Here is a 143,791-nt window from a genome sequence, read left to right on the forward strand (position 1 = left end):
TTCCAAGCCAATGAAAGTGATGTGTTTGGAGGAGAACTGAGTTCCCCCTGGAGAAGTAGACAGTAGTGCCTCTGTGGAGAGGTGGACTGGGCATATGCAAATGTACAGAGAAGCCCCAGTCAGACTCTGGGCTCACAAGGTGATAGCCTAGTGGTACTGAGCTTAGCTCAGGGTGTGTTTGTAGTCCTGATATTTTCCCCTGCAGACCACTGTGCAACCAACCTGCCAAGTTTATGTTCTGGGCCAACTGTCTGGGTGTGAGGAGAGCAGAGGGAGGCTCGTCTCTAGGTCAGCATTGGAACTGTAGAGAAGCTGTCATCGGAGATGAGTAGGAGTTAGCAGGAGCATGGGAGGCTGACTGGACCATTTCTACTTCACCACACAATGCTGAGAGCTCAGGAGGGTTTGTTGTTATTCATTTGCAAAGAGTGAGAACCTCTTAGAATTATGAAAGTAATTAAGAGGCAACATGGCATGCAGATGCAGGGATTCTGATGGTTAGATTACAACACCTGCCCTTTCTCTGGGGGAGCTGCACACATGCATGAGCAGAACCCAGGCAGGGATATAAGACCCCATACACTCATGCCATGCTAATGCTGTGGACTGGCTCATGAGTGGGCACCTGGCTAGAGCTGAACCATCCAGAGTTGTTCCCGATCGAAGTTTCAGGTTGGAGCAATCTGGAGGTAAGAGGAGCAAAGGGATGAGGTAAGAGCTTTGGGCTGGAAACTGGGCTAGAGTGGAATCTCCAGGCAGAGGCAGTAGGATCCTTAGTCCTATTCCTTCATGGCCCAGCTGCTACTCAAATTCCCGTGTTTGGGTGAGATGCCTTTCGTCTGAGCTTGTTTAAATTGCATTTGTATTACTTCAGATTAAAGTATGCTTTGTTCACCAGCTTTCCACTGTTGTGAAAAAAACTCCCAGAAAGTTAACCTGAAGGAGAAAACCCTTACCTTGGCTCAGGGTTGCACAGGCTTCAGTCTCTGGTTCCTTAACCCCATTGTTTTGGGCTTGGGTGAGGCAGAATCACAGTGAAGAGGACATGGTGGAGTAAAGCTATTCATCTCGTGATGACTGAAAGGATGGGGAGGGGTGGAGAACTGGGTTGTGAACCCTCCCAGGGGCATACCCCAGTGACTCATCTTATTCCAACTCCAGTAGCACCCTCAGCTTTCTACATATGAACTTTTGATATGGGGACTTAAGATCCAACCACAGAGGCTGGAGATATGACTCAGTGTTTAAGAGCCATTGTTCCCTTCCAGAGGACCCAGGTTAGACTCCTGGCATCCACATGAACTCACAACCATCTGTGACTGCAGTTCCAGGGGGTCCAATGTCCTCTTCTCCCCTTTTCCACAGGCACTAGGCATGAAGGTAGAAGAAACTCCTATACACATTAAACAGCAACAACCAAACCACACTGTGTTGACTGTGCATACTGTGCAGAGAAACAAACCTTTCCTAAGTACCCAACAGACCAGGCACTAATGCCCTTCAAACCTGCCTGCCTCCACCTGTGCCTTAAGAAAGACCTTTGCAGGGGCTGGGGATTTAGCTCAGTGGTAGAGCGCTTACCTAGGAAGCGCAAGGCCCTGGGTTCGGTCCCCAGCTCCGAAAAAAAGAACCAAAAAAAAAAAAAAAAAAGAAAAAGAAAGACCTTTGCAGTCTGGAGAGATGGCTCAGAGGTTAAGAGCACTGACTTCTCTTCCAGAGGTCCTGAGTTCAATTTCCAGCAACCACATGGTGGCTCACAACCATCAGAAATGGGATCTGATGCCCTTTCCTGGTGTGTCTGGAGACAGCTACAATATACTCAAAAATAAATAAATCTTGAAAGAAAGAAAGAAAGGAGGAAAGAAAGGAAGGAAGGAAGGAAGGAAGGAAGGAAGAAAGAAAGAAAGAAAGAAAGAAAGAGAGATCTTTGCCTGGGAAGGCAACATTGTTGCAGAGGATTCAGCTACTTTTAAGTATGTATATAGATCACACAGAAGCAAATGAACTAAGTATAACTTTGGGATATTTCATAGCCACTTTTTCCTGAAGACTTCCAAGTTGCAGCCTTTGCTCTGCTGCCCTTCATCTGACTTTGACATGCCTGTGCTGGCTTGGGGAGCACTAGGCTGGGATGGGGGACACTGAGTTGGGATAGAGGAGTGCTGGGGTCCCTTTCTAGTCACATGATGTCAGGTAAACCACTGAGCCTGTCTGAGGGTTTATCTTGTCATCTATGAAATAGGGAGAATGCTAATACTGGATACATGGACTTATTGGAAACAAAGTTTTAAATTCAAGTTCTATGACTGTTGCAGAGTGAAAGCAGACCACATGGACTGACAGCTCTTCAATCATCAGATTCCGTTCAATGCCATTTAATAAGTATTTGCTGAGTGGTCACCACATGCCAGTTCTGTTTGAGGATCTTGTCATGATCAAGACAGACAAGATTTGTTCTAAGCGATCAATGTATCTATGGGACGGCAGAACACCAACAATTTAGAAAACTTTGAATGGAGAGATTCCCAACAAAGGAGAAAAAAACAAACAAACAAACAAAAAAAACCAAAAAAACAGGACAGAGCGAGTGGTCTGTGTACTTGAAACAGGGACAAAATGTGGGGCTCTAGGTGTCCATAAATATAATCCTGTGGAAACCAGATTTGTTATGTGTCATCTTGCCAAGCCCCAAGAGTCACAGTATTTCTAAGTATCTCTTTCCAAATTCCATTTTGTCCAGCCCTACCAACCAGCACCCTCATTCCAGCACCCTCATCCCTGCACCCTAACCCAACACAGCACCCTCACCCCAGCACCTTCACCCCAGCACACTTATCCCAGCACAGCACCCTCATCCCAGCACCCTCATCCCAGCACTTCACCCTCATCCCAGCACCCTCATCCCAGCACCCTCATCCCAGCACCCTCATCCCAGCACCCTCATCCCAGCACCCTCATCCCAGCACCCTCATCCCAGCACCCTCATCCCAGCACCCTCATCCCTGCACCTTCACCCCAGCACACTTATCCCAGCACAGCACCCTCATCCCAGCACTTCACCCCAGCACAGCACCCTCATCCCAGCACAGCACCCTCATCCCAGCACCCTCATCCCTGCACCCTCATCCCTGCACCCTCATCCCTGCACCCTCATCCCAGCACCTTCACCCCAGCATACTTATCCCAGCACCCTCATCCCTGCACCCTCACCCCAGCACCCTCATCCCTGCACCCTCATCCCAGTGCCTGCAGCCCCACTGTTCAGCATTTCAGCCTTTATGATGTACTTTTTGTGCATTTCATTTGGCATTCCCTGAGGCTGATGGTGCAGGTGCATCAGTTCTGTCCCAGACAATGAAGAGTTAAGTGATTTGATTGGTGTAGCTCTGGCCCCAGATCCTGAATCAGGGTTTCTAAGACCACATTGAGTGTGTCTTTTAGGAGGGCCACATAGCTGATGTGTTTATCATTTGTGATCTCACTCCCTTGTCAGCAGTAGTCCCATGTATTCCTGTGAATCTAAGGTCAGCATCCATTTAACTGTAGATACCTTGCAAACTGACAGGGTATAAGTTTAGGCTCACTGGCCTTAGGCCACAGGCATGCAAGTTCTCCAAAGGGAACAGCATTAGTAGCCCTCACTCACCACTCCCTCCTTGTGTGAGCACCAGCACATTCTGCAAGAGAGATGCAAAGCTTCAGGCAGATAACTCTCTGTGACCACTGGATGTCAGCACTGACCAGTGCTTGATAACTGAAGCACTTGGTGAGATGGGCAGGGCCCACTGCACCAGAGTTTCAAGTGGATCCGAGATGAACATTGACCAGAGGCAAAGAGCACACTAGCTACATTTTCTCAATAAACCGTCTGGTTCCATCTCTGCAAGCTACTGTCCTTCCTTCTAGCTCTTCTGGACCTGATCTTTAAAAGAATATGTTATGGTTTGAATATAAGCCATCACACAGAGGCTTGTGTGTTGAAAGCTTGGTCCGCAGGTTGTGGTGGTATTTTAGGAATTTGTGAAACAGTCAGGAGGTTGACCTGTTAGAAGTAGGTCACTGGGATTTTGAAGGTCATTCCAGACTTAACTATTTCTTTATCTGTTGTCTTCTAGGAGACGAAGAATCTCCTTTGCCCCATGTTTCCACTGATATGATGTTCTGCCCAAACACATGAAACGAAGCAACCAGGATGGAATGCTCTGGAACTGTTAACCAAGATAATTTTACCCCTCCCACAGCCTTTCCTCATATATTCTGAAATTGCACATTTATTCAGATGCTCCTGGCATGTGAGCCTTGCCCCTTGCCTCTCCAGGCCTCCTCCTCTTCTGAGAGCTTTTTGTTTTTGTTTTGTACTTAGGGTAGCCTTCCAGACCAGCAATCTGGTACACACGTCACAAGGGGTCTCAGTCTTCATCGACTGAGACTAAGCAATATGGTGTACACATCAACTGTCGGCTGTGGGAACTATTTACTTGGTGAATTCCAATTTAGCCATCCTAGGACCTGGAAATGTCTCCAGCACGGACCTGGATGGCTCCTTCAAACTGCCAGTGGATCACACCGTGCAATTCCCCAGCAGGAGAAGGCCTTCTCTTCTCACAGCTAGTAACGGGGCGAAAGCCCCCATTTCCTCTTCTGTCGAATGTTGAGATGGATCCTAGGGGCTTTCAGAGATACCCTTCTTCAGTGCACTTTGTTTCTCTGGTAAGTTGGTCTTAGGGCATGACCTGAGTAGCCATATTACCTGGCTCCCCTCATGATGAGGGAGGTGGCAGAGCCTCAGCTTTCCTAGACAGTTGGTTAAAAAGTTTAGACCTTAGGTTGTCTATAAATATGGGCAGATTTATAGAGAGGTCAGGCAATCTTCAAAATTCACAGCCATCTTCAGATAAACCCCTGGGTCCTGGCAAAAGGATTTCATAGGAACATACATATGATAACAGTTATGTGGGTTAGTTTGTGAGCCAGGTAGATCAGAGGGAGACAGGAATGAGGTCAATGGGTTGTGAAAGAGTTGTAACACAACACTTCCTGGGTGTGCACATGTGTTTGAGAGATGGGGAGGGGGAAGGGAGAAGAGGAGGGAGAGAGGAAAGGAGGAGAAGGAGGAGAAGGAAGAGGGGAGAAGAGGGGAGAGGAGGGGAGAGGGGAGAGAAGGGAAAGGGGAGGAGATCGGGGCAGGGGGAGAGGAGAGAAGGGAGGAGAGAGGGGAGAGGGAGAGAGACAGCTTTTTTCTGGCCCCTAACTTTCTCTGCCAACCTTTTCACTCAGACCTATCCCTTAAAGCTCTATTCTCATGTCTTTCCCACTTCTAGGTCAACTTCCTACCTGCTGAGACTTCCAGCCTCCCTTACCTGGCTGCAGCTTCTGCACCCCCCCCCCCCAGCCCTGCTGTTGCTTTGTTTCTCACACAGACTCACACTTGCCTAGGTCTCAAACTGACACATTTTTACCCACTTCTGCTCATATCCAACTAGAACACCTTTGACAAAATGGCTTTGTTGATATAGAGGACATACATGATACAATGTATCTATTCACAGTGTGGTATTTGACTTTCGTTAAGTCACTAAGTCAATTTGATTTCTTTCTTTTTTGTTTTTTTTTGCTTCTTTGTTTTGTTTTTATGTTTTTCAAGATAGAGTTTGTGTAGCCCTGGGTGTCCTGTGGCTCACTCTGTAAACCAAAATGATTTCAAACTCAGAGATTCACCTACTTCTGTCCCCTGAGTGCTGGGATCAAAGGAGTGTGCTACTACTGCCAGGCAAATTATTTATTTTCAAGGCAAGGTATTTTTATGTAGTCTGTGCTGGTCTCTAATCTGGGATCTTCCTGTCATAGCTTCCTGACAAGTGTGTACCACCACATCTTGATAAGAATGGAAGCAACGTTAACTAAGAGACAAATTACTTAGATGTCAACATTGAGTTGCTAATATTAAAAAAATACTTTCTAAGTTAGTATTTCCAGCCATACAGAAAGGACAAAAGAGATCTGCTAGATATTCATGCTCCTGCCATTCAGCTGGAATTATTAGAGATCCTGGAAGCCTTTTGTAAGCCTCTCTGTATTTTGTTTCTCTTATCACTGTAACTATGAGAGGAGGGGTTTCTTACTAGTTCAGAGTTAGAGGAGGTCCAGTCCACAGAGGTTGGGAAGGCAGAGTTCATGGTGACAGACATGTGACTAGGATGACCCACATCCCCAGAGACAGGAAATAGAGCCCAGCTGTAAACCCTAAGGCCCGCTTACCCCCTCCGGCAAGGCTTCACCTCCTTAGGTTCCATACTCATTTTAAATAGAGCACCAGCTAAGGCCCAAATGTACAAATGTATGAGCCCACAGGGGACAGTTCATACTCAAATCATAGTGCATTCTCCTACTCAAAGGTAAATCGTGAAGGTGATGTTTCTCATTCCCAGGAATGTCTTGGTGCTGGCTCTGTCTGTACAAGTAAGCTCCTCTAGATAACACTGTCCATCGTTGTGTGCTACAAATCTGTATGTAAGTTCCCATATGAGTTGACAGATGGCCGAGCCTGTCAGCCCTAGGGAGGTGGACAATGGGTATTGTTTCAAGTCTGACGCCAGTCTGAGCTACACAGTGATGAGTTCTAGGCTAGTTTAGGCTTCAGAGTGAGACAGTTTCAAAAAGTGGAAAGAAAGAATGGAAAGAAGAAACATCAGGTAGAGGCATTTCAATGTATCCTTCTTTCTCCACTCAACCCAATGATGTTGAAGTTGAATTTTACCAATACTCTCAGCAGCTCTGCTTCAGTATTCCTATGCAGCTGAAATCCTTTTGCAAGGTGTAAGAAGCACAGGGAGAGACCCCCTTTTTAGCCATTTCCATTTTTAGAGATGTAGGATAGCCTGATGGTCAAAGCCACCGGAGCCAGATTCTGTGGCTTTGGGTCTCCGGTCTGCTATCTATTACCTGGGAAGATTTAGATCACTTACTTAACTTCATGCCTCTGTTTCCTTGTATGCAACACAAAGCAATATGGCCTCATGCTTTCCTTGTAGAGTTCTTGCAAAAGCCTGAGTATGGGGGCTGAAGAGATGGCTCAGCATTTAAGGGTGCTTGTGTCACAGTAGCAAGGATTGGGGTTCAGATCCCAGAATCCAGGTAACCACCTGGGTGTCCCACAAAAATTCATCCCTAGCTCCTAGGGAATCTCACACCCTTTTTTGGCCTCTGTGTACCCCTGCATACACATGCCTGTACTCACACTGACACAAACAGAAAAAATGACTCATACACACACACACACGCACACACACACACACACACACACACACACACACACACACGCACGCACACACAAATAGATAAAAATCTCTTTAAAAAACCCTGAGGGTGGGTGGGTTACAGTGTAGCCGAGTGAAGTTTGCTAAGCAGATGGCATGAAACCCAATTGGCCCTGCCTCAAAGAGAAGGCAGCTGTATAGACACTCATGTTGGAGCAAACTGGAAGGCTGGCATCTAGAGAGCTAATTGTCCACTTGTTCTACACCATCTTCTGTGCTGTCTCCTGGCACAGCAGTGAAGAGAGGTCCCCCAGTTCCTATCACTGCATTTGACCTGGCCATTTCCCCATGTCACCCTTGTTCTTGCTCCCACCACACACACAGACGCAGTGACCTGTGACACCAAGGAGCACCCCTAAGGTGTTGTAACCCCACCTCCCCACCCCCCACCCCCACACATTACAAATCTGGAGGTTGTCAGCTATTTTTGGTTTCTTCAACTCCTTCTAATCTTTTCCAGTCTAAGTTTGTCTTGCTTAAAGGCAGGAATGGAGTCCCAGTGTCTAGAAAGGGCTAGAGTTAGCTCCTGGGCTCAGGAAACAAAGCCACCGAATGTGTAAGGGTGTGTCTATCTCGTCCCTTTGTGTTTTTTGTTTTCGTTTGTTTGTTTGTTTTAAGATTTATTTATTCTATATAAGTACAAGTATATAAGTCTTCAGACACACCAGAAGAGGGCATCAGATCTCATTACATATGGTTGTGAGCCACCATGTGGTTGCTGGGATTTGAACTCAGGGCCTCTGGAAGAGCAGTCAATGTTCTTAACCATTTAGCCATCTCTCCAGTTCCCCCTCCCCCTTTTAAAAGATATGTGTTTGTGGTTTTGGTTTTTTAGGACTTTTGTTGAGCAGTTAGTCTGTATTTACCAGGGCGGGGAGATGGCATGGTGAGTAAAGTCCCTTCCATTTGAGCATCAAGGTCTGACTTTGGATCCCTAGCACTGGTGTAAAAGCTAACTAGGTACAAAGCTGCATGGTGGTGGCACATGCCTTTAGTCCCAGTACTCAAGATATAGAGACAGGTTGATCTGAGTTCAAGGCCAGCCTAGTCTATAAAGCCAGTTGGAGAATAGCCAGGGCCACAGAGAAAAATCCTGTCTCAAAACAAAACAAAACACACAAAACAAAACAAGAAATGACCACCACCATCACCACCAACAAAAATCTAGGTGTAATTCTTAACTCTGGTGCTGAAGGATCAGAGAAAGAAGCCTCACCAAAGCTCAGTGGCTTATGTATGTAGTGTGGCCAGTCAATGAGTTCTGGGTTCAGTGAGAGACTCTTCCCCCAAAAGGATAACCTGAAGAACAGTAGCAAAGACATTTGGTATCAACTTCAATACGCATTTGCACACATGATATATATATATATATATATATATATATATATATATATATATATATTGAAGAAGTATAAGATATATGCATTATCACACACACACATACACACACACACACACACACACACACACACACACACACACTCGAGAACATGGGCACAGGCACACATCCATTTCCTAAATTCCCTTAACAGTTGGATGTCAAGCGCAGACTGGGTGGTAGGGAGGCATAGGGGTGAGCGGTGAGCATAGAGGTGGAGGGGGGTGAGAAGGGAGGAGGTGAGTGGTGAGCATGGAGGGGTGTGTGTGTGGTGAACATGGAGGCAGAGGACAACCCACTTGCCACTTGACAAGTTTTATCTCGTCTTACCATGAAGTTGGAGTTTTCCTGAGGAAGCCATGTCAAGGTAGACAGAGTCTCTCCTTTAGGAGATGACCCATGACTACTCTCTCATGTGGCTATTTTCTTCTCAAGTAATCCGCAAATAGTAGAACAGCCTGTCATAATTGATTCCAGAATCAGAGTTTGGAGAAAGACAGTGTCTGACATTTCATCTTTCTTAGGGCTTCAACGTTATTTTCCCTAAGGAAAGAAGGAAGGAAGGAAGGAAGGAAGGAAGGAAGGAAGGAAGAAGCTGCCTGTGTATATGTATGTACATGTTTTAAGAAACCAAAAACCTGGGCTTTGCAAAGATGGTTTAATAGTAGACGTTTAGGCAAAAATAGTACATTAAGCACTTTTCGCATTGCTGTGATGGAATATCTGGTGGAACAACTTAAAGAGGAAAGGTTTGGCATCACCTACAGCTAAAGAAGCCTTTGCTCAGAGCTTCAGAAGTTTTGGGCAGGGACGGCATGATCAAGGTTATGAAATCAGGAGCATGTGCATGGGGTCCCTTGCATCTTGGTGGAAAGCAAGGAACAGAGAATGTAGACCAGGACCAGAAAGAGGTATAGCCCTCAATGCTCTGTCAACTAGCTACTTCTGCCAGCATGGGTCCAAAGATTCTACAACCTCTCCAAAGAGTGCAATCATCTGAGGTTAGATGTTCAAACACACGAGCCTATGCAGTACACTCCAAACAATCGGTGGGTCTCACAAGCCTCTTGTCAACTTTGATCAATTAGTAGTAGAAGGCTAGAGTGTTTCGGTGAGGAGGATTCTTCGAGTGAGTACAACACCAGAGGGGAAGAGCTGTAATTGATTAGTGATGTCTATCACAGCCCTCTGTGTGGAAGAGAGAGAGCAGCAAAGGCAACCACTCCTGTGTAAATTAGACTAAGTTTTCTCTTATAGCATTTGATAGTTGTGAAAGATATTTTAATGAGAATATTTTTATTTAACTGTTCTGCCAACTGGGTAGACGCAGTAGGCCTAATATGTTTTCCCACTAGTAAATTGGTCTGTTACATGTTTATAGGTATTGTAGCAGGCTGTGTGGGACCCCCTCCCCAAGAATATGACCATTAGTTTCTTTTCTGCTCTTGTATGCTGCTCCTCGAGTGAGAAGTGTTCTAGTTTCTCTTCCCTTCAATATGGTTATTCTTAGTGACTTGCTTAGCCCATGAGATGCACCTGATGCACCATGATACCCACAAACTTTCAGAAGGTCTTCACCAGCTTTCATTTTCTGCCTACATCTTCCTGAAACCTTTGGACTTGGAGCTCTGATCTGCCACCTAGGAAACCACCTTCCCAGAGAAGACTTGAGGCTAGAGGAAGAATGCAGCTGATTCCAGTCAAGAATCTCTCCCACCAAGGTCTAGCTATGTGCGGAACTTCCAGGACCCTCCTTCCCGGGTCCTTTGCCAGTTGCAAACCCCACCACATCACTGACAAAAGATGGTGTGGAACATTTTGACTCACACAATAATCAAGGGCAAAGCCTGCTGTTGGGAATGACTAAGTTTAGGGCTGTTTGCCACGTAGTAATGTTAAGTAACAAGAAGACTGACCTGGGTTTTGGTAGGGGTAAGTAAGACCTGCTTTTGATCCACATAGGTCAAAGTCTTTTGGGAGAGATGCACACGTGAACCTACAAGCCAAAATGTGGTGAAACCAAGCATGCCAGATTTAATGGGGACCCAAAAGGCAGGCGATGTCCCCACCTAATAGGGTAGGGAGGCAAACCAGCAGGGGCTAATCTGTCTTTTGACTTCAATGATTTGGGATCTGTTGAATGGGACAAAGAAGTCATTTTTTAAAAAAAGAAACATTTAAAATAGGAGAGACGATATTCTCGCCTCAAGCCTACATTAGATGACTTGCCCCTTCTGGCCATATCTGATAGGTCTGGTTGTGGGTAAGTACTCAAGTTGAGCCAATCAAATTTTCCTCCAATTGAACTGAGATTTAGAGGTGTCATTGGAACCGAGTCATGATGGCAGGAGCCTTCTAGTGCTGGGTGTCTCAGCTTTGGGCTTTGGCACTGTGGACATCTGGGCTTGTCCATTCTTTACAGGGATAGAAAGAGTAGCCTTGTATGCTTCACAGAATGTTTACAGCATCTCTAGGGCTCCACCCAGTGAACACTTGCAGCATCCTACCACAAGGTGTCAGTGTTCCCTGCCTGAGGGTGGGAAATCGCCTCTAATTGAGAACTACTCCAGAAGGACAGAATCCCAGGGCAACTTTCTCTTGTTCTCATTGAAATGCAGTAAGCTCTTCTACCTGACAGTTGTCTCAGAACCTCCAGGAGTCCGAGCCAGTATCTATATCTTGCAACCTAAAGAATCCGGGCTGGGGATTTAGCTCAGTGGTAGAGCGCTTACCTAGGAAGCACAAGGCCCTGGGTTCGGTCCCCAGCTCCGAAAAAAAGAACCAAAAAAAAAAAAAGAATCCTAGAGTGCATGGTACAGCGGGTTACACAGCTAAGTATAGGAAGTTTGAGGAGCAAAAGCTATGGGTGCAGGAAACAGTACCTCAGAAGCAACCATGTGTCTGGAGCTTCATTCAGAAGGTGATGGCAGGCGTCGTACTGCAAGGACCAGCCACACTTTGCAGGCCACACTAAAATATGCAGACCCGGGGAATGTGCCTCTGGAAAGGAGGATGATGCTTTCCATGGGTCTCTGACCCTCTGTTGTGGTCTCAGGACCGAATAAATGTCTTCCTGGCTACTCCTTGTGACTCCAAAGATTGGAATTCCAGAGAAGGTTGATCCCTCTTGAGAGGTTGGTTGTTTCTAGAGTTAAGGCCTATTTCATAGACAAAAGCAAAGAATTTAAGGTGCTTTTAGAGTTATGCTGGATCTCAGGTGAGGACTCAGGTGGCTTGAGTCAGATGAAAACTCATTATTGCCCACTGCGCTGATGTGAAGGTGTGTGTGTGTGGTTCTTCCAGTCAGACGGTTTCAGGGAACAGGTATGTGCTGAGGAAGCTCTACGTGCTTGTGAGAGACCCCTTTTCTCTGCCTTTCAAACTTGGCTTCTCTTAGCTTCTATTCCCACTACTCTTGCTACTGCCCAGGAACAGAATTTTCCTTTCATCTCAAGCTGAACTTCTGCAGGAGATGGTCAGATTGGCTCAGATTCTGATATAGGGCAGAGTTTTGGGTCTTGAGCAGATAGGAAGCCTGTCTTGAGTTTTGAATCCATCCCCAGGTGAGCGAGGGTGGTGGATCCCCATGGTGGATCTTTGTGGAGAGAGGGTCTCAGAAGAAACTTCCAAGCTGCCTCAGAAAGGGATGTCTGGTCCCACTAGAAATGTTGGCGTTAGAGCTGAATGGTGCTGCTGGTGACAATTACCAGCTGGTCATAGACCTTGAAGTCTCAGCGTCCAACCAACTGGCCAAATCCAGTAGCTCAGGACTGGGCGCACCCAGGGGAGGCCACTTCTGAGGAACTGGCTTCCAGAAGCAAGTTCCCTTGGGAAACTCTGCAGGCAGCTTAAACCTCAAGAAAGCTACTCATTAAGATCGTGGGGAGCTGTTAATTGCCCTGTCCAGCCAAGACACAGTGTGGCCGCGCCAGCCTGCTGAACAATAATGAAGTCTGTGGAAGCTGCAGACCCAGCCCTGGCTGCCTGGGCTCCCTCCTGCCTTCTCTTCATTCTCTCACCACAGACACTGTGCCCCCTGCTGTCCTGCTGCCCAGAGACCCTCACTTCAGCCTTCAAACAGAACTGCTCCCCTAGGGACCTGTCCCCCGCGGCAATCATAGTCTCCAAAAGAACACGCAGGGATGCTGAAGGCCGGCAAAAGCTTGTTTAGCCGCGTTGTCAGTGTCTTCATCTCGAAGTTATGTTTACAAAGGGATAAAGATTAACGGAGAGTGATTACTCGCCCCTCCTTAGAGAAGTACGAAAGTCCAAGAAATTCATCCTGTCTTGGATAAAGCTGTGCTTTTTGGTTGTTAGGCAACAGTCCCCTCTGCCCCCCTCCCTCCCCGCGCGCCTTGTGGTCCTACACTGAAGCAAGGCAGTTGCAATTTCTAGGACGGTGCAGGGAGGTAGAATGACCGTGAGATGGGGGAACTGGAAGGTCTATAGTCTAGTCTCAGCTCCGGAGCTTACTGACCAGTTCTTTGGGTGTGGAAGTGACAAACTATTAGGTCCCAGAGACCTTCTAACAAGAACATCCCAGGGAAAAATAAAAAGAACCTTCAACCTTTTTGAGAGCATTTGGCATGTGAAACCCCTTGGCACTTGTCACATCCTGTGGGTGAAGGGGGAGTGGTGGTGGGTTGGTGGGGTGAGGGGGTGGAGGGAACGAGGGGGACACTTCCTCCCTCTCCTGTCATTCAGGAAGCTGGATCAGAGGAAGCTGTCTGTCTACACTCAACCACCAGGGGGCAGCATGCAACCTATACTCAGGTAAGGGTCTGGGATTTCCAATCAGGTGACCCAGTTGGTAGAGGTTATTCAGGGTGGCAGCTGCTGAATTACCAGTGCCAGGTTGAGGAGTGCCTGTATGTCCAACTGCCATGTCTCAACCGAGACTGTGCAGGGAGGTAGAATGACCCGTGGGATAACAAACGACTGTGTTACTACTGTTAGCGTCAGTGGCCTTGCCTAGTCTCTCTGCTGTCTGTTGAATTTCATGAACCCAGGACCCTCTACTAGATTGTTGGCGAACTAATTAACCCACAGTCTGTCCCCTGTGAACCCAAAGTTGCCGTAGAGATGTTACTTCACCTGTGAATCCTGCTCCATAGGACAAGGTTGAGGAGTACTCTGAAATCAAACTCGATGAGAGTGCCTCTGCCAGTACTGCCCCCTGCCGCCAATCTTAAGGACATGCGTTCAGTCCTCGGATCCACATACTAGGAGAGAAGTGACTACTGGAGGTGTCCTCTGACCTGTGATGTAGTGTAGGTAAGCACGTTCATGCGCGTGTGTGTGTGTGTGTGCGCGCGCACACACACACACACACACACACACACACCCGCGTGAACACACAACTAAATAATTTATTTTTTTTCATTTGATTACTATGAGTGTGGGTGTTTGCTTGCATGTCCGTCTATGTCTGTGCACAGTGTGCTTGTAACACTCATGGAAGCTAGAAGATTTGGGACTGGAGTTACAGATGGTTGTGAGCCATGTGGGTTCTGAGAAAAAGCTGTCAGTGTTTTAACCACTAAAACATCACTCCAGCCCCCTAGGAAATGTGAATTTTTTTTTTAAAGAGGAGATGGCTGTATGAGAGTGCACACATACCGGTGCTCTGTATGTTTGTGGGTATGTGTACACATCTGTGTGGGTACATGTGTACATGCATGCACATGTGAGAGGAGGGCAGAAGTTGTCTTCTTCAATTACTTCCCTTCCTCTTCCTTTCTTCCTCCTTCTCTTTTCCTCTCCTCCTCCTCCTTTTCTTTGGCTAGACTAGAAGAAGCTTTGTTCAGAAGCTCTGTGAATCTTCCTGTCTCTGCCTTCAATCACTGGGATTACAGCATTCACCTCCCCACCTGGTTTTTGGGTGTTTTGTTGTTTTGTTTTGTTTGGGGATACTGACTCAGTACCTCATGCTTATGCAGCAAGCACTTACTTCACTGGCTTCAAAGTGAGGCTACTTCAAATAACCGCGTTGTGGTAACAAGAATGGTTCATCTCTCTCATTTCCGGGCAAGCTTCTACCTCTGCAGGAGGCGGTTGACTTTCCACTCCATCATCTTCTCGAAGCATGGCCTCTCTAAAGAACTAAATAAAACCTGGTGCCTGTAGAACTTGCCTGTAGCTGTCCACTAGCCAAAGTTCAAAAGCCAGAGAGATGGGCCTGTGACACCTTCTCTCCATGCACAGTGAAACTACAACTGGAGTGGAGTTGAGGGGCTTCCTGTGGCCTTGCAGTGACTTAGCAGCTTAGGATTGACCCCTCATTCCTCGGGTGAGGAAGGAGTGCTGATGTAGTTAAGCTTGAAGATCACGAACAATCTAGACCCAAGTAAGCACAGGCTTTCCTTGTCTTCCCTCTCCCTCCTCCCCTTCCTCCTCCCCTCCCTCCTTTCCTCCTTTCTCACTCTTTCCTTACTTTTTTCTTTGTTTCTTTTTGAGGTGTCATGTAACCCAGGCTAGCCTCAAACTGACTGTAGCCAAGGATTACCTTAAACTCATGATCCTCCTGCATCTGTCTCTTATGTGCTGGGATTGCAGGCACATGCCTCTACATGTGGTCATAGTTTATAGTTTTGAATGTCGTTGATAGTGATGGCATTAGGAAAGCATGCATCATTTCTGTAGACATTCGAGGCCATATTCCCTGTGTCAGAGTTTCTTTCAGGCAACAGAAAGATAAAGTAGGTCCCAGGGCTTCCCCCCTTCCTCATACTCCCCCGCTCAAGTTTTTCATTATTGCTAAAAGGAGAGCTCTGAAGAGTGGCCTGAAAGTACTTTGTGCTAGGCCTTCTCCTTTTCCTTGCTTGGCTCCGTTTCGTTGTCTGCCCCAATCAGCTTCTTTCTGCCATAGGGCATGTTTCTGGCAGCATCTTCACGCCTTAGGAAGGACTTCATCCAAACATAAAGCCAGAGGCAGTGAGTTTGAGACCAACCTGGGTCGACAGAGTAAGTTCCAGCACAGCCAGGGCTATGTGGAGAGACTCTGTCCCATTATCAAATAACTAAACAAAGCAACAAACAAGAACACAGAAAACAAAACCAAGGCAAAGCCCCTCCCCTCCACCTCCAAATGAAAAGTACTGAGGAAGGATTCCGAGTGTCCCTCGTCTTGGCTGACCCAGTGCTCCCACCTGGATGTGTTGTATGGGGCAGAGTCAATGTCAGGGGTCCTTTCAGATTCACCCTAGGAGCAGAGGAGTGGCTATCTGAGGAGGAAGTGTGCTTCGTTCCCCGGGAGCTTGTGCACGTTCCTCACTTCTGCAGCTGTAACTGTGACGACTCCCATGGTAGCTGCGACTGTGATGACTCCTACAGCTGCAATAAATTCAAGGCTCATCAGAGGACAGAAGGTGGTAGTCACAGGATTTGACCTTGGGTCTCTCAAGTCCAAGCCTAGCATGTGCTCTGATTTCCTCTACTACCTGGGAACAGCTGCTGCATGGACTACAGAAGGTTCTGTCATGATGACTCTTGGTTCCATAGCCTTTTCTGAAGTGGCCACACACAAATAAGAGTCCTTCAACAGCTCTGCTCTTGTGTGTTGCTTACAGACCAAGAGAGCGACTGACCTCCTGGCTTCTCTTAGGGCACATGGGTCCTTGATTCAGCGGGGGAAGACAGAAGAAAGCCTCTTTCCAACAAGCATTAAGTAGAAGAGTCCACAGAAAGCACTTGGCCCATGTCTGGAACCTGTTTTTTTTTTTTTTTTTTTTTAAGATTTATTTATTTTTATTTATGAGTACACTGCAGCTATCTTCAGATACACCAGAAGAGGGCATCGGATCCCATTACAGATGGTTGTGAGCCACCATGTGGTTGCTGGGAATTGAACTCAGTACCTCTGGAAGAGCAGTCAGTGCTCTTAACCGCTGAGACATCTCTCCAGCCCTGGAACCTGTTTAAGTTAGTGCTTTAATCAGATCACGGAGAAGTTCCCCAGAAGTTGGAGGCTAGGTGTACAGCCTCCTCTCAGGCTGCCCTTCCCTGCTGGTGGCAGCCCTGCCACAGGTTCAGGTGTGTGTACTTGCCCTTCCTACCCCCACCTCCAAGTGGAGAGGCCTTGCCTAGACAGTTGAAGACAGGCTCAGTTGGAATTGCTGGATAGATGGACTGGGATAGAAGATAGATAGATAGATAGAAGATAGATGGATGGATGGAAGGGTGGATGGGTGGAATGGATTGAATGGATAAAACTGATAAATTGATATGATAGATGGGGGAAGAGATGGATGGGTTGCATGCAATCAATGGAAGGATAGTTATTTGTCGGCTCCAGCACCGACACAGTACCGAGAATCGGGCGAAAGCCTACACACACACACACACACACACACACACACACACACACACACACACAGGTTATCATGTCAAGCCAGGAGAGGAAGAGAGGAAGAGAGAGAGAGAGAGAGAGAGAGAGAGAGAGAGAGAGAGAGAGAGAGAGAGGAAGAGCGGAAGGAAGAGTGAGAGTGAGGAAAAAGAGTGAGAGTGAGGAAGAAGAGTGAGAGACTCCTGTAGCTTTATTCACCACTTATATACCCAAGTCTCCAGGTAGAAAATAACTGGGAAGCACAGTGGGAAACCCTGGCTCTGACTACCTGGCCCGTGACTTCGACTTCTGTAACAAAAGACCGACTAGGAGACCTGAATTAATTAGGGAGAAATCCCAGAAGACCAGCCTAAATCTCAAGGATAAAGGCTGAGGAAGTAAAGGGCAGAAGTAAATTGACCACCACCCAGGTGTGGTCCAGGTGTGTTGGTTCCACATGCATCAGCCGGGCTCAGCAGAGGTCATGCAGTGGAGACACTGGGTGTTACTACTTGGTCTTTTCTTCCTGTGCCGTAAATACATGGGAGAGGCCTCTGTCCAACAATCCCATGACTTCTTAACTGTGGCCATGCAGTTACAAAGCAGCCAGGCCCAAATCCAATATGGCACTACAGTTATTATTTATACAGTATCTGCCTGCATGTATGCCTGCACACCAGAAGAGGGTGCCAGATCCCAATATAGATGATTATGAATCATTGTGGTTGCTGGGAATTGAACTCAGGACCTTTGGAAGAACAGACAGTGTTCTTAACCTCAGTACCATCTCTCCAGCTCCCCCTTACCCCCCACTGCTTTTAAAAAGATTTTATTTTTTTAACGTATAAGAATGCACTGTAGCTGTAATCAGACACACCAGAATTGGGCGTCAGATCCTGTTACAGATGGTTGGGAAGCACCATGTTGTTGCTGGGAATTGAACTCAGGACCTCTGGAAAAGCAGCCAATGATCTTAATCGCTGAGCCCCCAGGATAATCTCTCCAGCCCCCAGGATAAATAGATGGTAAAATGGATGGAGAAAAGCCAGGCATGGTAGTGCCCACCTTTAATCCCAGCACTTAGGAGGCAGAGGCAGGTCTCTGTGAGTTTGATGCTAGCCTCGTTTGCATAGTGAACTACCTGGACACACTGGTTCTAAAAGCCCAGCCCCCAAAGAACAACAATGACAAAAGCAGATGGAGAACTGGACGGACAGAGAGACTGGACAGTGTGGAAAGATAAAGAGAATTTCTAGCTGTGGTCCTGATGACTGGTAATTCAACTCAAACAGCCATTTTCTATGCATTTGACCAACCAATCATACCTTAGCAGGGTAGATCCACAGGATAGGGCCTCTTAATAGCTACTGAGGACTATATGATAAAAGCCCCCAGCATTTCCCCTCCCATTCACAAAATACCTCATTGCTCTCTAATTGACCTTGAATGAGGTGGTGTTTACAGCTGTGACTTGGCCGCCATTGATCTTGCATTGATGAAGCGACCAGCTGAGCCGGCTGAATGCAGAATGCAGGACAAGAAATGGGACAAAGAACCCCATGTCTCTAGGCACTCGCCTCCCCCCACCCCCTTCACTCCCCAGCAAGGGAGAGCTAGCTGAGCGGCACACACAGTGTGTGCTTTTAAATAAACAAACAAGCAATTAATGAATTGCTGTGGAGCCAGAAGAGGAAGTGGGCCCAGCTCCGTCCCAGCAGTAGGGCAGGCTGGCACAGAAGGCCCTGAAGGAGCATGCCTAGCCTCATTAATCTCACTTGGAGGGGCCTGCCCTCCTGCAGCCAACGTCTCTCCCAGAGCTGCTGGCTTGGGCACTTGGGCAGCAAGAGGAAGCTCTTTGCGTCTGCCGGGTCTGTTTTTTGTGGTTGTTCCGGTGCTTGACAGTGGCCAGGGGATGGTCAGCAGCCCTGGCTCCTGTTGTCTGGGCCTGGCTGAGAGCAGGAGGCAAGCCACTTCTGGGGCGTCAGATCACTCATCTGGAAAAAGAGGGGGGTTGCACAGGAATGGCTCTTTTCCTAAATATTCATTCATTCATCCATCCATCCATCCATTTGCTTAGAATCTGTTCGTGAAACAAAAACTAACTAGGTCACCTCTCCACTAGAATACATTACGTTAGACTGCCCAAGTGAGTGGAAGGGGGTTGGGAGAGACAACAAGCTCTTCACTCCTGTCCTGACCATCCTAGACCCCCACCCCCACCCCTGCTGCTCATGCAGAACTCTGTTTGCCAAGTGCCTCCCCATCTTACTTAGTTCTATCTGGGGTTGATAGTCCCCCAGAAAGACTGCTAGCAATAAGAACCTGACAAGTGAAGCCTTACATGGATTGCAGCAGGGTGGTGGTGGTGGTGGTGGTGGTGGTGGTGGTGGTGATGGTGGTGGTGATGGTGGTGATGGTGGTGATGGTGGTGATGGTGGTGGTATTTATTCATTTATTTGCCAACAAGGATTCCAAAGGCAGGTAGTCCAGGGTTGGCGGGGCAACCTGGAGCAGAGGCTTCCTCCCTTTCTCTTCTGTCCAGTCACCCTGAGGCCATGACTACAGACCTCAGATTGGACATGGTTTGGAATGGCTCCCGAAGCTCCAGACGTCACGTGCTCACTCTAGATGAGCAAAGGGAGGGAAGAAAGAGACGTGGGTTGGCCACAGCAGTTGGATCCGCTCCCTTTGAAAAGCTTTCTAGTCTCCAACTGACACCCCCTCAGCAGGAACCATGTTGCATGATGACTTCTGGCTTGATGAGAAGGCGGAAAAACTTTTCATTGTTTTTTTTTTTTTAAACTGGGGTGTCTTGGCATCCGTAATCAAACAAACAAACAAACACAATGTGGCCTTGCTAATAAAGATGATGAAAAGAGTGGCTAAGCCACGGGGAGAGCCACTAGAATAAGCTAAGCACTGCCGAACATTTGCAAAGCACGGGGCACTGTGCTGAGCATTGCATTAATACGAATATTATCTCATTTAACTCTTGGAACTGCTTGACAATGCAAACGTCCACTCCCGTCTTTTAGCTCAGGATGTCGAGGCTCAGAGGATTTAAGGAACTTGGCCAGTATCCTCAGCAAACAAAGCTGATCTTCACTTAGATGCTGGAACCAGAGCCACCAGGTGACACTTGACCAAAGGGCTATGGAGTCAACAACCTCCAGGATCTGTGAGTTCAGTAACCTCCAGAATCTTCTCCTGCTATTTCAAGCGCTCTCAAAGCAGGGGGCTGGGGTGCTGCAGCCTGTGCCAACACTGTTCCTGGCAGTCTCCTTGTCAGCTGTCCCGATGAGAGGCAGCTCTGACGGGCTGGACCTTGATGCACCGGCCAGAAGGGAAGTGTTTTAGATATGCTTTGGCGGCACTGCAGGGACTTGACACGCAGCAATGATTTATGAGACGAGATTAAAAGAGCTAAATATATATGGGCTGGCACAGTAAGAAGAAGGTAGTGAGGAGAGGGAGGGAGATTGCATGAAAGTCAGAGAGCCCAGAGTATTCCACAGGTCTCAGAGAGGACTGCGCTGGAGGGTTGCCACCCAGGTCCAAGGGAAAATGAAGTCAGAGCCAGTGCTGGGCTCTGTGGGGCCAGTGTTTAGAGCTTGGTGGGCCACCAGCTCTGATCCAGTAGGGGCTGCTCCAGCCTGGAGGAGTAGAAGAGGGCTTGCTAGGCCTGCCACAGTGGCACACTCTTGGGATCTGGGATCCCTGCACTCTGGAGGTGGAGGCAGGAGCATTACAAGTTCAAGGCCAGCCTGGGTAGAATAGCAAGACCTCACTGAAAGCTCGTTGGTGCATACCTGTGACTCCAGTACTTTGGAAGCAGAGGCAGGAGGATGGTAAGTTGGAGGCTAGCCTGGGCTATACATGGGGATGGCTGGTTCCTAACAGTGTAGATGGTGAGAAAGTGGCTCCTTTGAGAATAGCTTTTCAACTGCTAGTTGCAAAGTTCCTTGGGGCCATTTTAACATTATTCCAGCTTCCAAATGAGAACCCTAAGGCAGAACAGCTGAAATTAAGGCCTGATTTTAAAAAGCCCAATGTCCACCGAGGTTTCCATTTGTTAACAGGAGGAAGCAGGCTCTCCTGGGAGGAGCATCCTCTATACCTTGTTCTTACCAGCAACTTCTTTAAAAAAAAAAAAAAAAGTGGTCCAAGGGCAGAATGCCAGGTCCTCGGTGGCCTCTGGGGTTAGTGACAGTGAACACCTCAGACTATTTGTTCTAATCTCTCTTCTTCATTTCCTCAGAGGGCACGTACGTCCCTCAGACTCTGTCCTCTTAACTCCAGGGCAATGGTGCTTCTTGCCTCTTCATGATTTCTTTCTTGAACTAAACAAAGTAAAAGAATTCCAGAACCAGTAAACTCCAACTCTGCTCCACATTGGCTGGTTCTAGAATTCTTTTCTGTGCCCAAGTGAAGATCCTAGCTACACCTGAGGGGCCATCTCTGAGAGGAATTTCCCAGGTTTTAAAATCCACAAGGTTGAGTTCTCTCCTGCTACCTAGAATATCTGCATACCCACTTCCTCCCGTCAGCTTGTAATTCTAACAGGTACTAACATGTCTGTGGAGCCCAAGAATCAGGAGCAGTGTCCAGAGCCAAATCAGGGTCTGTGGGTAAGTAAGGCTGAAAAATCTCATATTCCTTGAGGATTTGGAAGCCATGAAGGAGGGGAGAAAGGAAGTCAGGAAACTGAGTGGGAGGGACAGGGGCAGAACAGCCTGGCCAGGGCTTCCTCATGCAGCTGAAAGACAATTTCAGGGAGAGCTATCCCCACTATATGTTTTTGCCTACATGTATGTCTTATGAGGGTGTCAGATCCCCTGGAACTGGAGTCACAGACAGTTGTGAGCTGTCATGTTGTTGCTGGGAATTGAACCCTGGTCCTCTGCAAGAGTGGCCAGTGTTCTTCCCCATTGTGCCACCTCTCCAGCACCTGCAGTCTTATTTTTTTGAACTATGTTGGGAATACCTAGTCTCTACTTCTGAGTGCCAGTTGGAAGCTAATGCTGTCTTGCTGTGTCTGTGGACACAGGTCGCCCTGAGCAGGATAGGTGGCAGCTTCAGGACCACAGTCACCCAGGTGCCCAATTTTTCTGCCCCACCCTAACCTTGCTTGAAGCTCAGACCAGCCTCCAGCCTCCGCAGCTGGGTGGACCAGGGCAGGATATAAATTGGTGGTGATTGATTTATGTGCTTATTGTATGCAGATGATCTGGCAAGAGCCACAGGCCTCCCCTTGACCGAGTTCTGATATTGAGCTGGGCGGGGAAAGAGCTGCAAACATCTCTACCCTTCACCCACCTCAGCCTTTGAACACTTTGTTTCAGACCCACCCAACAGAAGGAGGGAGTGGGAGTTTATGGGTGAAGAACCATGAAATACAGTCACTTCTTCCAGTCTGGGATTGGTTTGTTTTCGTCAAGTGGTCTATGCTCCGGCTTTCTTCCTGGACCTATGTGGTAAGGGCAAGCAGGGCACATGGGGAGGGCCAAATGTATACCCCCAGATCCTGTCTCAGGCTTCCATGGCACTTCTCTTGCCTGGCCTGGAACTTGAATTTTTAGCAAACACTTTGGGCGCTCCTGGACAAGGCATTGATCTGGAGCCCAGGCCAGTTCCATCTTCCTGGACTCCCCCCTCTATCAGGTTTTCCTTCAGAGACTCCCCTTTCCTCATTCCAAGACTCCCAGAGGGTCTTATGTCTGGAGGCTGGAGCCTGCCTGGAACTCAGGGTGACTTCAACCTTGAAGAGGGAAGAGCCACATTAGCGGGATTACCAGGACAAAGACAGCGCTTGTGTACTGGGAAACTGTGTCTGGTTTTGCCGTCAGTAGCTGGACCTGTCCCCTCTCGGTCACCTTGGGTCACCACTCTTTCCTCCTGGGGGTGGGGAAGTCTGGCTTGACTCATCAGAGGCAGGTTTGGAGTTATCTCTGGATCCAAGTGTTTGAAGAGAACAGAGGGAGGGGAGAGAAAGAGGAAGAAGGAGGGGAGATTTAAGGCGGAGAGGGCAGATTGAAGGAGGGAGGGGACATGTAAAAGAGGGAAAGAGAGGAGGGGGAGGAAGAGGAAGAGGGAGGAGAAAAAGGGAGAACTGTTGAGGAGGAAGGAGATGAGGGGTGAAAGAAAAGGAGAAGGGTAGTAAACTGAGGAAAATCGCTCCCTTTCCCAGTACTTGCTTGTGCTACATTCATCTGATAGGACTCCGTCTGGGTCCACCCTCACCACCAGGAAATGCTCATGGTGTCCTTTTGTCCTTAAGAATCATAGTCCTGGCTTTTCAGACTCTAAGCTGAGGTGTAGTTCAGGTGCCCAAGGCCATGTGGACTAGTAACAGTGATGACTGTCTTGCAACTCTGTTTGTCTGGCTGGTGTCCCTACATTGATCCCTGCTGTCAGCTCTCTGTGACTAAAGGACAGAGTCAAAGAACAGACTGGCTCTTCTCCGACCTAGAACAGCTGCAGCTGCACAGGAGGACCTTGGGAGGCACCTGACTTCCAGTCCACTCCAGGCATAATTGCTTGGGTGCTGGGAAGAGTGGAACCCAGGGGTTCAACCCTGCTGAAGAAGACACCTAGGGTCAGCATCCTGGCATAGCCCACAGCCCCACTGACAGGTTTATCACTAAGCTTTACAGCTTCCAAGCTTAGTCACTGCTGAAGTCAGGCTGCTCAGAAACAAACACATAGCAAAGCTGTGACCCAGCTGCCTGATCTGGGAGAGGCGACCCACCCTGGGCAGAACTGGCACTGGGGAAGCATCAGGCTGAGGTCGGGTGAACCACACTTGTCCTTAATTTTCCTTGTCTTTCCTTTTTAAGCACTTACGGTGTGAGAAGCAGATGTCTGCAGACACCTGAGAGAGCCTAACACACCAAGAGTATGGGATGTCCTGTCCCCCTCGCCTCCCCAGGGAGCTTGGAGGAGAGAAAGAAAATAAAGAAAGGAAAAGAATTCAAGGCCCTCCTAGCTTTAGTTCATGAACAGAGAAGAGTCCAGGCCTGGATCCAAAATAGTTCAACCCAAATTCCTTTCCTCTGGCTGCTATTTCCCCATACAGGGCCTCCACAAAACCCCGACCTCCCCCAACTTCACTAGCTGTGACCCATTTCTAAGTGCCACCCAGTACTGCAGTCCTTCATCTATCTAGGTTTGCAGCAGGTTGAGATAGAATAGCAGTGAGTGGCTCTCCTGCCTAACTGGGCATAGTCAATAAGTAATTCTACTTGGGGCAATCCCTTCTGCTGTCTGGGGCATCAAGGACATGGGGTATCCCTTCCTGTTGGCTATCCCTGCTGCCAGCTCACCTCATGATCCTCCCAGGCTGAAGAAAAGATAGGAAGCATGTTTTGGGAAAGCTGGGGAGAAAAACCTCAGAGGAGCCTTGAACTTGCCCAATTCCTTTGGATTATGGCTTAGTGCACAGGGGTGCGAAGTGGTCAGGCCCCGAGCATTTATTGGTCTCCAGTTCCATACCTGACTCACCCAGATCAGATCACTGCTCATTGCCCAGGAAATCTAAGTGCCCACCTCCAACCTCTTGCTGGAATCAGGATCCCGTGTCAGCCCCTTGCAGCCAACAATAAGCACATCCTTTCCTCTTCAGGACTCTTGCTTCTAAAACACAGTCTGCTTCTTTCACTGTCTTTTCCCCTTTCCCAGCATGCACCAATGTTTTATGATAAGCGTCACTCTTGATTTTCATCTAGTTGTAACATAGTAGAAAGGTTCACTCTTGGTTTCCATCTAGTTGTAGAATAGTTAGTAAAAAGGTTCACTCTTGATTTTTATCTAGTTGTAACATAGTAAAAAGGTTCACTCTTGGTTTCCATCTAGTTGTAGCATAGTTAGTAAAAAGGTTCACTCTTAGTTTTCATCTAGTTGTAACATAGTAAAAGCTGCTGAGATGCTGTAAAATAAGGACTGAAAGCTCCCAGGCAGGAAGGCAAAGGGCGTCATTGGGAAGTTCCCGACAGGGCTGGTTGGGTCTGTACATCTGAGACGCTCTGAGAGCTGGGGGACAGTTGTGATGTCACATCCAAATTTACACAACACACATCTGTGCATCATTGTGTGGGTTTTCTGGAGCAGCAATAAAACCCACAGTTAGGATATTAGTTGCAGAGTGTACTAGACTTAAATCCCAACTACGCCACTTACTAATTTCATGATGCAGGCCGGGATGTAAACCTCAGAGTCTATAGCTGTCAGATGGGAGACAAGAATGCCTGCCTGTCTGAATGGTGACGCTTTAAATTATGTTGGTCAGGAATGGCTGTGTAACAAGCGCCCGTCCTGTCACAGTGGCGTACAGTAATGAATGGCATTTTGAGTGTTTCTGAAGCTACAGTCTGTAGCTTCAAGCTGCGGGTCGGGTGGGCTCAAGTCCACTTGTTGAGTTTCATACAGGCTCAGGACAGTGTGGCAGCAGCTGTCTCCAGGACATTTCCCACAGTAATGACGAGACACAGAAGAGCATCAAGGCCAGTGACTGCTGAAGCACATTTCAAGCCCTCAGGTTGCTTTATTACTTATATCCTATTGGCTATAACAGATCTCAAGGCTGAGCCTACTGGCAGAGAGAGAAAAGTGTGTTCAGTCCACAAGCAGGACATGTTAAGGGTAGGAATTGGGACAAATACTATCAATTACAGAAGGTGTGACTCATTCAAAACCACCATTCGGTTTCTGACTCACAGCTGATACTTAGAAAAGATGTTAGGGTTTAAATCTTGGCACATGCCTGGACAGAACATACCAAGCCAACATGGTACCATGTGGAAAGGTTTAATGAGAGAAGAAGAGGAGAAGAGAGGAAAGGCCTATCATGAGCACGTGGAGGGGAAGGCGGGGGATGGGGAGAGAAGGGACAGGGACAAAGAGGGAACGAGAAAAGGAAGAGTAAGAGAGAGCAAGAGAAGTAAGAGAGAGAGAGAGAGGAGGGGGCAAGCAGCCCCCTTTATAGTCAGGCACAGCTGGCTGTTGCCAGGCAACTCTGGGGTGGAGCATACCTGGCTGTTGCCAGGTAGCCGTGGAGGTGGAGCTTAGACAGAATACCAGCAAAAGGGTTCCATGATTGCTGCTCAGCCCTTGAAATTTATGCAGAATATCTGCTTCAGGCTCATTCCAGATAATAGTAGATTCCAGGTCTCACTCAGCACTCATGAAATGTCACCAACTTGTTCCTGATCTAAGTGCTCTCCTTCCTCTCCCACAGTACCCTTCTCTCTCACAGAAGTCTTTCTATGTCCTTGTCCTACATTTGGGTGTGCATATGCATATATACACGTGTGTGCATATGCAGAAATAGATTTAAATCTAGATTCTGCCTGTGAGAGATAATGTGATATCTTATGGGCTTTTATTTCTCTAGCGTAATGATCTCCAGCTCCATTAATTTTCCCACAAATGTTTCGATCTCGTTCTTTGTTGCAGTTGAGCAAAGTCTCATCGTCTTAATCAGGGTTTCTATTCCTCCAAAAAACGCCATGACCAAGAAGCAAGCTGGCGAGGAAAGGGTTTGTTCAGCTTATACTTCTACATTGTTGATCATCACCAAAGGAAGTCAAGACAGGAACTCACACAGGGCAGGAACTTGGAGCTGATGCAGAGGCCATGAAAGGATGTTTCTGGCTTGCTTCCCTTGGATTGCTCAACTTGCTTTCTTATAGAACCCAGCACCACCAGCCCAGGGATGGCATCACCCACAATAAGCTGGGCCCTTCCCCTTGATCACTAGTTGAGAAAATGCCTTACAGCTGGGTCTCATGGAGGCATTTCCTCAAGGAAGGCTCTGTGATAATTCCAGCTTGTGTTGAGTTGACACACAAAACCAGCCAGTACAGTCATCATGCAAACATTCTGCATTTTCTTTCTCCTTTCATCTGGTAATGAACCCCTGGGCTAGCCCCAGATCTCAACTATTATGAACAGTGCAGCAGTAAATATGAATGGTGTTCATTGCCTGAGATATGATTGATGCTGTGCAGCACTAGACCATGAAGGGGACATTGGGGAGCTCTGTACCACAGCTTAGTAATGAGATGCTGATCTCACGTTGCAGTCTCTTTTGTCCTTCCCTTGAGTTTTACGGTGACCTGTGAGCATTTCTTTCAAGGCAGCCTTGCTGGGTCCCATGAAGACAGGATCTTTGTCTTTTTGAGTCAGCCTCTACACCTTCATCTGTTGGGTGAATGAAGAGACAAACACATACCTGTTCAATGACACTGGTCTCCGTGAAATGTGAGGTATGACAATCCTTAAAGATGTTTTTGGAAAATTTGAAGAATGCGGAAAGAAATATGAATGTCTTCCACATGACTGAAGTGCATGCAGCATGTCTCCCTATCTTTCCCCCTCCCTCCCCTCCCCCTCCCTCCTTCCCCTCCCTTCCTACCCTCTCCCTTCCTTCCTTTCTTTCCTTTTCTTTCCTTTCCTTTTCCTTCCTTCCTTCCTTCCTTCTTTCCTTCCTTCCTTCCTTCCTTCCTTCCTTCCTTCCTTCCTTCCTTCCTTCCTTCTTTCTCCAGTGATCTGCCCTTAATTCCTGGCACCAGGTACTTAAGAATATAGAGTCTATATGTTTAAAGCATAGCTCTTCTCCCAGTTTCTCTTCTCTTCCCAGGTCTTTCTAGAGCTCCATAGTGGGCCCTTGAGGTTGTATAAAGAAAGCTACTTACTTTGAATTTCTCTTTCCAGACCCTTCCTGTGCCCCCTTGGTCTCTGTGACTCAGGCAGGCTTATCAGCAACTAAAAAATTATTGCCAGTGTCTCATTAAAACATTGAAATCTCTCACACCAGATGGCAGAAAGTGTGAGTTAACAAGACTGTAAATAGCCAAGAGCACCGTTCCCCTGTCCCCAGCCAAGAGCACCATCTTCCTATCCCCAGCAGCCCGGAAGAGGTGGTCAGGTCAGAGAAGTCCACAGAGGATGAGAGTTTGATAGACAGTGAAAGCAATGGCACCACTGCCAACCATGCCAACAGTGTAGATGACTCCACAGCTGCCAGCTACGCCAACAGTGTAGGTGACCGCACATGGTAGGGCAGGACAGCAGGCACGATGACAGGTGTTTCCTATACGAAGACCATGTTCCCAGGAATGGTGCCAGGCAGCTATAGCTGCAACAGAAAACCAAATTCCAAAGAATTAGAGCATTACTATGATAAGAATGGTTCTGGGAAGTCTGATATAGCTGTCTCCTGAGAGGCCCTGCCAGAGCCTGACAAATACAGAAGCAGATGCTTGCAGCCAACCATTGAACTGAGAACGGGGTTCCCAATGGAGATGTTAGAAAAAGGACTGAAGTAGCAGAAGGGGTTTGCAACCCCATAAGAACAACAATATCAACCAACCAGACTACCCAGAGCTCCCAGGGACTAGATCACCATCCCAAGAGTACACAGGGATGGACCTATGGCCCCAGCCGCATATATAGCAGAGGATAGCCTTGTCAGGAATCAATGGGAGGGGAGGCCCTTGGTCCTGTCAAGGCTGGATGCACCAGTGTAGGAGAGTGTCAGGGCAGGGATGTGGGAGGGAGTGGGTGGGTGAGTGGGTGGGTGGGTGAGGGAGCACTGTCATAGAAGCAGGGGAAGGGGTGATGGGATAGGGGGTTTCTAGAGGGGAAACCTGGGAACGGGATAACATTTAAAATGTAAATAAAAATATCCAATAAAAGAAAAAATAATAAAAATATGGAAAAAGAAGAATGGCTCTGGGAGCATTTGTGGCCATCCTTGCACAGGGGGTTCCCCCCAAAAATACTCCATGTATGAGTTGCTAAGAGGTCCAAGCACTCCATGAATGGGGCATCTATAATGTCTGTCTCAAAGAAGCATTGGGGTGATTAATATTCTTGTTGTTTTTAAAAACCGCTCTGACAAACCACCCCGATAAAGCAACGTAAGGGATGTTTTAGCCCATCACAGAGAGGAAAGTAGGGTAGCGTTCAGCAGAACCACATGGCTTCGGCTTCTCACACTACAGTGGAAGAGGGCCCGTGGGGGAGATAGTTCAGACGGAACCATAACAAGCATCTTCACTGGCATAGAGAACAAAAGATTACAGTCTCTAAAGTGCTGATGGGTGTACTAACCACTGACTCACAGCTGGGCTGTCTGTCCTTGGTGTGTGCCCTAACTCCCGCCTCTGCCCACAGGCCTTCCCAGGGTCTCCTCACTGCTGTACTAACTCAGCCGCCTGCTCCTGCACCCTCATGAGCTTCAGGCTTTTGTCTGGCCATCGTGTGGCCCTTCTGTGACATAGAACTGAAGTATTTTCATGCTGTGTCCCTCTTCCCAGCCCGAGTCCTGCAACGATGGTTGACTTTATGTTCCAACTGACTGGGCCAGTAAATGCCCACATAAGTGATTAAACTGCACTCTGGGTGTTTCTCTGCTTATGTTTCGCTAAGATTTGTAATGAGATCAGAGTAAAGCAGGTGGCTTTCTTCGTGTGGCTTGGCCTGTTCCAGCCGCTTGCAGGACGAGTTAGATCTGAAAGGTTAGCTCTCTGGAAGACAAGAGGCAAGCTTGTTGCTGGGCTTACTGTCTGTTTTGGAATCTTGGGATTTGGGGGGCGGCATTCTGGATTTTTGTTCTGTGGCTCTCCAGGTCTGTAGCTGGTGCTGTGGTTGAGTGTTTGGCTAAACTCGTCTGAGCAGAGGGAACCTCTGTTTCTGAGGAAATGCCTCTGTAAGATTGGCCTGTGGGAACATTTTCTGGATTAACAATTGATGTGGGAGAGCCCAGGTCACTGTGGATGGTGCCCACCTCCGAGGCAGGTGGTCGTGGGTAGTGTAAGAAGGCGAACTGAGCAAGCTAAGGGGAGTAAGCCAGTAAGTAGCATTCCTCCATGGCTTCTGCTTTAGTTCCTGCCTCCAGGCTCCTGTCTAGGTTCCTTGAGACCCTCCCTGCCTTAGCTTCCCTCATAGAACACTGTGATCAGGATGGGTAAGCCAAATATAACCTCTCCTTCCCAAGATGCTTTTGGTCATGGTCTTTATCACAGCAGTTAAAAACAAACTAAGATATGAGGTCACTGGTAACTGGATGGGGTAGCACTGATCGCCCTGGGCTCCAGCCAACTCTCCATGGATGTTTTTCAGCCTTTAATAGTGTGAGGTAATGCTAATTCTCTCTTGCTCTCTCTCCTTCCCTCCCTCCCTTTTTTCTTTTTTCCCTCCCTCCCTGCCTCCCCCATATTTCCTCTCCTACTTTTGTTGCCTCCCCATGATTCTCTAGGCTCACCAAAGTATCCCTGAAGGGGTAAAATGGCCGTTGCCTGAGAGCTTCACCTGAGTCATGGGAAGAAACCTACAGAGCCTATCTGGGTTTGGTGAGTGATAATTTAGGTTGCTTATTCCAAGGACTAGAAGCTCAGTGTCAGGGCTGCTAATCCATGTCCTCGTGGCTCCCAGATCAACCCATAGAATTAAATCCGGAATTGAAATGCCACAGTTGTTCTGGGCAGGAGAGCTCAGGGAGCTCAGCTCTTTCCTCAGGGGAAAGGGAGGCCTAAGGCCTGCTTGAGGAGGAGGTTAGGATGGGGGTCTGCTAGGACGTTGGAATTTGCTTCAAGTTGAGAGACAGAGTCCTGGAATCTGCTGCAAGGTGAGACACAGAGTCCAGATCATTAAAGGGGTTTTAACATATGGCAGCCTGTAGGGTGTAGAAGGATGAAGACTCCTCAGGCAGGGTCTCCTTTGGCCTCCATCCCCTGAAGTCAGGCCTTCTGATTCCTGCCCACACAGCTTCTACCTCTCCTAAGCCTTATCTTGGGTTGCTGCCCATTTCCTGTCCTTTTATCCCAGGAAATTCGACGTTCCTAACCGATAGAACATGGGGTTCCAGAGGGATCCAGGAGGGAAGGCTGTTGTGTAGTTTCTCAATCCAAAGCAAATCTATTTTACCTGGCTCAGGGGAGCTCCTGTGTCCCCGGTATATAACCCCAAATCTAGGGTACCCCACAGAAAGGATTCCCTCATGGGAGGAGCTAGTGGTTAATTCCAAAGAGGCTCTTACTCTTGTGGCTATGGTACTGAGGAAGACGCTGTACTTCTGAATGTCTTATCTGATTGTCTTATGAGATGAGAAGGATAATGGCTCCTGTCTTCGGAGGAGGTTCCAATTAAATTGTTAACACTTAGAGTGATTAAATCACAAGGCATAAAAACAGTTATCTGGACTGTGGTACCCACCATGTGTAATTGTGGTTAATGAAAGGCAGGCCCTGCTGCCTCTGTTAAGTGAGATAATATGTGTGTGTGTGTGGTTATCTGGAACGTGATAGAGAAGATTTCTACAAAATTTTATTCTTTCTTCTTGACTAATTGCTAGCCTTAATTAAGAAAGCTATGAGAGTGAATTCAGCTGTGGGGATGGTCAAAGAAAACACAGCCCTGTCTCAAGGGGCCTTTAGAGCTGGAGACAGTGTTGGAAGTGAGACTACTGTCCAATGACATGTCTATTTGTGGTTCTGGGCTCTGCTGGCTCCACAGAGCTGGCTACCCTTCACATCATCATTTCTTGGAGAACTCCATCTCCCGGCCCTGGACACAACACAAGCCCAAGGTAAACTCCTGCTGGGTGTGTCTCTGCCATTGTTTCTTGGCAGATAATTATTTAAATCGGTAGCCTGAGAAGAGCAGTTGATCTTCCCTGCTGGGGGTGGGCCCATCAATTGCAAGGCACTTCTTGGAGTACAAGGGGTGCCTCCTGGGTCAGTTGCTTTTCTATTGCTGTGGTAAAATGTCATGATCAAGAGCATTTATAGAAGGAAGACTTTATTTGGATTCAGGTTCCAGAGAGATAAGAGTCATTCATCCTGTTGGAGAAGGAGTCCCTGCATAAGAGGCTTCTCCAAGGTGTCAGGGCTTCAGAGGCTCCATTTTTAACACCTATGTGCCTGTAGTCTTGATACCCGAGTGTCCTGGAAGATCTGTTGGCATGTATGGGGCACAAGGCACACTCCTCCCCACTGGGTTTACTTACCAAGAGGGACCCACAAACCCAGTAAGGAAAACCCATCAACATGCTTTGACCTGCTATGTGGTGCAAATCCCTTGCAGAAGCAGCGATGGGGCATTAAGGGAATGGTGACCTCAATTCAGAAGCAGTGTTTGCTGAGTTCCGTCTTCAGCCAGTTCACGTTCCTCATTCGAGTGAGAATTATATCTGGGATTAAGTTTTCACCGCACTGAATGCGTTAGTGGGTTTCTGCCTTTTTTTTTTTTTTTTTCTTTTTGTCTTCAGACAGAGGACATAACCCTCAGTGAGGCAGTCTGTGGGGACCTGGACAGCTGGTGTAGTGGCAGAATGCTGGCTGACCGCAGGGATTAGGGCCGAACGCACACAACCCATTTCACACTGAAAAATAAGCTGATTTGTTTTTTGTTTTTAAATAAGCCTTATTAAAAACTGGCCGCTGCCGCCGCTCATGTAGGATCTGTGGAGAGCGTCACTGGGCGGGAGGGATATGACTTTCCAGGCTTCGCTGCCAACAAAGCTGCTTTCGAATGGCCACTCCTAGCTAGAAGCTCAGGAATCTTTCAGAAAGTTTCACCACCCAGGGCCAGAAGCCGTGCTCTCATTGGTGCCTGAGTGTGGGCAGCTGTGGGCCCAATCATCAGGCTTCAGGGAACACAGTGTGCCTCCTCGCCGGCCCTTTTCTCTGCAGACCTCAGTCTTTCTGTGGTTTCTTACAGGCCACGACTTTTCCCATCACGCACAACTTCCCAGTGCCGTGATCTCATCCCTTGGTCCACATCCTCTTCACCAGAGACTCCACCTTCGTTTTGAAACAGAGCAGTAGCAACCACGGGGTATTCAGTTGGTGTCTGAAGATCTACAAATCAGAGCTAGTTCTTCCGCCTCAGTCTTTCGGAAGCATGTACGATGTGAGGATCCATGTAATCATGGGTGAGGGTGTCGACCCTCTGGACTGGCGGCAAACACGTGGGGGCGTTCTTTTAATTCTTTGAGAAGTCCACACAACATTTTTTGACCATATTTGCCCCCTCAGTTCCCCCTTTTCCACCCTTTCAGCCCACCTGTCGCTTCCTACCCAACTTTAAGATTTTTTTTTCTTTCTCCTTTCCCCACTGAGTCCAGCTTGTGTCGCATACACTAACTCGTGGTTGTGTATTGCCCCGTTGTCGTATTGTCGAGTAAGACAATAGCCAGGATGCATCATCAGATTTTTGAAAAGCAAGCTTTAAGATGATATATACTATAGTTTTGTCTGGAGGGCTAGGGAGCTGATAGGTGAATGTCTATTCATTCCCCAGTTCCCCGAAGCTCTGCATCTCATGTCTCCATCCTCCTTACGTGCATGGTGCACACGAAGAGAGAGGTTTGCAGGACACTCAGCCGCTCATCAGTCCAGCCACTGATAACCAACGACAGCTCGTTCCCTGTTGGCTAAACACAGTCATTTCTCAGACCAGGGGAAACTGATCTTCAGGAATCTGCCCTGGCCCACAGATTCTCAGACACTCAGATTTCCCACCTACAACTGTCTTCTGCAGTCTACAGGACGTGGGGAACCTAAGGGACTCTGGTTAACTCTTTCTCTGAACCCTAACAGCTTCCAAAGCACAAAAGCCTGCCTCTCATTGCTTTAGAGTGGATTCTTCCTCAGGGATCATAGCACCCGGCTCATGGCTCATGGAGTCTTCCTGGAGAGCACTGCCCAGTGTGAGCAAAGCCGAGCCCTGTCTGGGTAAGAGCTTCACAGGGCTCCAGATACCATTATAAGAGTGGCTTCCTCAAATGTTTCCCTTAATTGGAAGGTGGGCCCACCCTAGGAGCTGGTGGCATAGGTAAGCGCTTAACCTGTGACTTCTGCTTGGAGTGATGGAGATGGAATAAGTCTATGCTTCTTAAATGTTTTAAGATACATAGTAGGTGAGGTGAGGGGTTGGGAGCCTGCCTGAGTATCATGGAGTAGAGGCAGCTCTTGAATATGATGGAAAATTACTGTGCTCACGGAAGAGCATGGAGCCCTTGGCTTCTTTGATAGAAACAGACAGGAAGCTCATGTGGGCCTGCCTAGTGGGGTGATCGCCTGAGGACTTGTGGGGTGGAAAGTATGCTTTCTCGGTCCCATGGCAGGGCTGAGGATCCCACCACCCTTGTTCCACAGTGGTTTCCACGGGTGTAGATCTGCAAAGGGCGCTGTCTTAAGGCCAAGGCCTCCCGTTCTAGAGGAGGGGCGTGAGACCCGTGACAGACAGGCATCTGAAGTCACTTATATAGGTGGACCAGAGCTGGGTTCAGACTTGGAATTCCACTCTTTACACTGCTTGTGGGGTGATGGGTAGTGAAGGTGATGAGCAAAGAGTGGAGACTGGAGACGGTTGAAGACCAAAGGCATCTATCTAACTCAAACACTGTCTCAATGTGTGCCTGCCACTTGCATTAGCTGCTCTCCCCAAACCAATCACAGAGGTGACTTCCTTGGGTAGCTTGGATTGGGATGTGTTCCCAAACTCTGCCCCTCCCCCATCTTGAAATAGGGTCTCCTAGTTCAGGCCAGCCTTGGACTGTAGCCTTTTTACCTACGCCTGTGTAGTACTAGGATGACAAGCGTGTGCCCACCTATTTATACAGTACTTGGGCTTGAACCCAGGTCTTCCTGCATACTAGACAAACCCTCTACCAAAGGAGCTGCAGACTAAACTTGTCACACCTTTACATTTTAGATAGATGCATTTTACAGAGAGGAAAAAAAAGTCAGATGTAAGGTCCTCTTTGTATGGTAGCATTGTGATCTCTTGTGGGTCTACTGATGGTCAGCATTGAGTAGGCATGGCCCCAGGTTGAGTAAGCAGGATATACACTGTGGCTTCTAGGATTTCAATAGTTAAGAGTTCATGAGCAGGCAGGATGCTGGGGAATGGAGACAGCTAAGGCATGGGGTGGGAGGTGTGAGTGAACGTAGCCACAACCAGACAAAACTCGGTTGGGAGACTTCAGTGTGGAGGGCATAGCTCTCTTGTACAAGTATGCAAGCTGGCAAGATCACCCCCCACAACTCCCCCCACCCACACATATTGAAGTGTTCTCTGGGTAGGGTTTCCAGCAGTAGTTACAAGACCATACCTCATGCAAAGGGCTACTTACAAGGTACTGCTTGGTTCATGCTGTAGCCCTGGCCAAGGGCTTTGCACCTTCTAAGATTTATGTTGTAGATGAAGAGTTTTATGACATTTCTGCTGATGTAGAAGAGGGACCCATGGCAGTCAAGAAACAAAAGTTTCCAAGAAGAACACATGGTTTAAACAATATGAGATAGAATTTAGTTTTCTCTTTTAGGTGAACCCAATCAAGATAAATGTAGAGTTCAAAGTAACTTCAAAGTCACCCCTCAGAGGCAGTAGCTCACCGGTCCAATATGGCTGCCTAAAGATCTCTGGTCACATATGCAGTTCCAGGCACATATGGGGAAGAACTGGGTGCCCCTTCTCTTTGTGATCCCCTTTTGAAGTTCTCTGTAACTTGCTTCTGCTTGCATTTCATTGCCTAGAATCCATTACAAAGCTGCACCTAGCTTCAGGGAAAGCTGGAGAGTGTGTAGTCATTTTTTTAATTTTTGTTTTATGAATTAGGAGTTGGACTTCGGGCTGTGCACATGCTGGTTAAGGGCTCTACCACTGAGCTTCTCTTTACTTCTTATTTTGAGACATGATCTCACCAAGTTTCCTAGGTGAGCAAAATAATCACAGGTGCTGAACTGAACCCCTACTTGTAGGATGTGACACAGGTCTAAAGTGGTGATTGAGGGAGAGCCCTTGGCAAAAGTCAGGTAGGAGGATGGGTTAAAGTAATAGAGCTGGGAGACAACATGCGTTAGGGGTGGGTAAGAAGCTTAGTGCGGGGACAAGGGTGGGATCCAGTGCAGCTGACCTGTATAAGGCCAGAATGCTGGGACAAAGAGTCACTTTTCTGCAGGGAAGAGGTGAACAGAAGACAAAGGCAGAAGGGAGCAAAAGGCTGGTGCCTCAAGTGGACTGAGAGACTCTCCCAACCACTGGCCTACAGCCCCTCCCCAGACCCTGTAAGCCAGGAGTTGGAAATGACAGCACTGTATTCCATCCCATTCTGACAGGTGTTGGCGAGGCCATGCTCCTGCTGAGGGCATGAGAAAGGCTTCTTCACCCCCTCCAACTTTTGATGGTGCTGAGCGAGCTCTAGCACCCATTGGCTTGCAGATAGATTGCTGTCGCTCCTGGTTCCCTAGGGCATATGCTTTTCCTTCTCCACGTGGTGTGTTCCTGTACAATCCACCCCCGTGTTATGAGGACCCTGATCATTGGGTTACAGGCCTCTGATCTGGAGTGCTTGGTCTGCTTGATTATGCCTGTCCAAACCCTCTTAGCAATGAGACCAAGTCCTGTGGCCGAGAGCCTCAACTCAGAGGGACACAATTCAACCTAGAATTGTACTTTCTCCTAATAGGGCCCTGGGCCATTGGAAAGACCCCAAGCTCACACTAGATTCCATAATTCTATACACTGTGAACCAACAAATCCAATTTCTCTCTAATTTATTAGCTTAGCATTGATCTACTGCCCTTTAGTGCAGGACCTGACAAACATACACTGTTTTCCTACTGACTCCCAGCCAGGTATGTGGTGGGGAGTCTGGCCAGCTGGCAAGGAGGAGACCTGGGCCAGGGAGGCTGATGGGGATGTGGCCAAGGTTTCCCCTTCGATTTCTTCTTTGCCTGGTCATGAGGGCTTGTAGGCAAAGAGATGGACGATGGCCTAGTTCTACAGCTTAGAAATCCATGACTACCCACCTCCCTGGCCATGGCTCTGTATCTGGTTTCTGCATCTCTTTCCACATTCTGTGTGTGTGTGTGTGTGTGTGTGTGTGTGTGTGTGTGTGTGTGTGTGCGCGCGCGCGCGCGCGCGTGCGTTTGCAAGTACACTTACGTGGGAACATTTGGAAGCCAAGTCTTGGATGCTATTCCTCAGAAGCCCAGTAAGCCATTAACCTTACTGTAGTTTGTTCCCTTTGGAGACAGTGTCTCTCACTGGGACTTGGGGCTTACCAATTAAGCTAGGCTGGGTGGCTAGTGAGCCCCAAGGATCTGCCTGTTTCTACCTCCCCAGCACTGGGATTACAAGTGCAGATCATTAAGCCTGGATCAGGGACTGAACTCAGGTCCTCATGTTTGCTGACTATGCTGGGAGTAGGGACTCAGTGTCTACCAATTTCACCAACCAGCAGAGCCAGAAGCAGGCTTTCCTCCTGGGTGTCACATCAGTCCCCTGCTGTGCTTTTGGGCTGTGTCATTTGCTAGGGTTTCTGGGACAGTGTTACAAACTAGGTATCTAGGTATTTAAGCTTGGGTTGGAGTTTTGAAGGATGAGGCTGAGGTCAGCAAGACTCCTTCCTTTTACAGAATCTGCTGGTGAAGGAGAATGGGTCCCTTGCCCACTCCCAGTCTCTGGCAGCATCCGGCATTTATTGGCATGCAGAAGCACTGCCTATCTCTGCCTCCTGATGCTTTCTCCCTGTGCGAGTGTGCACCTGTCACCCTTTAGAGGTCCAATCCTATTGCGTTTGCCTCCTTACTACTTTCATTCCAACTTTGTCTCACCTAAGCATGTCTGTTATGACCTTGCTTCTGAGTTAGTTTGCTCTGAGGTACTTTATCCCTCTGAGCCTTGAGCCAAACCATAATATGCCGACCCTTAACAAGGCCAGAAGTCTTACTTCCTCTGGAAAGCCCTCTGTATTCCCTACTCTGCAATTCCTTTCTCTGGGACTCCTTAGCACAGACTGTCCTAGGTGCATAATTCCTCAGCCTGTTTGGTGTGTAAGCTTTCTCCTACGTGGGCTTCATTCTGGAGCACAGAACAGTTAGCTCTTGGACCCACATACAGCCCAGCAGAAGCTCCCCCATCTGGTGTGGTTAACAGTGGAGGGGATATGGTGACTTGAACATGGAAAAAGAGTGATGGCCCCCACAAGGGCCCAGCATACACTGGGCAGCTGATGTGGGCAGGAATAGCAAGCCAAAGCCATGCCTGGTGTGAGTGAATAAGCTACACAGGTCACTTCCTGCACATCAGACAGGTAGCCCTGGCCTTTGCCCTGAGGGATGTAGAGTACCCAACCTCCTGGTAGAATAAATCTTTAACCGTCTACACTGAGACCATCTCAAACACTCCTGTGTGCTTCAGATGTCAAGGGGAGTGACCACACAGAGCCATTCTGGGCTTTATAAATTGACAGGGATTCTGAACCCCAGAGTGGGGGCTCCTTCGTAGTCCAGGTTTAGGGAAATAGAGTTGTCTTTAGAGTTATATAAGGTGAACGAACATAGTAGGTCCACAGGAGAGAATGCTAGATGGGCTCATTTGATTCACAATGTCAACATGCTCAAAGCCTGAAGCCATCAGAAAAGTGTGTGTTGTAGACAGGGAGTACCAGAAGTGGGAGATACTGCCTTTTCTCAACAAGATAAAGTCCAGTCAAGTTTACCCCCAGGGAGAGATTCAACCAGCCTGTGCTTCAGGGCTGTCTGGTCAGGTCAACTTAGGATGACTGATGCTTCTGTGGCCAACATCACCCCCTTCATCCAATGAACCTTCTGTTAATATTAATCCCCACTGTCAACTCGATGGAACTTAGGATTAGTATAGAAGCACACTTCTGCACGTGCCCAGGACAGCGTTTCCACGAGTGTTTAACGCAGCACAGAAGACCCACCTTGAATGTGGGCAGCTCCATCTCGAACTCTGGGATCCTGAATTTAATACAAGGGAGAAAGCTGGACACCAGCACTCACTCATTCCACTCCCTGACTGTGGATATAACATGGCCAGTGCCTCAAAGCTGCTGCTGTCCTAATGCCTGCTCCATGATGGACTGCATCTTCACCCTGAGGGCCAAACGAACCCTTCCTTCCTTCCTTAAGTTGCCTTATCAGATGCTTTGTCATGTAGCTCAAGATTAATGAAGATACCTCTCTCATCCCAAACTCAGCACTTGCCTCACTGGTCCTAGGAGCTCTCCTACAGGGAATGAAGGTGACCAGAGCAGGCACTGAGACCCATCATAAGCAAACAGCCTGCTGGTCACCTAGCCCAGCTCCCTTGCTCCCTGGTGTCCCTGGAGTCATTGTTTGCCCTCTGTTCAGTGGCTTCATCTCTGCAGTGGGGTTTGTCACAGCGCCTGTCCCTCCAACTGTTGTGAGAGCTGAGGAAGTTACCCCTGAAGGTTCTCAGCACAGTAGCTATACATGGTAGGCTTGGAGGGCCAGGCTCCTATCTCCATCAGCAACACCTGCACTGCTTTTCCTAATATAGACACTGTGTTCTTGTAGATCACGCTCTTACTGGAGTGAGGACTGACTGAGTGATTAGGTGAATTAATGGATGACATTTATTCCTGGGTCTTCAGGTCCAGGACCATGGTAGCTTGGGAGGGTAAGCCATCCTCTATACTTGTACTAGTGGGCAGCCTTCAATAGAGAGGAAGATGCACCCTGCTTTTTCTTGGGGGGAAGTGGGGGGTAGGCTGAAGTAGGAGATGGAGACAAAGCTCTCTAAGCAGCCATGTGAGTACAAGGCCAAAGCATGGGTCATTATCACCAAGCTGCGGAACTAAATGACTCATACCTGCTGTGGTTTTGTTAATTTGGAGGCATACAAAAGTGTCACCAAACAAGGCATCTTCTGATGCCTTACTACTTCAGTGTCCCACAGGTCTGCAACGCTGACCTGGGCTAGGGGCAGGGTCTCAGTCAGTCCGGCTTAGGAAACCATTGCTTACTGTTCCACAAGACCTGGGGAAGGCATGTATGTCATCAAGTACAGCAAGATGCTCAGGCTGGGTCATCCCTGAAGCAAAGTCCAGCTCTTAGGAGTTGGAAAACACATATCCAGTAGCTGACCAATGGGGCAAGCCTCAAAGGCAGTTCAGGTCTGTCTCTTCCTGCCTTCTTAAGTTCCTTCTCTGCCCCTCATCGCCGGCCGGGCTTTTTCTTACAGTGATGATGAGACACCTCTCCGCTATGTGGGGAACTGGTGGAAACGGAGTTCGTTTATTGTTTTGTGAAGGAGCATGTTCTGTTGTCATGAGTTGTTAAGGCTGGTTCTACTGCAGGGAGTTTATCAGCCCTCTGCTTCTGCCTTGGGAGTGCTAGCCCAGGCCCCAGCTTGTGTCCTCAGCCTTCTAAAGCATCCTGCTCCTCCTCCAGTGTGCTCTGGCACACCGGCACACCTGGCCTTCCTTCTGTCTATCTTTCCTACTCTGGAGAGAACTTAGGCATGTCACCGGTGACAGTAAAATCCGATGACAGGCTAAGAACTCCTAAATCTTCCAAATTACTACCTAAGCTTCCTCTAGCTCTGTTTCTTGACATGCCCAAACCCAACCTCCCTGGGATCCAGACACAATTGTATACAACCCATTGTCTGCACCTCCAGCTGCTTCTGGGGCTCCAGGGTCCTCCTGTGGCACCTTCCCAGAGTGGGTGGAGCTAAGGAATGGGCTCAGGGAGGGAGGGTGAGGACTGACCTGGAAATCTCCCAAGCCCAATTGAAGGTACCTTTACTTTCCAGTTGGAAAACCAGCCTATCGGTGCAGAACTGCAGTGAACATTCCACAGTCTCCAAGAGGGGACTGCCAGGAGCTGAAGGGAGCTAACTTCTTTTCTGAGTATCTATGAACTCTGAGGGGAAGTTTGGCATCTGTCCCCAAGTTCTAGTTGAACACAGCACTTGTAATCATGGTGTCAGCTCTGCCAGAGAAGGGGGCATCAGGGGAACTTCTCAGCTTAATGAAGGCCCAATATCCTGACTGGTTGCATCACCAGGGTTTGCCAAGAGCTGTGTCAGTCCATAATGATGGTCCCTCATTTGCCCTCAGTGGAAAAGCTAGCACCTGTCCCCTTTCTTTTTGTATTTTAATAAAAGCCTTTTAGTTCACGTGGGGAGAAGCTCAGCCTGTAAAGCACTCATTTCTCATTTAAGAGTCAACATGTCAAGTCTCTTTCCCGGTTCCTTTCTTTTTTTTTTTTTTTTTTTGGTTCTTTTTTTCGGAGCTGGGGAGGGAACCCAGGGCCTTGCGCTTCCTAGGTAAGCGCTCTACCACTGAGCTAAATCCCCAGCCCCTCCCGGTTCCTTTAAATACACAGCAAAGTAAGAAAAGCAAATCAGGCAGAATATGGATGGATGGTAGGAGCAGTTCAGATGCTATTGAGCTTTTCTTTGCCCCTCCTGACACAGTCTTTGAAAAAAATTATCACATTTAGTATGTATGCATGTATGCAATGCACATCTGTGGTGTGTGTGTGTGGTGTGTGTGGTGTGTGTGGTGTGTGTGTGTGTGTGTGTGTGTGTGCACTTGCATGTTCAAGTGTGTGCAGGGAAACAGACAGCCACTCAGATGAGAACCCTATGGGACACACTATATAAGGACCATTTACGAAGGCCTGGACAGGGCACAGGAATTCCCAAGATGTTGATGGGTGTGTAGAGCTGGTAACTCATTGTGGGGTTCTTTCGACTGACCCCTGGGCCTGAGGGTTACCTGAATCTGTAAGGAAACTGATAAAAGGAGAGGTGGCCTCGGGAGAAGCTTTGACTTTCAGTGGGCAGGTGGGTGGAGTAAGTCTGCGATGGCTGTGAAGAACAAGACAGAGGAAGAATAACCCAAACTCACCCCTCTGCCCTGTGTCCTCTGCCCTGGCCTCCACTGATCAGACTAGACAGGAACTTATAATGTGGTTCATGGGGAGAAGGAATCTTCAATATGTCATTCAGGGAGAGGAAGGAGCCTCTAATGTGGTCTACAAAGGGAGGGATGCAGCCTACAGTGTACAGAGGCCAGCCTCACTGGACAGAGAGACAATGAGAAGGGTCAAAACTGGATCGAAGCTGGTGCGATGGGCCAGATGGGTGCAGTCTAATCATTTCCTTTTGAAGGTTGGGACAGGAGGGCTTAAGAGGGGCTGGTTGACATCTGAGCTGCTATTCCAGCCAACCTGCACTCTGACTGGTTCCCTTGTTCTCTTGACACTGTAGCTGTTTCGGGGTGGGGCCAAGTAGCAGGACTGTAGGCTGTGCTCTGGAAGTAGAAAGTAGGACCCCAGTCCTCTCCTTTCCTCTCCCCTCCCCTCCCCTCCCCTCCCCTCCCCTCCCCTCCGCTCCCCTCTCCTCCCCTCCCCTCCCCTCCCCTCCGCTCCCCTCCCCTCCCCTCCCCTCCGCTTCCCTCCCCTCCCCTCCCCTCTCCTCCCCTCCCCTCCTCTCTCCTCCCCTCCCCTCTGCTCCCCTCCCCTCTCCTCCCCTCTCTCCTCTCCTCTCCTCTCCTCTCCTCTTCTCTTCTCTTCTCTTCTCTTCTCTTCTCTTCTCTTCTCTTCTCTTCTCTTCTCTCTCCTTTGGTCCTATCAGCAGAGCAGGTTTTATCTGCCACAAGCACTGACATAATAGATTGCCTCACCATAGGCTTCCCACATAGACTAGAAACTACAACTGTGTGAGCTGGAAGAAACCTTTTCTCATTATAAGCTAATTCTATTCATTTTTTTTTTTTTTGCTACACTCATGATAAGCTGACTGATCCAATTATCTTGTATTGTGATTATTACTGTACAGTTCTTAGGAATTTCATCTAGCTCAGGTGATAAGATTTTGGGGACAGAGATTGTTTTTGTGAGAGTTCTCCGTGCTCTATGCCCCTCCATTACATAACATGAATATATGTATGTATGTATGTATGTATGTATGTATGTACATGTACCAGTGAGGTAATGTTATAATTCCAGATCTGAACCACCAGATCCCAGTGACTTTACACAATGAATGCATTCACTTGTTCACACTACCCAGCTGTTTTGATCCATTTTCTGTTGCTATAATGAATACCTGAGACTGATAGTGATGGGAAGGGTTTGGTTTTGCTTAGTTCCAGAGGCCAGGCATCCAGCCTTAGTCTGGCTTCTGGGGAGGTTGAGGGACAGGATGGGCGAACAGAGGAGAACATAAGGCAAAAGAGGGGGAAAACAAAGGACTGGAATGTTAAGAATCAGCTAGTTAACCATCCCCACTCTGTACAGTCGACCTGCCCCTGACTTCGAGAATGGTCCAGGCCTTTCTGAAGGATTGATTGCCTCCCAGCAACTCCACAATGTCAAAGCCTAAAAAGATATCCTGGGTCTATCCTGTCAATGTCCTAACTCTCAGGCCTTGTACAGTGAGAACAGAAGGGTGAGATGGGCCTGGTAGATTGAGGTGCACTTGTGTTAAAGTTTGGCCAGTTGCCATGTATTGTAATGCTAAATTCTGTATCCAAAGGTCTAGGCCTATGAGTGAAGTCTCAGGCTTACAAGCTTTTGTTGTGCAAACCTTGTTCCTTGATTTAAAACTATTGGCTAAGTAAAATGGACTACAGACAATTACTGGGGGAGATTAGAGGTAGGTGGGATTAGAGGTAGGTGGGTTTTGAAATGATCTGGTTGGGGGTGAAGAGAGAGGAGTGAGAAGAGGCCAGGAGGAGAAGGAGGAAGAATGAGAGAAGAAAGCTGCTACGAGGGGAGAGAGACCATGAGTACATGGCTGGGAGAAAAAGCAAGTATCTGTGGTACACCACTGGGGAGAGGCCAGGCCAGCAGTTAGAAGAGTAGATTAGGGTTACCCCCAGTAGTTGTCAGAGACAAAATAAAATAACCATGGTATGAGCCTCATTTATTTGTAAGCTACTCAGGGATAAACTTAAAATGGCTCTACTAGAGACAGGACCTCTGAGTGTAAGAGTTTGTCAGGAGACCCCCACTCAATAAGGCCACAGAGGCAATAATCGCTGCAATCTGCAAGAGGTTTATTGTTCCAACATACATTGGGGTCCCACAGCATGCAGATAAGAGGAGACCCCGAGCTCACAAAACACACACTTTTTTATAAACTTTTGGCGGGGAATTCAGTGGTTGCCTGAGTTGGATGACTTGTGATTGGTTACCCTGAGCAACATTTAAAATTATTGGTCAACTCAAATGGGAAGGTTGTCTCCTACATTTGGCTCTGTCCTGCCCATCTTGTGGAATTTGTGGTATTTGCTGGCATTGTCTTTTTTTCCAAGTCACTTCCCTCTCTGTCCTCACCCTAGGCAGGGTGGTTCCTGGTTTAGGCCATTTCCTTATCTATCCTTCCCCTAGGCAGGGTGGTAGCCTGCTACTTCTGACAGGGTTCTCACTTGAGATAAGGCTGCCACAGCAACTACTGCACATGATGATAATTTGAGAGGTTAGTTAGGGTCTTTGAGCAAGAGGATGGGGTAGTTTAGCTCTAGGATCTCCTTGGGGGTCATTTTGTGGCCTCCTTGTTGGCTCTTTCAATAATTCAGATTCTGATACAATCTGCCAGGAAAGAGTGAAAGCATTCAGAGACCTGATTGTGAGTTCAGTGTCTCCTTACAGTAGAGAATTTGGGCACTAGCAAGATGAAAACAAGAGGCACCTGTATCTCCTTCCCTGGGGACAATGACTCCAACTTCCTGCCATCTTCCTCAGCCCCTTTAGCCTGCAGTCCCCCTTCATTGAGTTTGAAGTAAACACGCTAATCTATTCATTCGTTTTTATTTATTGAACGCATGTGTTGAGCTCTGCATTGTGATGTGACAGTTGAATACATGGATCACATGCTGTTCTCATGGGTATACAATGCCCAAGTTTGTAAAATTCAGCAGCCAGAAATAACAAAGAAACTTGCAGACACTTGGACATCATAGAGCACATCGCTGAATCATTCATGGGGCTGAAGAAGGAATTTCAAAAGAAGAGGAAACTGCACAGAACACAGGATTAGCTGTGCCAAAGGGGGTGATCGTAGCATGATATTAGAAAGGCTGATATTAGAAAAGAGGAACATTTCAAGCCACTAATTAGTGTTCTCACCATAGGAAACCAGAAAACAGCATACAGAGTCACTCCAAAGGAAAGCAGAATAAAAGAAACTACAACAGGAGTAGAAAACAATAAAACTGAAAAGGAAAAGTAACTTAACAGAAAGACAAAAAGAAAAAAGGAAGATAAAAAGATACATATCTACCAAAACTAAAAGATACATATCTAGCAAGACTGACACAAGCTAAGAGAGGAAAACACAGGGGGTTGGACAAATGCCTCAGGGAATAATAGTGCTTACTGCTCTTCCAGAGGACTAGTGTTCAAGTCCTAGCACATGCCAGATAGCTAACCACCCATAACTCCAATTCTGGGGGACCCATCGTCCTCTTCAGGACTCATTGCACACTCATGCACACATGGCATACCCTCACAGTGACTTAACCACAAAAAGCGTGAATAAAAATAAAAATAAATCTAAAGATAAAACCATGAAAATACACAGGAATAGTATCAGAAACAAAGCAAAAAGCTGTCAGTATGGACTGATCTTGTACATAAAAAGATAGTAAGCAGGGGTCTGGAGAGAAGGCTCAGAGATTAAGAACACTGGCTGTTCTTCCAGAGGTCCTGAGTTCAATTCCCAGCATCCACATGGGGTGGCTCACAACCATCTGTAATGAGATCTGGTTCCCGCTTCTGGCTAGCAGACATACATTCAGGCAGAATGCTGTATACATAATAAATAAATCATAAAACAAAAATAAGCAGTGACTTTATGTCCATAACTTTAACTTTGTAAAAGAAATGGGTAGATTCTTCTAGTACTGCTTTAGAAACCTCCACATCTGCCTTTGGCTTCCCTCTAGATACAGTGTAACTCTTTAGTCTCCAAGTTCCTGGCTCCTTCCAGGCATTGTAACAATTGTATTACATAATGACAACTCTCCAGTCAAGTCTCAGTTTGGAGAAAAGGGTCCCTCTTAACCATCAACACCAAGGTCGCTTCGAGTGATGGAGAACAAGGTGGGGTTCTCTGAACACAGATATAACCTTTCTCACCTTTCTGAGGATATGAAAAGCTGCCAGCAAAATTTCAAAGTTCATTCTGAAGCCCCAAGTCAGTCCTTAAATATTTAATATAACAGCAGAAAAATTACTTAAAATTATATGTGTAGTGTACACGTGCACAAACGTTTGTGAATGAGTCTCATTACAGATGGTCATGTGGTATTGTGGATAACAATATTTTTTGATTCCTTCCTACCTTATTTTTTATAGTGTTTATTAATTCTTTGAGAATTTCATACAATGTAATTTGATCATATTTGTCTCCTTTCTTCCACTTAGTTTTTGAGATAAGGTCTCCAATGGAACCAGGAGCTCACTAATTGGCTGAACTTGCCAGCCAGTCACCACCCTTTTATGCTGGAGTGACAGATGTGCACAACCATGCAAGCCTGTTTGCATGGATTCTGGGATCTGAACTCAGGTACTCACGCTTGCACAGCAAACACTTTTCGATTGAGCCATCTCCCAGGGACAAGAAAATCCACTTTTTTTTTTTTAAAGAGTGGTTGACTTCTTAGCAATGGTTTTATTCTCATGTGTCTTTGGCCCAAGGACCCCTAGGTCATTTTCTCAGTGCTTGCTCCCAGATTTAGAAACTTCCATGGTCTTCCCTATACTTCTTATACCAGTAGTAGCATGTTGGACTAGTGTCAGCAGCAGACACCTATTCTTAACAAGCACAGCAAAAGCAAAAGGTATGGTGGTTCCTGCCACTTGTAACCCAAGGCCTAGAGGGACTGCCAAGATTTCAGGACCAGCATAGGTTACATTATGGGACTCTGCCCCTCCCCCCAAATCAAACCATTGCACAGGACCTTAAAGAAAACCGGTCTGTCTGTGGCAGTTCCCTCGTTGTGCAATAGACTAGTGAACTGAAAGCTCCTTTGCATACATGAGTCCGGAGACAGGACCTTAGTTAGCTGCCTAACCTCCACACTCAGAATCACAGAGTGCCCTGGAGAGACACCCACATGTGGGTATGAATGCTCTGGCCAGAGGTTAACCGTGGGTGTTATTTTTCAGAAACTGTTTCTTTGAGTCAGTGTCTCCACTGATTCAGCTAGACTGCGTGGCTATCAAACCCCAGATAGCCTGTCTCTCCCTCCCCTGCCCTGGAATTGTAAGCATGCACCACCCTGCCTGGCTTTTTCTTTCTTTTTTTAAAAAATGTAAGTTCTCTGTTCTATGGAATCAAACCAAGGTCCCCATGCTTACACAGTGAGCTGGCTAATTTTGTCAACTTGACACCGGCTAGAGTCACTTAAGAGAAAAGCATCTCAAATGAGAGAATGCCCCCATAGATCAGGCTGTAGGCAAGTCTGTGGGGCAGTTTCTTAATTAATGATTGGTCGGAGAGGGCCCATACCATTGAAGGTAGCACTATCCCTGGGCTGGTGGTCCTGGGTTCTATAAAAAAGCAGGCTGAGCAAGCCATGGGGAGCAAGCCATCAAGCAGCACTCCTCCATGACCTCTGCATCAGCTCCTGCCTCCAGGTTCCTGTGCAGTTTGAGTTCCTGACTTGGCTTCCCTAAGTGAGCTGATTTAGGATTTCTAAGCCAAACAAGCCCTTTCCTCCCCAGCTTGCTTTTTGTCATGGTGTTTCATCACAGCAACCACAACCCTAACTAGAAGCACAGCAAGCATTTGGCCGACTGGCCATCTCCCTGTCACTTATATGCTTAGTTCCAAAGCAAAGCCTCTTGTTTTCTTCAAGTCTTTGGTTGAAAGCCACCTTCTTCACGAAGCTGACTCGGAAAAGCGCATTGCAACTTGCTTTGCTTTTTCACCCGCTCGCTATTTCCAGCTCCCCTGTCATGTATTACGTCTGATTTTTTTTTCACCCGCTGCTCATTTTGCATAACCACGACGCAAGAGAACAGGATTCTGTCTGTTTTGTTCAGCGATGAATCCCAAGAGTCCAGAACTATGACGCATGCGCAATTTCTTTTCAATAAATATTTCTTGAGTGAATACGGGCCTCTTCCCTTGTGAATTAGCCAGGAGATCACGTCATACTAGGGCTTCCCAGAAGAGGGCAGCCGAGGAACGCCAGAGACTGCGGAGCGGCGGCGCTTTGAACTCAAGAGTCTCTCAATGGCTAGATAACAACGCTGGGAGGAGTGAACTCCCGCTCCACTTTCTTCTAAGGCAGGCTTTTCCCCCTAACAAAAGGGTTTGGTGTAGGAGGTCTCTGGGGAGCCGATAAGGCCCCTATCCATGGCACAGGAGGTTGTTTACCAAAATTCAGGTGTAAAAATTTGAGAAAAGGTTGAATAGAAACAAGGTCAGGCAGTCTCCCACAGTGGGAGAAGAGGGTGGAGAAGGCCAGCGGAGAGGATCTGTGTCACTCCTCCAAAGGACAGAAAGTGTAGCCTGCTGGCTACTATCTGGGGAAAGAACTTAGTCCCTAGCGCATCTCGAAGTATAAAGTCTCTAGTCTTATTCTAGTCAGATTCCAGCAGATGACATTACAAGAACCAGGCCAACACCCACCCCACGTCAGTAAGCCTTCTTTCTGGGTGTTTCTGTTACCCCTTCAATCAGGGAATTGAGTTGCAGCAGTAACAAAACCTTCAAAAGCCAAGTTCAAGGTGAAGCCACCTTAAGTCAAATTCAGCATTCGAGTGTGTCTGTTTGGAGGTTGGGGTGGGGCTTCAAGGTATGCCTTGCTAGAGCATCTGAGTCTGTTGACCCAGAACTGGCCAATCAGTTGGCCAGACTATTACCACTTGGATGATGTGATGATCGACTCCCGCAAGGCTTATCAGTGGCATTTTCCTCTGAATTTTCAGATTGAATGACTCTGAAAGCAATAGTTCTCAACCTGTAGGTCAAGACCTCTTTGGTAAACCTCTATTTCCCAAAATATTTACACTGTGATTCATGAAGGTAGAAAGATAATTTTACAATGGGGGGGGGCACCATAACATGAGGATCTGTATTAAAGGTTGAAGCATTAGGTAGATTGAGAATCACTGTTTAAAGGTGACATGAGAGAGGTTACCCCTCACCAAAAGACCCGACCGTCCCTGCGGTTCACTCTCAGTCATGTGATAGGCGGTATCTACTGAGAGGAGTCACTATGTGCTCAGACAACACTGTTCACATAAGGATGAGCTAAGGTTACAGAGCAAGGCCCTGTCTCTAGATAAATACATGAATAGACAAGCAACTGAGAACAGGTGATCAAAGCACTGAGTGTGACCATTCTTGGTTTTTGTAAGTCACCTCATGTTGCATCTTCAGACTCTCCTGCTGGGTCTAGTGAATAGCCAGGCCACTTATGCCTTCATTTCTCACCGTGTCTTCCGAATCTGGTGCCATCGGCCCTTACAGGCCACTGTTGGCCTCTAGCTCAAACACTCCATGGCCTCTTGTGGCTAGTGTCAACTATCCAGGTGCTCAGTCTTGTTCTTGCTTTTCCTTACTCTCAGCAGGTCACCAACAAACGTTGAAAATCTTCCTGGGGCTTAACATTCTCTGGAGATATCCCCCCTGTCCTCTGTCCACTGAAGGTGTGATGGTTTTAACCAGCACGATGAGCTGAGATGGGACAGTTGCTGGAACCTGCTCTCCCTGAAGTGGGATTGGTCCTCTATGAAGTGGGATTGGTCCTAGAGGACCCCAGAGCCAGGATCCTGGCCACCTTGAGACACTAGATGTTGGTTTTGCCCTTTGACTTGGAAGCTTGCCTCAGTGAGCTCCAGACCACTCTGCATGACTGGAGCAGAGCTGCCCTCTGTGGCCATTGCTATCGCTTGATAGTTATGGAGACAGCCTGTAATCATGAATGGGCCATGTTTTATAAACATATAGAGGCTCAAACCTGGCTTCACCTACCTGGGTGGAACAAGATGGGGGGGGGGTGTTTGGGTTGTCTTGGAGCAGTCATCCCTGGGACTCTGGAGGGGGCCAAGGTCAGGCCCACAGAGCTGGAGCAAAATGTCATCAAGGAGGAAGGATCTTTTAAGTCTGAGATGAGACCATGGGAGATATGTCTCCTGTGTAGGTGTTCTGGCACAGCTTTGGGGCTTTTGAACACGGTAGTGTGCTTGGGAGCACCAGAGACTCATCCGCCATTTTTTCCTCATCTGTAGTTTCTTGAAGGCCCTTCCTTTGTTCAGAGTTCTGCTGTCAGACTGCCGAGGTTTGTGTTCTAGCTCTGTTGTGAGCCACGTGGGTCTGCCCAGATCTATCTTTGCCTCAGAATCCTCATCTATGAATGGGAACAAGATTCTCTGTTTTTTTTGTTTGTTTTGTTTTGTTAGTTTGTTTGTTTTTCTGAGCATTGACCAAAGGCTCAGTATCATGCTAGGATACCAGGGAATGCTTCACTGGATAGAACTGGTTCCCCAACACCCTCCCTGCCCAGAAAATGGGTACTTTGTTATTTCTCTTAATTAGTGTGTTAAAATGTTATGTGTTAAATAAGAGCAGAACACAGATGCAGACCTGTGCTTAGGAAGAACAACATTTGAGGGGCGTGACTATGTGAAAAGTCAAGTTCAGGGTAATCTATGATAGGCACCAGCAGGCAACACCCTCCTCAACAAGGTGGCAGGTAAGAGGCACCAGGAAGGAGATCCAGGGAAGGAGTCTGGTTTCCGGTGCTGAGGAAGGCAATTCCTGTATTGCCTCTGTAGTCACTTCTTACCAGGAGAGTGTTTCTGCCTTTCCCCCTTCGTTTTAAGCACACATTACCTTTTCAATTAAAAACAAACAATAATCCAATTATCCAACTCTCTTTCAACCGGTGGTAGTTTGTTATTTGGGGGAAATCCAAAATTTAAAGGGAGAACATAAAAATCAGGTGCTAGTCGATTGCTGGGTGGTGGAAGATCAGGGCTCCTACCTGCGAAATGGGTTGCTCCTTAGTTCAGTTCCCCTGTGTCAACATCTAAGCACCTGTCAGAATTTACTCAGGCATTGGGGGAAACAAAAGAGGGGCCATGAGTTAGGTGATACACAATGCTGAATGAAGGAAGTCTCTCTCTCTCTGTCTCTCTCTCTCTCTGTCTCTCTGTCTCTCTGTCTCTCTGTCTCTCTCTCTCTCTCTCACACACACACACACACACACACACACACACACACACACTCACTCACTGCCCAATAGTGCAAAGCCTTCATATACACAACTAATAGTCAGAACACTTCATTATATCCATAGCACTAACCAAAGAGCTACACACACACACACACACACACACACACACACACACACACAATGTGAAGAGCTTCTTTTTAGATACCCAATTATCAGCACTTCATACTCCCATACCAACAACCACTCCTAACACCCCAACGACCACAGCATTTCACAAACATTCATGCATACTTTCTCAAGCCAAACCCTTCAACATTCCCCCAAGCCCCCCTCCGCAAACCATCTCATTCATGAACCCCAACCATGACCACAACTCTCTGTGTGACACCCTTCAAAACCCCTGTCCCCAAGCTCCTGGATTTGCTTGCTGCTGCAGCAGATACTTGAACACAGACATTAGCGGGACTTTCTTTTCAGATTAATGAGCAGAAAAAGATTGGAAGAGGGAGGGGGGGGCGAGAATGGCGGGAGAGAGCAATTACACCCAAATCTTTTCTCTGTTGATTAGGGATTCCTTCTCCAGCCTGCTTTGGCTCTGGCTAAATCTTTTTCTAATGAGATGTGGCTTATCCAGATCAGGGCGCTGAGAAAAAAGTTGCAATTAACTTTAAGAAGAAAAGGAGTGAGTGAGAAAGAGAAAGGAGTGTGTTAGGGGAGTCTGGGTGAGGAAGCTGGTGGGGGTGGGGGCAGGAACTCATAGGTGGGCGTGGCTGGGCATGCCCATCACAGTGAGGAAGCAAGGAGCCACCCCCACCCCATCCCCCGCAGGGATGCCTGGCATGCCCATCACAGAGCAGGCTCTTAGGCAGAAGATGGAGGAGCCCTGGCTGGCCTCACTGAGAGCCTATAATTTGCACTTTGGATTCCAGTGCTTAGGGAGAAGCCTATGAAGTGTCCGACAGCCTGAATCAGGTATCTTGGCTACTTCCAGTTCAAGTCAAATGAAAAGACACAGGTCCTTATATCCGGTTCAATCAAGTTCTTGTCTTAGGAGCTAGTAGGAGACAGCTGTCCACTAGTAGCCAGGAGCCACCATAACAAAGTGGGCTTCAGACATAAGAACTGAACTTCAGGGTCTCCCTGGGCTGCCTCACTCTATGTACATGAGAATGGGGTCCAGAGCCACTTAGAAGGTCCTAGAAGAGGAACTGGAGAGATGCTTCTGCTTTGAGATCACATACTGCTCTTGCAAAGGACCTGACCTTGGTTCCCAGCACCCATGTTAGGAGTCTCACAGCCATCTGAAATCCCAGCTCCAGGGAAAGCTGAGTCCTTGGTCCTCAGCAGGCACCTGGTCTCAGGTGGACATTTCTACACACACCATATACTTAAGTTAAAAGACATATCTTAAAAAGGGAGTAGAGGAGAGCTATGGTGTAAAGAGGCACCATACTTACGAGAGAGGCATGCTGGGTGAATACCCTCTACCTGGCTCTGTCTTGTATGGCCAAGCTGAAGCTGTAGACTAGTAGTTGCTTCTCTCTGGGGCCCACTGTTGTCACCTGTTAAGGAAACTAAAAGAAGGGGTGCTGAACTCCAGGGCCTTTGCCCTCCCTGGATCCAATAAAATGCACAGACATCGAGTCACCATGTCTCTGAACCCCGAGACTCTCACTCTCGGACTTGGGCATCCACGGATCACTTGTAGCTTCATACAAGATTATCCATGGGAAGGTTAGGCTTTCGCCCTGCCATAGTGATTAATATCCAGCAAGGCCTGTGGACATCTAACCTGGCATTTGCGATGGGGGTCTCTGGCTAGCAACTTGACATCTATGTGCCAGCCGGGCAGAAGACTTTGGGTATGAGCCATCTGGAATTAGACCAGGAAGAGCTGGGTGGGTGGAAGGGCAGTAGAGGGTGTGGTTCCCATTTTCTTTGTCTTCCACATTCACATGTAGCTGTGTGAATATCATGAAAGGCCACATTCCTTTATTCTGACCATGTCATACGGTCTTACCTATCCTACGGACTTCCCTGAGTGAACCGGGGGGTTTCAGGCACGAAGCTGTTGGCTCCAAGGGAAAAGGGAAGCTGGATCTCTCTGCCTCTTGCCTTATTTGAGCAGCTTGCTTGCTGCCCAAAGAGAAGGAGCCTCTGCATGTGAGAGGCCACCCTGAACGTCTTCCTTGAAGGAATGGTCTGGTGATTCTCTCACCAAAGAAGCCAAGGAGATGAGCCTCTGCTGGAGGGCAGATCGACTAGGTCCATCTTTCCTGTACCTAATTTCCAGAGAGGTCACTTTGAGGGCTTAGGAACCTTTCCAGGGTAGCTACTATGGTCCTAGTCAATTCTTTACCCTGTCCCCTCCTTCTACCCTCTTAGCTGCTGGGGACAGTCTGGGTCTTCTCAACTCTCTGTCTGTCTCTGCCTGTTGCTAACAGAATAAGCATATGTGCTAGAAATCCTAGCAACAGTGCTAAGCTAGAAATTCCTCTTAAACATATAGTAAGGTCAGATGAAGGGAAAAAAATAGAAAACAAAACACAAAACCCTGAAAACCGAAATTGGACACAGAAGGGCAGATGTAGTCTGAACAGGAAGTGCTGGCCCTAGGCTAAATGAAACAGCTGTCACTATTGTTCTGGTCCCAGAACTGCCTTTGCAAACTCCATGCGTGCTGGGCTCAGAAAGCAGATGTTAATAATTACAGCACATGAAACCAAGGGCACAGGATTAGGAAAGTGACGAAAAAGAAATGGTACCAGTAGATTTATAGCTGGCGCAGGCAGATCTGCTCAGGTCAGTAGGGGAGGGGGGATCAGCCTGCATACGGAGACCCCATTCGTTTTCCTATACGATATTGCCTCCTGGCTTCTCCGATCACCCTAGAATGGAGAACTGGTTAGATTATTTAATGGTGGTAGGTTAGAGAGGCTGCTCCTAGCTGCCTTTCCAGGAATCCCATGCTTACGGGGTCATATCCAAATGCCTCTGACTGTAGGATCCTAGCTAATAAGATCCCCAATACTGGAGATATCACGGTAGGTGAAAGCTCTCTGGCTTTATAGACACAAGGACGTGAGTTCAAATCCCCGAACTCACATTAAAAAAAATTGAAGCACAGTGGTGGGTGTCTATAATCCTGGTGTTGGGGGATGAACAGATAGGCAGATTCTGGGGGGCTTATTTGGCCAGCCAGTTTAGTCCAAACAATGAATTCTAGTGTCAGTGAGAGACCCTGTCTCAAAAAATAGAGTGCCAGGGGAAGAGACTTGATTTTGAGCTCTGACCTGCACTCATATATACACAGGCCAAGTGCCCCCACACGTGTGCACACAATGTGCAGAAAACTTCCAGGGCCAAACCAGGTCTCTGAACAGTCAAACAGCTAGAGGGATGGTTGATCTGCAGAAACCTTTGAGGACACAAAGCTAAGAAGCCATCCTCAGAGCTTGCATTGTTATCAGCAAGTTTACGTTTAAAATTCAGGAGCTCCATGGAGCTGGGGTGGATTCCCAGTGACAGGTTAGCCAGCTCCTTGTGCTTCCAGAAGGATGTAAAGACCTCTGCATAAAGCCTTGGCTTTTTGCAACTCCCTTGGCTAATTACATAAGTAGAATGAGAGTTTCCACACAGTTGCTGAAGGTGTCCCCCCAACCCCACCCCCGCCCCTGTGCTTTTTCATTGTGCAGCCAAACAAAAGAGCTCACATCCAAAACAAAAACAAAACAAACAAACAACCCCCACCCCCCCAAGTCCAAAACACTCCAACTTCCCATTATTCCACCGCCCATCAGAAGGGTCGCCTCTCGGAAAGCTTCGAAAGAAGGTAAAAAGGCATGTGTTTGCCATCTTTCTGCCTGATATGGAAACCATATGCTGAAATACACTAGCAAACACACTTAATATAACACTCTCTTTTATTAAATGTGGTTTTATAAACGCTCTCCCCAGCCAGGGCACCTTTGTCGTGCTGGAGGCTGGAACTTGGCAAAATAGTCTTCCCACTGTTACATCTATAGATACACATTTTTTGAAAATGAGTCTCGGACCCTCGGAAAATAGGCTGGTTCTGATTATTACTGTGAGAGGGAAGGGGCACAGGAGGGCATCTTTTTTCCCCTCTGATAAATTAAAAGGACTGTAACGGGTGCGTTCTGTAACCTGTAAAAGGGCAGAGCCATCTGTGATTCATTTAGCAGCTCCTTACAGAAGATTTATTTGATTAATTCGGGCAGAAGAGGGAGAATATGGATTTTCCCCTCCTCAAAAGGCACAGACACCCTCACACATGCACACACGCACCCACCCATGGGCAGACATCTCAGGAATGAAAAATGACTAATCGGGTTATTGGAACTGGTGAATGCGGAGCCTCCGTGGTAAGGAGAGTGAGTCGCTGCCCTGCTGAAGGGAGGGCCCGTTTCTGAACAGTCCGCAGGCCCAGGCTGGTGCCACTGAGCACTCAGAGTAGAGAACACTGGGATGCTGGGTTGTTTTGAGGAAGCAGGATCACTTAGTGCCGGATCCTCCCCAAACCCCTAGGACAGGGTCATCGTAGGATCTCAAGGACCCCTCAAGGGAGGAACTAAACCTCTTTACAGACAGAGGCACTATACACATCCAGTCTGCCTTTGCTTCCAATTCTCTTTGCTTTTTCTATCCTTGCTGCCACCGAGATACATCACAGGTCCCTCTTGGCATTTTGTTTCTAGTGCTCATGTGTGTGCATGCACAGGTATGTTCACATGTCAGTGTGTGTGCATGCGTACATGTAGAGGCCAGAGATCAATTTCTGGTATTCTTCCCCAGGTGCTAGTCAATTTCTGGTATTCTTCCCCAGGTGCTAGTCCCCTTGTTTTTTTTTTTTCAGAGCTGGGGACCGAACCCAGGGCCTTGCGCTTCCTAGGCAAGCGCTCTACCACTGAGCTAAATCCCCAACCCCTAGTCCCCTTGTTTTTGAAGCAGAGTTTCTTCCTTGGCCTGGAACTCACCGGTTTGACTAGGCAAGCTGGCCAGCACACTCCAGGGATCGGTATGTCTTTGTCTCCTCTGCACTGGGATTCTAGGTACCCACCACCACACCTGACATTTTTTTTTAAATTTATTTAATACTTAATAATAATTCTTTGGTTTCCGGGCAAACATCCCCCTCCCCCCTCCTCTTCCTTATGGGTGTTCCCCTCCCCACCCTCCCCCTATTGCCGCCCTCCCCCCAACAGTCTAGTTCACTGGGGGTTCAGTCTTAGCAGGACCCAGGGCTTCCCCTTCCACTGGTGCTCTTACTAGGATATTCACTGCTACCTATGAGGTCAGAGTCCAGGGTCAGTCCATGTATAGTCTTTAGGTAGTGGCTTAGTCCCTGGAAGCTCTGGTTGCTTGGCATTGTTGTACATATGGGGTCTCGAGCCCCTTCAAGCTCTTCCAGTTCTTTCTCTGATTCCTTCAACGGGGGTCCTATTCTCAGTTCAGTGGTTTGCTGCTGGCATTCACCTCTGTATTTGCTGTATTCTGGCTGTGTCTCTCAGGAGCGATCTACATCCGGCTCCTGTCGCACACCTGACATTTTTACATACGTTTTAAGGCTCCAACCTAGGTCCTCACACTCACACATAAGTACTTTATTGGCTTATGAAAGCCTTATCTTTCATCGTTTTTAAAGACAGAGTTCACTTTCTCAGACTGTACTGATCTATCTAGGTGCATGGAAGCAGGTAACATGTTTTTGTCTCCTGGTGAATAACATGGTGTGATCACCTTACCCATGTTCGCTGCTTCATGGGCTGTGAGATTTGGTTCTGTGTTGACTAGCCTTTCATACTAACTTCTCATCTCTAGGATAGCTAGCCCCCTCTGTCCTGGCTGTCTCTGACTTCCATGTCATAAGTCTCACTCATACACTCCTCTAAAGTTGTACAGCCCACTGTTAGACCACTGTCATTGGTGGACAGGAACAGCTTCAAAATGGATTCTCAGAGAAGACAGGGAAAAGAACAAAGGCAAGTCAGAAAATCACAGGACATCTAAGACCAAGAGAACTTTGGGTAGTACTGTCAAGAGTGGCTGCGTTTGGGGAGATGGGGTACCCTGCTCCTTTGCACAGAGCAGACATGCCTAATTGATCCCAGATCAAAATCTACTTAACACAACCCTCTAGACAGCCTTAACTAATAAATCAGAGTCAGCATGTGAGTGCCTTCCAACTGAACGTTTCACTCTGGAGAATGGTAAATAGGAGCCCATAGGTAAGAAAACAGGTATAGACCAGCTAGGAGGCTAGATCCAAGCCTAGCCTCTCTGGCTTTCCCACCCAGTACCTTTCCTATTCATGCCAGCCAGGCTGGCCCAAGCCAGCCACAGAGGGTCACACATCTCTGTATTTCCTTGACTCTCTGCTTCTGAAGTAGAATCTCACTGACTTATAGACAGATAGAAGGTGCCTCCTGAGAGACTGCAGAGTATCAAATCAGGGTGGGGTGGAGTTTCCCTGGGGAAAGAACAACGGGGTTTTGTGAATGACGGACATTTTTCAAATTTCCAGGTCAAGAATTGCTTCTACAACCCCCTTCTTCTGGTTCCCTAGGCCTCTTCTCAGCCTAAGGTGGTTCTAGTGGGGCAGGGAGGGATTAATTCTCCAGCTCTATTGGACAAACATCTGATTAGCTGAAAACAACCTTTCCATAAAAGACTTGATCCAGGGCTCTGGCCCCAGGAACCGAGGGTGGGTCTGAAGCATCATGCTGTATTTTGATGGGAGGCCATCATAGCTTGATAAAGACTGGTTAGTAAGTCTGTTTGTTGAATCTGGGAGAAGAGTTGGAGTCTAGACCTTGCCTTTCAGCCCCTGAATTGATTGCCCCAGCAGCCCCTCCTGTCTGTTTCTGCTGCTTTTTCCGAGTAGATGTGTGCACATGAGCAAGCGTTATACTTCAGGCTCCATCTGACCTCTTTGTTGTTTTTTGGGATATGGCTTCTTATTGGCCTGGAACTTGGGAACTTTCCATGGAGTGAGCCCAGAGATCGACCTATCCCTGCCTCCCCAGTGCTGGAATTACAAGTGTGTGTGAGCTCTGGAGATTCATTTTTAGACATTTACTTACCAGGATCTCTCCCTTCAATTTCTATTTCTGTGATTTCTGAGGAGCCCTGGAGAGATTCTTCAGTTCTGTTTATATTCTGGATTTTCATCTCATATTAAATGTTTACTAGGGCTGGAGAGATGGCTCAGTGGTTAAGAACACTGACTGCTCTTCCAAAAGTCCTGAGTTCAAATCCTAGCAACCACATGGTGGCTCACAACCATCTGTAATGGACACCTGATGCCCTCTTCTGGTGTGTCTGAAGATAGCAACAGTGTACTCACATACATGAAATAAATACATCTTTTTTTTTTTAAAAAAAGAAACGTTTACCAGCAAACTCTTACTAAAGTCCGCCACAGCCTCTTGAAAAAGGCATGAAGATGGTGCTGTTAGGGACCTGAGGAATGAAGCATTTATGAGCCTCAAATCAAATTCCTTAACAGGTTTCCATTAATCACATGCCATTTGTTGAATAAAGTCATTAATCTGTATTTCAAGAGAATGGTTTTCTGAAACATCATTCCTAATGTAGCTTATCCATACGGTGAAATGTTATTCATCCAGTAATGTATGGATACATTCTGTAATGGTTATGAGATCAGAAGAAGACAGACACATAAAGTCACATGTGTGCTTTTGCTTATATGGAATGTGTAGAATTGGTAATTCCATAGAGATAAAAAAAAAGTAGATTGGTGGTTGTGGGTTGATGAAAGGGGGTTAGGAGAGGGAATTGATCATTATAGGTAACTGACTTTCCCTTAAGGTGATGGATTGGCTGTGGTAAGGGTTGCATGCATCTGTGAATGTTAAAAACCACTGACTCTTACTTTGTGTTATGTTTTTTTCATTGCTGTGACAAAACTCCTGACAATATAAGGAAGGGAGGAGAGTTTGTCCGGCTCACTGTTTAAAGTGATACAGTCTGTCTCATAACTAACAGTCTTAAGGGATACAGTCTGTCACATAGCTCACAGTTTGAAGGGATACAGTCTGTCACTCAGGAAATACATGGGAAGGAATGAGGCCACTGCTCACATCTTCACAGTCAGAAAACAGAGACAAATGATGGCTCAGGCAGGCGGCTTCCTTCTTCCTCCTTTTCATCCAGTCTAGGATGCTAGCCCGTGGAATGGTGCTGCCCACCTATGGAGCCTTCCATCCCCAGTTAAACCTCTCTGGAACATCCTCACAGACACACCCAAAAGTATGTCTCCTAGAGAATCCAGACCCAGCCGAGTTGACAGTGAAGGTGGTGGCACAAACTTTAAGTGTCTAACTAATACAATATGTGAGTATCTCTGTGCAGCTATTTTAGGATGTGAGCCCCTACCTTTGCAGCAAGTGCAACTTTAGTAATAAGAGACCAAGGCACCATTGGAACTGAAGAGTGCTTATCCTACTCAGAGGCATTCTGGAGAGAAAAAACACAAAAAATATACCAGCAAACCAAACTCAGATTCCCTCTAGGTAAAGGAGAAAGGACTTCCTCTACCAAAGGGTTGTTGGGAGAAAAACTGAGATAAGGAATGATCAGCATTTAGAACCTGGCATGTCATAGGCCCTGGGGACAATGTGGTTGGAAATGGAAAGTCACTGGAGGTTACTCCCGAAGCTGTAACGTCTGCAGCTCACCTCCATTGGATCAGCTTAGGTCCTGGGTGATGACAAAAACATATTTGCACTTCTCCAAAAACGCCTTTATTCACACCTCCCACAGGGCTGTGGACATATTTATGTCAAATAATAGCACCATTATCCTCTTTGAATAACCTGAAGTGTTTTCAGTGGCTGGTGGCAGGGGAAATGACGTTCCCCTGATTCCAGTAAACCTTCCATAGGTGCTTTTAGAGATCGTAATGTTCATGTGTGATGGACATTGGGCAGAGTCAAGGGCTGACCCTGGATCTGAATCTGTCACCCACCCATGGTGTAACTTAAGGAAATTATCTCTTAGGACTTCCCTGTTGTCAGCTATGAAACAAGAAGACGGTGGTGGTAGTGGTGGTGGTGGTGGTGGTGGTGGTGATGGTGGTGGTGGTGGTGGTGGTGATGGTGATGGTGGGAAAAGCCTCCAAGCAAAGGGCGTTAACCTATGACAATGATGCCCTACTTATCTCCAGGTAAGTGAGCCAGACTAGGCATTCTGAAGGGTATCTCCTACACATCGGACTTGCTGCTTCTGTTCCAAGGATTGTGCATGAGAAGTTGACAGCACACCAGCTAGAGAGACAGCTTGCTATTCGTGCTACATAATTATTGATTCTCTATATGGGTCTGGGTCTCCAGCATCTCTCTTACCCCAAATTTGCCTGCACCGATGGATGAACCCTGGCTTGGAAACAATGCTTTTGGAGATGTGCTCCAGTTAGTATGTGATCATTTAGAATAGCCTTTCTCAGGACAGGAAAATGTGGAAACAGAGACATAGAAAGGAAAACACTATGTGAAAATGAAGGCAGAGGTTAGACCCATGTTGTCATGAACCAAGGAACAACACCAACTGCCAGTACCTAGGAGAGAGATTTGCAACAGTCTCCTTCAGGGGCCTCCAGAAGGAACCAACCTAGGCCTTCTATCCAAGGAGTATCATCCAGGTCCTTACGATTGCTGAAGATTGTGTCATGCATTGTGATGGTTTGTAGCTGCTCGGCCCAGGGAATGGTGCTATTAGAAGGTGAGGCCAAGTTGGAGTAGGTGTGTCACTGTGGGTGTGGGCTTTAAGATCCTCATCCTAGCTGCCTGGAAGCCAATATTCTGCTATTGGCCTTCAGATGAAGATGTTGAACTCTGAGCTTCTCCTGCACCATTCCTGCCTGGATGCTGCCATATTCCCGCCTTGATGATAATGGACTGAACTTCTGAACCTGTAAGCCAGCCCCAACTAAATGTGGTCCTTATAAGAGTTGCCTTGGTCATGGTATCTGTTCACAGGGGTAAAAAGCTGACTAAAACATGCATGTTGCAATAGTGATGAGGGTGGACACTCTAAATGAGGCTATTTGATCAACCTAGTGCTCTCTTCCTTTTTGATGCTCTGAAATGAAACCAGCTGGACAGGACGGTGGTTCTCATTCTCTTGTGATGACGAGCACTGTCCAAATGAGAGCCTAGCAACCCAACTTGGATTTCTGTAACAGAGAACCAGAAAGATACTTGTTCCTTAGTCAGACAGCTCTTGAAATGCATGAATGTGTGCATGTGTGCATGCATATGCACTAATTAATGCACACATGAATGTGTGCCACATAACTGAACACATTTTCAGGGAGAAGAAAACCCCTTTATTTCTAAAATACCTTTAGATACAACCTCTGCTAAGACTGGAGAATGGTACTGGGGCAGTTATATGCTAGACAGAAGTCCATACTCACCACTGGAGACACAATATATAGGAACACACGATGGACATTCTTCCATTAATAATAGTCCTTAGCAACTGGGGGCAATCTATGTGTCCTTCAATAGAGATTCCTGACTGATACTTGGACTGGCCAGTCTAGTGCTCTTCAGGAACATAGATCAGCTGGTCTTGCTTTTAGGGCCACAGGACGGGGACTGAAGTGATGCACCCCACCCATCTTGCGTTGCTCAGTGCATATCCATGTCAGTGTGCTTTGCATGGAATCTTGAGCTCCCTAGACAGTGCTTTATCTAGGACTGTGTCCTGCCTCTCAGGACATGTCCCTGCTGCACGATTTTATTGACTTGGGTCGGAATGTAAAGAGTCTTTATTGAGCATGTCTGAAGACTTTTGGAAGACCAACTGTGTGGGAAGTAATATGCTCAGAGCCACTGAGAGTGATATGCAGCACCATGCAGGATTCATGGACCCAGGACACAGAGCGGCAATCCCACAGACTGTGGCTGTGGACTGAGCTCCAACAAGCTGCAAAGCTGCAGTGGTGTGGGGTGAGGGAGAGGATATATTCACAGAACCCTTCCCAATCCTTATATCCTCAGCCCTGGAGTGGGGAGATCATGGCAAGCCTGGGGACCCAAGACTCTGCCATGCAACCCAGGTTGGAGTGTGCTAGACCTTCAGAGAAAGAGGTCTGTCAGTTCACACAGACAAGTGCCGATATGGAAGCAGTTTCAAAGGACCCTGCCCATTTCTGTTCCTTGTTGGAGCTACCCGCCTATACCCCCTCCTGCCTTTGATCTTCATCCCACTTGGCTTGGTCCAGATTGGAGGTCTCCTGCTGCGTTGCCCCAGGATGGGTCCCCAGCTCACAAGGTTTCACTCCCTCACTCACTCTGCTTGCTCTATCACAGCTCAGATCTGACCTCCTGCCTGCTTCACTATGGCAGCAGGAGCCCTCTGAGTTCCCCAGGAGGGAACAAAGGAGAAAGGTAACTGTGGGCTGAACTGAGGAGAGTTTTGTACAATAGGAAATCTAGGTAGATGTATTCTGATGGTCAGCGAAACCTCCTCCTTGGCCTTCTGAGTCGCACAATAATGGGGGTGACTGCGGGCAGTGGTCAGAAAGTCAGGATTGAGTTGGGAGTCTGCTCACTTTCCGCTGACGCTGTTTCCTGCCAAAGAGGGCACAGTTAAAATCGTTAACCTCTTGGTGCCTCGGTTTGCCCATCTTTAAGATGGCAGCAGCAAGAACAGCTTTGTCGTTGGTTGTTAGAGGGCCCATGACATCACATGTGTAAGAGCTCCGGGTTCTGTGAGTTTGCCCTGAGTTAGGGCTGTGCCGTAGCTTTGGAGGATAGCCAGCATCTCTCTGGATGCGCAGCCGCAGTGGGTCTGGGAAGCTCTTTCCTGCCTTCTGCCCCACAGGTCTCTACCTCCCTTTTATATATTCATCTTTTCTCCCTCCCCTGGCCCCCAGCCCAGTTTGGCTCTGATGATCTCCGAGGAACTACCGCTTACCCCAGCTTTCTGTCCATGCCATTCCCAGTCCGCAGCCTTTCTGCCCTGGCTTCCCCTGTTCCGTTCCCTCAATTTTAAGACTCTCTGTAATCTGACCTCCGTCTGAAGTCTTAGCGTCTTAGCTTCCAGAGAACTCGAGAATTCTGAGCCCAAGTTCAAAGGTGCATCTCAGCTGTGGCATTCTAAAATTTTCTATTTATAAAACAAACAAAAAACAAACAACAACAAGACCAGACCACACCTGCCTTACCTGACAGGAATGCTCGAGGGCCAGATGAGCAGGTGAGCTGTAGATGGTTGGACGCTGTACAGCCACTTGTTATTTTTGGACCACACACCGTGGCTTCCTTTCTTCGGCGTTTGGTTCATATCTTTCATTCTCCTGGAGGGCCTTGTCACCCTGAGTCACCATTGTCTTAATCAGTATTCCATTCAGAGCTTGGCACATACTGTGTGTGTGTGGAGAAGCTTCCCTGTTGACTCTTCTGGAAGAGTCATTTTCCTCTTATATTTACTGTGTCGTGATGTATGATGTATCCCATCTCTCAGATGCCCCTTCCGGGGTCTGCCCTCAAACTCCTCTCTCACTGGAGCTGTTCAGTATTCCGTGGATCATAAACCCAGCCAACAGGTGCTGAGGAGACCCTTAGCCAAAGGACAGAAGGAGTAGATGAATGAATGGCCTGAGGCAGTATAGGTGTAAAGGGACAGGCAGAGGCCTCTGAGATCTCTTTAAAGATCTGAGTTGGTAAATAGCTGATTTTCTCTCTCTCTCTCTCTCTTTCTCTCTCTCCCTCCACCATCCCTCCTTCCTCCACAATTTCTTTCCTCCTTTTCTTTTTGTCAATTGCTTATTCTCTTGGGTTTTCTGTTTGTTTGTTTGTTTGTTTGTTTGTTTGTTGTGACAGGACCTTATGTAGCCCAAGCTAGCCTAAAACATATAATTTCTATACAACCAAGCATGACCCTGAACTCATGATCCTCTTGTAACTACCTCCTGAGTTCTGGGATTATAGGCATATGCCACCACAGCAGGTCTATGTGAGTGCCTCGTGCTGAGGAGTGAACCCAGGGTTTGGTGCAGGCTAAGCACTCTACCAACTGAGCTAAATCCCCAGTCCCGGGCAGCCATTTTCAACATGCGGCCAATATTACAGAGTAGACGTAGAGCACCTAGAGAAGAGGAGTTTGGCTGCAAAAATGGAGAAGGCAGCTAGGGAGGGGCCTAGGGATGTTCATGTAGCACGGCACTCCTCCTGGGGAGTCTCAGAAAGTACCTTCCCAGAGTGGAGTATGGCAGTTGGGATCCCATGGGAGCAGGGTTGTAGGAGGAGTGTCTCTGACACGGATCAGGTTCCACACAGGTATACATGATGGGGTGCTGGGAACTGAAGCACAAGACAGGAACGAAAGTCACTGGGACATTTATGACCTATTCGATCCCTCCCTGGACACAGTAAGGCCTATTTCTCCAGCAGTTCTAAGGGTATCTGTGTATCCTGACATAAGTTCCTCTTCACTGTCCCCAACTCCTATTCCCAGACCACACGTTCCTCCAGTTGTGCTGAATTTGAAGTATTTTAATGCCGGATGTCTATCTGGGTACGAGTTTGTAAAGCCATTGTTTTCCTTTGATTCCTTCCTTCTCTTTCTTCCTTCCTTCCTTTCTTTCTTTCTTTCTTTCTTCCTTTCTCTCTTTCTTTCTTTCTTCCTTTTTTACCTTTTCTCTTTCTTTTGTATCTCCTTGAAACAGATGTCAGCCAAAGCTCCCAGCCCAGATCAAGGGCAGGTTCAAGGCTTTGAGATGGGTTTGAATGTTCCTTTAACATTGCCCCATCTAATACCCAAATATACCTCAAGTCATTACCCTGTTTTTATAAGACATTCTGAGCCGTATGCACAGGAACTAATTAGGCATACAATTCAAGCCCTCGGATCAGGTGGCACTCTGTTGAAATATCTTAACCTTTCATGATTATCTTAATTTAGAGAAAATTCAAAACACATTCAGAAGCCTTAGAAAATGAAGTAAGTAGGAATTTACTGGCTGGCTGCTCTTCTTGATGTCAAGATCCTTCTTTATAAGCCCAGCCTAAGTCTCCTGGGACGTCCTCGGGAGTCTCTCGAAGCTTGCAGGGATGTGATCAGGGACCAGGCCTGACTTCCCCTCCCTTCCTCAGCGGTTTCCCTCAGTGTGTGCCAAGCCATGCATAACTCCCAACTTCGCCATCATGGCATCCATGGGCCGGGAGGAAGGTTTAGGGAGTTTAACCTCCTTTTCTGACAAGGCATAAAATAAGTAGGTGGTATATAACCCTGCAGTTTGTGTTATTTAGAAAGATTCACAGCCCGGGCTCACAGACCTGGCTTCCCATTGGCCACAGAGGATGCTAGATAAACCTGGATTCTGAATAGATAAACCTGGTTTATTCTGGAGCAATCTGACTAGGTTGAGGTTCTTTGGTTATTTGCCTCTGTGTGGTGTGTCTACAGAGCAGACCAAATGGGATTGCCGCAAGCTCTTTAGCTGCTTTCCGGCTCCGTCTTGCCAGAGCCTCTACTCAAAGTCAGGTCTGTTCTACAAATGGAGTCTGTGCTTTAAAGTGTTCCTGACACAGGGGCCTGGCTCATGGCTGGCCTGGGCCAGCTCTCAAAAGCCACTCCAGATAGATGTTCTTTTGATAATTAAACTTTTAGAAAAAAGGTCTCCAGACAAAGCACCCAGTCAAGTTTAAATTTTTGATAGGTGTGCGTACATATTTTTACGACTCCAAGTATATTCTAAGCAATATACCAAATAGGAACGGATTACACTAATTGCTGGCTACAATCCAAAATTTAAGGTTAACTGGGAATCTTGTATTTTATCTATTAGAACTTGCAGACAAACTTCAAGTACAACTTAGTGGAGACAGTAATTTTGGAGGTTGCAATCAGGGAGCAAAATTGGCTCAGACCCTTCGCTGGTGATACCCTTCTTGGCCCTCAGCACAATTGCACAAACTAGGGCCAGGGAGTGACCTGAAGCTCAGAGATGTCAAGTGACTCCCCTAAGGTTGCCTCGCTGAACTCCACTGCCAGCCCAGCTTTGTTGGACTTCAAAGCCTGGACCCCTTCGATGCTACCCCAGTGCCAAGCTGATGGTTATCTTTCCTGAGTTCTCATTTTCCTAGCTTGCTTTGGCTCCTCTCAACTTCTTCCCCATTTTTTTTCCACAAATGTTCAAGGAGAGATTCACTCCCGTCAGATCAATGTCACTGCCATAATGAAAACCACCACCCAAACCCACGAAGGACGAGGTCTGTGGGACCCTAATGAGAATGGTTCCGATTATTTAGAAAGCAACCTCGTGGTTATTCTAACGTTACAAGTAAATATAAAACATTTAGAAATACTTGGCCTGGCTTTTTTTTTTCAAGTACAGATGTCTGACTCTCTGCCAGTTTGTTATTAAAAACGCTATGGTGGTTGGGTACAAAGATTACTGTAGAAATAAAAGCTGATGCTCTCTGAACACTTGTTTTGACTTTGCAGAGAAGCTGGTGCTGATGAGGTCAGAGCAGATGGTGGCTGAGAGTGGCTCTCACTGGGAACCCCAATATTCATAACTCACAGTGGCTCTCCATTGTCCCCAAAGCCCCACATTGTGTTGGGCCTCCTCCAGTCTCAACTGCTGCTATTCTTCCTTTTGATCTTCAGGGTGTCTTCTGAATCATCCTGTGTTTGAACTTGCCAGACCCTTGCCTAGGGGGCCTGTCCCCTGTTACAGGTCTGCCTGGTACCCCCTCCTCCTCAGCCTTCGGGGGTACACACTTCCTCCTCCTGCAATGCACTGCTTGATTCTTTTATTTCCTGTAACTCTGACAGCTTCTTCTTCACTTCATGCCTTTCCCCCCAGAAGGTGAACTCTACAAAGGTGGAGTCCCCCAACATTGTATCCTTCTGCCTGTCCTCCAACATTGTATGCTTCTGCCTGCCCCCAACATTGTATCCTTCTGTCTGCTCCCCCAACATTGTGTCTGTCTGCCTCCTGCAGAAGGTGAACTCTAGGAAGGTAGAGCCCCTAACATTGTATCCGTCTGCTTGGTCTCCTAACCAATGTCAAGTAGATACAAGTTGCTCAATAAATATTTGTTTAACAAATAAGCCATCAGAGCACCTGATGTCCTGCATTCCTCATCTCTTCTGAGGCCAGAAGGAAAAGTTAAAACCTCCGCAAATTGTGCAACTCACTGAGAAGCCCTTTAACAGGAGACTTCTTATGCCCGATGAAATTTCTGGGACAGCACTCTGAACCACAGCAGAGGATACATATTGCAAACGCACTAGGATATTGCAAATGTCAAAGGATAAATGTAAAACTGAAGATTCAGGGTTATAAGCACCAACATGGCCCTGACAGGCTTTCCACTACAGGTAGGTATGTTGAAAAGACATGGAAGGAGACACTGCTGGCCAGCTTTGCACCTTAGATCATCTGGGGCTCTCGCTGGCTTTGTTCTTCTGATTCTCACTCGTGCCTCTTTGTGTGGCTGCCTACCATTTGTCCTCAGGATTTTGATACTTTTTAAAAGCAGGCACTAGTCTCATTTCTGTGTCCCTAACATGCAGTCCTTTTTGTTGACTGGGACACACAAACTCAGAACCTCAAGTCTTTAAATGGTTACTTTAGATGGTGAGTGTGTGTGTGTGTGTGTGTGTGTGTGTGTGTGTGTGTGTGAGAGAGAGAGAGAGAGAGAGAGAGAGAGAGAGAAACAAGTGCCACTCTACATGTGTGAAAGACTGCTTGCATGATAGGGTTTTCCTATCATGTGGGTTCTGAGGATGAATTTAGATCACAATGCTTGGTAGCAAGCACTCTTACCCATTGAGCCATTTCTATGGCCTCACCTTGTATTTTGAGGTACGGTGTCGCTTTGGACTTTGAGACATAGGCTAGGCTGGCTAGTTAGCAGGACCCAGGTTGTCCCTGTCTTTCGGCTCCAGAACTTTGGCTCTACATGGAATGAGCCCAGGTCTTCAAACTTACAAGACAAGCACTTTACCAGTGGAACATTCTCCTAGGGTACAGGGTAGGCATCTAAGCTGGTGTCTTCAGGAGTACACAATTCTACACACTCAAAAGACAGCTCTTGCCCTGCTTCATTCAGATATTTCCCTGTTAAGTGGCCAAGAGCCCAAGGGGATGGAATTCCTAGACTTTCTATGTACACATCTTTCCTTCCCAACTTGTCTGAGTGTTTTATTCCAAAACTTAGTCCAAAGAAAATTCCTCTAAAAATCCAATTGCTAACACTGAACACATGAGTTGGAGAACCAGAGATCTGAGTGGAAGGAAAGATCTGTTTTTGCCAGGTAAACGTTGTCACATATGTGAACTGGAATTAACATTTATCACAGCTGGGTCATAATCAGAGCTTGCCTCTCAAACCGGGTCCAAAGCCACTTGGAAAAAATGGCAACAAGTTCTAGAGCATTGCACACACTCAAAGCCAAGGGTCTTCTATTTCTGCACAGTCTAGGAGACTTGGACATGTATGTTCTGTGGGCAGCATAGCTTGAACAGGAAGCCAGGGAAATGCAGCATCACTGAAGGCACAGGCTAAATGTAAACACTCCTCTGTGTACAGAACCTCGACCCATTACTTGGAGAGACACATGCGTCTTTTGAGTTTCTACATCGATGACATACAAAGTGGTAAGATAGAACCGCTGGCTATTTTTCTCAGGCTACCATCTCAAATGTGGCCTTGGATTAGCCTGAGGACCATTGTCATATTTTCAACAACTGATGGCTGTCAGGGATAGAGCTCATAAAAAAAAAAACCCAAAACAAAACAAAACAAAACAAAAAACCATCTCCCCAAACTCCTCATGGAGGACAGCAGCAGGAGGAAACACTCCATCACTGGCAAGTGACACTAATGTATTCTATTAGATTTGCTTATCATGTTAAAGAGCATATTAAAAGGAAATGTTTGGAAACGGGATGCCATGCTGTGGGATGATGGATGGAGAATTCCTAATTTGGAAAAAATGTGCTAAGACAATATGATTGATGTGAGTGACCTACTTACTTTATTTCAAGAAAGTATGAGTTGCCTCGGGCCCACTGGTACACATATTTGGAAAAAGTTGTTTTTTTTCCACATTAAGTTTTTATTAACATTTTCAAAAGAGCAAAAACACCATAGAAGGATGTAAGTCTCAACTTGTCAATGCAGATGTGTTTGTAGTCGCTCGCTCGCTGGGAGCGTTTCTCAGTCAGTGAGGTGTGTTTCTTGCCAAGAGAACACCTGACCAGAGAAGTATGACACCCCTTTCCCTGATGAAACAGACAAGGGAGGGGCATTATTTATTTATTTATTTATTTGTTTGTTTGTTTGTTTGTTTGTTTGTTTATTTTTACTTAAAGCTCAGACAGATCATCTAGTACACAAACACACACACACACACACACACACACACACACACACACACACACACACACCCTGGGGCTCGGACACCTGCTGTTGCAAGCAAAGATTGAGGCTAGGGGTTGGGGATTTAGCTCAGTGGTAGAGCGCTTGCCTAGGAAGTGCAAGGCCCTGGGTTCGGTCCCCAGCTCCGGAAAAAAAAGAACAAAAAAAAAAAAAAAAGATTGAGGCTAAGTTAACCATTTTAGTTCAACCTTAGATGTCAGAGCCCAGAGCTGAGGATCCATCCCTTCATGAAACCGACCTGAGGCTGAGAAGCTAGGGCTCTAGAATTTATTTCAGGCTGTGGATGGCCAGAACATAGCTGGTGGCAGATGGAAACACTGCCCCTGGAAGAACTCAGAGTCTAAAGGGGAAAAAAATCCGTATTAAGAAGTGGAGGTGGAAGAGCGAATGCTCGCAGGCTTCCTCAAGGGCAATTTGTCAATTTGTCACAAACGCCCAACATTGCCGGATGCTTTAAGTTCCAGAAATTCCACTTCTAGAACTTCTTGCAAAGCCATCATTTATGAAGGGAGACGAATGTTCACTCTGTAATTATTGACAATGTTGAAAGATGGACCAATCTAAATGTCGGACATCAGGGAACTGCCTAAATAAATATAGATGCTTAATACAGAGTGTGTGAAAAAATAGTTAAGAATAAAGCAGAGGAAGATTTACAATATGCAAAGTGGGGGATGTGGGCAATAAGATATTATGTGTATCTGTTGCTCTTTGAAAACTATGTATGGTGTGTGTGTGTGTGTGTGTGTGTGTGTGTGTGTGTGTGTATAGTATGTATTAAAATTCTCTTTGTCTCTTGGTTTTTCCAGACAGGGATTCTCTGTGTAGCCATGGATGTCCTGTAACTCACTCTGTAGACCAGGCTAGCCTTCAACTCAGAGATCTGCCTTGGACTCCTGAGTACTGGGATAAAAGCCATGTTCAGCCACTGCCTGGCTAAAATTCTCTTTTTAACTGAAATCAAATATATATTTGAAGGAGGCCATCCAGATCTTCAGGGGTTGTTTCTGAAGCACTGGGTTAATTTCCTACACAAGACATACTTTACTCTGGTAATAAGTGAAGGCACTATTAAGCAGAACATGTAAGAGTTAGGGCTGACTAATTCATAGCAGCACTAGGAGAACTAGGGCCAAAAGGGTCCCTGGACACAAGCTGGTTTCTTCATCCATTAGAATGAACAACTTAGAAGAATGGAAAACCATTCCATTCACTAGAACAAAACCAAAGCATAAGCCACCCTCAGAACTGAAAATGCAACAGCTCCTGAATAAATATCAAGACCTAGTCAGAACCAAAGAATGAATATATCACAGTCTAAATTCTGGATGAGATACTTGGCCATGGTAAAGGCTACAACCCTTTCCCAAATCAGTTTATATAGTTTACACAATCCCAGTATAGTTTACAACTAAAGTAGCTAGAGGATTGATTCTAAAAAGTATCTCAGAGAATAGATATGCAAGAACAGACAATATTTTCTAAAAGAGATAAATGAGATGAAACTGTCCTAGCTGATTTAAAAAAATATATTACAAAGTGAAAGTGATTAGTAAGTAACATAAAATGTAATGTAGGATAAAATCCAGCAGGTCAATACCACAAAGTATGACATCTAGAACGAAGTGGAGATTGTTTCCTACAATAGAAAAAGGTTAGATGGTACCAGCATGGTGTTGGAATAACTGTTTACTTGTTTGAAGAAAAAAGGTGTTTTGTTTTTTGCTTCATGACACCTTCACAGAGAAAAAGCCAAGTGCATTAAAGGTGAACACATTGCTTAAGGATATAAAATGTTCAGGAGAGGGCTAAAGGATAAAATATATCCAGAATCTGAGAATGAAGGTTGAAGAAAGACAGACCTCAGACTCCACAGCCACAAACACCTCTGATTGTGAGATACTCTGGGAAAATGCAGCCTTTGTGACAATGTTGGTGGAAGAGCCTCCCAATATAAAATGATTTCTGTTTTACTTTTGAAATAGAATCTCACCATGTAGCTCTGGCAGATCTGGAGCTTACTGTGTATATACCAAGTTGGTCTTGAACTCACAAAGATCCACCTGCCTCTTAGCATTATTTTATTCCTGGTCATATAAAATATTTCTTGTTTTAAGAGGGTTACTATGTTTCTTTGCCTCCCCCGATCCCCTCCCCAACCCCCCCTCTCTCTGTCTCTGTCTCTCTGTATGTGTGTATGGTCTGTCCTTCTAACATATACATAGTTGTCGACAGTAGCAAGATGGGAGAGTTACCTTCAGTCTGACTTCTGGTTCTTCTGCCATATTTTTTATTTTTTTCTGAATCATATAATGTTTTGATGTTGTTGTTGAGTCTGGGTCTCACGTAGCCCAGGCTGGTTTCAACCTCACCATGAAGCCAAGGATGACCTTGAATTACAGATCTTCTTGTGTCTACCTAGTAAACGCTGCCTTACAGGTATTGACTACTACAACCAGCTTATATGATGCTAAGAATCTAAACCAGGGATTCATGAATGCTAGACTAGAACTCTACCAACCATGCTGCATCTCCAGCCCCTCATATATTGATTTTTTTTGCTTGTTTTTCTTTTCTTTTTTTAATTTTTTCTCCATCTTTATTAACTTGGGTATTTCTTATTTACATATCAATTGTTATTCCCTTTCCCAGTTTCCAGGCCAACATCCCCCTAACCCCTCCCTTTCCCCTTCTATATGGGTGTTCCCCCCATCCTCCCCCCATTACCGCCCTCCCCCCAACAATCACATTCACTGGGGGTTCAGTCTTGGCAGGACAAAGGGCTTCCCCTTCCACTGGTGTCCCTACTAGGCTATTCATTGCTACCTATGCGGTTGGAGCCCAGGGTCAGTCCATGTACAGTCTTGGGGTAGTGGCTTAGTCCCTGGAAACTCTGGTTGGTTGGCCTTGTTCTTCATATGGGGTCTCAAGCTCATATATTGTTTTATAATAAAAACATTACACACATGATAAATTAGTCTCAAAATGGAGAGTGAATTCTCAGAATAGAAGACCCAGAGCTGGGTCTCCAGATGCTCAGGCTCCTGGGGTCCTCTTAGCCTCTAATCTTCCTACTGAGAAGCTCCCTAGGTCACAGTATAACCACTTTACTGAAGGAGGCCCCGATGGCTGACAGCACTGTTCCTGGAACACCTCACATAGCTGACTATTGGTCCTCAGGTGGGAATAGGAGGACATGTCTCTCACAGATAAAACAGCATTCACTTATGTTCCAACGTGCATTATACCCGACTTTTCTGCAAATAGTTATCTTCGATATTTCTCTCAAATACTGTCACACTTGCAATTGCTATTACTCCCATTTTGGAGAAAGAGAAACTGAGTCTCTGGAGATTAATCATTTGCCTGATCACATGGCTTGAAGACAAAGACCAGTTGGGCTGGCCTCTACACCCTCCACAACTGCATTTCCTCTTCTGGACAAGCACCCTTCAGCCCACAGATATAAATTGCCTTTACTTGAGATAGGGCTGGAGAGATGGCTCAGGGGTTAAGAGCACTGACTGCTCTTCCAGAGGTCCTGAGTTCAAATCCCAGCAAGCACATGGTGGCTCACAACCATCTGTAATGGGATCCAATGCCACACTCTGCAGTGACTTGCAGCTCTGACTCCTCACTCAGTGCTATTGTTGGGCTTCCTTGTGACCTGGAGATAAGTCTGGCCAGACCAATTCTCTGGTGGCCCACAAAGGGCACAGGTCTGAAGACTCCACCAGAAGGTACTGTCCTCCCAAGATATTTACCCTCTACATGCTGGTCAGTAAGCTGGAGGTTTCTTTGGCTCCCACCTGTGTTCCCACAATCTACTACTGGCTTTGCACACAGAAAGTGCTCACATGACAGTTGGCTGGATCACCGGACTGGCCAGAGAGACTTGAAGTCCTATCTCTAGCCCTCTCAGAGCTGATGCTGACTTGAGACCATTTCTGTTCCCACATGAGGCTCCCTTTTGGAATATACGTGTGGTGTAGTCTTTTAGGACACGAAGCTGTCTGGCAATGGGAGGGGACACTGGGGGTCGGGGGCCAAATTTGATAGGTAACATTAAGCTTCAACTTGATGACATGTAGAATGGACTAGGAGGCAAACTTCTGGGAATATCTTCAACGGAGGGTGAGTGGCTAAATTGCATCAGGAAGACCTACCCCAACTATGGGTTGCATCCTTCTATGGTACCCAGGACTGAAGCAAAGGCTGTATTCATCTCTGTCTGCTTCCCGATTACCTCTGTGCCTTCCCTGTGATAATGGACTGTACCCAGGACTATGGATCAGAATAGGTATCTTCCTCTTTGAGGACCATTTGCCAAATATTCTTTTCATAGCCACGAGAAAGGAAACACATGTGTGGGAAGGTCCAGAGCAGATCGTAGGGGAGTGTGGTGGAGCGCACACACACTTCTGTACTAGGTCTATCTTCCTGGTACCTTCAACAGCCCATGGCAGATGCCCAGGAATGAATGTATGGGTGGTGTCATTCTTCCATCATTTTCATAGTCGAAATCAGATGTGCAGGGCTAGAGATGGCTTTATAGGTCCCGTTATTCCAATGCCCTCTCCCAGAAACTCAGAAACAGCAGCCGCTTGCCCAGGGTTGCAGAGACCATGCATTAACACAGGTTGTACGAGCTGGCTCGAAGACTTAGGCCGAAGCTAAGAATATCTGACTCAGTGTGGGTTAAGAACCAGGGGGAACCCTAGAGAGAACCAGCCCTCATCCTAGAACCCTCACATCGACTCTTCCGGCTCAGTCACCTCTGGGAGAGGCTTGATGCTCTTATAATGAAGTCATATCTATCACAAAGAACCTCGAGGCTACTTAGCTGAGAAATAATTACATGTGTCTCAGAACTGGGAGAGCAAGTGTTCCCATCCAGCAATCCATGATGCTCTTAAAAAAAAAAAAAGGTTTCTCTATAAAACTGCAGCTGGGGTGGAGAGAGGCAAGACTTTCAAGCTAGGAGGCCATGTTCTGATCCCTCCTCTTATGTCTTGGCACCGTCTCATCTATATGTCTATATCCCTGCGTAGACCTATTAAAGCGACATTAAAGGAGATTAAAAGAGGAACGACAGCATAATCACATTGCTGTAACTAAACTGCTCACATGCCTGTGCCTCCTTGCTTAACTGCACGGGCAGGGCACGGATGCGTTCTCGATGTCAGCAATTAAACAATCAAGAAGTACATGGCGTCACCAGGAAAAGCATCCAGGTCACAGAGGGCTCTCCAGGTCCCCTTTCCCGTCCTTCAGTCACTCTGCTGCCAGCTTAGTGTAAATCTCTCCAGTAAGTTTCTCCAAGTTTCCGTCTAGATCTGTGTGTGCAATCAGACATGCAGACACACAGACAAGGGACGCCTGTTTCAACAGTGACAGAATTGCATTATGTACTGTTCTACAATACTGGTCCTCAACCTTCCTGATCCTGCAGCCCTTTAATACAGTTCCTCATGTTGTGGTGATGCTACCCCCACCACAGTTATTTCCATTGCTACTTCTAATATAATTTTGCTCTGGTTATGAGTTGTAATGTAACTAACTATCTGTGTTTTCCACTTGTCTTAGGTGATCCCTGAGGAAGAGTTGGTCAACTCCAAAGGGGTCTCAACTCACAGGTTGAGAACTGTTGTTCTAGAACTTGCTTTTCTTCCCCTCTCTCTCCCTTGATGAGTCATGGCATCTCTCCCACGATACTGCAGAAAGCGACTTCTGCTTTCTGTAGTAAGGAAGCATCGTTTTTGTTTTTCTCAAGGCAAACCTATTAATGGACATAAAAGTTGTTTTTCCTTTTTCAATATTAGAAACAGTGACTACATCACCTTGAGGTTTCTGCTTCTCTCAGAACAAGTCCTTTATGAAGTCAGCTGGCTGGCCTACTGCAGAATGTCATGAAGAGATTTCTCCTATTACATCCCCAGCGCCCAGAATGGTGCCTCACGTGGCATTTTTATGCAAGAAGTGTTTGCTGAATAAATAATTGGCCATAGCAGAAAAATGTGGTTGCAAATTATTTTTACAGTTAATGCTTGTCAAAGGCCCACACTTTACAAAGGCATTTTTTACTTCGGCCCTCAGAACTACCTTATGAGGTCAGGACTTCCTGATGAACTGTGACCAAAAGTCAGGGGCCGGGAGGCAAAGGTCAAGGTTCTAATCCTTGTCCTTGTCCTAAGACTCTGTGATGGTCTTTGAGGAATCTATTTCACCTTCACGGGCTTCAGTTATTGTGTTTTTCCTTAAGTATTTATTACTATAATTTTGTGCATGTGTACAGTGTGTGTGTGTGTGTGTGTGTGTGTGTGTGTGTGTAGATCCTAGGACAAATTTGGGTGTTGGTTTTTGCCTTGCTTGAAGCAGGATTTCTTTACTTTGTTCCACAATGCTGTATATTCCAGGCTAGCTGACCTGTGAGTTTCTGGTGTGTTCTCCTGTGTCTACATCCCGTGTTGTGGTAGGAACGCTGGGATTAGAGAAAGGCACCACTGCATGCAGTCACTGGTTGTTCCAAAAATTCAAACTCAGGCCATCAGGTTTATGTAGCAAGGGCTTTTGTAGGATAAGCCATCTTTCTGGTCCCAGCCCCAATTTTTAAACATGCACAAACAGGAAGAGTGAAAACACACACACACACACACACACACACACACACACACACACACACACACACACACACTTGAAGGAGCTCATGATATCTAAATGTGACAGTCTACGCCAACTACCTCAATAAATAATTGATCCTATCTGTCTTTTGCCCCACATGTCCTTTCCACCTGCCTAGGGTCAGACACCCACACACTTGCCAAGTTTTACAGTCCCTGAAACACCTCTCTGTTTTCCTTAAAGGATCCTTAAAGATGGTCTGGCCGCCCTTCACCTCCAGGAGTTTCTTCAAAATGCCACAGGAAGCACGTGCTCGCTTTGTACCACTCAAACGTAATATCGGCAGCTTTCCTCTGTGCGTTTTCATTTGGACACTGATCCTATTGTGTTACAGTTAGCTGTCTAGTTCCCTGGCTAGCTCTCGAGGGCCAGCACTATGATTGACTAAATTTGTTAATTGCAGGTCAGCTGCAAATTTCCTTGTAAATGGTACCTGCTCCGTTGGCGGAGTGCAAATGACCTAAAACTTCTATAAATATCAGATTTTAAGTGACCCCATGCTTCTGAGGGCCCAAGGCCTCCTAGTCTGCTCTGCGCTGTGACAATGCCCCAGCCGCCCTGCTCTGAGAAAGACCCCCAGCCACACTGCCAGCTCCACCCTTTGTGACTCTTAGGAGGAACCGGCCTTTTCTTTCTTTTTTTCCTTCCTTCCTTTCTTTCTTTCTTTCTTTCTTTCTTTCTTTCTTTCTTTCTCTTTTTTTCTTCCTTCTCAAGAGCCAGGTTTATGCTTTTGCCTTTGCCTCTTGTCAACTAGACTCCACTCAAGCAGCTCTTCAGGCAGACTTCCTGTGGCCTCTGTATTTTTTTCCTTTTATATTCTCCCTTTTGCCCTTTGTAGTGCCAACTTCCCTCATATTATCTTTCCAAACAGTGCAAAAAAAAAAAAACCAAAAAACAAACAAACAAACAAACAAAAAAAAACAAAAACAACCAGCACACCCCAGCAGTGATGGGAACTGTAAAACTGTACCACTCCTGGAGAGCACTGACAGAAGGTGGTGTCTCCCACCTGTGAGGCTGCACTGTGCTTACTGTGCACCACGTGTGTTTCCTCTACCAGAGAGTGTGCTCCTCAAAGGGGCTGTCATGGGAGTGTTTGCTCTTGGATTCCAAATGCCAGCCAACATCGGTCACATACAGACGTACTTGGGTGGGGGCAGTGGAGGAATGTTGCTTTAATTTTCTCCATAGTTTCTAGTACTCAGTACAGTCACAGTCCTATTAAACTTAAAGTTCTGTGTTTTGTAAGGAGGTATTTAATGGAGCTGATGTGGATTATTAACCACTTCACATACTTTGTTTCTATGAAGGACAACATTGTGAATGCCAGGTATTGACCAGAAAGAAGTGTCTGTAATCTGTGAAGGTTAAGCCCTTCTGTCTTCCTTTTCTGTTTGTCTTGGACTCTTTGGAGAAGTGTAATGTGGGTGGAGGGTTTTGGGGGGCACTAGAAGAGATGGAGAGTCTGGCAACTGGTGGGGATTCCCCTTTGAAGGATGTGGCCTGGCTGCCCACCCTCTCTGAAACTGAAAAGTGGGCGGGGGGTGGCGGCGGTGTAACTCGTTAGAGCTCAGCATGTGATGGGTTAACAGTGCTATGTATGTTGCCTCTTTAATTGTCCCGTATGTTCTCTCCTCTAGTATTTCTGTAAGATTGTTTTCTTTTGCCAAGGTATAAAGATCTGCAGTAAAACACTGTAAAGTCTTAAGCGTGATGTGTTTTGGCAACTGCATGCCTCCGTTGTCATCCCTGAAGGGATCAGTTAGAAAGCATTCCCAGCTCCTCCGAACCTTCCCTTTTATTCTATAGCATTAACAGGTTTTCCTGGGTCGTAGCTTCATGTGAACAGGACGCCTAGTCCTTTCCCTCCATTCCTTTTATCCCCTAGAACAATAGCAAAATGTGTAGACATAATCTAATTTTTTAAAATGACAAAAGTTAACAACCCAAAATGTGGGGCAGTGGTGGCTTCTGGGTAGGGGGATTTCAAGGACCGTTAATGGTCCCTTTACTCTGTCTTATTTAATATAAAACTATACATTGAGTTTTATTAATATAACAAAGGAAAATGAAGCTTCTAGGGCCATGGCTCTGTGGAGAAGTGAGCCACGAGTACACCAGCCCGTGGTCAGATAGCTTCTGATTGTTTCCCTGTGGGCATTCTTGGTTCTGACTTTGAACATGAAACAATCTGACCAAAAGATTCTTCCTATCTCAAACTCTTTACTTGGGAAAAAAAATTATACATGGTTTAAAAGCTTGATCGTACATTTGAATTTTGTGTCAGTCAAATGGTAACAGAGGAAAAAAAATACAGTTGTCCATCAAACTGATAAATTTCTCTGAAGACCATCTGGGCACAGGTGAGGGAGAATTTCTGTTCCTCTGTTCTTGTGTCTCTGCAACACAGGGGTGTACACATGGAGAAGGGCAAAGACAGAGGCATAAATACTTCACAACACAGGAAGAAGTCAAAACGGGTTTGTGATTTCTTGGCAGAATGGGAAGCCCAACTCCATTGGCTTAATGGTCCCCAAAGTCCTTAAAGTTCTAGGCTGCAGTGTGATGCCAGGTCTCTGTAGACAGTGGGTAAGCAGAGAACCTCATTTTGTCTGTTTCCACTTCTCTAAAATGGGATGATGGCTAGTGGGAAAGGTGAGAGATGTGGCATATAGGATCCACAGACCAGCAGCTTACTGGCTCTTCTTGACCCGGAGAAAGTGCGCTGGTGTGAAGGGAAACTCAGTCACTGTGTCTTGGAATCACTGACTTTGGGGGAGAGTCATGGATTTGAATCGGGTGTTCTTTCTTTACTCAGTCTTTACAGGCTTGTACTTTCACTAACAAAACGACCCTGTGAATTAGAATGTGGGGAGAAAAGGCAAAAGCTCTTGGAGTCATGAAGAGCTGGGCGGAAATTTCAACCTACTGCTTTGTAACTATGTTGCGATCTGGGACCAGCACCAGAGCCTCAGTTTTCCAAGTGGAAAGGGTCTTTGGCCATTGCTCCAGTGCGTTTCCCTGTGTATTTTCTGCTTAACACAGTAGCTGAGATAAGAGCCATCATTGATAGGAAAGAATCGCCTCTCCTCTGAGATGACCTGGCGAGGAGGAGAAACTAAACCGACTCTCCCCTATCTCTCAGCACACCTGAGCGTAGACGCCTTGTAAACCAGGGTCATGGGGGCTCAGAACAAGGGGCTTTGATGCTTACACAATTAGAGTGGAGTTTTCCACCATGCTGGACATGGACAAGATGGATCACCTGGATTGAGAAAATGGGCCAGATATGCCTGAGGCCATCTGGGGGAGAGCTGCAGCCACATGGTTGGCACTATACAGCACTCCTCATCTGGAAGGCATGTTCAGATGCTCAAGAGCAGCCAGGCCCAGATACTACAGTCCAGGGAAGTAGGGGTTGACTGTTTTGTTTTTAGCAACAAGCGGTCACAATGCCCTCCCTTCTCCCAGTCCTTTTAGCACATACCTAGAGGCCTCTTTAGGTTCTCCCTCATGTTCATATAAACCTTTCCCTATCTTCCAGGCAGGCCCAGGGCCTCTCTAATTCCTAGGGTTTTGCTAGAAAAGGGAGGTGAAGCCAGCCGGTCTGGGGTTTAGCCAAATTCATTGTTTCTTGTTACAAAATGTTTACAACAGGTAACCATTTTGAAGAGGGTGTGCTTTTAAGAAAAAGCAAGTCTGGTAACACAGTCCTCAGGCTATTGGTTGTTTATCTACTTTCCCTTTAAGCCCTAATTTCCCTTCCCAATACCCTGACTTCTAAACTGCCACTTTGCTGTTTACACTGTAGTGTTGGGACCTTTCTCATGCTCTGTGCCTCACCAGCAGGGCCTGACTCCCGTTGCCCAGTTGAATCCTTTTGCCGGTTCTGATCTTTTAAAGGAGTTCGCTCACATTTGAAATCCTTATTTATTTTGCTTGAGCCCATATGGCTCTGCCCTTGCAGAGAGGGCACTGCTGAAGTGGGAGCTGAGAGGTGGGAGTAGGGTGACTGCATGTCCAACCTTGTGGTTTTAGCTTTCAATCCATAGGAAAAGCTTTGGAGTCAGTCTGCAATGAGCATTACCAGGATTGCCCAATTGGGGTCTAGAGGGCTGTGGGGCTGCAGTGGAACCCAGAGCCTGCATGGATTCTCCCACAGCTTGGAGTCCAGAATATGAAGTGAGAGGCCTCCTCTGTTCTCCTGGATTCGTCAGCTGAGCACATGCTTCACTCGTCTAATTTCTAATTCATGACATAACTTTGTGGAATAGTCATCCTCAGAATGAACCAACTCCTACAGTCTCAGAGGAGTCTACCCCGGAGGGGGTATTTGAGAGACCAGAGTCCCCCTCCCCCAACTGTTCCTTATTACCAGGTCCTCTTCCTGGAGACACAATTGGGCCCTAAGGTATTTTATAGGGGGTTTCAAAGAGGTTTTCGATTAATATTTTGTAAAGTTAGATAAAAACAAAACAGAAAACAAAAAACAAAACACCAAATATGTGCTTACAGGGAGATTAAAGATTAAATATATACCATTGTATATGTATTTGTGTGTGCATGCAAATACACACCAGAACAATGTATAATGCACTTAATTTATAAAATGAATATTAGATAATTAATCTGACCATAAATTAACATAGGAACTAGATGTTATAAATTAAACAATACTTGGTGAAAACCAATGCATATTATGTAGTAAACAGTACATAATGCAAACAAACTAACTTGCAGATCCTTTGTATGAAACACAATTACCACTTCTGAAACACACAAGATGTGTTGAAGTTTTATGTCTGCAGCCGGCAGGGAAAAGGCAGCTACCCTGATGTACATCCCGCGGTGTATGCTGCACCCCCATCCCTTCACCTATCCTAGTTCCCCAGAGCCCTCCTGTCTTCAAGGTGGATAAAAATACCCCTTCCCCCAAAGATCAGTTTCTTGTTGGGAAAATGTAAATGCAGTCTTTCTTACAAGGATCGGAATCTAACTGGGGCTGAGGGGTGTTCATTAATGACCGGGGAGGGTACACTCAACATGGTCACTGTAAGCCCGTTTGGTCCCTAGAGCTTATGGCTAAGTGTTTCAGACACATAAAGCAGTTTAACTTGCTGTTTACTAACGCAGGCAATTACAGCCAATTTAAACTTTGAAATGAATCTTCATTTGCAAGATCTGAACGCTGGAGAGGCCCTTCAGCGAAATGGTTGGGAAGGCATTTTCGAGAATGATGACGGGATGAAGGAGAGGCAAAGCAAAGTGAAACGCACAGAAAAAAAATTGTATTAAAGACGCGTTCATGAGTAAAGCGATTTATTAGGTGCTGCATGCGTTTACTCTTCCCTGGAAGAGGAAAGTAGAGAAAACACTTCCACGGAAAGTTACCGGAAAGGTCGCCATTTGAAAGGAGGAAACATCATCCAATGGGACTTGTAACCTAAACACTGGGAATTACTTTTCTTCGGAGTCACCCAGGTCTGGAACCTCGACATCAGTTGAAAGCTGGGTGTGTGCATTAAGCAAAAGCTCTTTTTTGTTTTCGATGGGAACGCGGCGTGCCTGAGCTGCTGTGGGGCCGGGAGACCACAGTGCGGAGCCTGGCCGTGGAGTCCGAGGCCAGAGCGCGTTGCGGACAGCGCCCAGCAGCGCACTGGCGGGGAGAGCGAGGAGCGTTTATTTGCAATCACTTTAACTCTTGGTGGCTGGTTCTCTTCCAGCGCCCTGTGGCGGGCGAAGTGTTAGACAAGCCCCGTAGTCTGTAGCACTCACCTCAGAGTCAATATTATCTCAGATGGGCACAATAGACTGGAATGAAAAGCTAATATTGAACCAATGCGGTCCCTGCTCACGCCGCCGCGATGCCACCCTTTGTTGCGCAGCCCCGGGCGAGCTGCTTGCGGCCCAGCTAAGCGGAAGGCTGTGGCGGCGGGGGGCCTTCTTCGGCGCTGGGGGCGGGTGTATGTGTTCACTGCGGGTTAGAGAGGCCCTGGTGAGTTGCAGCTACAGCAGCAACCCGGGAGGCTCCTTAGCATCCCCTATCCCCCACCCCCGGCCTATTCCAAATTCCAGACGCCGGTTGTAAAGACCAGCGCCCGGTGGGAGGAGAGCCTCGCCGCTCTTCTCTGGGCTGTGACAACCGGGTGTTGCAAACAGGAAAGCCAGGCCTGAGTTCAGCTTGTGTTTGCCAGGGCCCCTAACTGATATGAGTGTGTTACGGAGTGGTGGGCAGCTGGAGCACCACAACCAGAATCATACACTCTAGAAGGAAGCATAAGGCTACCTGTTTCAAAGTCTAGAACTGTTGGTAAGGGGTAGATATCGGAGGGTTTTTTTTCCGGGTTGTTGAATATTCCTGTTGGGGCATCATAGGGGTCTTCCAGATGTGCTACCCCATCACAGGTAGGCAGAACTAAAGAGCTAAGAAAACCCCAACTACTCTCCCTTCTGCCTCGTGTTCTGTGCACCTGGACGTTCTGTGCCCACTAGAAGAGGTTTCAAGACCCCTCCCCCCTTGAATCTCTAACGGGAAAGACACAGGGAACCATACAGGTAAAAGGACCGCTCTTCCTCCTGCGCTCTGCTCCACAGAGGCTCCCACTCCCGTCTTTGACTCCTAACTCCCAGGCTTTGCTAGCTCCCGGTTGGGAATGTGGCTTTCAGGACGGTTGGTGCAAACCCTCAAGGGCTACTAGGATTACAACGCAAGATGTACGAATAGGCCCTGTGGCTTGGGTCAGTTTGGGTGACCCATCTGAGGGTGGGGACTCTTTGCTGACCTTTCATGTTGGCTGGAGTGTGTTCTCTGGAGGCTGGGTGAGAAGCAGATTGGGCTGTCCAGGGTTCCTCATGGACTGACTAATCACTGCATCTATAGTTAGGAGATGGCAAAGTGGCACAGTGAGCGACTGTACAACCTCTCTGGCCTTCAGCCTTCTCACCTAGAAAATGGGCATCTTACCATCCGCCATACTTTGAAAAGTTTGCTGACTCGTGGGTGTGAGAGGAAACCCCTAAAGCCAAACTCCGCACAGGATAGGAGCTGTTAGTGTTTCCCAAGTCTTCCTGGCATCCTCCCCGGCTTTTCAAGGAGACTCCAAAAGAAAAAGCCTGCCATTACTCCTTTTCCTCAGATGCTTTGGCCCCCTTCCTTTCTAGGTCCAACTCTTTACTCTAGAAAAGTATGGAATTACAGAAAGGAGAAGTGACAGCTCAGAAAAGCATTCTAGACCGCATTCTCTTACACCTAGCATTCCCTTATAGTCCAGGTGGAGATCCATCCTCCTCTGTAGGCTTCTGGTCAAAAGCAGTTGGGGGATAAAGCTACCAGACAGCCCAGGAAAGTGCCTGAAGGACCCCTCTGTCCTCTCCACATCCTGGACCTATGTGTACCTTGAAGGAACAGCTTTGGGGTGACTGGAGAAAGTGCCACACTCCTACCACCCCGGAGTGCCAGAGGACAGAGCTGTTTCACATGCGGCTGGGAAGTCACCTGGGCAAGTCTGTCCATGGTCCCCTGACTCCTGCATCCTTGTGTGTGAGAACGTCTGTTTTCGTTGCCTTGTTTGGCTGTGAATTTCTTATTTGAAGGTAGCGGATGGAGAAAGAAACGACGACTCCCCTCTTCTCTTGGTTATTTCTTTGCTTTCAATATGAATCACCAGAGCTGTGCCTGCTGAGGATTGACGAGCTTCAGTGGTGGCATTAAAGCCCCATGTTCCTGGTGTGTCTCCCAGAGTAGTGTGGCGTTCTGCACTGAAACGTTGGCTTCCAGAGATCCAGAAACCCACAGGCAACGCGTCTTCCTGCAGTGACTCAGCCTCAGCTCAGCAGAAGGCAGGATCGGGAGAGACCCTCTCTTCCAGAGTTCGCACCGCCCCTAAGCTTGCCCTTTGAGCAGTAAGACTGAGAATAATGCCCCAGGACCCTCTTCATAACCATCCAGCCTTCCAGCAATTCTATGCGGATTCTACGGCTTCGCCTCAAGAGAAGAGCTCCGTAGCTCCGTGAAACATGAGTGTCTGGTGGCAGAACATGTCGCCCTTTCATCTTGTGGGTTTGCACTTACTCTTTACTAGCACAATCAAGGAACACCCCCACCCCCCAACTTGGGCTGTCCTCCCCCGTCGCAAGGGGGCGCACATCTAGGAGAACTAAACCTGACAATCCCATTTCTTCCCGACCCGGTTCAGTCAGGGTCCATACAAGCCCGTTCCATTTAAGTCACAATGATTAGGCATTATATCCGGATCCTTGGGCATGGAGTTGTGGTCGCCTTTGCGCAGTAACTAGCTGTCTCCCTTGCATAGATGGTCCCTGTCGCCACGTCCTTGTTAGAGCAGAACCTATCCTTTCCTCCTTGGTCCCTTTGCAGAAAGCCTGGCTCCCAGAGAAAGGGAAATTCCAGCGAGGATGAACGCCAGAGCTGAGATGAAGCCGATGAAACAGGTGGGAAGCAAGGTCAAGTCTCCTTCTCTTCTCCGAAGCCACGAGCTTCCTCAGAGGTTCTCCTTTGGTTCAGACTGTGATTGGTGGCAGTGGGCTGCAACCCTGTGCACTCTCAGAGAGCTCAGACAGCATCGCACCCTCGCGCATCCCTCGCCACTAGGCGCCGCTGCGCACACGCGGATCGCAGCCCTGGGCGGCCTTGCCTACTCCGCAAGAGAACTCTGGGGAGGATGCCAGAAAGGGATTTACCGTGATAATTTTAAAAAATGTTTTTAAGGTCTTAATTCTCTTTTTTCGTTTTCCCACAGCCGCCGTAGCTTTCAGAGGCTGGAGGGACTGGAATCACAATTACAGAGTTGGAGAAACTTCTCAGCCAGAGCTAGGTTCGGCCTTCTCAGGACATCTTAGACAAGCCGGAGGGCCACTGGTGGTGCACAGTGAGGTTCACCACTCTGGGGGCACTACAGGGTTCAAACACCAGCCTAGCAATGACAAAAATGTAAAGAACACTAAAAGTGAGACATGCTCACCCAACCCCAATGACCTTTAAGACATTTATTCAGCCTTGTGTGATGACCACACAGCTAGTTGTCCCAGGAGGCTCTATCCATTAGAGTTGCTTGATGCCATCCACCCACCCAGGTTACCTCTGGGGCCTAGTAACCCCGCAGGCAGAGGTGAGGGCTCTGCCTCTCTGTGAGCAGAGGCCTTGCAGAATACCAAGAGCCCATGGTTATCACAGATCCTCAGAGATCTCTGCCCTTTGATACCTCTAGAGAGTCAAGAATCCAGCACCTCCTACAGGGAGTGCAGAGGAACATGGTAAGAGTGAGGTTAATGTGGATGCCTTTTTACAGCGTTATTGTTCAGTCTGTGATGCCTGGCTGGGGCCACAAAATAACAGCAACGTCCAGGAGAGGAGCAGGCTTTTATTAATGTTCATTATGTGCTAGACACTGTCTGAACAGTTTGCTTTGCTTGTCTCTTGCAACAATCCCCAAATGCTACTGTACTGTATCATTTATTCCCATTTGGAGGAAGAGAAAAAAAAAGAATCAAAGAGGGTAGCTAGCTTGTCCAAGGTCATACAGTGGAACTATGAATGCAACGGGGAAGGGGGCAGTTTTATTAGGTGTAACTACAAATAGTAAAATTCACAGTTTTGAAAATGGGTTGTGTCTGATAAATAACCGATCATATTGCCATACAGAAACACACTGGCCTCTGCTTCCTAGACCTACTGGCTGCATTTTTACATATGACAAAATGAGGTCAGGAGAGACTGAGGTGTTGACTCTGATCTTTCAGTAAGAGACAAATGCATTATTAGAACGTTCACATGTGTCTTCTCGTTCTCTGTCTGCAAAAAAACATGGCGTCCAACCTCCCCCCTCCCCACTTGGAGTGCACACTGGGCAAAGAGAATCAGCCCAGCTGTATGTGCAGGTACTTAACCAAACGGATGCTTCTTGGGTCCTTAACGAACTTAGGGCGTGTGAATTCTGCTGGGCCAGAAGCCAAGAGTGTCCCTATCTATGAATTCTGGGTCCCAAGCAGGACTTGAATGCCCAGAGCGCTGGTGCGCCTCTGCTGGCCAGTGTGGTTAATGAGTTACTCTCTAGTTAATTCCTCTACACGCCGAGGAGGTCAGATTCTTCCCGGGCACCCGAGGCTGGGAGCATGAATTAGCATAGATTATTTGGCGTCTAGGGCTTCCGCACCCAGCCTGACTCACCGGAAACCCGCTTTTCTTCTTCAGTAGAGGTGGAGTGAGAAGGGGGCAGAGCCCCCTAGGGTTCATGTACTGGAGTGCTGAATGCGTTGCTTCCTTCAAAATTAAGGGAGCAAACTCGCTGCTCTTGAGCACTGGCCACCCGCAGGTCACCCAGAGACCACCAATGCGTAGAAGGGCATTTTGCTAGAGGCTGGTGGTTTGTTGAGGATATCGGAATCTGTCGAAATGCCTCTGCCTCGTGTAAGGGACTAGGGGCCCTTGTCTGAAGCTAGATGCTCGTTCCCTTAATATATTTTCCTAGTACATCCTGGCACAAAGAGGTGAGGGGTCAAGCAAGTACCACCTGCATATGGGGGTCTCAATCAAATCTCCCAGGCAGGTCTGGATTCCTTGACCCTCAAAGTCAATGGCTGTGATACCCTCAGCCAAGCTTACTAATGTTAACTCTGGGGGAGGTATTTGGCTTGAGAGAAGAGTTTAGAGGTCCTAATTTGGAGTCACAGCCTTTCAGGCCTATTGTAGACCCACCTTCTCATTCTCTTCCAGGTTATCTGCGGGGTGACCAAGTGGAAGTGTTAGTTTCTAGCTTCTGAAGCCCTCACTTGACCCCTAGATCCCCTGAATCTTGCTTGGCTAGGCGCTGCTCAAGGCTTCCGCCCTTCACTGGGCTCTGGCCTTCAGAGGCTCAGCCTCTATTTCCACAACCCACATGAGACTAGGGAGGTATTTCTCAGCTACATTTGAAGGGGCAGGTGGTTCAGGCCTGAGGAGAGTGTGGCCTCAAATGCATATCCCTTTTATAGGGCTGAATCTAAATGCTCACAATCTTTGAGTTTGCTCCTCTACCCCCCAAAAATGGGATAAAGAAACAAGGCCATATAGAATAGAAGGTAAAAAGATCTGAAGTCTGAGGCAAGGGCAGATTTATACCATGAGGAGAGCAAAGCTGAGGTGGGAACACTTTTCTCAACTTCCATTCTTCCTAGGGGGCCCCCGGAGCTTCTGCCTTCTCACATGAACACTATACAAGAAACACACACACACACACACACACACACACACACACACACACACACACACACACCCTAAACAGCAGTAGATGGAAATCAAGAGAAGCAAACAGGAGAGCTGGCATGGAACCCGTTAATGCCAGGACTTCCTGGAGCGCCCTAAGGCCGGGACCCTTGGTGGAATCAGGTGGCCTTCAGAGTCTCCGTCTTCTCCAGATCTGCTCCTCCCAGGTCTCAGGCAACCTCGCCACCAAGCACAGACATTTTATCCCTCTCAGGATAAATGGCTTCGACCTGGACCTGGGAGTAACAGATTTAAAGGACGCCAGGAAAAAAAATTATCATTAATTGTAAACGTGCAAAATACCTGCTGGTACTTCACTTTAGAAGAATGTAATTGGCAAAGGGTGTGTATGTGGGGTGGGGGGAGGCGGCTGATGAATAGATAATAGATCTTTAACCACCAATAAACAGAGAGCAGCGCCAGCAGGCTGGGGGGATGTGATCATAATTATGCCGCAGCGTGAGCCAATGGGGACAAGAGAAGTCGGCCCTAAAATCATCCCAAAACCGAAGGCAAGCTCGAAAATGCGGACAGGGCCTAGGACCGGAGACGCAATCCTAAGTGCCTAGTTGCGAAACCTGGATTTGCAGACCAACCCAGCCCCGGGACCACAGATGTCAAAATAAAAATAGGTACAACAATAATAGCAATAATGGGAACAGTGTCAACGCCACTAAAAACAATGGAACGATAACACAATCACAGCTTCAGCTTCTGACCTAGGACCCAAGACTCCTTTCCCAAATATCCCCACATATCCCAGAAAGAACTGTTTTGGGGAAGGAAGTGACCGCCCTACAGACAGGAAAAGCAGAAACTCTAGGTGCAAGCTCTACGTCCGCTGCAACGGTACAGGCGCAACTGGCCCTTCAGGTTTGAACTTGCAAACGAACCAGCCGGGTCAAAGACTGAGAACGCGTGGACCCTGGAACCTCGAAGCTACGCTTGGTTGGAGGGGTGGGAGGGCCCCCCTTCTCGCGCGCCTAGGAAACCTCCGGAGTTTTGCTGGGGGTGGGGATTGGTATGAGTGAAGCGGGTTAGCCCTTGCCCGGAACCAGTCCCCGCCCGCTTACCCTCGCCGGGCGCCTGAAGCCATCTCAGTGACCCGGGTGCGGGCCTCCAGGGGACAACTTCAGCGGAGCTCAGGGCGTGAAGAAATCTGTGCGTCCGTCGGTGCTTCAGTCCCATCAGCTCCGGCGACGCTGGTTTAGGATCCAGGGGTCCGCAGCAAAGGCAGAGCGGCCCCCGAGAGTCTGCAGGGACCCGGGTGCCCCGGAGGGAGTGGTGTTGGTGCAGTAGGAGGCGGTAGCTGAGGAGGAGGAGGTGGAGGAAATAGGAGGAGGAAGAGGAGCAGGAGGAGGAGAGGAACGAGGAAGAGGAGGAGAAGAGGGAAGCGGAGGAGCCGAAGGAGGAGGAGAGAAACTGCAGCGGGTGCCGCGAGAGCGAGGGAGCTAGCCCGGAGCGCAGGGCGAAGACACCAAGAGGTCTGCGGCCGGGCGGGCGGCTGGAGGCACGGCCGGGGCAGTGGCGCCGACTCCGTTCCATTCTGGGACCGGATCCAGGCCTCCGGGTTCCCAGGCGTTCGCCTCCCTCTGACGCACTTTAAAGAGTCTCCCCCCCTTCCACCTCAGGGCGAGTAATAGCGACCAATCATCAAGCCATTTACCAGGCTTCGGAGGAAGCTGTTTATGTGATCCCCGCACTAATTAGGCTCATGAACTAACAAATCGTTTGCACTACTAGTGAAGAAGCGAACACTTCCATGGATTGTCCTTGGACTTAGGGCGCCCTGCCCGCCTTTTGCAAAGGAAAGAAAACTTTTTTTTGCCTCCCCGAGAACCCCCCTCCCTGCCTCTAACTCCAACCCCCCCCCAACGCCACCTCGCTCAAAAAAATATTACCCCAATCCACGCCTGCAAATTCTTCTGGAAGGATTTTCCCCCCTCTCTCCAGGTTGGGCGCGTTTGGTGCAAGATTCTCGGGATCTTCGGCTTTGCCTCTCCTCCCCCTCCCCCTCCTTTCCTTTTTCCTTTCCTTTCTTTCTTCCTTCCTTTCTTTTCCTTACCCCCACCCCCACCCCAAACAAACGAGTCCCCCATTCTCCTCGGTCTTCGCCGCGGGCAGCGGGCGGCGGAGGCAGCGCGCCGCGGTCGCCGGGAGCAGGGAGCCCAGGGCGCCCGCTCCTCGGCGCAGCATGTTTCAGCCGGCGCCTAAGCGCTGCTTCACCATCGAGTCGCTGGTGGCCAAGGACAGTCCCCTGCCTGCCTCACGCTCCGAGGATCCCATCCGTCCCGCGGCGCTCAGCTACGCCAATTCCAGCCCCATAAATCCGTTCCTCAACGGCTTCCACTCGGCCGCCGCCGCCGCCGCCGCGGGCAGGGGCGTCTACTCCAACCCGGACTTGGTGTTCGCCGAGGCGGTCTCGCACCCGCCCAACCCCGCCGTGCCGGTGCACCCGGTGCCGCCGCCGCACGCCCTGGCCGCCCACCCCCTGCCCTCCTCGCATTCGCCACACCCCCTCTTCGCCTCGCAGCAGCGGGACCCGTCCACCTTCTACCCCTGGCTCATCCACCGCTACCGATATCTGGGTCATCGCTTCCAAGGTACGTGCCACGTCGCGGAACTGAAGCGCGCCGGTCCGATCGCCTTCTTCACTGTGCCTGGCCTGCTCCGGGTGGGCGCTCCTCAAGGCCTGGGCGGAGGTCAGCCCGGGTGCTCGACTCCGAAACCGGGTAGCAAGGGGCCCGAGTCGCATTGGTTACCAATCTCTGAAGCCTAGACTCCTTTGGGTTACTGACTTGCTCACTCCTTGACCTTTTCGGAAAGGGGTGCAAACGAGGTGTCCTGTGTTTCGCGCCAGGGTCGGGCTGGCTGGGACGTGATGCTGGGCGGCGAAGTCCGCTGTCAAGAAGCTCTGAGCCCGCGAGGTCCTCGAATCTTGTTTCCTTGGACCGTGTTCCTGGCTAGTCTATCTCTCAGGAACTCGGACAGGGCCACATGGCCAGGTTCACTGGATTTCAACTCTGTTCTACACTCACTCCACGTCCCTCCAGCCCAGACCCGCGACTTCTAGGTCTTCAATTCCTTTAAGGAGACAAGGAGACCTTGGAAACCTCAGAGCAAACTGTTTCCTTCCTCCTGCTCTGGAGGCCAGGGAGGGGCGGGAGAGCTAGTAGAAACCTCCGCAGCCCCACTGGTTCTCTCCGCGACCCTTTTAGCGGGGGCAACCGCTGGACGTGGCGGGAAGTCAGGTTCCATCTGGTCTCTGTTTGGTTGCTGATGTTTTGTTTTTGTTTTATTGTTTTTGTTTTTGCCGAGAAAAAGAAAAAGATTAAAAAAGAAATTAAGAAAAAGAAAAGCGGAAACCCAATCGAGAGAAGGCCCGACAAGGGAAAATCTGTTTGGGAGTCTTCATTTTCCCCCCGATTTATTAATTTTGTTTGCTTCTGGGTAGGGGTTGTTGAGAAAGTTAAAACTTTAGGAAAAGGGTTCGAATTAGTTTGCCGACTGGAGTCTGTAAAAGACCTACCTCCGGTGGGGCACGATCGATAACGATGGGCTTTTCCATTCAATAACACTTCACGTCCTGTTAGTCAAGAATCCGGTAGATGCCACCTCCCCATTTTATATATTTATATATTACTAAAAATAAAAAACCCAACACAAACCAAACAAAAAACCCCAAACCAAAGCAAAACACCGTTCTCCGTAGTTCAACACGGAATTTGCCTTTACTCCCTCTGAGACTACCGGGCTGTTTTTTGGAAGTGGTAGTGGTGGTAAATAGACTAACTTCCTTTAATACGGGAAGCCGAAATACCCCAGCTTAGCTTTCAAAGTTTAGAGCTCAACTTCCCCATTCTCTGCCAGTCACGTTTTTGGTCGCCGGGCCGTATCGCGGACTGCCTAGATCTTCGCGGCCACAGACCATCGTGCGTGCGAGTACCCGCAACTTGGTCACCGCCAGGCCCCAGTCCCTTCACCGTCCTCTCCTAGCTCTCCGAGACCAGGGACATCTAGAACCGGGTACTCTGGAGGCGGCGGCCAAAGATACTGGGCACACTCGACTCAAGATTTCTGTCCCGGCCCGGCTGCAACGTCTCGACTGGCTTCTGCGATTTCTCAGAGAGATAGCAAGACAAAACAAAAACCAAACAAACAAACAAAAAATTTTGAATAAATCCGCGAGAAAACTGAGTAGCAACACGCCATGCTTTCTATATTTATGTCAAATTTTTAAAATAGCCTAGAATGTAGGGAACTACTACTACTACTATTACTACTACTACTACATTGTATTATTATTATTATTATTATTATTATTATTATTATTATTATTATTATATGACGGGCATCAATCTCTGAGTCTCTGATCTAAGTCTCTTAGCCTGGGCTCCGTTGCCCTGTCTTCTGCCCCTGACACACAGCGTGGAAGTGTCTAGGCCTGAGGTGCTAGGACGGCTAAGGAACCGGCAAAAGTCAGGAGCCTGACGACTAGCACTTCAGAGATAACTGCTAAGGCATCTCCCAGGTTTGGAATCCCGGGGCCTGGGTCTGACGGCTGGGCCGGTGTCCTTTTCAAAAGCTTAGAGAGAGCTACCAGACCTAGAGTGACGGGCGCTGTGGACTAGGCAGAGGCCCAGGGAGCTAGGCTAGGCTAGCCCGGTTCCAGAGAAGCCCTCAACTCCTTCCTGGGAGACCGTCTAATGGTACTTCTGCTCTGCCCCCTGCAGGGAACGACACAAGTCCCGAGAGTTTCCTTTTGCACAACGCTCTGGCTCGAAAGCCGAAGCGGATTCGAACCGCCTTCTCTCCGTCCCAGCTTTTAAGGCTAGAACACGCGTTCGAGAAGAATCATTACGTGGTGGGAGCGGAAAGGAAGCAGCTGGCGCACAGTCTCAGCCTTACGGAAACTCAGGTGAGTGTGGCCCAGCAGCCAGGGTACTTCATCCAGACCCAGGCAGCCATCGCCCAGCGCTGAGTTCCGGATCAGCACCTTTCCAGGTGCTCAGCTTTGTTAGGGCAATATGAGCTGCACCGACAAGCTGGTTCTTCTCGCCGGTCAGGCCCCTGCAACTCCAAACTAAGCCAGTTTTAGAGGAATCGCGGAGATCCAGCGGGGTCCGAGATGTGGCTAATTGCAGCAGGGTGTTCTGGTGATTGCGCTCAAGGATGGAGCGAGCGGGGAACGGTTTAGATAAGAGTTCTGAAAGACTCCAGGGCCCGCCCGATTACTCTTCTTAAGGGAATGCCGGCGAATTTGAAGCCGGAGGCCAGGCAAGCTGGGCGATCCTGAAAACTAGAGTGCAGAGAGGGCTAACCTTAGGGGACACAGCCTTCCCGCAGCAGCCGGGTTGGCGAACGGAGGGCCTGTCTTGGGTTAGTCCCAAGGCAGGCAGGGAGTTTAGGTCTACAGTAGGCGCTACTGTACTCTCAGTCCCAAGGCAGGGTCAAAGTTCCCACTAAACAGTAACGTTCGTAGGCAGAGTAAAGTAACTATTCCCCCCCCCCCCCAAGCTCAAATTGAGGGTTTTTTTTGTTTGTTTTGTTTTTTAAAAGTTCCCTCTCCACGGGGGAAAAATTAACGAACGGGCCTCGCGGGTTTGTACAGGGTGGGCATAAGGCAAGGCCCACCTGATTTCTCCTAGATAGCAGAGGCAGAGGTTGTCTTTGTCCGCCTCGCTGCCCACACTGCCTGGAGTCTTTGTGTGCGTGTCAAGCCGCTCGCTTTGGGCAAACGCGGGGGTTGGGGGGGGATGAACTGTCCTCCCCCTTAATTAGCAAACTCAAAGCAAATTAAACTCAGCCTTGTTCCCAGTTCCTACTTTGCTTTTTCACGGGGCACTTTGGGGGAACAGGAGCATTGGGGAGAACAAGTGAGACCCCGTGGCAGTCTTAAAGGTGAGGGTGGAGTGGCATTTCGGGAGCTCAGAGGCTCCGATTGGGCCGCTGTGGACTGCAAGGGCTGCAGTCACTACTGTCTTGTTCATCGGTACCACACTGCTGGACAAACTTGGGCAGTGCTGCTGAATGGAGCTTACCACCCAACTTCCCCAGGGAAGGCAATTAATTTAACCTCACTGATGCCTAGACTTCTAGCTGCAAGCGCTCGGAAGGCCTGGTTACCAAACTCTCTGTGGAGGTTGGGGCCAAGGCTGGTCCTACCCTGTTTGGGGACTGGACAGAAGCAGAGGAAAGAGGCCTCTGTCCTTCTCCCTCCTGTTCAGTTTCTTTTACCCCCTTTCCACGTCATGGTCTTCCTGAAGCTTTCAGTTTGTCCAGGTCCTGAGTATGGCTTGTAAAGTCGCTGTCCACTTGGCTTCCTCTGGGTTCGCTCTAGTCCTGCTCACCTGCCAGTGTCCCCCCAGCAAGGCCCTGTGGATAGGCAACCCCCATCCTTTACTCAGGCCCTTGCCTGGCAGAAGAGGCGCTATATTTAGGCAACTCCAGACTGGTTGAAAATAAAAAGCACATTAGGCTGACAGAGACTGAGTCTTTCATATACCCACTGTCTGGGCAAGCAAGAAACCCCCCTCCCTCATATATATTTTTCTTATTACTTCTTACTAAGTTTTTCATACTTTGCAAAAAGCCTTTGCTCTAGGTGGGAATGAATGTGTGTGGGAGAAACGATCACACTGAGGTACCGGTGGCCCTTGGGGAAAGGCTCCTTGGTAGGATTTGGGAAGACTTCCCTAGCCTGCTCTCAGAGGGGAGGCCAAGGAATGGTCAGCCCTTAGGACATGTGACTGGGGGGGCTGGATCAGGCATGGGCTACAACAGGCCTCTAGTGTATGATAGGAGGGCACTATGAAGGATTTAACAATGCCCACTTGTCTCTCCCCACAGGTAAAAGTATGGTTTCAGAACCGGAGAACGAAATTCAAAAGGCAAAAGCTAGAGGAAGAAGGCTCAGATTCCCAACAAAAGAAAAAAGGGACACACCACATTAACCGGTGGAGAATTGCTACCAAGCAGGCGAGTCCGGAGGAAATAGACGTGACCTCAGACGATTAAAAGTACAAACCTATTCCCACAGAAATGGACAGCACGGAGCAAGAGAGACAGGGAGAGGAGGGGAAGAAAAACCCTACAGAACAAAAAACAAACTGCACACACATTCACCGAGAAAGGGGGAGAGGGAATCACAGCAGACTTTGGACATCGAGGGCACTGGACCGGGACCCGGCGCTGGGGCACCACTCACGGGACAGGAACGGCAGAGGACCGAGGCCCCTTCATCAACATGCAACCCTCGTCTAAAGAGGCAGCTGAGTGAGTGAGAGAGACAGAGACTGGGAGGGAGAGAGAAAGGAGAGAGAGAGAGAGAGAGAGAGAGAGAGAGAGAGAGAGAGAGAGAGAGAGAATGAGAATGAATGATCTGGTCCTTCTGAGGCAAAGGCACATTCTGACAAGGGGAGCTGTCAGTCAAATGCCAAACCAGGGAAACAAGATGATTGGCGGCGTATTCCGCTTATCGAAGTCCATTTAGAAATGATAATGATTTTTTTTTTGGAAAAAAAAGGCACAGGACTTTTAATTTTGCACTTCGCAGTGTTTCTCCCTCATCTTTAATTAGAAATAACATGCAAAATTCCATGTCTAGCCCCACCCTACACCTGTTTCAAAAACTTGAATTGCATGTAACAGTTGTTGGGCGAATGGTGTCTAAAAACTGAATTGTAATTTTACTCTTCCTTTAAAGGCAGGTTCTGTGTATTTTTATTTTTTATTTTTTCTGAGAAATGTGCAGTCTGTAAAAACACTTTTTTTTTGATACCTTCTATTGTCAAAGTGATTGTGAAAGCTAAATGAAGTAGGCTCGGAAATAGTGGTCCTCTGACAGAGAAATGAGGGAGCAGGATGGGGATGGAGGGCGGGGGAGGGTGCCCCTGAGAAGAGTCAGGACTTACACTAGGGGTTAAAAACAACACATGATAAAGACCCAAATTAATTCTATTTCTTGGATATTTCCTTTTCTAACATTCTGATTCTTTAAATCACCAAATCAACCTTTCCTTTTAGTGGTTGGAGACATTGACCGCATTCAACCACTCAACACAATGGCCATTCAGAACTTTTAAGTCTGTTTATTGCAAAAGTGGAAGGAAGGACTGTAGTTAATGGGGTGATAGTGGCGTGGCCAAGGACATGGGAGTTTTCAAGCACTGAGTTTCTCTTCCAAGACCATAGACTTACTAAAGAGGGTTACAAATGCTTCCTTAGTGTCTTCTATACCAGAATGTAAATATTTTTGTGTTTTGTGTTAATTTGTTAGAATTCTAACACACTATATACTTCCAAGAAGTATGTCAATGTCAATATTTTGTCAATAAAGATTTATCAATATGCCCTCAGAGTAGTTGTCTTGAGAAACTGAAGTGGATCTTTACAAAAGTACCCTCTGATTCGAATGTGGGCTTTCTCCAGTTAGGCTCCAGAGACCCTCACTCCCCACCCACAAAAGAGCCAGACTGATGGCTTTTGGGGGCATGTATTTTTAAAGAGATGTGAAGCTTAAGACATCCAGACTCTTTCAGAAGTGGGGAAAGAGAGAAGCTGTCCGAGCAACTTTGCTGAAGGAGTTTAGTGTCAACTTCAGGAAAAAAAAAAAAAAAGCAAACAAACCAAAAACTTCTCTTCTGATTTCTTTTTCTTTTTAAAGCCTGGAACATAGTTATGAATTGGAGAATATCCTTAGAACCCGAGTTCTGGGGCTTCTAACTTCCTTTCTGACTTCAAACCCCTTAAGGACACGTCAGTCTCCCCCTTCTCTTCTTTCCTTCTCTCCTCTCCTCTCTCTTTTCGCTCTAATCTGCCAAAAGTGATGGGGATGAACCCAAAGGCCTCAGAAGCCTTATAAGGCAAGCATTCTGAGAGATCTTCCACTCTTAGTTTTAGCATTAAAGTAAAAGTTGTAACCATTCTCAAAGAAAACTTCGCTCTTTCCCCCCTCCTCCCCCTTTTGAGGGTATGAGGTTGATTTTTGCATGCTTCATTTGCTTCCTATCCTGATAGGCTGCATTAATCAGTTTTATTTCCATTGATAGAGAAACCTCGTCTGTTCTGTTCGAGCTACAAAGCGTCCTGTGAGCTTTTGTGAAAGTGCAAATCAGTTTAAGCAATTATCATACCAGGAATATGAAGGGAAAAGAGGAGGCCTTGCCCAGTGGTCTCCTTTAATCTCTTAATCCACGGATCCAGGGGGGCTGCCTGGACATAATTTAGGACAATCTCCCCCACCCTTTACACTGTGATAAGGCCAAGTTACAATACAGGGCAAAAATACAAGCTTTGTTAACATCCTGCCTTGAAAAGTTAAGATTAGACATTCCGTGCACGTGTGGGGACTATAGGGCACTATGGAATCTTTTCTTTCTGTTTTTCCTTCCCTCCTCTAAAGGAGAATTCATTCTCTGTTTCTCTACCCCCCCTTTTTTTCTTGCCCCTGTATCTCTGTTTATTACCCTTCTCCCCTTGGTCTTGGTCCCTGGGCAAACCTGGCTGCTCATGCTTTGAGCTCACAAAGACCCTTCCTCCAGAGTTTGTATTTTGGGTACCAGCAGCAGAGGTTTCAGGAAGATGGGGCTTGCCTTCCACAGGGACAGGTGCAACCCAGGAATACCACAAAGATGCGGAGGGCTTAGGCTGTTTCCACAGTGGGATGGTCTATCTGTGACTGTTAGTTCTTCTGAGTGCTTGTCAGTTGCTGCTTCTCATCCTTTTTTGCTAGAACAAGGGCAGGTTACTTTTCCCATTCATCCCACCCTTCCAAACCTGGAATGGCTCGAATATAAAGTATAGTCTCCTTACAATTGAGGTTGACCCTTTTATTAAAAAAAAGTACCATCTTGGCAAAAAGCTTTCTGCAGTAAACATAAACTTAAATTTAAGTACAAGAAAGGGGAGTGGTGAAGAGTTTTTTCTTCTTCTTCTAAATGTCCTATGCAGTGTGACAGCAATAAAAATCATCAGAGAATACTATTAGCTTTGAGGGGGAAAAAAACCTAAAAGCTTTATTACAAACCAAGCTTTGAAAATAGGGGGGATTAGGCGGCTGAAAGGGTCCCACAATGGTAGGAAGAAAAGGTTTCATGCTAATGAGGTTAATGCCCTTTGTATCTCGGGCCTCCACATCTTCATTACGCGCTATCTCCGGCTGCACCGAGCGGCTCAGAGAGCCGCAATCCACTCCAACGCCCCCCTTCCCGGCCCAAAGAAGGATTTGATAGCCGCTCTGTTCAAACTAGATAATTATATCTTTTCAAGTCGGAATTAAGATAAAGAAAGTGAAGCAGAGGCGGCTCGCCTTGATCCACTGCAAACAAATTTGGCGCACTTTCGAGTCCTCCCCCCCCCCCCGCCTCAAAAAGGCAGGACAGTCGGCTTATTAGCCGCTCGTTTGCTTTATTAATTCATCTATTTAAAGTGGCAGGATTAGAGCGTCTAATGTGGGCGCGGGCTGCCGTGGCGCTGAAGAATATAAATATTTGCGAGATGCCATCCCACGATGCCTATCTGGGCGAAGGGCTGGGTCAGGGTGAGCGGGGGCCGCATGTGCTTCGCATCCTGTCCCCTTTGCTGTGCACTCGAGCTTGTCTGTAGCTAGTGGAAGCGGAGTTCCCACTCGTGTTCCTTAGGTGCCAGGCCTGAATGCTCTGGGCAGGGCTCTCTATGTGCCTAGTGGGCAGGGTTGGGCTTCACTTCCAGAGCACAGCCAACTGCATGCTGGTTGCCCCTTGTCTTGCCTGTGACTTGTAGGCTATAAGTTGACATATTTACCCCGCCTCGTCTCCCGGTGTGTCCCCCCCCCCCCCGTGTCAAAGAATGTCCGGAAGTCCCAGGTTTTCAGTTTCCTTTTTTCTAATGGGGTCAAGTGGAAGCGGGCCAGGGCTACATTCTCCTGCGATATACACCTGAACTGAGTATTTCCCTCTTCGAACCCATATCTTCCTGAAGCAACTAAAACCATCTGGTTCTGGCAGAAACCTTGGATTTCCAGCAGTCACCATTTCTAGCTAACATTCTGGATTCGTGTAGTTCCAGCTCCCTGGGACTCTGCTTCTGGCAGCAGAACCGAGCCGGAGCGGGCACGTTGGCCGAGGCCGGGAACCTGCCGGGCCACTTTTGTAATAGGGGCGGACTGTGGCAGCTACAGAAGCAAGCCAGGCCGACCCGATTGAAAGGCCTCCCGCCCCCCACCCCCGGCCTGAGCGTGGTTTGGGAAACTTGGGCTCCTCCCCGTCCGGCCTCGAGTCTCAGGAAACAAAGTCCTGGACACACTGGCGGGTTGGGGAGGGATTCTGGAGGTTCGGAAGCCTGGCTCTGTGCCCTGCTCTGTGGTGGTAAGATGGGGGCCAGACTGGGCTGCTCACAAGTGGGCAGTTGTAAGTCAGTTTATGGATGGGTTAGGCTAGAGGTCTGTGATAGTACGTTCGTAATAGGTATGTGTCTCGGTCCACCCTACAGCTGTGTTTGTGGATTATGGAAACTCAATTGAGCGTTCTCACCTAGAACTCAAGTCTGTTTGTATCGGTGCTGATTGTTTACTTTAGTCAGAAGCTGAGGAGGTTAGAGTTCCCTGCATAGATTGTGGCAAGATGTCCAGCTTTCCTCGTGCCTCTGTATTGTTTTGCGTCAGGACAAGAACTTCCAGTCACAGGGCTGCGAATGAAGCGCCTAATAAGGTGTGAACATACAGCTTATTAGATTTGTGCACCAGGTCTGGTTGCACAAGATATCTGTGGATACCGTTTGTTTGCATTTTAGAGGATGGTATGGTGTGTGTGACTTGTGGGGACGCTTCTTCCTGTTTGAATTGGGTGGGGGGGGGATTTCCTTAACGAACATCCATGCCCAGCATTTAAAGTTGCATATTTGTATCTTGGGGTCTATGCACGAGGAGAGTGGAGGTTTGCGTTGGGGTGCTATTCTCAAAGTGCACCACCAGCTCCTGGAGTTCGGTAAACAACAGCCGGTTTTTGTAACTGCGCATCTTTTTCTAGGCCGGTCTCTATTATTTCCGCAATCAGCACTTGATTTATTTGGGTGCCGCCTTGGGGCAGCCACCGGCGGGGTCGAGGATGAGGGCTTATAGTTCTAGGCCACCACGCCAGGATGAGGAGTCCGGATACAGAGTCTGTACCTTAGCCCCCTGATTTATTTTCGCTAACCAGTCCCGTAGCGAGGGGGAAATGGGAGTTTTGAGAACCCTCTGACCCTAGCCGTGACCCGGCTCTGGGAGGCAGCTTCTCCAGGCGCGATCCTGTGCTCCAGGAAACCCGAAGCGGTGCCACGCTTGAAAGCGAAAGGTCCATTCATCAGCCGCGCCCCAGTCTCTAATTGGCCTTTTGTTCATTAGAGTTGTTGCCCAGCAGGGGAGCTTGGGAGGGCCCGAGGCTGCAAGTCGGGGTGCCTAGTGCAGGCTGGGGGCTGGTGCCTGTGCCCGGGGCTGAGGTCTCTATAAGGGCAGAAGCCATCGCGCTCCTCTGAGGGGGCGCCAGAGCGCGCCAAAGATCACAACCACGTGCAAAAATGCGCTCCTGGAGGCCAGTCCCCAAGAGTCAGGGCCTGGTCCTGTGGCTGCGGAAGCTCTGGCCCCTTTTTGTTCCTTCCTGGTTCCCCTGAAAACGAAGCTGCCCTCTCGCACCCTAGAGACCTCAGACCTGCTGCCCAGCGTCTCCCAAGTTCCCAGCCCAGCTGCAGCGAGTGGGGCTGGGTAGGACTCACTTTCTGCTTTTCTTCATTCTTCCAGTTCCTTAGCCCTGGTTTGCCACTCACCCCAGAGGATTTGCACTCCTTTCTCTAAGCACCAGCTCACACTGTCCCATGGAACCAGTATCCTATGTCATGGGGGAGGAAAACTAGGCCATTATCATTTTAAATTCCTTATTTATCTCCAAGTCAACCCACCTAGCTCCATCCCACGTATCATTTCCAAACCAAACCCGAGCTTCCTTGGCCCCTCAGCACACCTCCACCCTTACTGTCCCTCTGCACACTCATCAGAAGAGCCCTGGAGACAGCATAGGACTTCTCGGAATACACCCAAGGACCAAGACGCACCTGAGGGGCCCCAGTAGTGCCTAGGCAGGGGATTGGGGTCGCTTTTGGAAATTGAGCCAGAAGGGCCAGCTTTGCCTGGCTGTCAGCAATCTTCCAGATCACGGAGACTGAACCTATATATAGGACTTGGGGCCGTTCCTGGCCCCAGCTACCTCCAGGTCCTATATATAGCTTGGGTCTCCTTAGCCCCAACTGGACCCTGACGTCAGGAAGAACTTGATCTCTCCTGCTTCACTCCTGCTTCTGAAACTGATCCTTGAAATGAGAGAACAGACTCTACACAATTCCCATGGCCTTGACATAAGGTACGGCGATAAATATACACCACTAATGAGCAATTACCATATAATCACCTTCCAATTAGCTCGCATAATGATGAATTAAACATTCTAGCAGGCGGGATTAGGTTTCTTACTTTGTATATTATTTACGAAGGCTATAGCATCTGCAAAGAACCAAATATCAAATTAGATGGAGAATTTTCACTTGGGTGTAATTAAGTATTCAGGCCAACGGCTGTGTTCTGGTCACTCATCAAGTGAGGCCTCCTGCAGGGTACTGACCAGCTCCTTGGCCATTTATTTGCGGGGTTTCTCTCTCTGTCTCTGTCTCTGTCTCTCTGTCTGTCTCTCTCTGGGTTGTAATTGCCTTTCCTGTCCCCATTTACCATCCTGGCCCCTGGGGTGGGAGACTACTTGACTGGGGATGCCAAGGCCAGGGACCAGGGATGTGGGGCGGGGGGGGGGGGGCGGCTCAGCCTAAAGCCTAAAGGGCGGAAGGTAAGTCACAGTCGCCACCAGTGACTGTTGCCTGTTGCGGGACGGGACTGCTGGGGGTAGTGGTGGTGGTGGTGTTGGCTCTGGTCCCTTTTTCCGTTTCTCCGCAGCCCAGGATGGATGCCCCGGGAGACCTCTCTGAGCTGTGGGAGTTATCTGAGAACAAATCAGCTGCAGAGTTCAGGCCCTTATGGCTGCTGCCACCCCAACAGGGGCTTCGTTCAGCGCCCGGCCTTGCTAGGGTCTCTGAAGGGCACTCCTTTTGACTTGTTCCCACCCCAGGTACAGGGAGGGAAATGGGGTAGGAATAAGGAAAGAAACAACAAACTCAGCCCGCCCACAGCCACCTCTCCTGTTCAGAAATGAATTTGGGTAAGAGATTACTTCCTAATCTGATCTAGCTCTGCTGACATTTGGGAAGAAGATGAAAATGGCAGCTCAATTTCATTGTGAAACGGGGTCACTTCGCAGGGGCTCTACTCCCTAGAGAATGTGGATGCCCCTCCTCCTTTCTGGACCAGAGGAAGAGGAAGAAGCATGAGGAGGAGTTGGAGGGGTCATTGAGCTGCCGGACTGGTGGTGTCCCTTCAATGGTGGGGTAGTACTAGGCAGCCAGGCTGGGCCAGCTTCCTCTGGGTATCATCACCTGCCTGCAGGGCTCCTGCTTGTTCAGTGTGGAGAGCTGAGGGCTCTCCCTCTGAACTAAACTGGAGAGCCTCTTTCTTACAGCGGTGCTCATGGGAGGCGAGGAAGTTTCAGCTTCCCCAGGAAGGTCATTAAAGTACAATGACCCCAAGACCTTTATCATGCTTCTCCTGCTTTCAGGGTAAGTAGGGCATACTTGGAAAAAAAGATGGCTCCTGCGATAGCCCCCTCCTCAATTGGCTCATGGAACTGCAAAGTCCTGAGAGGTATAGACTAGGGTTTCCCCCAGCAGAACTTCTCTTCACTCCCTGCAGACCAAAAGCTCATCATGACACAGTTCTTGATCTTCCAGCTGTTCCCACAGTGTCTAGCCTCTGTCCTCAAGCCTGATTACCCACCAGTAGTTTCATGCTGGACCAAGCAAGAAGGAGCTGATGGAATGTGTTGCTTGAGGACTTGTTTGTTCTGTAAATGCTTTGCTCAAGGAAGAGCTCTTAGAGGTCTGGATTCTTTTGAGGAACCCCTGTGGGGTGGGGTGTTGATCCTGGGGTGGTGGCACCATCTTCGATGCCGGTCAAGGGAGAGTAGAGAATCTGTGCCTGGGTCTCTGGGAAATGAGTTTGATGACAAGCACGTTCTGTGTTCAGTTTGGCTATGTGTTTTACATGCTGCTGACTGAGCACGCACATGTATCTGTACCTGAATATTCTTGTACAGTATGGAACACTAAACATGTGGAACACATGCCACATGTATGAGCATGTAGATGGTTCTGGAGGAAAGGGTTCATGTTACCTGTATGATGTCTGTGTGCAGCTGAGGAACAGGTACCCCTTCTTCTGGGTGGATGACCTATTAAGTGACTGGATTTCAGTGAAGTCCCCTGCCCCCATCCCTTGGTTAGGTTTCTTACACAGTATGAAATCCAAACTGCAAGGGCTATCTGTGTTGGACATGGTTGTCCCCAGCAGGTGTCTTGCTTGCTGTGATGAGGTTTTCTTCGGAGAAGTCTCACCTTCACTGGTATACACCTAACTGAGGACTGTCCCTCGCCCCTTTCACAGTAGGGATGTAAGCTGCAGCTGACGCCACCTGTGACTCTCAGAGTTCCTGAACATCATGTAAGGGCTGAGTCGCTGCTGGGCTTGCATGTCCACATAGAAATTAGAAATGAGTGTTTTGAACACTTTTGGAGGACACAAGATGGGATGGGGCATGACTTAGCATACTTGTGGGATTCTCAGTGAGGTTCACGGGATACAGAGCTAGCTTCTTATACTACATAATGCTTCTTTCAGACAGTCTGTCTGTCTGTCTCTGAGGGACTCATCTTAACCACTCCTTGCTTCCCTCTCCCTCATTCTAAATGACTGCAATTATGCCCTCCATGAGACCCAGAAGCAGTGTATAATATTGTAGCTCACTTGAAGTGGCTGGCTGCTACTTTGTTACATAAACGATGTCACACTGATTCAGATAGCGAATTCCTCCTTGTTGTACAGGAACAGCACTGTGTATGTGTGTGTGTGTGTGCGCGTGTGCACGTGCACGCGCTGATGCTGAAGTTTAAGGACAACTAGAGCACTCTCTGGTTTTCACAGCTGAAAGGGCTATTTATGTATAAAATAGAAGGTGGCCAAGGAGGGTATGCATTTACCTATGTGCCACATGTGTGACGTGTGTACATAGGTTGATGTCATAGTTCCACCAGCTCTCTGTGTATAGTCCTAGAAGGATGGAGTTCAGTTTCTATCTTCTGGAAGGGAATAGGCGGGTCAGGAGTCTCTGTGAACATCCACCCTGATGTTCATCTCACAACCACATCCCCTTTCCTGGCCTCTGAACTACAAACATCCATTGTTTCTGCTCCAAGTACCTACAGAAAACTAGGATTTTATGTTACAAGTTCTGTTCCACCTTACTTCAATCCATAGGTCCTATGGTAGTCCATTCACAGCCTGGATTGGTATCTTTATCTTGAATAGAATGATGGGGTGATGGAACATATCTGGGGGCCAAGAAGACCCATAGGGCTAGGAAAACAGTGGCATTTAGGAAGGATGGAAATCTGCCTTTCCCATGCTCTGGGCATCCCTCCCATGTTTCTTTCCTTCCTTATACAATTCCTAACATTCCTGAAGCTATTTAAAATGTCCATGGGTAGGAAATTTGTAAAGCATTTATGCCAAGATGGGCGTTACACATCAGTTAAAAGAGTAAGCCATAATTGGAGTTCTAAAATGGGAGGGTATTATAATTACATTTCTGTTGCATGGCAAATACTTAGATGAAAGCAACACATGGGAGGGTTTAGTTAGTTTATAATTTCAGGTCATAGTCAAGACAGGGACTCAAGCAACTAGACACGCCACATCTTCAGTGAAGAGAAAAGAGAATAAATGCATGGAGTCTTGCCTGTGTTCTTTCTAGCTTTCTTCACCGTTGTTTAGGGCCCAGCCTAGGGAATGGTGCCACCCACATTGGGGAGGTCCTTCCTACATCAATGACCAATTGAGACAATCAATTGCATATAGGTCTACAGGGCAATTTGGTTCAGATAATTCCTCATTGAGATTTTCTTCCAAGGTGAGACTAGGTTGTACCCATTTGATCATGAAAAGAACCAGAACAAGGAGTGCCTAAGATATGTCTGTCTTAATTGATTAAAAAAAAAAAAAGAGTATACATGGGCTATTGTTCGTATAGGAGAAATTGCACACAAGTGTATGTGCTGCGACTTGCTTTCAATTTTTCTAAAAGGACACAGAGGGAACTGGTGGAGATATGCTGACAAGACGTTTTAAATGCAGAAGAATATGGCTTCCCATCTCCCTCAGCCCCTATCTCCTCCCCTCAACATGTTGCTCAGTACCTCCTGAATGCTAATGAGTCCTTCCTCATGGGGTTTTCCCTAATGGAGCTTCAGGGTCCTGGAGGTCCTGGTTCTGGTAAGTGCTGAGGGAATCTGGTTCTCTTGCCTCTTTCCTGGAAACTGCCCAATGTGTCAAAACATACACCGAGGAAAGGTCTCTCCAGTGTTGGGGAAACTGCTCCACATAGAATGAAAGTAGGTCTGTGTCCATCACTCTGCAAACACTAGCCAAAAATGGGACAATGCCCTGAATGTAAGACCCAAAATTTCAAACCAGCTAGAGGAAAACTCATAAAATACTTCAAGGTATTGGCATAGGTACGTGCTTTCTGACTGTAGCGGGAAATATTAAAAAATGGATTTTTCCATCCCAAGCTACTCTGGGTCACATAGCACCAGCGGGGTGTTCTCATCGTGACAGACTCTCCGACCCTTTGCTCACTAAGTTCCTGTGGCGGGTTGCTGCTACACGAGCCCCATGCAATGACCGCCCATCTCACAGTTAGCTGTCACCAATCCCTGTAACCTGGCAAAAATCAAAACTCTAGAGGCTTGGGGTTTATCAATCAGTTACATCAGTAAATTCTCAGCCCACAAAACATCCACACAATAAACTCAGAGCCAATTGATATTGATATGAACTGCCCATCTAGATAAGACAAATTGTCCTGTAATTCTCCATCTCTTACATGATATTCATAGCTACCTGTGGCTGTTTAAAGCCACATGGATCTGGGTCGTCCTTCTCTTCCTTCATTTTCCTTCCTCTCCCTCTCCATACTCTCTGTCTCAAAAATGTCTCCAAACTTCTCAGCTTGCCTTTCTTTTTCATTGCCCAATCACAGGCCTTGCCTTCTCTTGTGCCTGCTCTCACCTGCGTATAGACATCGACCCATATATGACTAGGACTTAAATAGCACAGGAAATAGACTCAAGAATCAACATGTCATTACACAAAATTAAAAATTCTGTACAGTTAAGGAAAAAATGAACAGAAAGAAAGAAAGAAAGAAAGAAAGAAAGAAAGGAAGGAAGGAAGAAAGAAAATAGAAGGAAAACCAAGATGGGATTAAATATAAATGACCAAGGCTCATGAGCCCATTTTGGAACCTCGTCTGTCCATGACTCCTGTGTGCTTTTCACCCTGTGCCAATGAGGTAAATGCAGTGAGATATTATCTATTTCTGCAGGCAAGGGACTAGTCCAGACAGTTTCTGGCTGAAGGTCTCAAGCTAGAAATGACTGGAGTAGTATTTGCTTAGAAGTGGGTGTGAGCTCGAAGCTCACTTGGTCTATGAACTGTGGTCCTGGGCCCTAGGCTACGAGCTGATGCCACAACTTGTGCTATTTCTCCCAATCTTCGCTGTTGTTCCTTGTGGGAAGTTCTCTGAGAAATCCCACTGTGGCGGTTTATAGTCCCTGCCAGCATGGCAGAATCTAGAATCACCCCCGAGAACTGGAGGTGGGTGGGTGGGGATAGTTTTGATCAGGTTATTTGAAATGAGAGGACTCACCCATTTTCTTCTGGCAGCCTACCTCTGAGGAAGTATGAGGGGGAAGCTCTTGATTTTGGCCTACTTGCCTGCATGTTTCAGTGGCAGTCATCTACCCTGCTGCTGCTGTCTCTGCTGGCATTGCCATCCTTTGTGGACACTTGAGTATTTTTCTGCTTTCCAAAGTGGACAGAAGGACAGTAGCTCTCTGAGAGCCCTACTTGCCAACAGTTCCAGGCTTGTTGAGGTATCCAGCCTCACAGATTGAACAGCTACCTTTTGTATGGCTCTCCAGCATGAAGACAGCCGCTGTTGGACTGCCCTGACAAACTTCTCTTTCATATACATTTACTCCATCAATTCTGTTTCTCTAAAGAACCCTGGCATTTATACCCATAGACAGACACACTGAGATCCATTAGCTAAATAAGAGTTTCAAGGTACCCTTGAGGAGAAGTAAGTGGCAGATCTAGGATTTGAACCCATGTCAATCTGACTTTGATGTCCAGATGATTTTGCTTCAAATCCTTTATACTTAAACTTTCACATCTTATCTAAATCTGTTTTCTGTGACTCAATGACTTTTGGGTGACACCGGGAGACAGTGACATAGTTCAGAGCTTGCATTTACTCTCCCTAGGGCATGACTGAAAAAGCCACCTGTACACAGACTGTGACACGGGAAACAGGGTATTTAGTTGTTGATCCTTTCTGGATTGAACAAGAATTTTCTTTCCATAATGATGTGTGTGCACATGTGTATGCATATACACACCTGTTTGTGCAGTGCCTTATCCTCCCTCTGTGGAAACATGGGATCTCGCCATGGCCACTATGCCCTTCTGCAGACATGGACAGACCCCCTGGGTCTTCGGAGGTGAGCTTTGCTTCCATACCTGAGAATTTGCATACCAGTGGCTCTGTCTCTGTTCCCCTTCAATGCCAGCAGATTTAGCTACTACCTATCAGCTCTGCCCTAGCTGATCTCATGCATTGAAATATGCACTAGCTGGAGCATCAAGCCTGGGATATTTGAGAGCCCAGGAGAGCTGTTTGAACCCCAGATTCGCCCCCAGGGAGGATCAACCCATGAGTGCCCTGCTAGCCGCTGAATACCTTGGAGTGGATTTTTCTAAGGTCCTGCTCTGCGTGTTGCTTCCTGGGAGCTACTAGTGGTGTCTGAACTGCCAGGGTCCACAGTCTTAGGATGTGAAGTCATGACCTCAGAATAGAGCCATCTTAGGCTCCCCACTTCTTCCACTGTGGCTGCATTGTTAAGTAGTGTCCCTGGCAAGTAATTACATCCACAGCAGCTCAATTGCACCCTCAGCAAATGAGGTGCTGATCTGAAGTAATTAAGCAATAGTGTGCGGTTAGCTATTGTGGGTGCCTTTCCTCCCCAGTACTGTGCAGCTGCACCATAACGAGCCCATCCAAGGCCTGAGCAAAACCCTGTGCTACCTGTACTTTCCTTCCTTGCTAGGTCTTTGCTGAGACACCTCAAAGTCAACTTCTCCTGGGTTTCTAAGTATTGGGGAGAGCCCTTAGATGTGTCGGGTGCAGAGGGTAATTACCATTCTTTAGGAACAAAAAAAAATACACAACAAGCTTGCTTATAGTTTTCTTAATTATATGTCTTGGATATAAAACAATCTCTAGGTGGTGATGAAGTGTTGATTAATTACCCTAAACATCGCCTTTGGGTCATTAGGAAATGTGTTCTGACCTTCTTTGTTTCAAGGGAGCCATGAAATCCCTTTTCCTATAAACTGCATTGAAAATGTGTGTGTTGGAGCAGTGAATACCTCATTTGTGGGGCATGGATTTAGGGTCCTTGTAGGCCTCAGGTAAGAGGAGATAGGCAGATGTCAGAATTGCTACTTGACCTGGATGGGTGAAGGTGTAGCAAGGTGCCATGTCCTAGTGGCTTAGGGAGCCATCTCTTCCTGTCCTTGGAGAGCTTCAGGAAACACTCCAAAGTCAGCAGCAGGTACACAAGGCAAGGCCGGAGAGTTCACTGGACAGAGGTGGGACCCAGGAAGCTGGGTAGGTGGTGTCAATAATATTGGGTGCTGAGGGGAGTGGAGATGCCCTCCAGAGAGTTCTGGGGTATGTGCTCCTACCAATATGTATAGGATGGGCATGCCTTTATAAGTGTGTGGGTGTGCCTTAATAAGTGTGTGAGCATGCCTTTTTAAGTGTGTGGGTGTGCCTTCATAAGTGTATGGGTACACATTCAGGATTTATTTATATGGGGATCCTAGTGACTGTATATGGATGTATATAGGTATTATATACACATATATAGGTATATTATAGATCATATATATATTATATACATACATGGGTGTATTCGTAATGAGTGTATATATGTTTAGGCTTAGATTTTTTTTTAAAACCTACTTTAATAAGGGTTCTCAAACGCTTCAACCCCTCTTCTATTCCACCGTCCAAAGGTAGGGGAGAAAAGATGGTAAATAGGACAAGGGGATGTGGACCTGTTTAAAAGTATTTCTTTGGGGCAATTCTAATCTCCGTTTGTCAGGATAACAACAGTCTAGTTCAAAAGTGTCACCAAACACGAATCACCAGGAGCAGCAGAATCCAGCAGAAACCTCTAAGCCTCTGATGAATCAGCAGGAGTCAGCAGGAGTGACCAGGACCAGCCAGAATGCCAGAAGTCCTTTGCTCAATGAAGTGAAGATCAGTCAAGACTGGAGACCAACGAAGAGTTGCACAGCTAGCTATGCAAGTGCACAGTCACTGTCCATTGAATCCTACTTATTTTCTCTCCCTCCCTCCCTCCCTCCCTCCCTCCCTCCCTCCCTCCCTCCCTCCCTCCTCTCTCTCTCTCTCTCTCTCTCTCTCTCTCTCTCTCTCTCTCTCATCACTCTCATCATATGTCCTCTTATGGGTCTGCTTCAGCAAAACACCATGTGAATCTGCATCACATGATACTTCCAGAAGCTCCCATTTCATGTGTACATGTGAATACATGTGTGGATGTGTATATAACTGTGCTAAGATACATGTGTGGGAATGCATTAGTTTATGAACAAAGACGTGTGTGCTTATTTGACGTTCTGTGTGTGTGACATGTGTTCACAAAAGTTTATGTGAGTGTACATAGGTATGTGCACATATGTATGCATATGTATTACATGCTACATGTATAGCTATGTGCATATGTATATGTGTGTTTGGGTATATTTGTAAGGGTATGCAGATGAATGTGAATATGTGCATATGAATGTATGTTTATGTGTGTATGGGTAAGAGTGTCTGTGTATGGGTGTGTAAGCATGAGTATGAGTATGGAGAAGGATATATATATATATATATATATATGGTGCATGTGTGAATAGGTGTGTATTTATAGGCATGCATGTATCTATATGTGGGTATATGAATAAAGATGCATATGTATGGATATGTATACACACCTATATGGGTATGTATAGGCATAGATATACAGGTGTAAGTGCATATGTAAATGCGTGTATATGTGTATGCACATATGAGTGTATGTATGTTGATGTGTGTATGGGTGTACGTGTGTACGTGTGTGTGTGTGTGTGTGTGTGTAATGTCTGTGGAGATGAGTGATGATGGGGAACTCTCCTGTTGTGTGTATGAATAAGGGTACGTGTTTATAGGTGTGCATGTGTGTAATGTGTGTATATACAGGCAAGCATGTGTATGTGTGTGTGCATGTACATAGGTATGCATGTGTATGTATATAGGGTGTGTGTTTAGGTATGTGTGCACAGATGTGGATGTGTTTCTGTGTGTCATGTGAGTGTAGATGGATATGAATATGAGTGTGTACAGGAATGTGTATATGGGTGTGTATGTACATGGTGTGTAATGGGTATGTGCTAGGTTGGGTGTGAATAAGAGTGTGTATATGGGTGGGTACATGTACATGCGTCTGTGCGTGTGTATGTGTGTGTGTGTGTGTACAAGGTGTGTACTAACATGATCCAATGATGGGGGATTTTCCAGTCATGTTTCAAGGTCTCAGCTGTTACTTACAGGGGTCAGAAGTGCCACATTCCATCTCCTTATGCTGGGGCTCTCTTTCTTGGGGAATGCAGGAAGTGTCTTCCACACAGACTACAATGTATTTCACTGGCTTTCTGCTCTCAGACAATCAAGTCCTCCCTCCTGCTCCTCCTAGCACCTCAGTCCTGTCTTTTTTTCTGAGGCTCTTCTCTGCCTTCATTCTCTATTGTGCTCTCTGGGTACCTGCTCTCTCTGCCTTATTACTAAAAATACTCTAGGTGGCCCACAGGGAACATACATAAACTTAATTAGTGATGCATAAGAGATCTACACACATTATAAAGGGAAATAGAACAGTAAAAACGCCCGAGGAAAACATATATTGAATCGTGTAGGGCAGTGGGGAAGCAGACAGCCAGTTGAGTTGGAGGAACTGGTCACATTCTGTGCACTGTCCCTGACAGTGATAGGGACCGAGGCTAGCAGTTATGAGATGCTCCCAGAGCTCGTCTCTTTCCTGCATGCGTGCGATCTCATCTTATCCTCTTGCCAATATCCCTGGAGGTAGGGCCTCTCATTAACCTCATATTAAGAATGAGGCTCAGAGTGGTTCGGTGTCTTGCCCAAGGTCACACAGGTGGTAAATGACTGAGCAGGGATTTGAGTAGGGTTGCCATCTGGTCTCAGGACAAGATTGTCTCTAAGTGGTACCAAGGAGTGACAGTCGATGCCCTTGGGATAAATTGGCTCCCAGGATGCACTGAGTGCCAGGGAGGTAGAATAGCTCACTGGAAACATGTTAGAAGAGGAGTGTTGTGGTTGGGGGAGAAGAAGAAGGCTGGATGGTCCTGCCAAGGAGCCATGGGGAGCAGGAAACAAGAAGTGTGTGTGCGTGTGTGCGTGTGTGTGTGTGTGTGTGTGTGTGTGTGTGTGTGTGTGTGTATCAGAGGTCAAAGGTTAGAGGCCAGACTTCAGAACTCATAGCTAAGGATCAGGAACAAGGAGATCCAGGCCCAGGATGCTGGGAGGTGAGAGCCGCACAGGGGATCCCTCCCCCAAAGGCCTCCCTGAGAGGAAAACAGTCTTGTCTTGGGCACACCTGGCTGCCCCACCACCCGACTTGGATTTCAGGAGCACCAGATAACATGCTAGGCTGTTCCCTAAGGAGGGGCCGGGTTTGTGGCTCTCTGCCCATACCCAGGTCCCCTAACTGGCCACCAACCAAAAATCTACTTTCTTTCCTGAAAACAAGGCAGGTAACAGTACACCTGTGTGGTGTTGTAGTCGGGAGGAATGGCTGCTGAATTAACAGGGCTGGCATAGTGGGGAGCCAGGGTGGGGTGTGCAGAAGAGCCTTCAGGGAGAAAGGGGAGAAGGTGTCTGGTCTCCAAGGCTTAGAAGGTAGAAACATGATCGCTTCCTGCCCTGCAGGGCCCAGAGCAGCAGTCTGGGGAAATTTCTTAGTGAGATGGGTTGACAAATGGCGGCTGAAGTTTGTGACTTGGGCAAGCCCAGCAGGCAGGAGATGTGGCTGCTTTCTCAGGAGGGTCAGGCTGCAGGCTGGGAAGCCTGAAGTTATGATCTCTAGGACCCTTCACACTGGCCACAGGACCTCTGAAGAGCCCGTAGGCCCAAGCCATTCATTTATTCGATTATTCAGTGTGCACGTGTGTGTGTATTTCCGTGTATTTCTGTGTGGGGTGTACCTGTAAGCGTGGGAAGCATGCATGTGGTGGTTAGGATGTTGGCCTGTGACTTCTCCATGTAAGCCAGGCTAGCTGGCCCACAAGTTTCCAGAGATCCTTCCATTTCACCAACCCAGGGAATATAGAGAATGTTGCTATGTCCAGCTTTGTATGTGGGCTTTGGGGATCAGAACTCAGACACTCATGCTTGCAGGGCAAGCATTTTTACAAACCGAGCCATCTTCCCAGGGACAGACCCAACTTCAACACAGACCCATCTTAGTTGGTGTGAAAAAGCTGGCTCAACAAATACATCCAGCAAAAGAGATGGCTTATCTTTCAACCTCGAGGTGTTCTCAGGTTATCTAGAAATAATAATAAATGTGAATAAAAATTTAAAGGGTTTAGTTTTATTTTTGGGGTGTGTGTATGTGTGTGTGTGTGTGTGTGTGTGTGTGTGTGTGTAGTACAGTGCACATGTGGAGGTCAATGGTCAAGTTTTGAGACTGCTTCCACCTCATAGGTCCTGGGGATGGAACTCAGGTTGTAGGGGTGGCAGCATATGGTTTTATGTGGCTTGTGGCAAAAGCTCAGTCAGCGACTGGGCACTACTATCTATACTGCCGTGGTTTGGGGAGCAGTGGGTGCCACTGTTTTCCCAAGTCTCTCTAGGCATGCTCTATCACTGCTGTCAGACAGTGTCAACTCATACAAGAAGACAAGGCTTGAGAAAGAGGACCAAAGACCTAGGTCTAGCTCTTTCTCGGTGTGACTTTGAGCCTATGCCTTTCCCTCTGGGCTTTACTTTTCTCCTCTGTACGTGAGGAGTCTGACCAAAGGACCTTTGCAGCCAGATGGGTATGGATTCTCCTTTGCTACATGGTTGGTTAGGGCCAAGGCTAGATGAGAAACCTCCCTGGGAAGATAACTGAAAAATCTTTTTTCTCTTAGCACCATTGGTCTCATGCCTGGTCATTGATTGGCACCCTTGTGCTTTGCCACAACTGGATGGAGATGACACATTCCCACATTCCTCACAGGCCCACCCCAGCAGACACATAGAACACAGAAGCTACACACTCACAAATGTACAGGCCCAGGTAAAGCTAATGCCACGAAATACCTTTGTAGGAATCATGGTTCTCTGTCCCTACCCCCTTTCAGGGTGTGGTTTGGTTCAGCTCCGACCACCTGTTATCTTGTGTGGCATTGCAACATTGAACAAATAAGAGTATAGAATGTCCTCTTAAGCTTACCAGAAAATTCGTAATTTCTGGATGAAGGCTTTTGTATGGACATGTCTTATGGGCCACCCTCACAGCCCATCCAGGGTGGAGGATGCTTGTAGCTAATACGATGTCCTTGTGTCCAGGATGCCCGGCAGGCACAAGTCTGTGACAGACTGGACGCTGTGGAAAGCGATGTGATTGAGGAATCTCATCCTGGAAATCCTAGGAGGGTTAGGGGTAGAAGGGGAAGAGTGAAGAAAAATGTCCAGAGCAGGGCTGTGTTGAGGATGGAATCTGATACATTTCCTTCCTTCCTCAATGAGCAGACCCCAGCAGCCTGCTCAGCACCCATTTGTCCATGGTTTTGGGGATAGCTGCCCTGGGCACCCCAGACACTGAGATAGGTCAAAGCTCTTTCTTGTCTCCTCCTCATCAGCCCTTGCTATCCAGGAAGGGTGAGCTGATCAAGGCCCAGGGAGATCTTGCTTTAGGGTGCTGTGTGGGACTAGAAGTCACCAACTAGCTCCAGTTAAGCCTGAACTACTTCTCCTGGGACAAACTTCTCCTGGGACAGCTACAGTTCCAGGGTGACACGACTTTTTGGGGGTGTTATAACTTTAATTTTTCTCAAACCCTATTTTTAATGATGGCTCTTAAGTACTTTACCCTCCCCTCTAGCCCACCACCTATCAGAGGTTGTGGAAAAGAAAGGATATGGGGGGAGGTGGACCTGTTTAGAAATGGTTCTTTGGTGCAAATACCATTTGTGTTGTCAGGAAGTCAGCAGTTCAGCAGTCAGCAGTGGCAGCTCGATCCACTCTCGAACACTTCACGGATATATCAGCAGTCCAATTCAGTAGTGTTGGAATAGCAGCAGGTGACATGACCTAGCAGACACAGCCAGGCGGGAGGGATTTGGACCAGCAGGGATGACAGGAGCAGTTCTTAGCTGTGCATTTCCCTACAAAGTAAAGATCAGCAAAGACAAGCTGTGTAAGAAGCCAAACTCAGCCTCCATCACTCGGTTGACTCCTTTTTATACCCCCTCCAAACATCACATGTCCTCCACGGGTCTTGACTCACCACATGCGTCTGTCTCAGCTGACATCACTCTGCCAATCAATCCAAATCCTCGGAAGTGGCAGGACATGGCCACACACCACCAGGAGTTTTGTGGTGTGTCTCTCTCTATGGACTTCCAATAAACAAGGCTCACTACATAGTTTAAGGTGGACCAATACATGCATGTCATTAGCCTTCATCACATGTTCTTTCATGTGCTTGCTTTAGCAGAACATCCTTTCACCTGTGTCTGCTTCAGAAAAAAGCTCCTTCACGTTTGCCCCAACAAATCACCATCCAATACAGCTTACTTTCCAAAGAACCCTTAAGTTTCCACTTCAGAGGGTGCTTACAGAGCTGGTGACAGAGCGAGAAATATATAGAGGATTTCTTGAAGGAAAAATACAGTGTGTGGCCAGCACACAGGGGTCAGGGAAGGACTTGATCACACTCATCTGGTGATTTCCATAGAGCTGCTCTGATTAATCACACACTTTGCTCAAGGCTCTGCAGGGAAAGTATAGGATTATAGGAGTTCCTTGTCCCCAAGATGCTCTTCACAGGCTTTGGTGAGGATTTAAGCAAGCCACCCGTAGCATGTTGTCAAGTTGGTAATGGTATGTGGCTCAGTCTTATAGCAGTGGTTCTTAACCTCTGGGTTGAACCCCTGGCATTCCCCACCCCCAGGGGTCAAATTTCAGATAGCCTGCATATCGTATATTTACATTATGATTCATAGCAGTAGCAAAACTACAGTTATGAAGTAGCAATGAAATAATTTTATGGTTGAAGCTTGCAGTATTAGGAAGGTTGAGAACCACTGCTAGAGATTATGCCAGAAGAGGGTAGAGAAGGCTTCCTGGAGAAGGTAGAGCTCAGGCTCTGGTCACAGTCTGCTCTTAGCTTAGCATGTTCTCTCTTTTGCATGCTGCACAGGGGTGTTATCCACGAGGAATGACATGGGGGCCATGCCTATGAATGGTGAAAGAAGGGAGATTGTATTCAGGGTCTCCGGCAGTGACCCTAAATCTGCACCTGTGCCCTTAACAAGAAAGATGGCATGCTTTCTCCCTGAGACGTCAGCCGTTGACAGTTTGATGCTTGCTAGAAGGCTCCTGAGCCTACTACACTCTCCAAGCCACCATCTGAGAGCCAACCTGTTCATATCACACCAGAAGAGTGCCCTGAAGTGGTGGGGGCTTCAAAGGGCAAGGCTATGGGAAAGCAAGGTAGAAGATGGGTTCACACAGAGATGGCAGCATGGCAGGCTCTGTGCCCTGGGAGGTCTCCTGCTCTGTAATCTTCAGAGACCCAGATAAGAAGTCAGAGGAATACCCCAGGTTTTGGACACTTTGAAAACCTTGGAGTTGCCTCCTGACCCATAGGACCTAGGTGTCAACTGTAGAGTCTTTTTTCTCACCTTGAAGAATGGAAAGCTTTCTTCTGGGGATTCCACTTGGTTCTGGTTTTCTTGTGCCACAGTGACAGATGCTATCCACACTAGACAAGGGCTAGGCAGCCCAATCCCTTCCCATGAAGCCCTTGGTGTTTACATGCTGTGCCCAAGCCTCTGACCTGTGGAATCTGACATTGTGAGGTCATTAACTCATACAGGGGGGTAGAACGAGGCTTTGCTGCTGCATAGGTGAGCTGTATTGGGGGAAGATGTCTAACAGGGTTCATCCCATGGGAGGCTGTCCTCTGATAGGCTGAGGCTCCATCTATGGGTTCATCCTGTGGGAGGCTGTCCTCTGATAGGCTGAGGCTCCATCTATCTGAACTCTTAGTCCCCTTCTCCAGGGAGGGTCTCTTCCTAGGTTCTAAAGGCCTGAACAGGATTGATATGTGTGTGTGCGCGCGCACACACACACACACACACACACACACACACCAGTCTATGTTCTTAATATGAGAGAAAGCACACAGCATTCCTCCCCCAATCACCCTGTCTTGTTCCCCTTCACCATTCTTTCAGACTTTCTTCTTAAGATGTCTGTGATGTTTGGTTTATTTCCACAAATTAGCCTCATCTGAATGGGGAGCCTCAACTAAGTAACCTTCCTGATTCTCTTAATGGAGGTGGGAGAACCCACCCACGCCAGGAATGGGCAGCACCTTCCGCTAGCCCAGATAGAGAGGGACGTGTCTGAAGGAAGATCTTTCTCGCCCTTTGTCCGCCTGGCCTTCCCTATGGCTGCTGAGTTGGTTTTTGCTGCTGCTGTTGCTGTCTCCTCTCACAGCAGAACCTTTGTTTTCCAGGCTTCCATCTTTGACCTTCTAGAACCTTCCAGGTTTTCGGTACCACACTGGGATTGCCAAGCTGCCTAGCCTCAATGACAGCAACTGGTTCTCAGTCTCTCTCATCTGTGAGACAGCTGTAATGATGATGATGATGATTACGATAATAATAATAACAACAACAACAACAACAACAATTTTATAATCTATTTGTTCTCATCTTCTTGGGCAGTGGTTCTTAACCTTCCTAATGCTGCAGCCCTTTATTTAATATGGTTCCTGATGGTGTGGTGACCCCTCCTCCCAAACATGAAATTATTTTCATTGTCCTTTTATAACTGTGATTTTGCTACTGATATGAATCTCAATGAAAATATTTGTATTTTTTGGATGTTCTTAGGGAATCCCTGGGAAATGGTCATTTAACCCTCAAAGAGGTTGAGACCCACAGGTTGAGAAGCGCTGCTCTAGAGAACCCTGACTAATATAAGAAAGTTCAATTTTTTGTTTTTCTCGACTGGCTTATTTTGCTGAGCATTATAAGCTCGAATTATATCCACGTCCCTAGGTCAAGGCACTAGGTAGTTAAGAGCTGAAGAGCAAGTCCAACTCTAACAGTTTGTACATGGGAAGCTGAAGCTCAGAGTGGGTTGGAACCCGCTTAGTTACCCACCTTGCCAGAGGCAGAGGGGGTATGTGTGGATTCCGGAAGCAGGGAGATAAGGTGTTGAGGCTCACAGATTTTTGAGGCCTGCTTCTCTCTGCTCCTTTCTGGCTGAGTGACCTTGGATTGGGAAGATAAGGAAGATTAAGATACATTTCTGTAGTATTTGCTTCTGTCCAGGCACAAGTAGATCCAGAACTCACCAGCTACTGCTGTTCTTTTCCTCCTTTTAAGATTCTATCTGGCTTTCTGTCTGTCCATCTGTCCATCCATCCATCCATCCATTCACCCAACTATCCATCTGTCCATCCATCCATCTATCCACCCACCCATCCATCCATTTATCCATCCATCCATCCATCCATCCATCCATCCATCCATCCATCCATCCATCCATCCATCCATCCACCTATCCACCTATCCACCTATCCACCTACCTATCTATCTATCTGTCTGTCTGTCTGTCTGTCTGTCTGTCTGTCTATCTATCTATCTATCTATTTATCTGCATATATATGTGCATGCACCTGTGTTCAGCTGTGCAAATGAGGTCAGAAGACGACATTGGATACCTTGTAGCTAGAGTTATGTTTGTGTGACACTTAGCTTGCTACACGGGTGCTAGAATTTGAACTCCTATCCTCACAATTGCATATTGAGGTATCTCCCAGCTCCAGCTGCTGCCATTTCTCGATGCTGTTACTGTCAGTAAGCCCTGGTTTGTGCTGCACGTTGGTTACATTAGAGTGAGTTAGTTTCCCTTGCTTCAGTGATGTTTCCAGTGGGACTCTAGTACAGACTATGAGGAGGGAACAATGAGGCAGTTCTGTGCTAAATACAGGTGCATGCATGCATTCACACACACACACACACACACACACACACACACAGAGAGAGAGAGAGAGAGAGAGAGAGAGAGAGAGAGAGAGAGAGATCCAGAGACCAGCCCATAGGAAGGCGGGGCTTCACAAAGGGGGTAGTGCTTTCTGTGAGTAGCAGCATATATCACCAGGTAGCACTCAGAAGTTGTCTTTAAGATGAATGAATGAATGGATGGATGGATGAATGAATGATAGAATATTTGCCTGTGTTGGTTTCTCTATATCCAGGCCCTAGGTCTCTCCACCTGTATCATGTGCCCCTTGGGCTTAAGGAGGTTATGTGCATTTGACACATAGTAGGTAGTCACAGGAGAGGTGTCCAGAAGCCTCTCCTACCTGCATAAACAGCCTATTTTGGAGAGAGCATCTCCTTTTTGGTGATCCTCAGGGTGGTTTTGGGTGTATGTAGACTCACATGTGATGCGCGTGTGTGCACACTTGTGTATGGCTGTGAAGGCTAGAGGTGGGAGTCAGGATGTCTTTTTCAATCAGCTTTGAGATGGAATCCGGAGTTTGTTTATTCTCTGAAGTGAAACTTTTTTTTTTTTTTTGAGATTCAGTTGACTCAGTTGTGTCATGCGATGTTTTTCTGGAAGCTGTCTTATGGGAGGAGGATGTTTTGCTGAGAACAGACACGTAGTGTTTTTCTGGAAGCTGCCTGGGAAAGGACATATGATGTTTTGCTAGAGCTTGAGAGGACATGTGATATTTGGAAAGGGTATAAGTAGAACCCAACAGACAGCGGACAATGCTGTGTGGCATTGGTTCGCCTTGACACTCTTTGCTGGTCATCATTTGTTGTGACTTTGTAGAGAGAAACGCACCAAAAAACTTCTTGTGATATTTCGCTGGCTTCCTGCTGCTTCCTCAGACTCAGGCAGATTGGCAGAGCCTTGTGGTTTCTTTTGGATCAAACTGCCACTGCTGATTCGTGAATGGTGTTTGTGAGTGGATCGAGCTACCCCTGCTGACTTGTGTGAACTGAACTGCTGATATCCCGATAACAAAGATTGGAATTGCCCCTACTTCCCTGCCAAAAAACCCTATTTCTAAATGGGTCCACATTGCCCTTTGCCCTATTAAACTTCCCTTTTTACTACCTCGGTGGGTGGTGGGCTTGAAGGGAGGTAAAAGTGTTTAAAAAAAAAACCTTATTAAAGTGGGTTTTGAAAAAATCCAAGCCTACACTTCTCAATTAACTTTGAGACAGGATCTGGAACTGGATGTTCTAGGTGGCTGTCAGACCATCAAGCTCCAGAAATCCACATGTCTCTGCTTTCTGTGACACTGGGCTAACAGATGCATGCTGCCACACCTTTCTCTTTACTTGGGAGCTGGGGATCCAGGCTTATTTCTGCACATTCATTCAGTCCCTCTAGGTGCTTCTGTCAGGTAGGAGTATTGCTATTCTCAAGGTCCAGGCAAGGAAACTGAGGCTGGACGAGAGGTAAGGTACTTTATGAGAAGCCATCAACAGAGCCCAGGGCCTTGGGCCATACCTTCTTGCTATCCAGGTTAACACTCACACTATTTCCAGTTTAGCAGGCTGGTAAAATGTGGATAGAGTTAAACAGCTCAGCTGGAGATCAGCTGAACTCACGTACTTTGAGACTCGCAAAGTCCCCACAGTTGCTGGTTCTTTGGGTCTCCACCCTGGGGATCCATATCAGACTCTAAGGAAAGGGATGGAAAAGAGAGCAGAAGTCTGGGACAAGGCTGGGGTCCTTCCCAGGCTAGCATCTCTGCAGCAGATGAGTTGATTTCCTCTGAGCACGTCTGGACAAACAGCTTTCTCCACCTGGCCTCTCCATCAGCCCCCTGGTGATTAGGTCTTAATGAGCTGGCTGCAGAGAGCCAGGGGCTGGGGTGAGCTTTGCTGGCCTGTGGAATGCACCTCTGCTGTGACTGGGGCCCTGCATTTTGTGTTTGGGGCCAACTCGGTCCTTGGATATCTATTTGGAAGCAGCAAGTCCCCCAAGAGCATTTTATCAGGTTATTTTGAATTAGGAGTTTAACAGTGCACAGCCTGGGAGGAGAGCTAGTAAATGAAGTTGGCAAGGGAGAGCATCCAAGGGAGAAGGGAGGAAATCCCAGGCCAAATGCTGGAATAGGACTTGATGATGTTGGTGACAGCAGGCTGCATCTTCCAGGACAGGAATCCCTCTGCGATTGACAAAACACTTCTACAACATTATTCTGCTTAAATCACACAGTAACCCTGAGAGCTAGAGAGAGTTTTCTTGTCTCATTATTCCACAGATGGTGAGAAGGGCTCAGAGGGGTTGCTGAGACTTGCTCATGGCCACCACGTAGAGAGCAGGCTGGGATTCCAGTTCCAGGCAGGCAGCTGTTTACTCTTTTCCTGACTCCATAGTTCCCCCCCCCCCCCAAAAAAAGGCCTTTGCACTTTCTTTGAGGTATTATAGTAGTTGCTCAAATAGTTCTCCCCAGTTCTGTGTGAGTGTCCTGCTCTATCATGTGTCTACCCCTAATCTTTCTGGCTCTTTTCTGTGGCTGGCACGTACAATTTCCCAGGCTGGCACTGAGCTGTTGGAGTCACGGGAGTCATACAAGGTGGTTGAGGGCTCATGGCTGAAGTTTTTTGTGTTCTGGAGCAACCAGAAGTCCTTCCTCATGCGTCTGAAGAGATAGCTCAGTTCAAGGTCCTACTATTTAAGCCCAAGGACCTGAGTTTGACCCTCATCACCTACATTAAAAAAAAGTTTATGCTTTTAATCATAGTGCTGGAGACAAGAGAATCCCCGGAGACTACTGGGAAACCATCATAGCCAAATTGATGATTCCTCAGTCTTACTGAGGGACAAAATGAGGGGTGTGTGTGTGTGTGTGTGTGTGTGTGTGTGTGTGTGTGTGTGTGTGATGGCTCAGTGTGTAAAGGTGACTGCTGCAAAGACAGTCAACCCAAGTTTCATTATTATGTGAGTCTAGGGAGATGATTCAAGTTTCCTAGAACCCCGAGAAAGCTGGGCACAGTAGTATGTGCCTATAACCCCAAAGCTCCTGCTCGTGGGAGAACCAGCTCTCAGGATTGCTGTGTGATTTAAGTATGGGGAGCTCCAGGGCCAGCTAGCTTGGCATCCACATTGGTGAATAAGAGACCTGGTCTGAGATAAGATGGATGATAAGGATTCACACCTGAGGTTGTCATCTGTCATCTGATTTTTCCCACGTTGACTGGGGCATTCCTCATTCACATCCACAAACATGGCGTTGTGTGCTCATGCACACACCAAGGTCTGGTAAGGAGGCTGGGGAGATGGGGGCCACGGGTAGAGAAGCCCCCTTGCCTCTACGGACAGGAAGGACAAACCCAGAGCTGGGACTAGGGCTCTGCACTCTTGTGACCCTCGTGAGAAGTACAAGGCCACCTGGAAGTATTCTTCACACAGGGACACGAGATAGGGTAATGGGGAAGGGATGTTCCTCTGTCAGAATCCTGTCCAGGAGTAGGGGTGTGTGTGGAAGCCAGGGCTTCACAGGATTGGGAAAGAGGTCTCCCAAGACCTTGCTAGTACATGTGAGAACAAATCACACTCACAGACGATGGTACTGTCTTCTGAAGAACCCAGACCTATCTAGGATGGCAGTGAACCCTGACCTCAGGCAGGGCTACAGATGTGCTCTTGGGGCTAGGTAGGCTCTTGGTCCACGATGGAGCGTAGCACAGAGGACAGACATCTGTTAGAGGATGTTATTTGATTTATAGCTACAATTCCTGGGCCAAATCACAGTACCCAAATTCCTGGTAAACAGAAAAGTTGTATGGGAAGCTACCCTGGTTTAAAGTTGGGTAAGTCGCTGATCTGTGCAGTGTGACTCACTCGCTGTGACTTCAGTGTCACACTGGGTTAGCGGTTTCTCCCCACATGTTTAATAACAGCAACTGGTTTGATTGCTGGAGGATCCCTAGTGACATATCAAAGCTAAGGATGCCACTCAGGAAGTGCTTTGCTTCCATCCACTCTCCAGAATGTGTGTTTGTCATTCATTTTGTTGTTCCGTTCGGCCTGTGTCTGATCCACATCAGAATGGAGACAACTCAGAGACGGCGTTGAGTCCACAGGGAATACATTTTAGGACCTGCACTTCTTACTGTCTCATTCCAAGAGGTCCGGGCCAGAATGTAGCCTGGAAAGGGGTGAGGGAAGCAGGGCTTGGTAGAGGGAGGCATGGGGCTCAGTCATAACTGAGACCACGGATGACTCCTGGGGAACCTCTGGAGAGGAGGATGCCTTTCAGAAGTGTGAATGGAGGCTAGTAGTCTGAGTCTTTGCACTTCATGCCTAGAATGCTGGCTACCACAGGGAAGTGTGTGACCTTAGACAGGCAAATCTTCCAAGCAAAGGCCTTCAAGAGGGCCTTGAGACTGCCTGGGTCTGGGCTGAGCAGAACAGGTACATGAGACCCTGGCCAGCTGCCTGTTGACCTGTCCCTCCTGACATGTTCTTATCCCTGCTCTGCCAAGCCTTCATGTACAGAAGTCATGGACAGTCACGCTGTTGCCTGCATTTCTGTCAGCAAAGATTACTCAAGTGGTTCCTGAACTCCGGCCCTTTCAGGTACCACTGAGGAGGATCTCGGCTGCCTGTTCATTTGCCTTTGCATCGGCCACCACGTCCTGTCTCTCCTGTCACTTGGTGATATAGCTTGCTTTGTCCTGGTTTGTGTTTGCCAGTTTGCGGGGTTGTAAGAGCTTCCATCATGACTGGTTCCAGCACATGTATGTTGCACATGTATGTTACTGGCCAGTGTGAGTTGGCTCTGGAGACTGCTAGTAAGTTCTACATCCATGAGTCCACAGATCCTGAGGGTGTTGATACTTCTAAGGACACAGACAATTAATTGGCCCATTTAGGTCATTTGGCCTGGCTCAATGGGTGACATCTCACATCCTTACACTGACAGGCTAGGGATGTGGGCTTCATTGAAAGCCACTGCTCCTGTGGAGAGGACACCTCTCACAATATTGTGCTGTGCACCCTCCTCTTTCCACAGTGTCTGGGGTCCACCCTAGATACCTCAAGACTCCTCACCCATGGTGGTTCATAGCTGCTTTCTCCCAACAGCCTCCTAATAGCCCTTGAGGTCAGAGGTCAGTTGAACAGATGCTACCGTGGGTACCATAATCTAAACCTGGCAAGATTTAAAGAGTTTCTTGAGGTTGTACCGGCTGGTGGAGAGCGAGGAAGGCCTGCACTCCGTCTTCTGAGTTAGTCTAGTGCATTTTCTTCTGTTTTGCACAGATGGAGGATCATGAATATTCTAGAACACATCACCAGTTAAGCTGTATGGGGGGCTGCGTGCCTGTACTCATCACTCTAATTTAGAAATATTAACTTTAAAAATCCTGTCAACTAACACATGTTCCCACATTGGTTTTCATACAACAGTGGATGGAAAATGACACTTGTCCTCCTCTGACTCAGCCACAGCCCTGGTGAACATGGGGCAGGAAGGCAGAGGAAATACCTCAGCCCAAGGTGTTTGAGAGCAACAACTTCTTTAGTCAAGAGACAGAAGTATTTACAACAGGAAATCCTTGTCAAAGACATTCTAATGGTTCCCCAAGATGCAATAAAGGAACTTTAGCCCGGAGCCTTGCACTTTGGAGGCCGGTCTTCCAGCCTCTTACCTGGCGCCTGCACATTCCTGGGAGCAACAGAATCTGATCTTCTGATTCGGAGGGTGGGAACAATGGACACCCACGGCTGTCGGACTTTGGCGAGAGGGAGATTTATACCTGTGCCTTGCTATATGCTGGCCTCTCTGCTCTGGGATGGAATGGCTGTTACGTTTGATCAGCTTTCAAGAAAGACAAAGCTGCTATCGGCCAGACACACCCACCGTCTGCTTCCCCACCCTTGCATTCTTGGTGGAGTGACTTCCCTGTTTGCTTCCAGCCTAGGGTTAGAGTGTGAACAGCTCAGAGGACTTTCTAGGACTTGGCCTGTTAGGTGCTTAAAACAATACGGAGTCTGAGGTTCTCCATGCCGTTCTCCCAACACAGTCCATTGATTCTGCAGTGGAAGTGTTTTTATGATTAGGTAACTTTTGGAAGTAGCAGGTGTGAACCGGAGCACCTTCAGCTACCCTGGGCATGTGGATCAGCTGCCGGTGGCACTGAAGGAGAACCCAGGCCTCATGCATGCTAAGCAAGCACTCTTCTACCACTGGGCTACATCCCAGCAAGGAGAACCCAGGCCTCATGCATGCTAAGCAAGCACTCTTCTACCACTGGGCTACATCCCAGCCCTCATTTGGATGCTAAAATGATACTCTATAGGAAGCTGTGGAAGGACTGTGTTCATGCAGAAGATTTGTAGCCCTGCCTGGAACTTGGTATGTTTCCCCATGTCATGACTTCTGCTGGCCCACTCAGTCCCACCTAACAGGGAGTCTTTCCTTCTCAAGTCAAGGGAGACAAACGCAAGGAAGAGACAAAGTCAAGCAAGCTTGACCCGTACTCTTACACTTCACAGGACAGGCACACAAACCTTTTCAAGAGTCAAGAGGACCTGTGGGCAGGGCATGTTAACTTTAGCATGTGGGGCAGTATGGCCACACCTAAGATTGTTTGAATGGGTCTGGGAAAGCAGGAGATGGGGTCTTTTAACTAATCAGGAGGAGTGATGCCCTGTAGGTTGGTGTCATTATGCAAGAAGGCGGGTACAGAATAGAACGAGACCTGTCATTGGATGAGAAGGAAGGACAGGCGGGAGAAAAGTTTTAAAAAGAGGAGAAGGAGCAGGAGAAGGAGAGGAGCTGGAAGAACACAGCGGCAGATGTTAAGATTCTTCTCTGCGCATAGATACAGGTTGCAATGAATATTTTCAAGGGATGGGTGTATACAGGATTTTGTGCTGTCCGGATGGGCAAATTATATCTTATCAATTGGATCAGAGGTAATTGCGTGGTGTGTCCTTTCATGTGGCTACTTAATTGAGTTCAAGAGAAGGTGCGGTGGTCAGATGCAACAAGCCCATCATGGAGTTGGGATGTGTATGCCTGGCGTGGTAGCAACCTGCCAAGGGAACTGTGGTGAAAGCAAAGCAGTGTCGCAGGGTGCCACACTGGAATGGCTCACAGATGCCCGGGTCAGAGGGAGCCAAGGGGAGAAAGTGTGGAGCAGTACGTGAAGGAACTGGTCACGGCATTTTTTTATTGTTTTATTTTTATTTTTTATTTGATATTTTTACCACAACAACAAACAGCAGGGGAGACTCAGAGAGACCCAGATAAAATCCTTCCAAGGGGAAAGTGAACTTTGGACATCCATGACAGCCAGGTCTAGCTCTCAATTACGTCTGAGTTCTTTTTGGAGGATAAAGGGTGGAAAAGATAGCCTATCCTAAATGCTTTGTGGTGGAGAGCAGAATGGGACATAGAGAGGAAGCCCCTTTGATCCCTATCCCAAACATGCAGGCCTCTCTCTGCCTGAGGCTGGCCCAATCTGGGGAGAACCCTGGTATGTGTGAAGGTTGGAACATTAAGTGCTGGGCTGACAAGAGAATACAAGCTATTGGTTGTTGAGGGGTAATCAGAAAGGTTGTGGGAAGCATCTGAGATTTTTATTCCCAGGGCAGAGAAAGAACAACCCACAGATCTGCTATGATGATTGGGATTAAGAGGAGGGATGCTGGACAGAGTTGTTTAGTAGAATACTATGAGCATACTGACATGAATGCATGGAAATTCTCTTCTATGGCTACGTGTATACATCAGAGACTCCTGTTATTATAGGTAGACAAAGATATACCCATATGGGCTCTGGCTGTATCCAGATAGACCATCTTTCTTAAGAGACATCACTACACATACTCTGGGCCAGACATTTTTACATACTTCAGTTTAATCTTAAAAAAAAAAAAAACCAAAGGTAAAATACAAGTCCTGTTTTGCACAAGTTTCTAAGAGCATAGTTTAACAATGACCACAGATGGCCTGCGGACGGGTGCTTGTGTCTTTATGTATAGGCCCCATTTTCCAGTTGCAGGTCGATGTGGCTTGCTTTTGGGACTGATTGATATGTCTTTGACCCAGGTGAAGGATCCTACTTACTCCTTCTGAACTCGGTTGGGTCTTAGGTGTGGAAGACAACATCACATGGTTAAACACAGCGAGAGTGTCTGAGCTTTCAGAGACTTAGAGGACCCAATAGTGTGCTCATGGCAGTGAGTAAAAGGCCAGCACCCCGGTTTTCTGATTAGGGCTAATCAAGACTGCAGGGTGCATAACACTCCTTTTCTTCCCCATTTCCTGTCTTTCCTGGACTTTGTTGTGTGGTCAAGAGATCTTCTTCGTCCCCATTACAGTCACCTTTTAGGACCATGAGTACATGGACATCTATCCTGTGTCACTTAATACTATGGTAGCCATCTAACTCCAGCTACCCTTAAGCAGCTCTGGGGAAAGTCGATTGCCCAGCATATACTTGTGCACCAGTGAGACCTTGTGTCTGATTATATGTTTTGGCTTCTTTGAATAAATGATCTATTAGTTACTGTGTTCATTCCTGGGAAAGACTGTTTGAGCAGAAATGGTTCAAAGAAGGAAGGAAATAATTTTGGTTTTGTCTTATCATTTCAGAAAGAACAGTTCATCATGATAGAGAAGACATGGCTGACAGAGCAGCTTACGTCATGCTGGCCAGGGAGCAATTCATTCATTGGTCCAGAGCCCTCTTGTTCCCTATTCCTGGAAATCAGAGGCACCTCCATGTGCTTTGCCAACCTAAGTGTTTCTTAACCCAGTCAACCTGACAGTTAGACGACCATCACTAACTGGGCTGGGGAGATGGCTTAGTGGGTAAAGTACTTTCCATACAGCATGAGGTCTTGAATTTGGATTCCCAGGACCCACATAAAACTGGGGTACAATAACATGGACCTGTAATCCCAGGGTTCCGTTATAAGATAGGAGGCAGAGACAAATGAATTCATGGAAGATCTCCAGCCACATAGCGTCTCGTACAGAGAAGCAAACAACAAAAGTAGATTCTCTTAAACAAGTGGAAGGTGAAAAGCTGAGCCTGAGATTGTTCTATATTTCCACACATGCAACCAGGCACACACACATACATCACACACATACATCACACACACACATATCACACACATAGACACGAACATATGCACACATACACATACACACACAAACACACAGACACAGACACACATGAAGGCATACTCACACTCACACAACACACACATACACACGTCACACACACCACACATATACACATATACAAGCACACACACACATATACACAGAGACACACATTCATATACCACACACACACTACACATACACCACACACACATATACAAACACATATATACACACAGACACACATTCACATAACACACACACACACACACACACACACACACATACACACACACACGAGATTAACCACTACAATGCTCTCTATTTTTAGATGACAAGTTATATAGCCAGTTCCAGTAGGGTACATTAGAATCCACTGCCATGTAAGTGTCGTGGAAGTCATGCTGCATGGGAAATCACTAGACAGAGGCAGGTCTGAGCTTTGTGGCATAGACAGTGTGAGGCGAGAGGGTAGAGAGGTGTGAGCTCTGCTATAGAGGAAGAAACATGGTGTCCAGAGCTCTGCCCAGATGTGAGAAAGATCCACTGTAAACAGGAATGGCATCCAGGAAGAATCAAGAAGAATCCTTCTCCTATACTAAAGGATAGTACACGCTCTATCCTCCTGCCTCACCAGCAGAGACAATCTCATAAGCAAATGCCCAGAGCCAGGCATCTGGCCACAAGCCTCCGAAATATCCTCTGGGGTAATAGGTAATTAGCAGCATGCTCTTTACTAAAAGGAGCAGAGGATTCGCGGTGACTGACTGATACAGATCGGCACTTACAGTGGGGCTCTGTACAAGTGGGGACGCAATTACAACAAACGTTCTTCAAATCTCAAGGGTCCTCCATACCAGGTGACCGACCATCTGTGCAGCTAGGAGCTGACCAGGAAAGCAGGAAGCCTGCCAGTTACTCAGAACAGAGGGGATGTAAGACGGGGGACTTTGTTATGTGGCTGGTGTGGAGGAGTCCAGCAGACTAAGTCCGGTTTGTAAGGAGGTTAAGCCAGGGCAGGAAGCAGTACCTACCCAAGGGGCTTACTGAAGAGAAGGGGCTGGAGGGTGCTGCTCAAGTCCAATGTGTTCTGGATCCAGGCAATGCCTTGGGCAGACAGGTAGGAGAGCTCTGCCCTCTCCTCTTCCTGCCCTCTCATCTCTCTTTAATGCCTGGTCTTGGTTAATAATAATTCCTGATGTGATATGGAGTAGGCACAGTATAGAAAGGACTTGGGAACAGAGAGGCCCAGTGCTGACACAGGTTACACAGCTCATAAGATCTGCACAGGTCTGCAGAGCCAGGAAGCCAGGTAGATTCATCACTGATAGTCATCTGAGCCACTTAGGAAAATGGGACCCCATGCAGAGTGATCCTCCAGGTCGTGGACTGTGAGGACAGTTCTGTGAGGGAGATGGTCCCTGTTTCGTGCAGGCAGAGACAGAGGCACAGATGTGATGTAACTTGTCTAAGGTATCAGCCATTTAATGGCGAAGTTTGAGTTGCAGGTCAGGCCTTGGCTTGTTTGTTTATTATTAATTTTTGTGTGTATGCATGGATGCCACGGTACCCATGCACAGGTCAGAGGACGACTTGTGAGAGTTGGTTATGTCCTTCTATCACGCTGGGTCCTGGGTGGGTGTGGATCAAAGGCAGGTAAGGCAGGCTGCGTGGTGAGTGCCTCAACCCACCATGGCTTCTCACTGACCCTGGACATTTTGCTCATGAGTAGCTCTTCTTGGCTCGAGGGCCAGAAGACCCTGGCAATTTCAGAATCCTTTGCAAATCGAAGGTAGTTTGTCTGTGCAGTTGTAATCATGGTAACTGAGTTGTCCTTCTAGTAGTATCATCAGATATGAGACTAGTGGTCACTAGGTGCTGTTTTGGCCGTGTAACTAAGTTGGGCAGGTTCCTCTTGGCGGTCTAGCTAAGTTCTAATCCCCAAAGCGGGAACTTGTCAGGACTGGAAACCCAACTTCAACAAGGCTCATTGCACAGTCCTGTTTGTTCATGCTTAGGAGTGAAGTGGTTGTGGGGGGAACATCATTATCTTTTCCCTTTGGTTTCCCTGATGATAGCACAGTAGAGCATTTTTTTATAATTACATTATTTATTAGTCCTGTTTTATGAAACATCTATTGAACCTCTGGTCCATTTCCCCCATTGGGTTATCTTCTCATGAGCCACAAACGTTCACTGTATATTCTAAAGCATATTTAGAATTATTTTAATTTGTTTTTATGTGTGCGGAGTGTTTTGCCTGCATGAGTGTATGCGGTGAACCCAGTTCATGCTGGGCACCCTCGGAGGTCAGAGGAGGGAGTATCTAGAACTGAAGTTATGGGTGGTTGTAAACCTCCCTGTGGGTGCTGGGAACTGAATCTGCAAGAGCATGTGTTCTTAACTGCTGAGCCATCTCTATATGCCTAAATGCACACATGTACATACATATATACATATGTGACCCAACATATAATATACTATTATTACTAATTATTTATTCTTTTATCTTATGGATGCAAGCATCATATGGGCAGTGTATTTTGCCTAGATGCATCAACTTAAGAGCAAATTTGTGGCAATTCAACTATTTTTATTAATAGGCTCTTTAGAAGGAAGAAACTTTTAATTATTATTGTTGTTATGTGAGACGCATGCCCTGTGCAGTTCAGATTGGTCTTAAACTTGTGAGGGTAGCTGTTATCCCCAATGCTTTTGTACTTCTGGTGGTGACCCTTAGTACTTTGGACACGACAGGCAGGCAGTTCCTGTACTACCGAGCTACTCCTGCCTACTTTTAATAGCCACATATAGGCTTATGATTTTTTTTAAGAGCATACAGTTTGGGCATATTGTAGTATGAGTGTAGTTTCATGGTTTATTTTATAAGTTATAGTTTGGATATATCAAATTGTGGGTTAAGATTTCCTTTAAAGAATTTATTAGTGTATATTCACTGTCGGTTGTAATTGGCTTCCCAAGGACACTTTCTTAAAAGTATATATGCTTTGGCCAGATTCCCCCTCCACTCCTCCACCTCATTAGCTCTTTGTCTTTAAACTATTTTATTCTACCTGCACATCAAGTGTGAATGCATGATCTTTGAGACAGAATCTCATCATATAACTCTGACTGGACTACAACTGAAATGTAGACCTGGCTGGCTTTGAACTCACAGAGATCCACCTGGATGTGCTTGCCCAGGGCTGGGATTAAAGACATAGGTCACCATTCCTGAACTCTTTGGTTTTTGAAACGAGCTTTCCCTGTGTAGTCCAGTTGACCTCAAGCTTGAAATCTTCTGCTTCAGCCACCTAAATGCTGAAATTAAAAATGTGTGGCATCACGTCTGGTCAGAAGATTCATGTAAAAGAACAGATGGGTGGGGCCTGCTGGTGAAGTGCTTGCTAGGCAAGCTTGAGGACCCAAGTTTAATCCTCTAACACTCAGCGGGGCAAGGCAGTAATTCCAGACCTGAGGAGAAAAGGAAACTCCCAGGTACTTGCTGGCCAGTTATTCTAGCCAAAGCAGTGAGCTCTAGGCTCAGTCAGAGACCCTGTCTTAAAAAACAAGGTGGGGAGCAACTGAAGAAGACATCGATGTTGGCTTAAGGCCTTCACGCAAATGTACACACACACACACACACACACACACACACACACACACGCACACACACGCACTCGTGCACACTCACATGCATTCACACTCATACCTACATAAGTCAGCGCTCATGCCCACCTGCACACCAAGCCTATGGTGTCGACTTGGTCCAGCATTATCTGTCTCCTACTGAGTGGGCCTATTGCTCTTGCCAGTATCAATTGGCTATTACATATATGTCTATTACTCTATATTACATATATGTGTCTGTTTACTCTAATGCCACACCATTTTAATTACTCCACCTTCTATGTAAGCCATATGTACACTTGTATATGGATGGCTTTTGTGTTTACTTGGATAAACTATAAGAAATAAACTATATCCAAACTTATTTTGTCTGATAAAAACATCTCTATATCAATTTCAATCACTGGCATTTCTGTTTCTAAAAAAAAGGCAGTTGGGAGTTTTATTAGAATCATATCAAATCTACAGATTAATTGGGGGGAATCAACACTATAACCATATTGAGCCTTTCTGCTGTGAACACAGCTCACCCCTCAATTCAGTTAATTTTTTTCAGAAGTTCTTGATTTCCTTTGGCAATGCTTTATACATTTCAACACAGCAGGCTTACGCATTTGAAGATTTATTTTTTTTAAGTAGTCTTGTTTTGTGGAAGAATCAAATAAAATTAACTCTAAACTTAATTTTGAAATGTTTCCTGATAATCCAACCGATATCATATTTTATTACAGGTATTTTGCTTACCTGTATATTTGTGTACCACTTCGTGGGCCTGAGGATGCCAGGAGAGGGTGTCAGATCCCCCGAAACTGGAGTTATAGATGGTTATGAGCCGCCATGTGGTTTCTGGGAATCTAAGTGGACTTCTCTAGAAGATCGGCCAGTGCTCTGAACCACTGAGCCATCACTCTACCCCCTCCCCACTATGGGTTTTTATGTATTAACTTTTTAAAATTCTTTTTATTCTGTATTAACTTTGCATCTGTGATTTTGCTAGGTGATTTTCTTTCATCTAGATGTCTTGTGGATTAATTAAGCCTTTCTGCGTAGGCACCAATACTGTCTATAGGGGCCATTTTAACTTTTCCTTATTCCCCTCCCCTTTATAACTTAATTGTATAAGTTGGGCTCTCAAACACAATGTTGGATAGAAACGGTGGAGAAAAGCCACCTTTTCCATTTTCTCTAATATCAGGGAGGAAATTTCAACTATCTTCAAGCACATGTAATGTTTGCTGTGGGATTTTCCTGGACTATTAAGCTGAGGTTCTCCACCTGCTCCTTTTTATTTTCTGACAAGTTCTTTCTTACTTTTACTTTTTGAAGAATTATTTACTTATTTTATGTATACTAGTACACTGTAGCTGTCTTCAGACGCACCAGAAGAGGACATTGGATTCCATTGCAGATGGTTGTGAGCCTCTGGAAGAGTGGTCAGTGCTCTTAACCACCGCTGAGCCATCTCTCCAGCCCCCTTTCTTACTTTTAAAACAAGAGTTGTGTCTTGGATTTTGTCAAATGCGTTTTTCCTGCCTATATGAATTGCTTTTATGATTTTCCTTCTTTATTTGTTTAATGTAGCAAATTCTATTCATTTCCAAATTTTATACAAGCCTTGTAATCCTGTTTAGACTGCGTTATATTTCTTAATATTTTTTTAATAGCTGGGTGTAGAGCTGCTGCCTGGTGTGTGTAAGGCCCTGGGATTTGATCCTCAGAAACATGTTGCAGTAAAATTAAAAAAAAAATAGGTGGAACCAGTTCCCTCACGTTCTCACTCCCGGGTGTTCTCACTCCGTGTGGATCCGTGGGAGCCACACGCTCTGGATGTCTCTCTGCCAGCCTCGGGGACTTTGCTCACATGCCCTGTAGCCTGGTAAAAATCAAAGTTCTAGGAACTTGTAGTTTAACAATTAGATTTATATGTTAACTTCTCAATCCACAATACATCCACAGAATAAATTCACTGCCAATTAATGAAGATAGAAACCACCCACCTAGACAAGATAAAGTCGACCTAGACCACTTGGATCCGGATCATCCTCTTCCTCCGTCTTCTTCTTCCTCCTGGCGGCTCCTCCTCCTCCTTCCTCCTTCCTAGACTTTAGCCCGCCTACCTTCCTTCTCATCCAATGATAGGCGTTGCCTTATCTTGGACCCGCGTTGCTGCATAATGACATCATCCTCCAGAAACACACATCAGAAAAAATAGGTTGTATGGATTCATGTATGTGTGTGTGTTCATGAGTGTGTGGATACTCATGTGAGGGACTGTGCATATGTGTGTTGGGTGGGGGCTAAGTTGATAGCAGTAATCTTTCATTGATTACCATTTAACTTAATTCTTTGAAGTAGATCTCAGTTACACCCGGGATTCACCCATCATGCTGGTCTTGCTCTGGAGTAGTCCCTGACTTTTGCCTTCTGAGGCTAGCGTCCCAGGCGAGTTTGGGTCCTGGCCTGACCAACAGTGCTTTAGCCACTGACCTATCTCCCCAGGCCCAGGATTTGCTTTTAAAATCAACAGCATTTGTTTTTCAGCACTTACTGGCACAGACAGACCTGTGATACAGTCATTCTGGAGCCAAGGAAGGAGGACCACACATCACAGTTGGTCTGGGCTTATGGAGGTACGTCAAGGCCAGCTTGGGCAGTTTCAGGAACCTGTGTCTCAAGATTTAAAAAAAAATGCATTAAAGGTCTGGGTGTGTATCCCAGTGGCAGAGCACTTGCTTTGTAGTGTGATACCCTGGGTTCCATCCTTTAATAGAGACACAGTCACATATACTCTCAGGAACACACTCACATACATATGCATTCATATACACACAGTCACATACACACTAACATACTCACAAGCATACATACATATACTCACATACATCCACATTCCACATTAACATTTACACTCACACATACACACTCACATACACTCACATTTACATACACACACATTCACATACACATGCTCATATACATACATACTCATATGCACACACTTCTATACATACCCATCTACATATACACACACTCACATATACATACTCAGTACACTCACATTCACATATACACTCACATATACATGTACATTCACATATACACACATACATATACGTTCACATATACATCACACACTCATATATAAACTTACACACACTCATACACTTACACACATGCACATTCATGAACACGTTCACACACACATTCACACTCACATGTACACACATATATTTGCATACATTCACACACTCACATGCATGTACTCATATATACACATTCACATTCACATATACGCACTCACATACACACTCATATACATACATTAACATACAGAATATTTCCTTTTATACTCATGAGAGACATTGGCTTGCTTGTAGTCCTTGTGTTGATTTTGTGTTAACTTTCCTTTGTTAGAATTTACCAATATAATCCTCAGCAATTTTTCTCTAGGAGGATTTAAAGTCTTAAGACTTTTAACGATTTGTTTATTTTAATGTTGTGTGTTATGGGTGTTTTGCCTCTGTGTATGTCTGTGCAGCAGGTGTGTGCAGCACCTGGGGAGGCCAGAAGGCGGTGATAGAGTCCCTCAAACTGGAGTAACAGACATTTGTAAGTCACCATGTGGGGGCTGGGAATCGAACCCAGGTCCTCTGGAAGAACAGCAGGTGCTTTTAACCACTGAGCCATTTCTCCAGTCTCACAAATTCATTTTCCTAAACCGATCAAAGGATGACATGGAAATCAAATCTTTTCTTTAGTTTTGAAATCCTTTTGTATATCCAGAAACATTTCTATTTCAGATATGCTGTTGGATGTTGGATGTATAGGCATGAAGAATATGAAATTTCCTTATTTGTAGGATCTGTCATCTGTCTCCATGACTTTCCCCCTTTTCTTTATTGAATAGTTAATAGAAGTTCATCAGCTTTGCCAGCATTTGAGCTGAGCGACTGGATTTTGCTGCTGTCCAGTACTGTTTATTTGCTTTATTGATTTCTACTCCGCCACTATTTTTCTTCCTGCAACTTTGAGATTAATTAGCTCTTCTGTAAATTAGAAGCTTATAAGTGACTAATTTGCTGATGTTCTTTTTCTAATATATGTATGTATCGGAGCTGTGAAATTTCTTTAAAAGCTGTTTCAACTGTATGCTATACTAATTTTTGTACTTTAAAAACATCGTTTAGTTTGTTTTTTAAAAATCTATCTATTTATTTATTTTAAATTGTTCTTCTTTAATCTTTTTTACAGTCCAGTTGTTATCCCCTTCCTGGTCTGCCCTCTGTTTTTTTGTCTTTTTTTGTTTTTAAATCCATGGACTTTAAAGAACAGGAAATTTAAAGTAAATTAATTACTTTAATTTGTAAGTAGTGGGAAAATTTCTGGGTATCTGCTGTATTTTTGTTTGACACCATTCCAGTCAAAGAACATGTTTCAGAATTTTTAGTCCATTCATATTTTTAAAGATTTTTTGATGGGATTGGATATGGTATATCTTTATTTGGTATGTGAATTTATGTGTGAGTCTCTCCATTCCAACGTGTGTGTGTGTGTGTGTGTGTGTGTGTGTGTGTGTGTGTGTGTGTGTGTAACTGAGGCCAACACCGGATTTCTTTCTTGGTTACTCTCCACCTTAATCTTGAGACAGGAACTTTTCTGAACCTGTCACTCACTGGTTCAGCAAGATAGGCTGCACGGCAACCTCCAGGAACCTTGTCCTCTGAGTTTCCGTGCTGAATTTCAGGTGCACACCACTGCACCTGTTTCTCTATGTTATTTTTTTAAAGGAGTGTTAAGGATCTAAACTCAGGTTCTCCTGCTCATACAACAAGCACTTTACTGGATGAAAAAGAATATGCAGTTGTTGGGTGTACTGTATCAATACCAATTATGTCCATCTGGTTGCTAAGTTTGCTCAGAGTTCTATACTCTTAGGGGTTTTATCAGTTAATAAGAGGTATGTTAAAACTTACCAAGTATAATTATGAATTTTGATGCCTCTTTTTCTTCCTTTTAGTTCTGCCAGCTTTTGCTTTATGTGGTAGGAAGCTGTGTTCGCGGGTGCATAATCATTTAGGAATACCATAATAGCCCACTTTACTATTATTACTTCATATGTGAACAAATGTGCCTAATTTTGATAGGGACACCTAACTTTATTAAGTTACTGTTGTCACGATGTATGTCTTCCGATCGTTTTAATTTTAAATTTCTTTTGCTGCTAGTATTGAACTGGAACTCCCCACACAGTAAGCATACTGTTTTGTCCCTTCACCACACGCCAAGTCTTCTAACTTTATGTATATCGTGTATACATAAAAGCTGGTGAAATGACCTGCTTATTTCATTCACAATTGATGTGATAATGCAGATGGGCTTGTATTTGACATCTTGCTATCTGTTTTCTTTGTGTCATCTCTTTCTGTTCCTCTATGCGTGGCTTTTAATTAATTGAAATCATTTTTTCCTCTATCTCCTTTTTTGCCTCCACAAGTGACTGCTCAATACATCTCTAGCTTTGATCACAATCTACCCTTAAACACTACATCATGTCTACCTTGTACTAATCTTATAACTGAGTGCTTCCTTTCCTCCCCTGTAAATCTTGCCTAGACATAAGTTGTAAGCCTTCAAATACGGAGTCATCATTTTTCTTAGTCAATTATATTTTAAAGAAATTAAAAACGAGAAAACATATTTCATATTAATCCACGCATTTACTGTGTCTGTTCCTCCTCATTCCTTCATGCAGGTCTGAATTTGCCTAGTGTCCCCAGTTCCTCAGTTTGAAGGAATTTTAAAATCATGTTTTGGTAGTGCAGATCTGTGGGCTATAAATCTTCTTAACTGCTTTTTTTTTTTGGTTTGGGAACATGAAGATGCCTTTATCTGGTCTTTTCTTTAAAAAAAAAAAGATTTTTTACTGGATATAGATTTATACTATGCTAGCTTATTTACCACAGACCATCTATTAATCAACCATTTATTTTTCTATCTACCTATGTCACTCAATATATTTATTTATTCCTATCTACCTGTCAGTTATCAGTCTGTCATTCATCCATCCACCCATCCCTTCATCATCCATTCATCAGGCATCCATCTATTAACCCATTCATCCATGTATCATCTATCAATTTATCTACTATCCATTGATCCATCCACCATCCATGAATCATCCATTGATCTATTTACCATCCATTGATCTATCCACCATCCACCCATTATCTGTCATTCATCCACCATCCATCCATCCACCCATCCACCCATCATCCATCCACCATCCACTCATCCATCCATCCACCATCCACTCATCCATCTATCCATTCATCATCCATCCACCCATCCATTCATCCACTCATCCACCCATCATCCATCCATCCATCCATCCATCCATCCACCCATCCACCCATCATCCATCCACCATCCATTCATCATCCATCCATCCATCCATCCATTCATCCACCCATCATCCATCCACTCATCCATCCATCATCCATCCATCCATCCATCCATCCATCCACCCATCCACCCATCCACCCATCATCCATCCACCATCCATTCATCATCCATCCATCCATCCATCCATTCATCCATCCATCCACCATCCACTCATCCATCCATCATCCATCCACCCATCCATCCATTCATCCACTCATCCACCCATCATCCATCCATCCATCCATTCATCATCCATCCATCCATTCATCATCCATCCATCCATCCATCCATCCATCTATCCATCCATCATCCATCCACCCACCCAATCTGTCTACTTACCTATCATCTGTTTATATTGCTCTTTGTTATGTAAGACACTACCATGTTTTCCACTATCTTGAATCTTTTCTTGTAGGGAATCACAGTCCTTTGTTTTTCTGCAAGATTTGACTCTCTACTTTGTATGTCTCTGTATTTGTTCATTGATTTTAGAATTGTATTATGAGGTGACATGTTAGTGTTTTATTTATTGTTCCCATTTGGAATTTGTTGAGATTTCTTGGCTCTTTTTAGATTTAACTTTGCATTAAATCTATAAAGTTTCCAGGCATTATTGCTTCATGCATTCCCACCATCTCAGGTTCTGATGTTCAGTTACGTGTATGCTAGATTGCTCTGTAGTTCATTTGGTATCTGCTTCTGTTCCCAGCCTTCCTTCTGCCTCTTTGTGTATCAGATGAAGTGATTTCCCACGCTCTGCCTTCAAGTTCCACGATCTTCCTAATGTGCTTTTGACATCACCCAATGCATTCTACATTTTAAGTATTATTACTTTTTGTATTTTAAAAGTTTTATTTGGTTTTAGTCTACGTCTTTTCTCATTGTGCTCATGTTTTCTTTTAGATGTTGGGACCCATCTGTAATTGCTTTAAAGCTCTTGCCTGTTAATTATATCATTGAGAGATTAGTTGATCTATTTGTATTGATCTATTCTTACTAGTTATTTGTGGCATTTTATTGCTTCTTCTGACTGTAATATTTGATAGACTGCCTGACATATGATTATGTATGCTGTTTGGTTATTTTGTCTTCTAGGAAGTGTATTTTATTCTTTGGTGGTTCATACACTTTGAGCAACGATAGTGCTATCATGTTTCTAGTTTGTTAGAGTATACTAAGGGTGGCTTAAATACAGCCATGGACTTATTTATCTCCTAAGGTGAAAGTTTTTTTTGCATTCGTGGAACATCTTGGATATTGAATGGCAATTATCTAGTTTGATTAGTTAGCACTTGAACAGCCCCTGGTCCTCTGGAAACTCTGATCGTTTTCTATTCTTGCAAATTCTTTGCTAGCTGTGTTGAGTCTCATTTCACACATGCACTCTTTAGTATTCACACACAACTTGTGGCATGGCTGTGGCAATCTGCTGAGACCATTCTCTGCATGGTTTCTTCTTTTCTAGAATTCTGTTTCCCAAGTATTAACTATCCTAAGCTCCAAACTTCTGTCTGTTTCCCTCACTCAGCTGTAATGGAAATGTGTTTGTCCCATACTCCAGTCTATCTTCAAATCATATGAATCTTTTGCCCTTTAAAAAGTGTCCGAAAGTCTGGGGCTGGAGAGATGGCTCAGCAGTTAAGAGCACTTGCTACTCTTGCAGAGGACCAGGGTTCAGTTCCCAGCCCTGAGGTTGGGCTGCTCACAGCTGCCTATAACTTCATATCCAGGAGATCCAATGCCTGTTCTGGCCTCCGAGGATATTTGTAAAGGTGTGTGAACGTGTGTGTGTGTGTGTGTGTGTGTGTGTGCATGTACACAAGCACACATAACATACACATTTTAAAATGTGTCTGAAAATTAGACCTCTCAAGTACACATGATTTTTAATTCCTCCTCTCAGGAGGGGTCAGTCTTATAGTTCCTGTCATCTAATATGAGAAAATAATTATTTCAATGCAGCTTATTGTCTATGGAGAGGAGATTATTTCATTATGGCCATGAGGTAAAGGACTGTTATAAAACATCTGTATAGTATTTCACTGTATTTGTTCCATAGTGAATTCACCCATCTCACCATTGACAGGCATTTATAGAGTTTCTGACCTTTGTCTTGTAGAAACAGAACTGTGGGTCTCAATTGACTTCACCTATGTTTGAGTGTGTTTGCATGAGAGATTTCCAAGAGTGCAAAAGGAAACACATGCCACATTCACTTTTATTCTGTGCATTTGTAAAATATATTTATTTGGGGTGTGTGTGTGTGTGAGTGTGTATGTGTGTATGTGTATGTATGTGTGTGTGTTTGTGTGGTGTGTGTGTGTTTGTGTGGTGTGTGTGTGAGTGTTTGTGTGGTGTGTGAGTGTATGTGTTTGTGTGGTGTGTGTGTGAGTGTGTGGGTGTATTTGTGTGGTGTGTGAGTGTATGAGTGTGTGTGTTTGTGTGTATGTTTGTGTGTGTATGTTTGTGTGTGTATGTGAGTGTGAGTATGTGTGTGTTTGTGGTGTGTGTATATGTGAGTGTGAGTATGTGTGTGTTTGTGGTGTGTGTGTATGTGAGTGTGAGTATGTGTGTGTTTGTGGTGTGTGTGTATGTGAGTGTGAGTATGTGTGTGTTTGTGGTGTGTGTGTATGTGAGTGTGAGTATGTGTGTGTTTGTGGTGTGTGTGTGTGTGTGTGTGTGTGTGTATGTGTGTGTATGTGTGTGTATGTGCATGCCACAGCATTCATGTGGAGTTCAGAGGACAACTTGACAGAGTTAGTTCTCCCCTTCTATCATGTGGTTGCAGACCTGAATTCAGCATGGTGACAAATGCCTTTATCTGCTGAGCTATCATCCTGACCTCTGCGTTCACAATTTGACAGATTTTTGCACACGGCTCTTGTAGAGAATTTAAACAATATTTTCATTAACAATGTGAATAAATTATTTTTACACTTTTGGGAGATTTTGATGTCCATATATCTGGTGAATTATTGTCAGTTATCTTTTTATACATGAGGGTGGGCAATTGTTCACATATCTGAGGGCCATTAGTATTTCATTTCTGTCAAATGCCCATTGTAAATTCCCATTTACCTATTGTTATTTCTTTTTCCTTTTGAGACAAAGTCTTGTTATGTTGCCTGGCCGGCCTGGAACTCAGAGTGCTGTCCCTACCTTCACAGTACAGGCATGGCATGTGTGTGTTATCATACCTGGCTTCTCTACCCTTACGATGATCAAAGCTAAACACAAAACAGCACATGAAGAAGCTAGACATTCTCTTTCAGGTCATGATGAAATTTTAAAGCAAAACCCCAGGGTGCAAGTGAAATCGGTAAGCCAACTCTCAGACACGAAAACCCATATCAGTTCTTCACTTACTGGAGAACAGAGCTGAGTTGAGGAGAGTGAGGTAGAGCCATCTTGGTGTGCAGCTCAGTGCCAAGATTAGTCCAGATGTAACCACCTCGTGAACAACACCCAGGCTGTGGCTTACCCACATCTGTGAAACAGACCTACTTGGCTGGACAAATGCCCATCTGAGTCCACAGTATGCAGGAAGTGCCAATCTAGAGTCAGGCAGAGAGGATAGTGCTTGCTGGAAAGGAAGGGTTTCCTTCTAGGGGGCTTATGAGAGCTCACGACTGCCTCCCACCCACGGGTTTTAGAGCAATGAAACGAAATGGAAACTTTCCCAGAAAAAAGACATTGACACCAGATCATGTGGTGTGTGATACAAAGGATGGGGAATATTTCACAGGCAGAAAGGAAGGATCAGGGCCTCAGGAGTCAAATTCTCACACAAGGGAAGACCAAGCTGTCCTGTGGGAGAATAGGTTCTGCCTATTTTAAAGGGGGAAATCAATAATGCGCAAACAGCAGAGAAACAAATCCCAGATCGCTGTAAGGAGTCTACAGGAGAGCTTCCCAGAAGAGGTGTCCAAAGACGACAGATGCCTCCCCCCTGGTGGAGAGCACTTGATGGCAGTAATCTTCAACTATAGCTAGGCTCTACTTCAAGCCCCAGGGAAGGCTCGCAATATCTTATGGCTGCTTATGCTAGAAGCCAGCAATCAGGTCCCCGAGAATGTGAGTGTTCTCTGCTTCTTATGTTCTCACTATGGAAATAGAAGACCACACTTCAGCGGAACTTTCTGGGAATAAAATGTCTGAGATGTGATACATTTCAGTTGAGAGCTTATCTGAACAGTTATGGTGGCGTTTGTCTGAATTGGGTCTTCATCTATGCTGTCTTGAGACATGACTAAGGGAGGACTCTGGAGTGATGCCTGTGAGGGGAGGTATGTGAACGTTCTGGACATACCTATAGCCAAATTCTGGGGAACTGAGTTTGAATTGGGTCCCACGGTCCTCACAGAACCTCTTCAGTGTTTTCAGTTTCAGACAAATCATCTCAAATCCTCCCAGATCTGCCTCACCAGCTCCTGATACTCTCCCATCCTTGAACCCTTTAACATCACACCCTTTTATCAGGCTTAGCTCTGGGAGCACCAGGGACATACCCTACCATGGCTCACATCTCTGGAACTAGATGCAGGGTCTGGTTTTCAGCAGGTACATATGAAAAATGTCTTGTTTCTATCACCCCTGGTCCTCAGTTCCCCGGCCCTAGGGGAGAACTCCATGAGTTAGCAAACAGAACCTCTCTTTACACGTGTTAAGAGAGGTAATAAATCAATAAAGGTGTTCAGCAAGATAAAAAGAAGATCAGGACATCTGCTCTGCCCAGGTGTTTGAAATCAACATGTTTCCTGAGGAAGTCACCTCAAAAGTAGCCCGCTGCCTTCACTGTTAGACGGTTTAATGATAAAAGTGTGCAGTGCACAGGACTCTCCATTTCCCCTTCCCAGAGAAATTCATGTCTCCCGCCTTGAGCCCTCCTTCTTGCTTAACCTCTCTGGGTCTGTAGGTTATAGTATAGTTATCTTTTACTTTACAGCTAATGTCCACTTACACACGAGTACCCAGAATCAGCTAACCAGGGCTCACAGAGGCTCACAGAGACCACACTGACAATCAGGGAGCCTGCATGGGTCTGACCTAGGTTACGTACGTTACAGTTGTGTAGCTTGGTCTTCTTGTGGGACTCCCAACGGGGGTGCAGGGGCTGTCTCTGAATTTTTTTTGCTCGTGCTTGGGACCCTTTTCCTCCTCTTGGGTTGCTTGTTCAGCCTTAATGTGAGGGAAGTGCCAAGTTTTATTGCAACTAGACATGCCATGTTTGGTTTGACATCCCTGGGAAGCCTGCTCTTTTCTTAAGGGATATGGAAGAGGAATGAATCTGAGGGAGAAGGGAGGTGGGGGGAGGGACTGGGAGGAGAGGCAGGAGGGGAAACTGTTGTTGGAGTATAATATGTGAGAAAAAAATTTAAAAAAGTTGAATACTTTTAAAGAAGTAAAAAAATAATTTTATTTATTCATTGACAATTTCACTCAAGTAGATAGTATATCTTGATCATGTCTGCCTCCAACTCTCCCTCTCCCTCCCCCCAGGCACTCCCAACCTGTTGCTCTCTCTCCTATTTTACTTTTGTAACCCACCGATTACACTCACATTAGCAATTAATAATTACTAATTAGTGCTTTCTGTTGTAACGTTGACTGATCCTGTCAGCGTGACCCGTGCAGGTGGCCATAGTTGCTGCGAGTTATGAGTGACGTGGCTCTGTCATGTTCAGAACATGGGATTTCATACACTGCTTTCTCTAGCTCTTAGATTCTTTCCATCCCTTTCCCATGATATTTGGGTCCATTTCCATCCATTTCCATTTTCCTCTCCTCTCCATCCTTCTCTTTCTCCCCATCCTCCTCCTTCTCCATCTCCCTCCCCCTCTGCCTTCTCCTTCCCCTTCCTCTTCCTCCCCCTCTCTTCCCTCTTCCTTGAGCTCTCTCTTCCTCCCTTCCTCCTTCCATTTCTTTCTTCCTTTCTTCCTTTCTCTCTCTCTCTCTCTCTTTCTTTCTTTCTTTCTTTCCTTCTTTCATTCTTTTGAGACTGGGTCTCCATTACGTAACTCTGAATCCCTGGAACTCACTATGTAGACCAGGATAGCTTTGAACTTACGGAGACACATCTATCTCTGCCTCCTGAGTGAAAGGACTAAGGGCAATGCACTATCACCTGGTAACATTTCTATTTCTCTTCAGAGAGGGCTGACTTGTTTCACTACGGCTGCATGGTTTTCTTCTGTACAGAAGAACACTCACATGCATGTGTATAATACATCCTACATTTATACATGTATCATATATATTTAGCTAGGACCATCAGAGTTACCCAAATAGAAGTTTTTACACAAAAGCTGCAAAGTCTCTCTCCCTGTTGGCCATCATGATAAGAGCTTCCCTTTCAGTAGGGGGCCTGTAGTCATCAAAGATTGGCCACAGGGCTGGAGAGACAGCTCAGTGGTTAAGGCACTTGTGCTCTTACAGAGGGCCTGGGTTTGGTTCCCAGCACCCACATGACAACTCACAACTACCCATAACTCTAGTTCCAGGAGATACGATTACCTCTTCTGACTTCTGCAGACACCTGAACACACATAGTACATATTTATACACTCAGGCACACATTCATAAAC

The 143,791-nt window shown here is 46.8% G+C and overlaps 1 protein-coding gene, 4 long non-coding RNA genes and 1 other non-coding gene across 13 annotated transcripts in view; 3 read left to right on the forward strand and 3 right to left on the reverse strand.

Moving 5' to 3' along the window:
• Window positions 1–5,541, forward strand: part of LOC134485265 (uncharacterized) — a 36,463-nt gene extending 30,922 nt beyond the window's left edge. Inside the window, exons 2-3 of the long non-coding RNA XR_010063326.1 lie at window positions 4,116–4,710; window positions 5,322–5,541. This is a non-coding gene — a long non-coding RNA (uncharacterized LOC134485265). The remainder of the gene's footprint in view (window positions 1–4,115; window positions 4,711–5,321) is intronic.
• Window positions 5,542–22,358: 16,817 nt separating this feature from the next.
• Window positions 22,359–77,034, forward strand: LOC120100068 (uncharacterized). Its single transcript, XR_010063325.1, has 4 exons — window positions 22,359–22,491; window positions 27,150–27,279; window positions 30,276–30,369; window positions 60,865–77,034. It is a non-coding gene; the product is annotated as an uncharacterized LOC120100068 (long non-coding RNA).
• On the reverse strand, window positions 31,800–88,970 carry Emx2os (Emx2 opposite strand/antisense RNA). Its single transcript, NR_176829.1, has 4 exons — window positions 88,469–88,970; window positions 64,250–64,360; window positions 63,223–63,617; window positions 31,800–33,452 (listed from the first exon to the last, which is right to left on the reverse strand).
• Window positions 43,852–54,647, reverse strand: LOC134485266 (uncharacterized). The gene is made up of 2 exons (XR_010063327.1): window positions 50,814–54,647; window positions 43,852–50,177 (listed from the first exon to the last, which is right to left on the reverse strand). It is a non-coding gene; the product is annotated as an uncharacterized LOC134485266 (long non-coding RNA).
• On the forward strand, window positions 88,744–95,752 carry Emx2 (empty spiracles homeobox 2). Of its 2 annotated transcripts, NM_001109169.2 has the most exon segments (3): window positions 88,744–89,998; window positions 92,129–92,313; window positions 94,245–95,752. In NM_001109169.2, coding segments are annotated over 3 exon segments (762 nt in total). In that variant the 5' UTR covers window positions 88,744–89,589; the 3' UTR covers window positions 94,413–95,752.
• A 12,879-nt stretch (window positions 95,753–108,631) lies between these two features.
• On the reverse strand, window positions 108,632–116,470 carry LOC108349711 (uncharacterized). 7 transcript variants are annotated; one of them, XR_005499786.2, is made up of 5 exons: window positions 116,343–116,469; window positions 115,648–115,811; window positions 113,927–114,126; window positions 113,193–113,387; window positions 108,632–108,960 (listed from the first exon to the last, which is right to left on the reverse strand). It is a non-coding gene; the product is annotated as an uncharacterized LOC108349711 (long non-coding RNA). The 7 variants fall into 7 exon arrangements; XR_005499787.2 differs by having other exon boundaries at window positions 116,321–116,466; XR_010063329.1 differs by adding an exon at window positions 114,249–114,360 and having other exon boundaries at window positions 115,648–116,458.
• Between the last annotated feature and the right edge of the window lie 27,321 nt (window positions 116,471–143,791).

The sequence above is a fragment of the Rattus norvegicus genome, chromosome 1 (assembly GCF_036323735.1).
Source record: "Rattus norvegicus strain BN/NHsdMcwi chromosome 1, GRCr8, whole genome shotgun sequence".
In the NCBI taxonomy this organism is placed as follows: domain Eukaryota; kingdom Metazoa; phylum Chordata; class Mammalia; order Rodentia; family Muridae; genus Rattus; species Rattus norvegicus.

What these genes read in the sequence shown, in the direction of transcription:
- Emx2 (XM_063271792.1), top strand. Translation starts at nt 89,590, where the DNA reads ATGTTTCAGCCGGCGCCTAAGCGCTGCTTCACCATCGAGTCGCTGGTG. An exon ending in TCTGGGTCATCGCTTCCAAG is followed by an intron (nt 89,999 to 94,244) that starts GTACGTGCCACG and finishes CTCTCCCCACAG; the next exon opens with GTAAAAGTATGGTTTCAGAA.